The sequence below is a fragment of the Mustela putorius genome, unplaced genomic scaffold (assembly GCF_011764305.1).
Source record: "Mustela putorius furo isolate JIRA1106 unplaced genomic scaffold, ASM1176430v1.1 tig00000450_pilon_pilon_pilon, whole genome shotgun sequence".
NCBI lineage: Eukaryota > Metazoa > Chordata > Mammalia > Carnivora > Mustelidae > Mustela > Mustela putorius.
In genome coordinates this window covers 15113391-15256530 of record NW_025421385.1, presented here as the reverse complement: position 1 = coordinate 15256530, position 143140 = coordinate 15113391, and the positions used below count along the sequence as shown (strand labels likewise).

The 143140-nt window shown below is 44.9% G+C and overlaps 2 protein-coding genes across 7 annotated transcripts in view; one reads left to right on the top strand and one right to left on the bottom strand.

Moving 5' to 3' along the window:
* The first annotated feature begins 27055 nt into the window (after window positions 1–27055).
* On the top strand, window positions 27056–127490 carry AKAP12 (A-kinase anchoring protein 12). Of its 3 annotated transcripts, XM_004753565.3 has the most exons (4): window positions 27056–27390; window positions 82438–82552; window positions 119122–124102; window positions 124765–127490. In XM_004753565.3, exons 1-3 carry the CDS (start codon window positions 27229–27231, stop codon window positions 124092–124094), a joined length of 5250 nt encoding a protein of 1749 aa, XP_004753622.2. In that variant the 5' UTR covers window positions 27056–27228; the 3' UTR covers window positions 124095–124102; window positions 124765–127490. The 3 variants fall into 3 exon arrangements, with proteins under 3 accessions (XP_004753622.2, XP_004753624.2, XP_004753623.2); XM_004753567.3 differs by lacking the exons at window positions 27056–27390; window positions 82438–82552 and adding an exon at window positions 103278–103507; XM_004753566.3 differs by lacking the exons at window positions 27056–27390; window positions 82438–82552 and adding an exon at window positions 114655–114759.
* Window positions 127491–135125: 7635 nt separating this feature from the next.
* ZBTB2 (zinc finger and BTB domain containing 2) overlaps window positions 135126–143140 on the bottom strand; it is a 23913-nt gene continuing 15898 nt past the window's right edge. For all 4 annotated transcript variants that reach the window (XM_045080179.1, XM_045080181.1, XM_045080182.1 and 1 more), the window contains one exon: window positions 135126–137927. In XM_045080179.1, coding sequence (XP_044936114.1) covers window positions 136556–137927 — 1372 coding nt within the window. In that variant the 3' untranslated portion in view covers window positions 135126–136555. The remainder of the gene's footprint in view (window positions 137928–143140) is intronic.

Here is a 143140-nt window from a genome sequence, read left to right as displayed (position 1 = left end):
CTACAATAACCAAATTACAGGAATAGCCCAAGTGTCCACTGACTGATGAATGGTTAAAGAAGATACTGTATATGGTATATGGAAACAAGATATGGTATATTCATACACACACACAAAATGGAGTACCCCTCAGCCACAAAAAAGAATGAAATCTTGCCATTTGCAAACACATGGATGGGCTAGAGAGGATTAATGCTAAGCCAAATAAACCAGAGAAAGACAAATAGCGCATGATTTTACTCATATGTGGAATTTAAGAAACAAAACAAATGAGCAAAGGGAAAAGCAAGAAGGGGGTGGCACACCAAGAAGCGGACACTTACCAACGGAACAAACTGATGATTACCCGAGGGAGTGAGCAGGGACATGGGTAAAGTAGATGATGGGTGTTAAGCTGGGCACTTGGGATGAGCACCAAATGGCATCTGGAAGTGTTGAATCACTACATTATACACCTACACCTAGTATTATAGTGTGTTCACCAAATGGGATTTAAATAAAAATTTTTTTTAAAGTACAGTGGAAGGGCATCTGGGTGGCTCAGTGGGTTAAGCCTCTGCCTTCGGCTCAGGTCATGGTCTTAGGGTTCTGGGATCGAGTCCCCTGTCCGGCTCTCTGCCCAGCAGGGAGCCTGCTTCCCCGCACCCTCTCTGCCTACTTGTGATCTCTGTGTCAAATAAATAAATAAAAATCTTAAAAAAAAAAAAAAAGAAGTACAGTGGTGACAATACAGGGAATGAACTGTATACCCATGAGAATGAATGGAGGCTGCAGCCCAAGGCGGACACAGCTAAATGGTTGGCTCTGTTTTTCTAGTGTGTACACACATGTCCTTAAGTGATGTTTCTCTCATTTCTGGATTACACTGCAAGATCAAATTCAATCACAAGTTATGCTATTTCCAATATCTATTTTTTATTTTGTCAGGTTAAGAGAGATACTCTGGTATTTTATTCTTGGTATATTTTACTCTTTCACATTCTTTGTTGGAAATCATTTTCTAACTGCATTGTGTAGTGTTATTTAATAAATGAACCTTCTTGGAAACCAAATGGATCTTTGAATCCTAAGAAAAAATAAGGCTGTTATCTTGATCTTTAATTCACAGATCTGAGTCTCATTTTATTACTCATAAATTGGGAATAATAATAAAAGCATTTATTTTATTTTTTTAAGATTTTATTTATTTACTTGACAGGATCACAAGCAGGCAGAGAGGCAGGCAGAGAGAGAGGGGGAAGCAGGCTCCCTCCTTAGCAGAGCGCCCATCTTGGGACTCGATCCCAGGACCCTAAGACCATTACCTGAGCCGAAGGCAGAGGCTTAACCTGCTGAGCCAGGCACCCCTAATAAAAGCATTTAAATTAATGCATATAACATAATGGCTTAGAGTAGGCATTCAAGGATGATTAAGTGCCTTATTCATATTGTCGTTTTGTTTTCTTTCCATATTAAGGGAAGTAAAACGTGTATGTGCTCAAAAAATTACACTTTTCTATGTTATGTGCCCATAAACACAGGTTTACAATTATTGCTGGTTAGTTCTCCTTTTAAGTCCGATAGGAGGGGAAAAAAAGTGTTACAAAGAAAAAAATAAAGTTACGCTGCTTTTTCTACTTACCAGTGCCCTTTAGTTCCCCAGGTGGATTCAAGGATTTCTTAAAGGACTCCCTTTACAATTACTCGAGGGCCTTGAAACGGCACACGAGAACACAGGCCAGTTTTCTCACTATCTTAATGGAGGAAAGAATTTTCATTTGCCATTTTGGTTGATACAGCTTTTTTTTCACGATTGGAACCTGGGTTGGGGCTTTGTTCTCTCTTATCAGTGTTGTCCTCGTGGCCTGGAACAAGGCCCCTTGGCCTCTGTCTCTGAGCGTCACCCTCTTCTCTCCTGGAGTCAGGATGCAAATGCAGAAAGCAGTGCTCGCAACTGTGTTTGTAAAGCATCAGCACCCGGCTACTGTGATTTATTCAAATCTAAAAGGATGTAGCCTGGGGCGCCTGGGTGGCTCTGTCAGTTAAGCATCTGACTTTTGCTTTGGGTTCACGTCTGCTCTCAGGGTCGTGGGATTGAGCCCCAGGAGGACCCAGTCGGTGCTGGGCACTGGGCGTCGCCCATGCTTAAGATTCTCTCCCTCTGCCCCGCCCTGCTCCTGTGTGCTCACATTCTCTCTCCAACAAAAACAAATAAATAAAAATAAAAATACAAGGATTTACCCTGAGGGAGAAAGGTGAAGGTTTCCCTTCGCTTGGTGCTGGGGGCAGGACCCGGAGACTTGCTCCCCACCAGGTCCGTCTCTGTCTCTCTTCACTCCTTTCTCTTTTCTTCCCGCTGGTCCCTAAGATAAGGCCGGGTGGGGTCCTTGTGAGCTGATTTGGTCCTCCCCTAGTCTAAACCAATTCAAGATCAAGGGTAGTGCTGATATGGTGGCAGGAGTGTCTTAGGGTCAAAGATAACTTGGTCTGAGCCCTACATTCACTCTAGGTGTCCCCGGAAAGTCCCTAAACGGCATCACCGGGCCTCCATTTACTTTTCTGTAAAATGGGGGTAATAACATTCACCTCGGACGTTCCTAAAAACGACTGAGTGGAGCAGGGAATGTAGTTAAAATGCCCAGTATCCTGCCATCCATTTAGTTCGTGCTTGACAATAATGACGATAATTACATTGTGCATGTCGATGGTGCCTGAGAATAATGATCGGGCCTCAGCAGGAAGGGCGACTTGTACAGCCTTGTTTATAATCGTTTCCCTTAGTAAGCACCACTTACTACCTGTACTTTTTTATTTTTTTAATTATTTTAAAATTTTTTATTTTTTTTCTTTTCAGTGTTCCAAGCTTCATTGTTGACGCACCACACCCAGTGCTCCACGCAGTCCGTGTCCTCCTCAGCACCCACCACCAGGCTCACCCAGCCCCCCAACCCCCAGTGTTGTGTTCTGTTTTTTTTTTTAAATTCAATTTCCCTGAAAGTTTTTATATCTAAATTCCAGATGATATTCAACTTCTCTGTTTTGGCCCTAGTTGGGGGAAGAAAGAAGAAAGTGGCTGTGGACTAGGTTGCCACGACCTCGCCCAGCCTGCTGTGAAGTCACCGTGAATCCAGATTTCTCTGGACGCCAGCTCAGCTCCATCCCTCGAGTCCTCCCTCGGCAATCCTTTGCCTTCTTTCGTGTCCCTCTTTCTTCAGTCTCTTCCCATGTGTACGAATTGGTGTATTTCTAGGTCAGTGTGCTATTAAGGTCAAGGTCTGTGTCTCTGGGGTTTGCACTGTGCTATCCGCCCTCAGCCTCTGAAACAATTCGAGATAGAGTCGACGCTGCTCAGGAAGGCAGCGAGCCTGCAGGAGGAACCCAGGCTGGGTGTCCCAGACAGCTCGAGGTGACCGAAACCATCTCTTTGGACCTGTTTTCCTGAGCTAAAAAAAACCCTCGGAAAGTAGGGTAGGGTAAGGAGTGTTCAAGAAAAACTGTGAACAATAGCTTTGAACACACATAAAACATGGTCAGGAAATTCTGAGCCTATTTCATTGTTTTTCACAAAAGATTCCCTCAGTCTGCTTTGCTAATAGATACTTGCCCTAAATTCTGTTCATCTGGTCTCCCTTCCTTTATTTATTTTTCATTATCTCCCCAACCCGATTTATCACACACGTTTAATTGTCATGCTCCTTTTTCTTGCGGGCTCCCTTGGCCTTTTGCTGAATAGTCCCTCTTGCCCTCACTGCAGATCTTTCAAGGTTGTTTATTTGATATAATGAAAGGAATGAAATTTGGAATCTGACTGGTAAGCCACTGGGAGATGTACAACCTTGAACAAGGAACAATAGGTTTATTTCACAGTTACCTCCCTTGCTTGTTAGAAGATGAAATTTTTTTTAAGGATTTTTCTGTTTTTGTTTTTGACAGAGAGAGACACAGTGAGGGAACATAAGAAGGGGCCGTGGGAGAGGGAGAAGCCGGCTACCTGCCGAGCTGGGAGCCTGATGCAGGGCTCTATCTTGGGCCCCTGGGATCACAACCTGAGCTGAAGGCAGACACTTAATGATTTAGCCACCAGGCGCCCCGAAGCTGAAACATTTTTATGTATATGCAAAATCAGGACCTAGCAATAACTCTAAAAAAAAGTATAGCTATTATTGCTATTTTATAAAACTCATGCATTTATGGTTTTTATCAGATGTGGTTGGGTTACCTGGCAGCAAAGGACAGCTAACACCTAGTGAGCGGGGTCTGTGTTTGGAGTTGTTTTTTCAAGAATAAGGATAAGGGAGGGGCGCCTGGGTGGCTCAGTGGGTTAAACCCTCCGCCTTTGGCTCAGGTCATGATCCCAGGGTCCTAGGATGGAGCCCCGCATCGGGCTCTCTGCTCAGCGGGGAGCCTGCTTCCCCCTCCCTCTCTGTCTGCCTCTCTGCCTACTTACGATCTTTGTCCGTCAAATAAATAAAATCTTTAAAAAAAAAAAAAAGGATAAGGGAGAGAGTCACTCACTCACACACTTGATTTCCCTCTGACCAGTGGCAGGCATTTCTGAGGCTGAACATTTACCCTATGTCTGTGTGAGGTAGGTAACTTTCAGTATCTCTGGGCTCTGCTGCCGAACCATCCTGATAACCTAGGGTCTTACCTGACTTCACGTTACAGTCATCCGGGGAGTGCTGCTCTATTTTGTTTTGTTTTTTTCATAGGTCACACCCAGAGAGTTTGTGGTTTTAGGTCTGTGGTAAGGTTCTGTTACCTGAATTTTTTTAAAAAGCTCCCAGATGATTCTAGTTGCTTAGTCAGCTTTCTTGGGTTAGATAACTCAGCAACCCTTACTCCCACACAGGGATTTTCATGCCATCTGTCCTCTGCTCAAACTTTTCCAGGCCCTATCTTAGCTTCAGATGAACTGGTTTTCTAGGGCAGAATAGCATCTACTGATGCCAAAGGGTTAAACGGCTTATCCTCCTGGTGAATATTCACATTGTGTAAGTGGTTTCATCTGGAGGACCGCATTTTCCTCAAGGAAAGATTTTACATTGAAGTACCTCCTCCTCCAGGAAGCCCTCTCTGATAGGCATACTAAGCTAAGGGTCCTTCCTTCTTACTTTGGAAATGGCACTCCTACACTTCTAGTGCTGCACTTCTCGGTGGTTACATTAGGATGACCTGCTTACAGATCTGACTCTTCAGGGCCAGTGACTCTGTCCTTCCGTCTTTGTGCCTGTGGCTAGGTTCCCAGGCAGATGTCCTTTATTGAATACCTGCTGTCTACCAGGCCCTTCACAGATTTGCCTCCTTCCGTGAAGGCCTTCTACAGGGAGGTCAGATTTGGGTCTCTGACTTGGCTGGCATCATACTCATCTTCCCGAATTCTGTATTTTGTAGTCCCGCTTGTCGTCCGAACCAGAAACCTGAGCTTCACCCTGCACCCGTCTTTCTCCCTCCGGCTCATAACTGATGAAGCGTTCATGTCTTGCCCACTCTCCCTCCTGAAAATTTTCCTACCTGTCCCCTTTTATTCTGGCCTCAGGATCAGTGTCTCAGTTTCCTGAAATAGATGTCTGATGGGCCCCTTCTCTGTCAGCTCGCTTCCCATCTCTTCTTCTGACAGCTTAAAAAAAAAAAAAAAAAAGTCCTTCAATAAAATGTCCTTCATTGGGGTGGGTAAAGAAATTGGCATGTCCATATGATGGAACGCTGCCCAGAAATAAACAGGAAAACCCACTGATACCGACAACAACTTGGAGAAACCCCAAAGGCATTGAGGTCTATGAAAGAAGCCAGTCTCAAAAGCTTACATAATATATGATTCTAACTAGGGATGCCTGGGTGGCTGTCGGTTAAGCATCTGACTCTTGATTTTGGCTCAGGTCATGATCTCAGGGTGGTGAGATCAGTTCCGTAGACAAGGTGGAGTCTGCCTGAGATTCTCTCTCCCCGCTGCCCCTCCCTCTGCTCGGATGCTCTCTTTCTCTTTCTCATAAACAAATAAATCAATCTTCCATTCCATTTATATGACTTCTCAAAAAAAAAAAAAAAAACAGAACTACAGTCATGGCAAACAGATCAGTAGATGCCACTGGTCTGGGTGGGGAGGTGGGGAATGGTATAACCACAGAGGGATTTTTGGGGGGATACAGAACGGTCTGTATCCTGACAGCTACGTCAAACTGTACATGGCTTGAAATTCATAGCGCTGTTTGTCCCCAAAAAGCTCAGTCTGGGATATGATAATTTAGAAATTAAAAGTCAACAAATACAGTGGAAATCCTGTTTCTAAATCTAATTAATAGAATTTATTCTATTAATAAATCTTATTGATGCAAAATAAAAAACCAGACCCGGGGTGGGGGGGAGCCTGGCTGGCCGGGTGGGTAGAGCATGCAACTCTTGATCTCGGGGTTGTGAGACTGAGCCCATGCTAGGGGTAGAGATTATTTCAAAAAGTAAAAATCTTGAGGCGCCTGGGTGGCTCAGTCCATTAAGCGGCTGCCTTCGTCTCAGGTCATGATCCCAGGGTCCTGCGATCGAGCGCCATGTCAGGTTCCTGGCTCAGCAGGGAGCCCGTTTCCCCCTCTCTCTCTGCCTGCCTCTCTGCCTACTTGTGTTCTGTCTGTCAAATAAATAAATAAAAAATAAAAATAAAAATCTTAAAAACCCCAAACCAAACCCAAAAAATACCCCTTCAGTGACGTCTGAGAGGCCATCCCCAAATGTCCTAGTACCTTAGAAGATGTTACCATCTACTGCTCATTTGCCTGGGGGGGCACCCTGGTAACATAGTGCTGAGCCTTCAAGCCAGACACCCCCAGAACCCACACTGCTCCAGTACTGCTGAGCTGGACGGAGCTCGTCGGATGCCCCAGGCCTGCTCTTCTTCCCTGGTGCCTTGACACACGCCCTTCTTTCTGCGGACGGCTCATGGGCTCAAGTCCCCTGATGTCTGTGTGCCCTGTTGGTCCCTCAGCCTTCACTCTGTCACCATTCCAGATTCAGCCCGTCACCCGCACACGCCCGCATTCCCTGAGCCACCCTCCCCCCGTCTTTGCGGGAGGCCCCTGCTTTCTGCCCCCCCCCCGTCTGTGTGGCCCTCCGGGGCTCACCTGCGTGTGCCCGCAGATTGCACGCTCAGAAGCTGGGGCTCATCTCTCTGCCTTTGGGGTGTCCCACAGGGGCAGGGAGGGGGCAGACTTGCAGTCTGAGGAGTGACTCGTAAAGGATGTTCTCACCCCAAAAAGAGGCCCAAAACACAATAAAAGGGAATGTAAAATGGTGTTTTTAATGACCCCTTGGCCAGTCCTTGGGGCTCCAAAGACAGCGGCTGCGTGTGTAAGGTGAATGTAAAACCCTTGGCAGACTTCATCTCCTCCTGAATTCACCCAGGGGCGGGAAGGAGGCACTGAGATGGGCCGCGTGCTGTGTTTCCGGCACTGCTGGTGACTGTCCTTCTGTCCCTTCGTTCTCAGCCCCATCCTTTGGGGTGGACATGAACAGCCCCGTAGTACAGATGAGCGAGGCTTCGGCAGCCGTCCCCGTCCTCCCGGAGGCAGCAAGCGCCAGGGCCTGCGTGGCCACAGTGACAGCTCAGGGGTCCTGTAAACAATGCCGTGAGCATTTGGTGTTCTGTCCCGCCGGAGATAACCAAAAACAAAGGCCAAGAAGGTGCGGGAATTGTCTGCCTTCAGTGCCCCCGGTTCTCATCACACCCCTTGCAAGCATGAGGGGGAGGACCAGACAAAGAAGGTAGGCAGCACGGCAATGTTCAATGAGCCAGAGCACCAGGCTCCGGGGAGGGAGGAAGGCCGGGGAGGGTTGCCCCTGGAGTTTCTAAGTTTGGGGATTTTTTTTTTTTTTTAAGATTTTATTTATTTATTTATTTGACAGATCACAAGTAGGCAGAGAGGCAAGCAGAGAGAGAGAGGAGGAAGCAGGCTCCCTGCTGAGCAGAGAGCCCCATGCGGGACTCGATCCCAGGACCCTGAGATCATGACCTGAGCTGAAGGCAGCGGCTTAACCCACTGAGCCACCCAGGCGCCCATAAGTTTGGAGATTTTTATGAGCTCTTTTGGGGAACTAGCTTAAGCACTCAGGGTGTGCTGAGTCGAGCCCATCAGGGCTCTGGGCACACGTCTGTCTACCTGTTGGGTTAATGTCTACATGCTGATGGTCTTTTTGGGCTGACATCTGGGGACTTATGTCTTAACTGCCCCTTGCCCAGGATAGGGTCAAAGGCCCTGTGGTTAATTGTCTTATTTTAGGATGTTTTTGCAGAAGTCACTTCTGGAAAGGCTGCAGAGCAGCATCCTAGCACGCTCCTGTCTCAGCTGCAAAACCAGATGTCAGTGCTGTTTGATCTTAGCTGTCCTGACTCCGTATCTTCTTGTGGGGGACCCCGGCCCTGACTAGCGAACTGTCCAACTCACTCCTAACAAAGAGACATTAAGCAATTCCTCCAAAGTCACATGGTGGGAGAGCTGGGTCCGTCCCACAGCAAAGTTCAAGCTCTGGCTGCAGCCGGATCCTCCTTATCACTCCGCCCATGAAATTCACACCATTGTAGGCACTTGGGACCTGCCTGCCGGACCCCTGTCGCTCACGCTTGCTGTTCCTCTCTTTGCTGCCGGACCCCTGTCGCTCACGCTTGCTGTTCCTCTCTTTGCCGCCCAACCAGTCTTAGGGAGACTTCCCCAGATCGGACAGGGAGGATCCCCGAAGATCCCACCAGTCCATAATACCGGGTTCAGGACGACAAAACCCTGCCAGTGTTACTGATGAAGAAAAGTTCCTTCCCCAAATCAAAGGACAAACAAGGCTGTTGGAACCGTAGTCAATTTACCGAAGGATAAACATTCCCGTTGGTTTCAGAACATTTTGATTTAGAAATTATACCAATTTAAAGGAAGTATTTATAGTCACTGCAACCACACAGTGAGGCTTGTACATGGTAGCAGATGTGAGCCCCCGTGATTGTATACATTTGAAAGAATTAAAGGTTCATCCAGTTCGAGTTGCAGAGGCTTAAAAACAAAAACAGAACAAAAACTCTGACGATTAACTAGGAGAATCAGTTTAAAAAGAAAAAAGGAAAGGAGTTAGGACTTTAGAAACAAAAAAAAGGCAGTTTGACCTCTATTTAACCTCTGCTCGTCTTCCTATTAATTGCAATGCTAGCCAACTCACCACAAGCTTTTGGTTGCATGCATTAGACATATTTTGTTATGTCCAGGATATACCCAAACAGAAAATCTGAAACATGGTTGGGGGTGGGGGTGGGGGGCAGTGGCCCTTCATTATAGGCAGAAGACTCGGTCTAACTTCCGCTTCAGATTGGGCTGGGAGAAAACCCAGGCTAAGAATAGCCCTACAGCGCGGCTGGGTCCTAAGAGCCTGCGGGCTTCTTGCCTTCTGTTTCAAGTTGCTTCCCGGTGGCTGACACTTAATTGAGACTGAGTCCAGGTTTATTTTTTGCTCATTCCCTGCCTCCTGCCCCTGTTCTCAATAAGCCTTCCCCTCAGCCTGGGACCCACCCCATCTTCCTATCCTGAGGAGCCCTATCACAGGATCGCCAGGGACGGGAGCCTGCGTTTCTGCTCTGCGTCCTCGTCCTCCTCCTCCTCGGTGGAGTAGGCGCGTGGGCTTGCAGGCGGGGCCACCGGGAGTGTTTCCAGAGGATCCGGTGAGGACCCGCCTACTCAGCGGGGCTGGGAGATGTTCATCAGTTAAGACGCCTCTCCTCCTGGGTGGCTTTACAGCAAAAGTTCCTCGGTTTCTCATTGGAAATCAGCCACAAACACAGGCCCTGTGAGAATCTTGGCACTGACTTCTTCAAGCTTCTATTCTGACCTTTCTGCTGTTATTAAATTAAAACCCCAAAGGGTCACTTAGTCACGTTTCCGGTTTTAGCCAAAGTCCTAAGAAGAGCCTCAGGTTAGAGCAGAAGCAGAAGAAGAATCTAGAAGAGAAGGCTTTTCTAGAAGTTGCCAGGGAGGTGCCATCCAAACGTCACTGTTTGTGTGCTGTTCCAGGTTAACGCTCCCTGGCAAAAAAAGTCCCTAACTCTCAGTTCTTATTTTAAGTGCCTTTTCTTCTCTTCTTTTTAAGAGGAGCACAGGTTATCTGTGCTCCTCTTAAAGAAGCGATTAGCAATCTATTTCAGCTTTTAAAATCCTGTCTTGGTGATCAATTGAACCAAACTGAAAGATTACTTTAAAATGTCAGACTGCTAAGCCAGTTCTTCCCAAAGCGGAGAGATGGGGCTGCCCCCGGCGGCCAACCCTGGGCGGACACACAGCACCCGCCATCAGAATGAACCCCCACCAGTTCGTTCAGCAGACCTGGTAGCCCAGTCAAGACCCAACCAGCTACAAGGGAACCTGCACACTCCCTCCCACATCCCCGCGACAGGCCCCTGCGTTGCTTCTCTGGAGGAAAGGGAGCTAGAAACCAGATCCCACCCAGACCCCCCCGGGGTCTCTCTCTCCCCAAGGGTGAGCAGTCTCTGTTTCTGAGGCCGGAGGGCAGCATGTACAGGGGTGCTGGTGGGCAAGGGGGAGACCAATAGGCTGTAGAGATTATCCGCCCAAGAAACTTGACTGTGAAAGAAAGGGGGGTCTAAAGGCACTGAGCTCTAAGGGCACTTACTGGTTGTTAATATTTTTGCACCTAGAATAGATTTAGGGCGCCAGCCCAGCTCAGGTGGTAGAGCTTGCGGCTCCCGATCTCACGGTCTTGAGTTCAAGCCTCAGGCTGTTCATGACATTCAGTGGCTCCTGGGTGGCCCAGTTGGTTAAGCATCAGACTCTTGATCTCAGCTCAGGTTATGAGCTCAGGGTCATGAGATTGAGCCCCGGGCTTGGCTCCGTGCTCAGCGTGGAGTCTGCATGTCCCTCTCCCTCCCCTTGCTGGACTCTCTCTCTCTTATAAATAAATAAGATCTTTAAAAATGTAGATTTAAACATTTGCATGAGGAAAAAAAAGATTTTTTATTTTATTTACTTATTTGTCAGAGAGGGAGAGAGAGAGCGTGCATGTACAAGCAGGGGGAGTGGCAGGCAGAGGGAGAAGCAGGCACCCTGGCAAGCAAGAAGCCCACTATGGGACTCGATCCCACGACCCTGGGATCAGGACCTTAACAGACTGAGGCAAAAGCAGACACTTAACAGACTGAGCCACCCAGGTGTCCAAGAAGAGAATTAAGGAGCGAGGGGGTGGGGTACTATCTGTAGAGCCCAAGGAGGGACACTAACCCAATATTTAGATAGATGCCTCCGTCATCTCTCATGCTAGGACAGTGGAGTAAAGACAAAGATGTTGCTGGATTCTTTTGGAATATATTAACAGTCCCCTCGTAGGAGGGGAGATGCTTCCTGGACACGCACAGAGCCATAAGCCACCTCCAGGGGATGGGGACCAGTGCTGTCTACCTGCAGTGCACAGAGGATGGCAAGGAGAAAGACCTCTTCACAGACGCCTACTGCAGAGGATGCAATAATGAAACATGAGACAAAAATGCAGGGCCAGTTTAAAAATATATAAAAAATAAAAATAACAGTTTAACCTAAGAGATCTCCAATTTCATTTTGCCCTGACAATAAAAGGGGGCGGGGAATGCCTAGGAGACTTGTTTGGTTAAGCACTGGACTCCATCTCAGCTCAGGTCTTGATCTTAGGTCGTGAGTTCGAGCCCCACCCCACACTGGGCTCCATCCTAGGAGTGGAGCCTACTTACAAATAAAAATAAAGGGCGCCTGGGTGGCTCAGTGGGTTAAGCCTCTGCCTTCGGCTCAGGTCATGATCCCAGGGTCCTTGGATCAAGTCCCGAGTTGGGCTTCCTGCTCAGCAGAGAGCCTGCTTCTCCCTCTCTCTCTGCCTGCCTCTCTGCCTCTCTGCCTACTTGTGATCTCTCTCTCCGTCAAATAAATAAATAAAATCTTTAAAAAAGACAAAAACGATCTGCTACTTAAAAAAAATAATGAAATAAAAATAAAAACCATAACTATAAATAAACAAATAAAGGGCCGCCTTTTATTAAAGAACATAGTGCCAGAAAAGGTCTTCGCCTGTCTATCTCATATTCGAAAACCGACATGTTGGAAGGCACTTCTTTCAGTAAAATAATGAGATCCCAAAGCCAACCTATTGTGTCTGTTACAAATATTGATTTTAGTTACTGCGTTTATGGTGCTTTGCGCTTCCCTTTCTTTGGGATAAACTGTTGACTTCTGCTGGGCCCGCTGGTGACGTCACCCCTTCCGTGGTTTACCTACCCCAGTTGCTGTTCCAAATGCTGCTGGCATCTCCAGGGAACTGTCTCCCGATCCTAAGACAATTCCACATTAAAATTCAGTATTTAAATTTACATATATTTGCAACTCCACTCTTAGCTCTGAAAATAGGTATTGTTTTGGCAACATCTTTTAAACTTCTGGAGCCTCTCATACAGCCCCTGAATACAAGAAAAAGGCAGGGCACCTCCAGTCCTATTTAAACTGGTTCGTACAGAGCCCCTCCTGAATTTCTGTTTGCATGTGGAGATATCACCACTGATCCTGCCTCTGCGGTCAGGTCCTCTTCACAGCAACGTTTTGGTTGTGAAACTGTTTTGCGGTTCTGCCTGCTATTCAATGAGCTCATTTCCTCCTCATACATCTGCTTCTGAGAGCTCCGTCCAGGTCACGTTGGAAACAAAACAGTGGGGCAGCCCGTCGAGGCACAGCTGTCACCAAACTGACATGACAAACACCAAGATCTCGGCTCCGGTCTAGTGACCACTGGGAATATGCATTTGCTAAGCGTCGTAAGAATCTGCCACCTTTTTTTTTTATAAACATCTGACAATTCTTGCCCTTGCCGATTCCAATGTGGTTTCTTCGTCCTTGAAACCCAAACACAGAGCATTTTTAAGCACCTTAGAACAGCAAACACTTATTATTTCACAGTTTCTGGAGATCGGGAACCTGGAAAGGGCTCAGCTGAGGGGTTCTGGCTCCGGGTCTCTGGTGAGGTGGCCTTCAAGCTGTCAGCAAGGGTGGGCGTCTGCCAGGAACCCCCCAATTCTCCAACATTTTCAAGGACTGGCCTAGGTCATGGGGAAACAAAAATGTATAAAATGTGGTCTCACCCTTGAGGAGCCATGGGATGTATAAATGAATTAAAAGGGAGCCACTTATGACAGTTCTGAATTTCTGGTTATAAACCACAAGTCATGGCTATGGGTCTGAGTGAAGAAGACAGATTTCCTCCGCCTTTAGCAGCACGGTCTCTAGGCTTACTGACTGTATATACCACCAATTTTTTTTTTAATTGAGCATTCAGATCCAGTATACATATTTATATTTATATATATTTATAGTGCTATGGCACTAATATATTAGGTATATCCCACCATATATTCAAATTAGTAATTTAGATAGTATGAGGTTATAAATGTATAATTCTTCCTGTACCTCTGAGAACCTGCCCATTAGGGGAAGCCCTCTGAGATGCACTCTTGTACCCACTGAGAATAGTTGCTCATGAAAAATTCCTAGAGAATCTCAGAATTTTGTATTAGTGGGAATTGACAATAAGCCCAGAGAGCAACTGGATGAGGTTATCTGAAATAAAGGGGCTTCAGCGGTCATAGCCAGATGCTTATTTTCAAAATAAGTAGTTATTCTCATTTTCTTGGTCTTAAGGACAGATTAAAAGGGGGCACCAGAGTGAAAGAACTATATTATTATTATTATTTTTTAAAGATATATAGGGACACCTGTGGCTCAGTCGTTAAGCATCTGCCTTCGGCTCAGGTGATGATCCCAGAGTCCTGAGATCCAGCCCCCGTTGGGCTCCCTGCTCAGCAGGGAGTCTGCTTCTCCCTCTCCCAAAAAAGGACAGATTAAATTGGCTGTAATTCGTTTTCTTTTCACCAATACTTCCTCCAGAAAGTTCCGGAAGGGGCTAAGCCACTAATAACCCATCTCTGGTCCTTGTGCATCAGCTGTTGCTCCCGGGACAGAGTCCTCAACCAGAATCGGTCAAGATGTCATTTTATTTTTTGACCCCACATTGGTTGGTGAAGTAAATCACGTTTTCCATTTTCCTATTTCATGAAAAGAAAAAAAGACAGATGGGCCAGTTTGAAATGTTTCAGGTTATCTAGAGAGAAATTTCTCTGTCTATGGGACGTCCCAGGCTGCCCTACCCCCATCCCCTCTCCTCGCTAACACCTTACGGGAGACCCAAACCTGATCTCACATCTCCAAGAGCCTAGGGGCTCCGGGACCCTTGAATCGGGCTGCTCTGTTGGAGGTGCTGCAGGTGCCTGGAAGGGCAAGTCAGTTCCCCAGATGCTGGGATCCCGGGGCTGGGGGTGCGGAACACTGGTAACACAGGAGCGGGGGAGCCAGTAGGAGGTGGCTGGGGTCGGATGGGTAGGGATAAGGGTCTTCAAATCAGAACAGCAATTTCCAGGGTGAATATATGAACAGAGCAAACTAAATAAAGAGGCAGGCACAGGAAACACTGGGGGTTTGCAGCTTTAGGAAAAAAGAAGGCAAATGAAAATGAAAGCCAAGCCCCCCCCCCTTTTTTTTTAACTGGTTCCACTTTCCGGAATATCCCAAATGCGGCTTGGGTGGGAGAGAAGAGACTCCCTTTTAATTATCTGTGTGGTTTTGAGTTTGGGGATGATAACGCACTGAGAGGAGTTGCTTTTGCAACTTGTGCTGGGAAAAATTTTGTCGATAAGAGGGAAGTTATTCAATAATAAAGGCAATCATTCTTCAACTTAATGCCTAGTTTCTTCACACCAAACCATCTCATGAACATCCAAGAAACACTGTAACTAGAGACAAACGGTGAATTAGTACCTTCAGCCCTTTCTTTTCAGGAATAGAGATAGTTCAGTGTTTTCCTCCCTGGACTGGCAAAAAAAAAAAAAAGCTATTTTAAACTGTTCAGATCTCTAAAAATCTTCTTACCTCTCTCTTCAGCCACATAGATTAGGAATACTATTATTCTGAAGAGAGGCTGAGATGGATTTTCTTTTCTCTGCATATCCCCGGAGTGTCTAGAAACCATTTTATTTGAATACAACGAAATGTGGAAAGTAAAAACTCATCTCTTGTGGACATTTGGGGAATAAGTCTAGCTCTGCTGCTAGTGTCTATGTTTTACTCTGCTCAAAAATCAGCTTCTTGGGATGCCTGGGGGGCTCAGCAGGTTAAAGCCTCTGCCTTTGGCTCAGGTCATGATTGCAAGGTCTTGGGATCGAACCCCATATAGGGCTCTCTGCTCAGCGGGGAGCCTGCTTCCTCCTCTCTCTCTGCCTGCTTCTCTGCCTACTTGTGGTCTCTGTCTGTCAAATAAATAAATAAAATCTTTGAAAAAAATATAATTATAAAGCATTATCGATTTGTCAATCTTGGAGAATACCTTGCTGCATTGACTTGAAAGTTGTAAATATTTTTAGACAAGCAAATATATAACAGTTGTTATTATTAAATATAGGCCAAAAAAGGATATGGACTTTTTTTTTTTAGCTAGAAAATATAAACCAGGGACTCCTGGGTGGCTCGGTTGGTTAAGCAGGTGCCTTTGGCTCAGGTCATGATCCCAGTGTCCTGGGATCAAGTCCCACATCAGGCTCCTTGCTCCGCAGGGAGCCTGCTTCTCCCTCTTCCTCTGCCTGCCATTCTGTCTGCCTGTGCTCATTCTCGCTCTCTCTCTGACAAATAAATAAATAAAATCTTAAAAAAAAAAAAAGAAAAGAAAAGAAAATATAAACCATGGTCAATTTTGTTGAAGTGAAATTTACCCTGGGAAATTAACGTCTTAAAGTCTTATTAAGAGAGAGGAGGGGAGGAAGGCACAGACTGGAAGGGGAGGGAGAATCTTACACCGGATCCAGGACCGAGATGGTGACCTGAGCCAAAACCCGGAGTCCACACTCAACCAACTGCACAAGCCAGGTGACCCTGGAAAATTAACATTTTTAAACATGGATGGGCCCCCTCCCGTTCTTTATCTGCTTTCTCTTCTCTTTCTTTATCTGATATCTGATACGATAATGCTAGATTCCAGTTTGGATTTTGCTAAACATCGGTGATGAGGGAAGCAGAAAAGGCAGGGACCTTTCCAGAAACTGTTCTTAATGTGAGATGTTGCTCTCCGCTGACCTCCCTGGGACTGCTTCTCGAGCTCCATTTCTTGTTTGATCTGGTTCCTCTAAGACCCCTGGAAAGCAGAAGAACTTGGAAGTGATATTGGCCAAGATGATTACAGGTAGGTCCGTTCCTTCTTCATTGGCAAGATGAAGCCAAGGAGTTAAAAGGGTGTATTTACACAGCAGGGCAAGAGCCAGGAAATCTATTGTTTCTGTATTTTATCAAGTCTGATTGCTGTAGAGTTAAAAAGCCTAGAAGCAAAACAAAATACCAGCCTCTTAACACTGTGTTGACATCTAATTTGGTTTAGGTTTCATTTTAAAAGGTATTTTAAACACATTGGAAAGTTGAGGAGACTGGACATTAAATAAAAATGGGTATCTAGGATCTTAATTTTAGCCCATCTGAGAACACAGAATATATTGTTCTTTTTTTTTTTTTAATTAAGCTGTTTTTCCCCCCAGTTAATTATAGATTTACGTGCAGTTGTAAGAAATAAGGCAGAGATCCCATATACCCTTCACCCAGTTCCCCTGGGGGTAACATCTTGCAAAACTGAAGCAGGCATCACAGTCAGGATATTAACATTGATACAGCCAAGGTAAGGAGCTTTCTCCTCCAAGGATCCCTGTTGTTGCTGCCCCCAGACCCACTCCCTCCTCCCCCACCTTTCTTTAACCCTTGGCTACCCCTAAGCTCGCCTACATTTCTGTAATTGTCATTTTAGATATGTTTTATATATTTGAATTAAAAAGTATGTAACTTTGGGGGAATCTGCAGTTTTCTTTCAGCATTATTCTCTGGAGAGTCATGCAGATTACATTTTACATCTGTGGTTTGTTTCTATCGTTGAATGAAACGTCTTCGAATCTTTTGTCCATTTTTAAAAATTGGATTGTTTGGGTTTTTTTACTGTTGGTTTTGAGGATTCCATCTCTATCTAGATACTAGTCCTTGTTGGATTTGTGGTTTGCAAATATTTTCTCCCAGTCTGGAGCTTGTCTTCTCATTCTCATAACTGGGTCTTATGCAGAGCAGAAACCTTAAATTTTGATGAACTCTCAATTATCCATTCTTCCTCTTAATGCTTTTTGTGTCAAGTCTGAGAACTCTCTACCAAGCTCTGTATCCTAAGATTTTCTCTTACTTTTAAGAAAGTGTTACAGTTTTATGTTTTACATTTAAGTCCATGATCCATTTTGAGTTAATTTTTTTTTTTTAAGGTGTGAGATATAGGTCAGGGTTAACTTTTTTTTTTTTTTTTTGGCCTATTGATGACCAAATGTTCCAGCACCATTTTTTGAAAAGGCTATCTTCCCACCATTGGATTACTTATGCAAATTGTGAAAAATCAGTTGTGCATATTTGAATGGGTTTATTGAAATTGTTATAAAATTAGTTTACATTTATTTTAAAAGCATTTAGCATGTCAGCTTAAAGGAATTCAAAAGAAATGTTAGATCAACTGATCTGCCTCTCTTCAATTTATTCCTAGTTAAGATATTTATCAGTTCACACTCTGATTATTTTCATGACTCCAGGCATGTGGGTTTTGGCTAGACCAAATATTTTCTGTAGTGATTAAATTCTATACTGTGGAGCAAATATTCAGTATTTCATAACCTAATGGTTTTCTGCCTAGAAATATGATAAGCAGTATATAATTGCATGTAGATAATTTTATACTTATCTGTAACTCTGTACTGTAATAACCATCTTCTTTGGCGTGATTTTAAAAAGTACAGTCTTTCTATAAGGTGTTTCCAATATAACATAAAATTCATTCTGCCATGAGGTCCTACATGGGAACCTTCCAAGTGGATTGACTTCCTTATGAGCAACAGATTGAATATATATATAATTACGATGATTCCAGAACACAGACTTCCCTTCTCCTAGTATCATTAAAAAAAAAAAAAACTATCCTGAAAGGAAATTGCTTTTCTCCCATATCCTTGCTTAGCTGACTATTAATGCCATCAAGAAGCCAGGCCAGGGCGCCTGGGTGGCTCAGTGGGTTAAGCCGCTGCCTTCGGCTCAGGTCATGATCTCAGAGTCCTGAGATCGAGTTCCGCGTCGGGCTCCCTGCTCAGCAGGGAGCCTGCTTCCCTCTCTCTCTCTCTCTGCCTGCCTCCCAATCTACTTGTGATTTCTCTCTGTCAAATAAATAAATAAAATCTTAAAAAAAAAAAAAAAAAAAAAAAGAAGCCAGGCCATACCCAGAACTTCAGTTCAATCTCAAAGCTAGAGCAGTTGCTCTAGATCTCAGCTGCCTAATAGCATCACTGGGAAAGCTTTTTACAACCTCAGTACCCAAGCTGCAGCGGTAAATTGGGATGCAGGCATCCGTATTCATTAAATATCCCAAGTTATTCCAGTCTGCAGCGAAGTTTGAGAACTATTCCTGCCTACTTCTTTATGAAACTTTATTATTAGCATAATTTATCACTCCATATGGTAAATACGGTATACTGGGTTGTTGTAATGTACTATATGAGCTTCCATCCTTCAGGTTCTAGTGTTCCTTGGGTAATGAAAAAATCTCTTACATGCTTTTTATTCTGTTGGCAAGAGTAACACATACTCAATGTAGAAAATTAGGGGAGGGACACCTGGGTGGCTCAGGGTGTTAAGCCTCTGCCTTCCTTTCAGTCATAGTCTCAGGGTCCTAGGATCCAGCCCAGCATGGGGCAGGGGTGGGGGGGGGGGCGCGTGTTGTTGGAATCTCTGCTCAGCAGGGAGTCTGCTTCCCCCTCCCTTTCTGCCTGCCTCTCTGCCTACTTGTGATCTCTCTTTCTCTCTGTCAAATAAGTAAAATCTTTAAAAAAAAAAAAAAAAAAAGGAAAGAAAATTAGGGGAAAAACAAGCAAGCATAATGAAGGAAAAAAGTCATTTTAAATTTTATCAGCTAGAAAGAATTATAGTAACATTTTCGCCTTTTTTCTAGGCATATATGCATACATTAAAAAAATATATATATATGTTTTCAGCTTTTACCCTATCAAGTTGAGATGATATTGTAAATGTAGTTTTCTAAGTTATTTTAGATATCTGATAAATAAATGCAAAAATTAGTATCAATAACAGAAACTGTGAAAATAATACTGATATGCAATGATCATAATTATCATAATTTTTGTCAAATTTTGTAATGGTCAAAATTGTTTAAAATGTCATAAGTTTTACAACTTTACATGCCCTGATCTGGGTTATGGGTATTACTAGTTAAGATACACTTTTTAAAAAGTCATTTTAGGGATGCCTGGGTGGCTCAGTGGGTTAAGCATCTACTTTCAGCTCAAGTCATGATCCCAGGGTTCTGGGGATAGGGCTCCCAGCCCCGTGGGCGGCTGGCTTCCTGCTCAGCAGGGAGCCTGCTTCGAACCTCAGCCTGCTGGTCTCTCTCTTTCTCTCTTCTCTCAGACAAATAAATAAGTAAAATCTTTACAAAATTAAATAAATGAAATTAAAAATCATTTTACGTTGCTATACAACAACATTTAAGGTATGTGACTATACTTTCCAGAATATTTTCCCCCTAAATTGACAACTTACACTGGTACCTCCGCTATCACCATATGAATTTAGAATTATCGCCAAAAATGCATCATTCCCAGCCAAGCTAATAACTATTATGGGAAGATAATTAAGTTATCATTTTTCCCCCCAAATCTTTTCAATACTCAGAGTAATGATATGAAGCAGGAAAAGCATGTAAAGTGAATACAAACTTATTAAAATACAGAATGGATTTGCCTTCAGCTATAATTCAGGCTCAAATGCCAGTTGATTTATTATTGTCTGGATTTCAATGGGATATGCATTCGTATATCACTTATATGTGCCTCGGTATTTTCATTATAGGGAAAAATCTCATACATATTCATTACTGAATATTTAGGGAAGTCATATAAGCAAAAAACATTTTTATAAAATAAAAATCATCTATAACGGGGCACCTGGGTGGCTCAGTGGGTTAAGCCTCTGCCTTCGACTCAGGTTATGATCCCAGCATCCTGGATTGAGCCCCGAGTCGGGCTCTCTGCTCGGTGGGGAGCCTGCTTCTCCTTCTCTCTCTGCCTGCCTCTCTGCTTACTTGTTATCTCTGTCAAATTAAAAAAAAAATGTTTAAATAAATAAAATTATCCATAACTATTGTTAAATGTTAAATAATTCAGTGTAATTGTGGATGCATCTCAATATAATTATGCTAAGTAAGAAAAGTCAAGTGAAGTAAAGTACATATGAAGCAGATGATTCCATTTTTTAAAATTTTATTTTATTTTTATTTATTTATGTGAGAGAGTGTGAGAGCACACGCGTCCATGCAAGGGGTGGGGGCAGAGGGAAAAGCAGACTCCCCATCTCCCCAGAGCAAGACCCTGGGATCATGACCTGAGCTGAAGGCAGACGCTTAACTGAGCCACCCAGATGTCCCTACATAATATCCATGTCTATACATTTCTATAAGATTCTAGAGAATGCAAACCCATTTGTAGTGACAGAAAGCAGACCAGCGACTGCCTGAGAAGGCAGTAGGGGACCGGAGGGGTTGGAGAGAGGAATTCAAAGGGTACATGGAGGGATTCTTGGGTAAATGATTGTGCCCATTATCTTGACTATGATGGAGATTCCAAGAATGTATGCTTTTACCAAAACTCATCAACTTGTATACTTTAAATGTGTGCAGTTCTTTCTACACTAATTATACTGCAATAAAACTGTGAAAAAAATATTCTAAGGGACTGTTGGCAACTTTCAATCAGGGGATTTGTTCCATACAGTTTTACTTCAAATACTGAATACGGCAATCACTCACTGGGTATTATTTTCACTAACCTGTCATTTTTACTTAGCAAAACACCCCGTAATTTTGCACTCTGAAATAATCAGTGTTTCCAGTTCTCTCATAGAAACTGAATTTCAAATATTTTACTCATAATTTCTTCAAAGAATTCTCAAGAGCTCAATAACATTCAAAATAACATATCCAAGTGATTATTTCATTTTTCAAAGTTTTCAGTGATTTAGTAGCATAAGCAGCTGCAGATTTTGGAATCCTTTTTGTGTAATTGATCATGCTCCCAGTGAAGTTGTAATGAAGTCACACATTGGCGGGAGGGAAGGGCGGGAAAGTGTATCTAGTTTCACTATTGATTTTCTATCTTTTATTCTAATTTACCACAGCTACCCCTCCTATAGATACTGCATTTGTAGGAATGACAAGAAGTCATTAAAAAAAGAAAAGAAAAAAAGCAGCCAACAGAATTGGGACCAATGCCCAGGAATACAGAATCTCACTACCCATCAAGTAGAATTTAGAGGGGAGTTGTATATAAAATAGTCAACATCTCCTGTGCATTTCCTTTTCGTAATTCTTAAGGTCAACCATTGGTCATTTCGTTGCTCATCACAAATAATAACTGAAGTATTTTTTGATGTTAAAGACAACAAAAATAGGGCACCAGGGTGGCTCAGTGGGTTAGGCAACTTCCTTTGGCTCAGGTGGTGGTCTCGGAGTCCTGGGATCCAGACCAAGGTCGGTCTCCCAGCTCTGCAGGGAGTCTGCTTCTCCTTCTGACCTTCTTCTCCCCTTTTGTCCTCTCTCTCACTGTCTCTTTCTCAAATAAATAAATAAAATCTTAAAAAAAAAAAAAGACAACAAAAATATTGTAGATCTGAGATTAAAAGTTCACAAACGAGGGCCGCCTGGCTGGTTCTATTGGTCTTGATCTCAGGGTTGTAAGTTCGAGCTCCACGCTGGGTGTAGTGTTTATTTAAAAATAAATAAATGCAGTCTTTTTAAAAAAATTCACAAAGGTATTCAGGTTCATAGAGGAACATAAAAATCTCTCAACAATTTACAATGTGTGTTTCTAACATCTTTTATAAGTCAGCAAATGTCGACTTATGAAACCCAAGTTTTCAGCTCTGAAAAGTCCCAAGCATTTTACCTGGTACTCGACTCAATAAAAGTCTATTGAATTAATATGTTAAAATATATTTTTTAAAATATTGGATACATACAAAACCTGTGCAGAATTTGTGAAGTGATTTGAAGGTAAGAGGATTAAGGTAACTTGGTCTGCTCTGGGGAATAGGAACCTTCCAGATACTTTTGGATGTCTTCCAAAAATATGCCCAGAGAAATCTCTCTCCATCTTAGGCAAATAATTCACTATATCTTGGACTCCACTCATAAGTGGCTGGAGAGAAGCCTAACTCTAGAAAAAGGAGGAATTAAAGCTGTCCTGGCTTCTAGGTGACTGCATTTCAGTTGTATTCATTTGTTTGTTTATATTAGACACATCCTGAACAAACTTCAGCTACATCAGGTATGTCGAACTTGTTCTTTGTGGAATTTGCTTTTTTTTTTTTTTTAAGTTTTATTTAAGTCATCTCTACACTGAACATGGGGCTTGAACTCACAACCCTGAGATTGAGAGTCACATGCTCCTCTGACTGAGCCAGTCAGGTGCCCCAATACATAAATTAAAAAAACGTTTAAAATATATTATATACATATTATATATAATATTTATTTTATATATTATATTTTTTACATGTATTTTATATGCCATATATATAAAATATGGCACCATCTTTTTTGCTACTTTAGTATAATCTTAGATTTGGGCCAGAAGGCAATCTTAAATCTTAGTGAATGAAACTAATAGAGCTGGCTTTATAGTTAACCCAAAGAAATAGATTTCTTGAAATTTAGAAATTTAGCATTTGCCTGTATTTATGATGCAGGTCTACAGGTGGTTGACCTTTGACCTTCATCAGTACATTGAACTTTTTCTGTAGCTCCTATATGAATGAATGTTGATTAGTAAGTCATGAATAAAGTAAAATTGTTAATTCTTAGGTTTTCTGGTTTATAGTTAGTAAATGCAAGAGGGAAGTGCAGGAATTGGGTTTTTAGGTGATTTAGATATCTTGATGTAAGTAATTAGCTCAGAAAAAAAGTAGGCTTCTTATTTAGAGAATACAATGAAGGTATATGTGGTAGTTTCAAGGTTGGAGAGTTTCCCTGTTCTAAGTGAAATTGCCTGAAGGCTTTGTAGCTAGAGAATGAATCTGTGGGGGTAGAGTTAAGGGTTGGTTTTAAATTGTTTTAATAATTATAATTATGATTGCCTTTTCAAGGGACTGTATTAGGTCTGATATAACATGTTTCACAGTTGTGAATTCATTTAAAACATAGTCAAAGAGGTTTTGGTGTGTGCGCAGGATGCCTAGTTAGGACTTTAACTTTTATTGGTACATCTCGTGTGACCCGTCTTTCTGGAGAAGTTAGACATGAAGCATACAAGTTCAGCCTGCTGTACCGGCTGTGTGTATTTGTTTTTGAGAAATTTCAGGCTGTTTTTATGAGAGTATCAACTCTCACAGAGAAACGACTCTACCATCAGCTGCCCCATGGGAGAGAATGTGTGGGACACCTGTGTCCTGCTGTTTGGGAGAGAAGGGGTTGCTGGCGAGAAATTGGGGTAACCGACAGCCCGGGACTGAGAAGTGGAAAATTGCGAACAGCTGTCTTCCTCTCTATCGATGACACTAATCTAGGCAATTCTAAAGGTGTCTCCAAAACCCTAGAAAAGCAAACCTTGGTGACTTGATTCAGAGTCTTGGCACCGAATGGGCACTGGATAGACAGCTGTTGAAAAAGAAAGGAATCAGGCACCTGGTTGGTTCAGTGGTAGAGCACGTGACTCTTGATCTCGGGGTTGTGTTTGATCCCACGTTGGGTGTAGAGATTGCTTAAAACAATGAGATCTTAGGGAAAAAATGGATGATTGTAAGAAATGAATGTAGTGTTCTGAATAGCGTATGTCCTATTATATTGAATGTTGTAAGTGGTATATTCAAAAGGTGGGGACATGGCATTGCTGGGGATAATAAATAGTACAACTACTCTTCTTAATAAAAATAACTTAACAGAGAGTAGCTCCCCAGTTTACAAGTAAGATGGAAAAGGATTCTTTGGGAAGTCCAGAAACCAAAGGTGCTTTTGTGAATCTCCAAAAGAGCCTGTCATTCTTTTTTTTTTTTTTTTTTTAAGATTTTATTTATTTATTTATTTATTTGACACAGAAAGAGAGAGACAGACAGACAGACAGTGGGCACACAGGCCGGGGAGCTGCAGGCAGAGAGAGAGGGAGAAGCAGACTCCCCACTGAAAAAGGAGCCTGATTCAGGCAGGGCTCGATCCCGGGACCCCGGGATTATGACCTGAAAGGAAGGCAGACGCTTAACCCACTGAGCCCCCCACGTGCCCCAGGAGACTATTCTTCTTCTTCTTCTTCTTCTTTCTTTTTTTTTTTTTTTTTTAAAGATTCTTGTTTTTTAATTTATTTATTCGACAGAGAGAGATCACAAGTAGGCAGAGAGGCAGGCAGAGATGGGGGGGAAGCAGTCTCCCTGCTGAGCAGAAAACCTGAGGTGGGCATCCATCCCAGGACCCCAAGATCATGACCCAAGTCAAAGGCAGAGGCTTAACCCACTGAGCCACCCAGGCGCCCCTGGCCTATGATTCTTAATATGCTTATCCGGGAGCTTTTTCAGGCAGATGAGGGAGGACTAGAAAGTGTATTATTTCTTAAAACAAGATTTTGCTGGAGTACCTGTCTGGCTTAGTTGGAGGAGCATGTGACGTTTTGATGTCAGGGCTGTGAGTTGGAGCTCCACATTGGGTGTGGCGATTACATAAAAATAAAATCTTAGGGCACCTGGGTAGCCTAGTCAGTTAAGCAGCTGCATTGGGCTAAGGTCTGGGATAGAATCCTGCATTGGGCTTGAATGGAGAGCTTACTTCTTCCTCTCCCTCTGCCTGCCTCTCTGCCTACTTGTGCTGTCTATCTCTTTCTCTCAAATAAAGAAATAAAATCTTTAAATAAATAAATTAAATAAAAATAAAATCTCCAAAAAAAAAGGATTTTGCTTTAAAAAAATCATATGAACATTTTCATGGCCTGAAAAATAAACACAAAGCAAGCAGTTGCTAATCTAGGCCGACACTGATGATGTGGCTTGTATAGTGTTGGCTTGAAATCCTTGACCTTGTAATATTTCTCTGAAAATTTGAAAGCTGGATGTGAAAAGCTTTGTTAAGAATTTCCCAAGAACTGAGTAATTATCATCTCACAGAATGGGACATTTTGATAGTGTTTGTACTACATATTGATACATTTTCATATGTGCTGACCTTAGTCATTCTCAGATAGGCTTTAATAACATTTTTAACCCTCATGTGAGGCCTAAATGCCACTTTTTCACAGATATTCCGCAGAAGAGAGAACACACTGGAAGCTTCCTATAGAAGGGGAGTGAGATGTTGAACAGAGACTCAGTGTAGGAAGAATCCTTGCTCTTTTCTGCCTACCAGCTGTGAAATCTTGAGCACCTGATTTAATGTCTCTGGGCCTACTTTCCTCCACTCCACTGGTAAAATGAGAATGCTAGGCTCTACCTCATAGAGTTGGTTTGAGGACTAAATACGATGAGCTATGCAAAGTGCTTTAAACAGCGCCTGGCACATACATAGTAAGTACTGGGATGTTTCCTAAGTAGTAAACAATTTAAGTTGAAATGGATGAAATGCTTAAAAATGATGAAAACCAGCCATTTTGCGTAATACTGCTTAAGAAGCAATATATTCTAGAGAAGGTGGCCTTCATGTGCTTCTTCAAATAATGCTAAATGTAGAAATATTTTATGCTGGATAACCACATGACATTATACTACAAGCCACAGTTAATCAGGCACAAAATATTCTACTACTGAACTATCCGCTTGCATCAATTCTGCACTAACTTGTAGGAAATCTGAGCAGGGGATATTTCTCTGGTATCCGGGGGTCGATATTCCAAGTTTCTTCATTCTTCCAACTATTTGTGAAATTTAAGGCAAGTCTTTGCCACTGAAAACTGGGGATGATTTCTCTTTTGGCCCCACCACCTTCGTGCCTGCATGCCAAGTAATCCAGCTGAAAATTTGATTTCCTTCAAATAATGGTTGGCTGCCTTGTGTTTTCATGGAACAAGTACTCAGGAGCATGAAGGGTAGGAAGGCGAGCCACTTAGGCTGATCCCCTTGAAGCCTGCATCTACGGAGAATTAACCATGGCCCGTGGACAGGTCTATGTCGTCATGTCTCAGCATGGCGCGAGGGAGAAGCGGCCTGGACCTCCAGCGTCACGCCCTCGAAAGAGGACAGGCCCATTTCCAGTCACAGCCTCACTCCCCCGAATTCCCCGGGGAAGGAGGGCAGCCCGTGTCGCTGATGGCATCGCCTGACATCACTGGTTCCGGATGATAGGCGAGCGTGGGGCCGCCTGGCCCACCTCATCCGTGGCCTGACTGCATTAACCTCTCGGTTCCCAGCTCCTGCCACGCGAGGTGCCCTAATATGGTCAGGCTCCGCAGAAGCCAAGGAGCGCTCGCCTTTCTCCTGCTCTTGGGGAGGAGGCAGGAACCAGCCTTCGGAGGCTCACCCAGGCTGAAGGAAAGCAACTGGGGATTTGGGTTCGCTTGCTGGGTGGATGGAAAGTGAGCTGCCGCAGACGCTCTGCCTTGGGTTATCAATCATTGAATAAACCTCAGCAAATCCAATCTCCCCGAGGGGCCTTCTGCCCTCCTCTCCCCATCTGCAACCCTGGGTCGTCTGACGCCCCCAGCTCGTGTCCCCATTTAGGAATGGGAAGCGCCCGGGGGTCGGGGTGGGAGGGCCGCCTGGACCCTGGCTGGAGGCTGGGGCTGCGCCTCTGGTCCTACAGCCTGGGGGGAGATGCTGCTGCAAGGCGTGTCTGGGGCTGGGCTCATGTGATGAAGCGAGGGAAAAACAAGGGGGAGGAGGAGGAGGAGGCAAAGAGGTGGCTTTTTTTTTTTTTTTTTTTTTTTTTTTTTTTAAGGAGTTTGCCGCGAGCGCGTCTCGTTCATTCGCAGTCCGGGCGCGTTCGGAGCTGGACCGCGGGAGCGGGAGGCGTTCTCGGGACCCCGCGGGCGCACGGCTTCTCGCTCTTCTCCACGTTCCTGCCGTTTGGGGGAAGGTGTAGCCGGGCAGCGGGGCGCGGGAGAACCGCAGAAGAGCCATGGGTGCCGGGAGCTCCACGGAGCAGCGGAGCCCGGAGCAGCCGGAGGCGGGCAGCGCGACGCCGGCCGAGCCCGAGCCCAGCGGCGGCGGCCTTGCGGCGGAGGCGGCGCCCAGCGCGCCGGGGGACCCGGCCATCGCCGCCGCCGACCCCGCCACCAAGGTACGGGCGCGCCGGGCCACCTGCCCCGGGGACGGGGGTGGGGGAGGGTGGTCTCCCTGGTCTCCGCCTGCGAGAACTTCCCGGCCCGTCCAGCCCATCTGCAAACTCGGGAGCACGCACCCCTCTTTCTGGCTTTCCAGGGTCTCACGCGTCGGGGCGGGACCAGAGCAGCAGCGAGCGCGGCGGGCTTGCATCTTTGTCGTGGGTCTCCGGGGGAGGCGACTGCGCCATCCGCAGTAATAAAATCCGCCCCCCGCCCCCTGCTAACCGAGCCTTTCTCCTCACTCTTCCGGTGGGAGCGACCCAGCCCTGAGATGCCCGAGATGTCGGAGCTGCTCGGGGGAGTCGTGGGGTGGGGTGGGGTGGGGTGGGGTGGGGTGGGCAGTGACCCATCCGCCGAGGGTCCTGAGCCCCCCGCCCCTCTTTCTTCCTCCCGGATTCGGAAAGTCCGCTTTGGGGCCAGGACCCGTGTCGCAGCGTGGCGAGGCCGCCACCCGTGAGTTCCCCGCCGCGTCTGGGCTTTGGCACCCGCTGTGCCTGGAGAGAGCGGGTTTGGTACCCAGCCCTGCTGCGGCAGCGGCTCCAGCCGACACCGCCTTCCGATGCAGAGGAAGCCTGGGGTGTAGCTCGCTCCGAGCCAAAGAAAACCTGGGTAGACGCTGCTCTTCGAAAAGGAATGACAGGTTCCGTCAACAAGGCAGGGTCCTCCTTTTCGCTGCGTGCATTGCCTGTGGACTCAAGGGGTAAACCTACCCGGGGAGTAGTTAGAAGTTCTCCAAGGATGCGGTCAGAGGTTTCAGCGAGGATTGCTTGCGCTCCTGTGTCTATGGAGACAAGTGCTGAGCCTCCTAGAAATTTTGTATTTTATAGTCTTGAGTCTTTCAAGGCTGAAATAATTTACTCTTGGCCACTTAAAAGCTGCCAAGACTGGGACTTGTTTGGATCGTTGCATTCTAGATCTGTTTTTCCAGCACGTGTTTTCATTAGCAAGGCATCACCTAATCTGTTTTGCCGTATCCTTGTAGGAAGATGGAGGATAACTTATCATACTTACTATTTTTTTTCCAAAAACCCTGTGTTTTACTTGGGTTGGGAAGGTGGTGGGTAACTTAATACATATTTTTTAAAGCCCCGTGTTTTATGTGGGTTTACAACCTGTGTTTTATCTGAGGATAAAGAATGTGAGGAACTTCAGATGTTTACAGTGTGAAAAACATCCCCTCCCCCACCAGAATCTGGGTAAATTTCACAGAACTGTGACCTCATTGCCCTGACCTCTTTAGCTGCCCTATTCTAGTTTGGGCTGAGAGACTGCTTTTAATTAGATTCCTTCTAGTCTTTAACTAATAACTACTTGTAAAACCCATGGTCCCTAGAGTTGTAGATGCTACCGAGTACAGACTGCTAGAAAGCTAATTTTCTAAGACAGGGGCTAAGCTTTGGGCATAAGTCAGGTGCAGTCTTACTGAGGTCTAAGTGACATTTTAATACTTAACCGCACATTACCTTCTGATGCCAACTACTGCCCAAGGGGCCACATACCCCGTATTTAGAATCCAGTAGTGAAAGTAGTTTTAAGGTGTAATTGACAAAAGCTTGCGATTGGGGACAGTTCTTCTCTTGGTTTTTACTACTTCAGATCTTAACAATTCATGCTGGAATAGAATGCTCAATTCCTTCCTGGTAAACTTGAATTTGTCCCTTTAAAAATACTCCTTCCATTCTCTTTTTGTCCTTCTTCCATAACCTTCTCCTCCTCCTTTTCTAGGCGCCACCATCTTGAAGCAGCCAAGCATCCTCCTTTATAAAAAAATTGACTTAAATAACATCTAGAATATCATTGAGCTTTTTGGCATACTGCCCAGTTATCAATTTGGAGACAAATCAATACACTTATATGTATCCTTGGAAAATGGTGTCGTTTTTCATTTCAGCTAGCAAAATTACACAGGTTTTCAAAAGTCCTTTTAAAAAGAAATCCCTAATTAAGAATGACTCAGCACGTAGCTCTTACCTCTCCTGTTCACCCTGTGGAACTCCCAATTGCTGACCTCTGAGTAATCCCATCTGCCTCTTGCAGGCTCCTGTAGCACCGCAGGTCCTTCCCAGCAGTTAGCGACACGTTCGTGAGGTTAGTGACTTGACTGTTGTCGTCCTCGTTCTGGAAGCTCCACGAGGGCAGGGGACGTGCCTGTGTTTGTGCACGTCTTCCACCACAGGTGGCATGCTGCCTGGTTTTGATTGCACGCTGTCAAGTTGGGGATTATTTTGGGCCATCGACTTTGTCTACAGCTTAACCGTGTCATTGTCATGGTCTGCCTCCGGTATCAGAAAGTGACTACACCAGATAGGTCCGGTTATTAATAGACCAAGTGACTATTTCGGCAGTAAACTGTAGGGGCTCTCCAGAAATACAGTGGCTTGTTCGCCTTGCAATTTTAAATTGTCTTCATGTCGAATAGACAGAACAGTATAAATTGCGGGTGTCTCAAATGAGACCACTTTATACATTAAATTAGTTAAGATTTGCATCTTGAGCTTTCTTGAGTGGGCATGTGGACATTTGGGGGGTTATACTGATACACGCCCCCCCCAATGCTGATCACTAATTAATTCAAAGCTATCGACATTTTTTCTATCTAAATGATGTTTGTATCAGATGCCTGCTGCTTATTTAATAATCCAGTTTACTTTCTCTCTCTCTACCTGTCCTTTACTGAGTTAAGTACTCAGACTTAAGATGACCTTACACTAATTGAGTATCACTTCTATCAGATCATGTGGAATGTAAGAAAAAAAGAAATTGATTATTGAAGCCTAACATTTTAGGGGCACTGAGGCACAAGTCCTGGCTTTATCCGGTATAGTTCAATAAAATGGAAGGAACCTTTCCTTTCTTTCTTTTTTTTTTTTTTAAGGTCTTATTCATTTATTTGACAGACAGAGATCACAGGTAGGTAGAGAGGCAGGCAGAAAGAGAGAGAGCCCAATGCGGGGCTCAATCCTAGGACCCTGAGATCCTGACCTGAGCCAGAGGCAGAGGCTTTAACCCACTGAGCCACCCAGGCGCCCCGGAAGGAACCTTTTCTTCCAGTCAGTCGTTTACAATCTTACACATGTAAATTTTGGGGGACAACGGTATCGATTATTTGCTACGTTGAATTTCGAGACTTGGAGACTTTGGCCTCTGCAGGGACAGGAATTACTAGACCACGAAAATGAAAGCAGTAAAGAAGGCCTCTCACTTATCCCCATCATGCGGTTTTAAAAGTCTGTCTTTGAAAGAGTATTTGGTGTCAGTAGAGGGTGGAGTGACCAATGACAATCTCACGAGAGTCTGGCAAACTGGATTTCTTTCTTCTTTTTTTTAAGATTTTATTTATTTGACAGAGACGTAGCGAGAGGGGGAACATAGACAGAGGGAGTGGGAGAGGGAGAAGCAGGTTTCCTGCTGAACAGGGAGCCGGTTGTGGGGCTTGATCCCAGGACCCTGAGATTATGATCTGGGCTGAAGGCAGACGCTTAATAATGACAAGAGGCACCCAGGTGCCCCCAAACCTTGATTTCTTAAGCCAGGTTCCACATTCAGTCTGGACAGTCATAATTTTCTGAATTACCTACCCTTTTTGTATTTTTTGCTCCATCAATGACTGAAAACGGAGCAGTGATGGGTTGTAACCTTCAGGCCAATGTCCTTGGCAGGTGGGGAGATGGGGACTTTTTCTGTCCTTCTGTTAACGGTTCTAACGGTTCCATTTCGTCACAAGAGCTGGGAATCACCAAGGAACATAAACATGTACTCGAATGGAAGAATCCATCATCCGATGGGTGGACTTAGGTGGACTTAAGGATATCTTTGCCCTTCGTGCACTAAAACAGACAGTTGAGTTGATCAGCTGCATAAGTCTTCCCAGCCTGAGGGGGGATGCTTTCTCCCGCTTTTGTTTACAAACTGGGAATGGAGGACGTAGGTGGCCTTACTGTGATCATGGATCAGTTTTACAATAAAAGGGCCAGGATTTAGGGTTTGGAGAGAATTACACGTTTGTTAACAGTGGTGTGTTGGATGTGTGGCTGCCTGTTTTCCTATGGATTCCCTCCCGATTACAAGAGGGGCTACTTCCTGAGTAGAACAGATTCCAGACATTGGAGACGTCGGGGTGAGGATGGTCATTTATTTAGCCTGTGGGGATTGCATAGGTTAGTGAATGTGTGTGAGATCACTGGAGATTTCCCCCTGGAAATACTGTTAGGATGAACCCGCCTCTCACATGCATCCTTTTGGATACACTTCAGGTTGGCTAATCTCTGCCTTGATCACTTGAAAGCAATTAGAATAAGGATCGTTCTAATTTGGTATTTTATAGGATAATCGATAAAACAGAGATAACATGTTTTGCTTTAAAAAGGCATTAAGGACGCCCGGGTGGCTCAGGGGTTTAAAACCTGTGCCTTCAGCTCAGGTCTTGAGGTCCTGGGGCTCGAGGTCCTGGGATCGAGCCCCGCATCAGGCTCTCTGCTCAGCGGGGAGCCTGCTTCCACCTCTCTCTCTCTGCCTGCCTCTCTGCCTACTTGTGATCTCTCTCCGTCAAATAAAAAAAAAAAAAAAAAAAACTAAAAAAAGGGCATTATGAAATTATTTCTTTGTCTCCATCAGCTTTAACGCATTAAGGATTATAGAATACCACCGAAAGGGAAATCAAGCTAAATGGTGCTCTCCTGCTTGGCCTCTGTACTTCTCTCTGCTGTAGTCTACTCATGAACTGAGAAATTAGAATTCATAGCACTGAGAAAAAGATAATCAGTACTTTTATCTCATGAAAAAAAAAAAAGCCAAACTAAAGATCATTGAACCCAATTCTTTGCCCTCTTATAACCTGAAAAAATTAAAACTTACGATGTTTCATTTTAAAATAATGGAAAAATACAAAAAAGCTGTGTTTGGGAGAAGCACTGTCTATTATAAATGTGAACTTTTAAATCTTCAAGGGACGCCTGGGTGTGTCAGTCAGTTGAGCATCTGCCTTCGGCTCAGGTCATGATCCCAGAGTGCTGGGAGCCTGCTTGTCTCCCTCAGCTTGTGCTCTCTCTCTCTCTCAAATAAAATCTTTAAAAAATACATAAACTTTCAAAATCTGTCATTAAAATTGACTTGTCTGCTTAGATTTTGGAGGGTTTTCTTGCAAATTAGCACCTTAGAGATTCTAAGTGTTGGGTTTTGTATGATCAACCTCTTGTTTCCTACTTGTTAGTACATCTAATAAAAGGATTTAGGGGAAGAGGTTAAGAATCTAATAATTTCAGTGATACATCCCTCTGTTATTTCTTAACCTTAATAATTAAGTTATTGAAAACTGACTATAATCTGACTTTCTTGAATCATCATCTTCATAAGATCAGAAGTTCTTGTTTATTGTTGAAATTTTTGCTTAAAAGCATTGCATAACAGGATTTATTTAATGTTTATTTTTATTTCTTTTTAAGATTTTTTTAAATTAAGTAATCTCTATATCCAGTGTGGGGCTCAAACTCAAAAGCCTACAAAAGAGTCACATGCATTCTGGACTGAGTCAGCTGGGTGCCCTTAATATTTTATTTTTCTAAAAATGTTAATGTTGAGGACTTTGATGTGTAGAGTATAAAAAATAAGTCTTCTATTACCTCTCCATCCCCAGACATTCACTGTGGATAGTTTGAAGCCAATGTTGATGGTCTCTTGCATGTTCTTCCCAAACTTGATGCATGTACCCGTGTATAAACAAAAGCCCCAATTTTTAAAAAAGTAATCTGCACCATGTGGTGTGAATGAGTGGCGTGCTCCACGGAGCCAGCCCAGTGCCACGCCCCATGTTTTTTCCTTTAACAAAATCATTATCATGCATGTTCTGCTATTTAGGTTTGGAATATCTTTTCATATCAGGACATAAAGACTTACCACTGTTTTTATTAATGACTACATATGTTTTTCCTTTATGGGTTGAAGTACAATAAACGTTTAACCAATCCCCCTGTGTTTACATGACATTTTCCTGGTCTTGCGCGGTATTGAAGTAGCACAGGGACTGTCCGAGCTCAGGTATCTTTGTATGTGTGCAGATCTCAGGGGGAAGATTTCTGCAAGTGGAATTGCTTGCTCAAAGCATTTATATGCGTTTAAAGATAAAAAAAAAAAATTGGGGGGCACAAGGGTGGCTCAGTGGGTTAAAGCCTCTGCCTTCCACTCAGGTCATGATCTCAGGGTCCTGGGATGGAGCCCTGCATCAGGCTCTCTGCTCAGCGGGGAGCCTGCTTCCTCCTCTCTCTAACTGCCTCTCTGCCTACTTGTGATCTCTGTCAAGTAAATTTAAAATAATTAATTAATTAAAATTTTCTTGAAGATTTGATTGATTTGAGAGAGCATTAGCAGCGGGGTTGGGGGGAGGGAGGCTGAGAGGTAGAGGAAGAGAGAACCGGCCCCGCCCCTTGCCCACTCCCCACTGAGAGGGAGCCTGATGAAGCGGGGCTCCATCCTAGGACCCCGAGACCATGACCTGAGCCGAAGGCAGACACATAACTGTCTGCGCCCCTTACATACCCCTGCATTTACAATTTTGATAGCCCTTGATAAATTTACTCGGTCATGGTTGCAGGGTCCCGGGATCGAGCCCCACATCGGGCTCTCTGCTCGGCGAGGAGCCTGCTTCCTCTCCTCTGTCTGCCTGCCTCTCTGTCTACTCGCGATCTCTGTCAAATAAATAAATAAAATCTTTTTTTAAAAAATGATTCATAATAGGGAAAACAAGTTGAAGAGTAAAAGGGTGGCTCAGGTACCGCTTGTATTTACTCATTGCTTCCCAGATTCATAAACAGACTTAATTTTATTTGTTTGGACAATGACCTACTTCTTTAGCAATGAGTTTTCAAGTTTCTCCTCTGGGAACAATCTAAAATCATCCAGTTGCCAGAAATTTCTTCATACTTCTGGTCCATGAAATGTTGGAACCTGGGACCGGGACCGGGACAGGGACCAGGACTGGGACGGGGACTGGGACCAGCAGAATTCCACTCCTGGGAAAACAATAGGTTAATGCCCACCCCTCCCCCGCCACAGGTTCCAGTCCCCTTAACGACAAACTACAGACTGGATCTGTTAGCTGGAATAAATGTGCTTTCCCAGAAAAAAGGAGGCACTCAAAGCACAGAGACGACAAGATAATCCTCAGACCATGATAGGCTTCTCTCTCTCCCTGTTTTGATTTTTTATTTACTTATTTTTGTGTGTATGTGCGAGAGAGAGAGAGAGAGAGAGAGAGCGAGCGCACAAGCAGTGGGGAGTGGTAGAGAGAGACACAGACTCACCGCTGAGCAGGGAGCCGGATGGGGGACTGGATCCCAGGACCCTGGGATCATGACCTGACCTGAGCCAAAGGCTGACGCTTAACCGACTGAACCACCCAGACACCCAGTCTTCTCTTAACACAAGTATCCTACAAGTTCAAAGGTTTTTGTCCTCCACGCCCCTTGTCTGTAATGTTTAAAAAAAAAAAAAAAGTAAGGTGGGGGTTTCATTCTGCCCAGCCTTAATCCTAGTTTTAGTAAAAATGTCAGTTTTGTCTTTGATTTGTAAATGAAGGACGCTAAAACTTGGGAAGGCAAGATTACCGCCACTCGTGGACGGGGCGGATCAGGTGCAGACATTGCAAACCTGGCTGTCCAGTTGAATCGTCCAGAAGCTTGGTGAAGACACCTTCCCTGATGGCGCGGAGTCAGAATCCCAGGCAGTGGAAGGAGCCCATATCCCGTAGCCACGGAGCTCATCGGTGTGTCCGTTTGCCTGGTGTGTGGTGTGGCTGCCGTTGCCTTGAGGGAGGGGTACAGGATGTAGGAGGTGACAGAGGGCCAGGGGGAGGGGCTCCAGGCGGCGATGACAGCAAAGGTTGACCGTGGTTGGAGCCCGTGTGCGTGGGAGAGTTTCAGAAGATGCAGGAAAAACAGGTGCCCCCCCCCACCCCGCACGTTTTCCAGAAAAAAGTCAAGGGACATACTTCCTCCTACGTAATTTCATCCTTTTATTCTACTGCATCGAAAACCAAGTGTGCCGCCAGTAGAGGCTTCTCTACATGGAATGTGCGATTCAGGATAAAGAGATACTGAATTCCATGCAATTATGCTTTCTGAGACGGAAGGAGCTACTCATCAGTGTTCATTTCCACCTGATGCCTCTTAAACCTCTTCCCTCATTTCTCTCAATTTACAACTTCTGCAGAGCTAGGGAAGGAGTGAGTTCAGCCCTGAGGAGGGCTCAGCGGATGGTAGTCTGCTGGTCCAAAAATCTTGAAGAAATACTAAAGCCCAGCTAAGTCGTTGAAGATCAGGATAGGGTTCTGGCTTTGTCCATTGTGTATTTACTAGTTGGCCTGGATTGCATAAAGATTTCTTTCTTTTCTTTCTTTCTTTCTTTTCTTTTTTTTTTTTTTTAAAGATTTTCTTTATTTGAGAAAGAGCACAAGTAGGGTAAAGCAGCAGAGGGAGAAGCGGACGGTGAGGCTCGATCCAGGGACTCTGGGATCATGACCTGAGCTGAAGGCAGAGGTTTAAACTTAACACTGAGCCACCCAGGCGCCCTGACGTTTCTTGACCAGCTGCTCTCCTGCAGGCGCCGTGCCAGGACGTGGGGCTACAGAGGGAGCACCAAGAGCTCAGGACTAAGAAAGTCACAAGCTTTCCTTTCCAGAGTTAGCTCCTGACTCTGCTAGAAATGAATTGTTCTGTGTCTGTCTGGAGGGAGAGATCCAAATTCATTTTCCATGCCCGTTACCTACTGTGTCCAGTAGTATTGAGTCAGTAAGTCCCCCTGCTTAAAACTGGTTTTGGTATCTATGTATAAATCTCTTTGTTTATTTTTCTTTTTACTTTAAAAAAAAAATTCCCTGCCGTGTTTATATAGTAAATTAAAAGCATTAAGGGAGTGGCTTAAATGTCATCAGTTGTAATAGCTAGCCTGTGGTTTAAAATACTTTTTTCTGTTCTGCATCTCAGGTGTTAACCTGCAGAGAGTCCTCTTTTAGGCAACAGGCTTGACCAATGGAAACTTGATCAAGGCCAAAGGGCCTGGGGCAACCACCTGGCTGAATTTAGACAGGCTGTCGACCCACCTCAGACTAGCCATAGGCCCTCACTGACCAGTGGGCTACTTAGATGCAGGCACAGTTACCATAAAAGGGAAAATTCCATACGTGCCGCTACGTCCCCACGTTCTTGATTTAAATACAGCCCCCATCCCCTGCCTCCTGGCAGACACCCTCTCCTCCACTCTCCTGCCCGCTGCTCCCTCGCAGCGTGTTCGGTAAACATCTGTCTCCTTTGTTCTGCCTTGGGGGAAGCCCAACCCGCTGGCTTCCACCTGATCGTCCCCCACGCTTAGGGGCCCCCCTCCGATCGAAACACCAGAGAGAACACCTTACACTGGTCTGCCACGGCTCTGGATGGTTTATACATCCATAAATATAAAAAAAAGTAAGTGGAAAACAGATGTTTTCTTCTAAACTTAATTTCTCTTGGTATGTATGAACATGCATTAAAATTGGTCAGGTGTTCCAGGGGCGCCTGGGTGGCTCAGGCGGTTAGGTGTGCCATCTGCTCAGGTCATGATCCCTGGGGTCCTGGGATTGAGTCCTGCATTGGGCTCCCTGCTCAGCAAGGAGTCTGCTTCTCCCTCCTTTTGCCCATCTCTGGCTCACAGACACTCTCTCTCAAATAAAATAAAGATTTGAATTATTGGAGAGAGAGAACAGGTAGGTGAGCCCAAGTGGGAGGGAGGGAGGGAGAAGCAAGCTGCTCACTGAGCAAGGAGCCTGACTCGGGGCTCGACCCAGGACCCTGGGATCATGACCTGTGCTGAAGGCAGCCACTTAACCCATTGAGCCACCCAGGTGCCCCTCAGATAGATAAAATCTTTTTAAAAAAGAGTCAAGTACTCCATAAACACCTGTGGAAGACATTGGTCTAGATGGAGAGAGATTGGAGAGCTGAAGAGAGAGCATGATCCCGAGGGCCTCGTCGTCTGGGAGAGGTGATGGAGTCCCTCTGCAGCTCAGGATCGTGGGGTAGGGGTGGGGGGTGAGGAGGCATCAGGACAGGTCACCTATCACAGGATAGTTGGCAGGCGATACTGTGGAAGGAACTTTGGGTACTGGCCACGGAGAAGGTGGAAACAAAAGTGATACTAACAGAAAACGAGGTAGAGCAGACGCCACTGGGTTGAACGGCTGTTGGACCCTCTGCGTTGTCACACGCGGTCACTTGACCCCAGTGTGGCGGGTCCTCCTGAAATGACAGCGCCCCAGGGTTGACCAGGATTCCTTCCATTCCTAGTCAAGGAATCTTGGTAACATGGGGAGTGTTTACGTTGACTTTCAAAGAAGACATTTGTCATTTTTTTCCATCTCCACTGCCTGCCCTCGGGTTTGTTGTTCAGAGGACGAATTACGGTTTGCTGTTTTTCACGTCCGAGCATAAGATTTCTTACTGAATTGAGCCATTGCAGGCGCTGAGCTTGTCTGCCGCAAGAATCGGGTTAGGGTTAGGGTTAGGGTTTTTTCTATCGCCACTCCCCTGATACTGACCATTTTTGTTTAAGACCTGCTTTTGTTTTTTGGGTTTTTTAAAAGACCCATTTCATTGCACCCTTGATAGGTTTCCTTACTCCATACAATACATATTGTTGTGGTGCATAGAACCAGAGTGTTGATATATTTTATGGTTTCTAATCTTTGTTTACATTTTCAGTGCTGGGTGATAATTTTTCACTAAATTAGCGAACTGTAGAATGCATCTTAAGAAACTTTGCTTTGAAGTTACCCTTCATTTGGGTATTTATGTAAAACAGTCTTACTGCATACCCGTAACAAATCACAGGCTGTGCAAAGTTCAGCCTTAGATGTGGTGTGTCTCCTTTGAATTTACAGTGTAAAGGGAGGGAGAGTGGAGATAGGCTGTCTACAGGACGTTGCTAAGAGTTAGCCAGTCTCTCTATGACAAATTTTTCTTAAATTTGAGGAAGGACACATTTAACCAATATTTAGACATGAGGGTTTTTTTTCTTTTTTTTTAAATTTTAGCTTTTATTTAAATTCCAGTTAAGTGAAAATACAGTGTAATACTAGTTTCAGGTGTACAGTCAGTGGTTCAGCACTTAGACATGAGTTTCTGACTCCTGTAGTGTTAATCTAAAAGGGAAATTTTTGTTCTTTGGCTCTTTTTATATGAAGAAAGTTATTGAAAAGTAGTGGAAAATGTTTCTGCTAATGTTTACTAAATCAGTCTTGATTATTACCATCTTTTCTCCAATCCTGACAAAAGTTAGTGTATAAAACTTAAACAAAAAGGAGTTGACAGTCATGGGGGCAAAACCCCAGTTGGTTTGGTTTTCTATCTGATGTTTTTCTTAGTAAAACCTTCAAGAGTTTAACTTAACTTTAAACTCAGTTTGATGGTAGTTTTAGATCTGGCTCTTGTTTACAGTATAGAAAGTTGTTTTGCTTTGATTAAAACGAAGGTTGGTTATTCTTTTGATACTAATTAAAGACATATTAAGGTCTTTCCAAGGCTCAAAAGGTTTTTGTCCTCTATGCAGAGTCTGGTGACCAAGGAGGCCCTACAATGTTATCTATAAGAAAGATTTCAAGTCCCTTCTGGAACTGTGCCTGATAAACAGTCCTCCAGGACACGGAAGAATGCAAAGAATGCTTAAGTATTCAGGGAACTAGGTCATGGTTTAAAGTATTACATTTGTCAGAGAAAGTTTCTCAAGCGTCCCTCGGACCCTTGGATGCCTTCTATTCCTCATTCAGGGTACTTTGGTCTTAGGCAAATTAGGTGTCTGAATGCACTTCTCAGGCTCAAGGAGGGCTGGGCTGCAGGGAGCAGATGCCACACTCCCTGCACTTGGCACACCAAAAAGACAGTTAAGGCTCTAGGTTAGTGACTGGAAAAAATCAGAGATGTGATGTGTGGGTATGTGTGTTAATTGCATGATCGGAGACTAAAAATTACTGAGTATATATAGGCAAGTGATAATAGACTGTAAGTACATTTAAGAAGAAGAGGAAAACCAGAGGCTTCCTTTTAAGTGTACCGGGGGTCTTTTTCGTTTCTTTTAAAGATTTTATTTATTTGTTGGGGGAGGGGGAGAGGCAGGTAGAGGGAGAAGCTGACACCCCACTGAGCGAGGAGCCCGATGTGGGATTCCCTCCCAATATCCCTCCCAATATCCATGACCTGAGCCGAAGGCAGATGCTTAACCAGCTGAGCCCCCCAGGCCTCCTGAGTTGGGGGGGTCTTTTTGGGCTGCCAGTGTTAAGCACGGCAGGGGACCAGCTGAGTTTCCCGTAACTACATGTGACCACAGTGCCCATGGTTTGCTGTGGACTTAAGCTTGTAGAAACCAGAGTTAGCCCTGAATTGTAGCTGAGGGTTGGACAGGAGTCACAGACATGATGGGTTGTGAAGGTTAAGAGAGAGTGTGTGTACTCAGGCACCAGGGAAGGTGAACTAGAAGGGTGGACTGAGTGTCCCCTGAAAGTTCATACCCTGACACACTAACACCAAATATGATGGTATTAGAAGACGGGGTCTTTGGGAGGTGATAGGTCATGAAGATAGAGCCCTCGTGATAATAGGGTTAGTCATCTTGTAAGAAGAGACAGCAGGCAGCTTGCTTTGTCCCTACCTTGTATGGATACAATGAGAGCATGGGAGAGAGCTCTCACCGGGACTCAGATCGACCCACACCTTCATTGGGGACTTCCCCGGCTCCAGAACTGCGAGAAATAGTTCATAGCGGCCTGAACTAAGGTAGAGGAAATAGAATGGATGGTGAATTGTTGAAAAATGGAGATGCTTGAGAGGTTGCAAGAAAATGGAGAAATAGTAAAATAATAATAAATATTTAAAAATGCTGAAAGGAGGCAATTTCTCTCCTAATAGGAGAGAGAAAGTGGTCTCAGGAAAAGCTTGGGGACCCAAGTCTGTCTTAACTACAGGACGAGGCAGAATCTTTAATGTGGCGTCTTTAACCAAATGGAATTGGAAAATGCTGGGCTAGAGAAGAGCAGAGCTGAAGGAGGGGTTGAAGAGTCTGGAGAGGTAGCTTGTGGCTCTGCTGTGGAGAACATTGAATTCTAGGTATGACTTCTCTGCATTTATTGTGATCGGCTGCGTGAAGCCAATAATTGGGATCCAAATCGGCATCTGTTAGCATGTAGGCGAGGACTGAAAATAACTTCAGTTTCTAAGCTGAGACTGAGAAAATAATTTTAAAATACTAGGGAAATTTGTTCTTTTTTGGTGGGGGCACCAGAAGGATGGGTTTTCACTTTCATTCATATAAAACTGATTGTATTTTTCATATGGAATTTCTTAATGAACCACATGTAGAGAGACTTCTCTGCAGTTAAAATGGGAAAATGCGGAATATGTATGTGGAAAATGCTTTTAAATGTACGTTCTTTGGGAAATGTCTCAGATTATCCTGAGATGAAATATTTCATGTTTTCATGTCCTTACTTAATGGCCTCTAGATTTGTTCATGTATTTTGGTGGGGGAGGGCAGAGAAGTGGAAAGTTGGTACAACAATAAGGATCATTCAGACTGGGGGGTTGAGGAAAGTTTGGATTAATTTCATTGCTAGATAAATCAGATAATTGCATCAGATTGAGATTATATTCAGTCTCGTGAGTCTAATTGTTTATAGACTTAATATTTATAGCACTTAATTGCACAGAGAACTAAACATCCTAGCACAAGCCATGTTATGCCTTCATACTTTCCTTTAACGGTATTTTCTGGAGCCAAAGACAATTGGACTACTGTGGAGTTAAATGCTGTCAATACTGTGTTCCTCTAACCCTTTCCAGCTCCTGCAATGAATACTGGAGGTATTGTAACTGTATGTGAACTTGAACGAAGATCGGGGTGGGGTGGGGGGGAGGTCAGAATAGAGCCTACTTGAATGGGATTGCAAATTCTTCCTCTGGCAAATAAGAGTAAAGAGAAATGTCACCCGTTTGTTGCTTTTTATGGTCATGAAGAAGGAAAAACCCTCAAAGCTTATGATTCCTTTGCTATGAGCTGAGAGCTGGCTTATTTGGGCTTTGGATGAGAAGTTGAGAAAGACACTGATTTTATTTTTTTTTCTTGAGGCTGATCAAAGCTAGTAACTGTATTTGGGATTGTAACTAAGCTAAAATTTTAACGAAAGTTACCCCCACCCCCCGCCGCCTGCTGCTCTGCCTACTTGCAATCTTTCTCTGTCAAATAAATAAAAACTTCAAAAAAGGGGGGGGGTGTCCCTGGATGGCTCTGTGGTTAAGCCTCTGCCTTCGGCTCAGGTCATGGTCTCAGGGTCCTAGGATGGAGCCCTGCATTGGGCTCTCTGCTCAGCGGGGAGCCTGCTTCCCCTTCTTTCCTCTGCCTGCCTCTCTGCCTACTTGTGATTTCTGTCTCTGTCAAATAAATAAGTAAAATCTTTTAAAAAATTGTTCTAAAAAAGAAAGTTGGGTGCCTGGGTTAAGCGTATGCCTTCAGCTCAGGTCATGATCCTGGGGTCCTGGGATCGAGCCCCACATCGGCTCCCTAATCAGTGGGGAGCCTGCTGCTTCCTTTCCCACTCCCCCTGCTTGTATTCCCTCTCGCTGTCTCTCTCTGTGTCAAATAAATAAATAAAATCTTAAAAAAAAAAAAATAAAGAAAAAAGAAAAAAGAAAGTTGCCTCTTTTAAAACCTAAAAGTCGACATAGGGTTCTGCATCTAAGATTGTTTTAGGCTGTAATAAGCAGGAGGTTGAATCAAGGCATAAAGTACTGATTCTTGCTTCTTAATAAATATTTGATACTACTGTTTATTTATTTTTATTAGAGAGTGTGTACGAGGTGAGGCAAAGGAAGAGGGAAGAGAGAACCCCAAGCAGGCTCCACACGCAGCGTGGAGCCCAGTGTGGGGCTTGATCTCAAGCTTGACCCGAGATGATGACCTGAGCAGAGGTCAGTAGTCAGAGCTTAACCGACTGAGCCACCAGGCGCCCCCTGCTGTGTGTCTGTTTAGGTCCGTGTATACATAGTGTGTTGAGTGAAGATACCCCTTTCCTGACCCTTTTCTTCAGTGTAACTTCGTGCTTATTCTCTCACGAGGCACTGATGTCACTGGAAAAATTGGGCCTGGACGTGAGTTGAGTGTTTTCTCCCATGACCGAGGTCTCCTGACCCATTGGTGCTTGGTGTGTTTCAGTGTTGACTTCAAGGTTGCAACGTGTTTAGAGAATGAAGTGAAGAGATACATAAACCATAAGGGCCAAGTACGTACGGAAATACAAAGGAGTTGCTCTTCTTGGTGGCTGTCAACTCACTAATAATGTTGGTTGGTTTTGAGTACCCATTGGGCACCAGGCAGTTTTTTGGGGGCACTTCTATATACTTGTATTTTACTACTAGCTCACAGCTTAGGTGCAGTAAGGGTATCATCCCTATTTTAAAGTGAAGCCCGCAGAGTGAAAATTGAACTAGGAAGTAGAGCTTTTGGTTCACTAGCTCTTGGGTTCCGCGCTGGTCCCCGTGGTGTGCTCAGCTCCCAGTCTTCGGGCTGGTGGGTACAGGAAGGACCGCTGCAGCGTGAAGTGGGTCTTGGCTATGATGCCAAAGAGATGTCCTTATTATTTTCTGATATCTCATCTCACTTTTAACTTCTGGGATGCCAGACAGCACCAGGGATGCCAATGCCCTCTGTTTTTCTAAGTGTTTTAGAATATATTCCTATATCTGTAGATGGCAGACGATTCATTTTTATTAGCTCACCTCTTATTTCCATGGACCCTACTCTTCTACCCCATCATGGACTGGAAATCGCTAATGCAGGCTGTATGAGCAGTTTGGGTTTGGAGTTATATACAACCTAAATAAGAATTGATAGCACTTATTATTTTTCTTAGATGGAGTGACTTGAATGCCAGGCCCATGGAATCCCCCTCCTCCCTGCTTGTTTTGCTCTGCCCTCCTGACTTGCCAGTTCATCATCCGTCCTACTGTACCCCACTGAACTCCATCCCAGGTCAAAGACATTTCCTCCCTTTGGACCATCCCCCAGCTGATTTGCCCTCTGTGGTCAAGGCATTGTCCTTGGGCGATTTTGTCTTTTAATACTAAATTATGTCCCACTAAATTGTCTCACGTACACATCTGTGTAGTATCAGAGAAGTGGACCTCAAAAGAGGAGCATTCCTTCTGTCCCTTTGGTCCGCCTCTCTTCCCATAAAGGGGCGCTCTCTTGGTATCCCCCCCATCTTGGAAAAGGGATCCCTGTTTGTCTTGTGTTCTGCCTGTCATTTATCCATGTCCAGGCTGCTGTGAGGTTCTGCTCGTTCTATTTCTGCTTCCTCGGATCTTTTCTTTATTCCTCAGTTTTAATGACCCTTTGCAGTACAGGCCGAATTCATCTAAACTAGTCTTCCTACCTGTGTGCAGCTGGCCTGAAGGGGTGGGAACCACTGCTGCGAGTTCCTAAGCTACACTTGTGCAAAGGCAAAAGTGGCAATAAGGTTGATGGAAAATAGTTTCTAAAAGTTGAAAAAAAAAACCCTGCTAATCTTCCTACTTCTAGCCATTTTTTATATATACAACTGCTGTAGAGACAGACGGCTATAAAGGGAAAGTACCCTGGACCCCTGTAATTGGAGAGGCCCCCTGCTTGTAGTTGTATAAAGCCCTGCAGACTTCCTTTGCTTCCAGCCACCCCACTATGAGTGAGTGAGTCCCTTACTCTTCATTCCCAAGTTGTGTCTTGAGCATTGAGAGAGAAAACAAAAACCAGTGGCTGAGTAAATGTTTTCTTTTGATTCTCTATACATTTTTCTTCCTTTCAGTTTGTGAAAGTGGTAGTAAGAGGATGTTCTCTGCATTGCGTGTTTAATTTTATGTGCTTTCCCATGTACTGTGGTAGCATGGCCTAGGAATTGTCTACATGACTGGGAAGTCAGTGTTCCACCACCTTGGGCATCCTAAATGCGGACGGTGGAAATCTTGATCATGCTTGTATGAAAACACAGTTGTAATTGGGGCTGTAAATTTATTTCGTTACTGGGTTGGCATTTATTTGGGGAATTCTGTTTGAATTAGAAATAGGGTCAGTTGACTTAAAGGTTTAGACATTTGATTTATTGGTATTTTAATTTTTAACTAATAGTGTCTGGTATGAATTAATGAACGATTAGAAGGTCTTTGTTTTCCTTCTCCCCACCTCCAGTAAGAAAATCCCTAAAGCCTCTATGGTTTTTATCACAAAACAGTAGGCTTAGGATGGGAGGGGTTTCAGTGAAGCCATTGTGTATCCGGACTACTTCACAGGTGATCACTGTCTCAAAGGCGATGCTCAGTCCCCCCTTCTTTCTAAAGCCAAAGAGACATTCCACAATGAATGCCTGCCAAATCCAAGGTTTTGACAAGTTTTCTGGGTCTGTGTCTACACTTCAGAGTTCAAGCCCATTTTCTTTGCCTGCAAACCAAAGACCGTTTACTACCCAAAGTACTCAGCCTTTAGATTTATTTCTTATATGAGTAAAAAAAAGGGTTGATTTGACTTCCAGAGTCCTTGCTTCTCAAACTTAAATTTTTCTTTCTTTTAAAAGATTTTATTTATTTATTTGACAGATCACAAGTAGGCAGAGAGGCAGGCAAAGAGAGGGGGGGAGGCAGGCTTTCTGCTGAGCAGGGAGCCCGATGTGGGGCTCAATCCTAGGACCCTGATCATAACCTGAGCTGAAGGCAGAGGCTTAACCCACTGAGCCACCCAGGTGCCCCTTAAACTTAAATTTTCTCTCACTCATGCTGATTGTCAGAGTCTGGTAATCAAAAGGCTGAAGTACCACTTCCTTGAACAAGTAGCTTTGGACTTTTTCTAACTCAGAACTCACATAGCTAGAGCCTTGTGAGCTGGTCTTTGAGGCCTCCATTCAAAAAAATACTAAATTCCTTCCGTTGGTGTTTTTTTAGTCATTGCTCCTCCCCAGGCTCTCCTGGGATCTGGTGTTCAGGGGTTTAGCTTCTGTGACATCAGGGTGCTCTGGAATTCTGAAACTGTCCATCTCCAGCTGGGACACCTCTGTCCATTGTCTCTGTCTCTTCATCCTGAGCCCACCCATGTCAGATCTCAACCTGCTAGTCTCCTCCCCGTGGATGGCCGTTTCCAGGTTGGGGTAGGTGGAGAGGCGACTTCTGTGAGGAAAGCTACTGTGAGGAAAGCTAGTGGGATGTAGAAGGGGATGCAGAGAGAGGAAAGGGAGGGAGAACATCCTTGACACCAAGACAGAAAGCAGGAGCAGGGCGTGGTCCTGAAGGGAGTTTTGAATCACCTGCTGACAGGCCTTGAGGACCAGAGAGGCAAAGCCTGTTAGATCAGAAATTTTGTATGTTTCCAGCAGGTTATTAACTTTGCTTGCCAATATCTTAAGAAGATCTGTGTTGAATGTTAAATCATAGATGATAGTTCATTTGTCAGTAGATTCTATATGAAAATAGTATATACAAGTGCCTGTTAAAGATATATTTTTAGATACTATAAATGTGTATGTAGTATTTCTGGTTAAAAAATGAATTTAGGGTCGCCTGGGTGGCTCAGTGGGTTAAGCCTCTGCCTTCGGCTCAGGTCATGATCCCAGGGTCCTGGGATCGAGCCCTGCATCGGGCTCTCTGCTCAGCGGGAAGCCTGCTTCCTCCTCTCTCTCTGCCTGCCTCTCTGCCTACTGCCTACTTGTGATCTCTCGCTCTGTCAAATAAATAAATAAAATCTTTAAAAAAAAAAATGAATTTAGCGGGGATGCCTTGCTGGCTCAGTTGGATAAGCAGCAGCAGTCTCTTGATTTCCGCTCAGGTCATGATCTGGGGGTCATTAGATCAGGCTTCTCACTCAGCGGGGAGTCTGTTTACCCTCTCCCCCCCCCCCCTGCAAACACACGTTCTCTCTCCTTCTCTCTCTCAAATACATCTTTCAAAAAAATGAATTTAGCTTAAAAAAATCTTACTTGCAGAAAATTACATACCGAAACTTAAATCTGGGAAATAGAATTTTTCTAAAACTTAGGTTTTAGGTATAAAATTTAAGGATATAAATTAAAGCATTCTTGAAAAAGCTTTAATTAAGATAAAAATTCACACAACATGGAGTTCACCCATTTAAAGTGTGCAGTTCAATGGTTTTCATAATTTAAAAAATCTTAATTGAAAAATTATCATTGAACCACTGGCAGCAGATACTTGTTCACTGATACGATACAGGTGCTTGTATCTGCTTAAATCATTTCCTTCATTGGAATCCAGCTGGCCCCTTCTAAATTTTTTGAAAATCAAAGTTCTAAGAAGGAACTCCTATTGCTATTGGAAATCTAGTCACTGTAAGGGTTTCCATTAAGTCGCTTAGCTAGATTAACTTCCATCCAATAGGTTTAAAATACACTAGAAGAAAATGAACTTGAAAAATAGATCTGAAGAAAATAAACTTGAATATATTAAGGAGAAAGGATACTATGGCTATATGGCTTATTAAAAATGAAATAGTACATACCTAAGTATATAAAAAACCAAACCTTTTTCCTTAAGCTTCCATCCCCCAATCATTCTCCCTCATCAGAAAGAACTACAGTTAACAGTGGTTATAATCGCCTTCTTGGGCTAGAATGGATTACTCAGCAGGTAATGAAAAAAAAAAAATTAGTGATCACCAGGAGTCAGGTTGGGTTCACTGAAAACAAACCCAGTAACCAAATTTACTTAATTTTTTTGTTTTGTTCTTCCTTCCTTTCTTGGTATTTCGTTGTTGTTCAGGTTTCTGTACTGTAGGATTTTCGAGAATGAACCGATTGTGTTTCTGGATTTCACCAGAGATCGGACAAAATTGACTGATGAAGCAGCTCTCCTTAAATGTAGGCAAAAACATACAGTTGCATAAACATAATTGACGGGTCATCCTCGTAAGAATTGCTGCCTTCAGAACTCTCTTTGTGGCCTTGCCAGAATTATTTTTATCAACTTGCATAAGCCGTGAACGAAGAGGTCTCATTGACAAGTGGTTAACAAGTTAACTACAAAACAAATGCTGTATTTTATCTGTAAGTGTTGGCATGGTGAGGGTATTCGGATAAAGAGGAAGGACCGCACAGCTCTCTCTGCACCAGAACAGGCAGACAGGAAGCACACAGGGTAGAAGAAGGTTCTGGGTCTGTGTAGGGACAGGGAGAGAGAAGCATCTAACAGAGCAGAAGAAAAACACCCTGAAATGCAGTGGATCTTGTGCTTTTAAAAATGAGATTATAAAGCAATTTGGTGATGTGGTGGACGGTAATGAGTGTTCACATGCTTTGTTCCAGCACTTCAGGTTCTGGAAATGGTACAAATAAATAACACAAGAAAGGAAAACTGTGCCGTGTGATGTTTGTTTCAGTATGTATCACTGCCTCACTTCAGAGGCTGAAAGATCAGCGGAGTGAACTCAGTCTGTGTGGTGTTTGTACCCATCTCTTGTCATTAAAGGACATGGGAGAGGGGCGCCTGGGTGGCTCAGGGCTTTAAGCCTCTGCCTTCAACTCTGGTCCTGATCTCGGGGTCCTGGGATCGAGTCCCGCATCGGACTCTCTGCTTAGTGGGGAGCCTGCTTCCCCCTCCCTCTCTGCCTACTTGTGATCTCTCTGTCAAATTAAAAAAAATAAAATCTTAAAAAAAAAAAAAAGGACATGGGAGAGGAATTGGTGGTGTCTCGGGCAAACGTGTGGTTTCAGAATGGGGGTAGTTCGCCTAATTGTCCTCTGGACCAGCGATTCTCTCTCTAGTCTATGCGTGTGGCTGAAAGTTCTTGAAAATGAAGAGGTGTTAGAATGACAGTGTTTTAGACAATTCAGAGTTTTTCCTTTTTAAGATTGTTGCAAACCCAGCCGATCCACATGGGAGGGAATTGAGGATGAACAGATGTAATTGACAAGCAGGAGGGCAGTGGAAAGCTGGGGTTTTCATTGAGCGTCTGTTCATGATAGTATGCAGGGAGGGAAGGTGGTAATACACCATTCAGATACACTCTTACTCTGTAGTAATAAATGCTACACTGGTTTACATTGGTCCAGGTGGAGTATTGTGGAGTATTGTCCTTAGGACAGAGCCACATATGAAAACCAGATACGGCTGTGTTAAAGTCAAAAGCGTGGTTTTCGGGTCCTTGAGAAACCGCTGCCCCACGAGAGTCCATAAAATGCCAAACTCTGGTGACAGAAGGTGGGGTTTGAGGAGGGGTATTGGGAGAGGGTGGTCTTCAAAGGGTCAGCCCCATTTCCTATGCAAGTTTTACAAGGTCAGTTACAGATTCAAAGGACAAAGGATGCGTTGGTGGTATAGTGGTGAGCATAGCTGCCTTCCAAAGGACAAAGGATGAGATTTTGTGTCTGTAGCCCTTTTTTTTTTTTTTAAGATTTTATTTATTTATTTGACAGAGAGAGATCACAAGTAGGCAGAGAGGCAGGCAGAGAGAGAGAGAGGAGGAAGCAGGCTCCCTGCTGAGCAGAGAGCCCGATGCGGGACTCGATCCCAGGACCCTGAGATCATGATCTGAGCTGAAGGCAGCGGCTTAACCCACTGAGCCACCCAGACGCCCCTGTAGCCCTTTTTTTTAATAGATGATTTTTGATCCCTGTTAACCTGGCCTGTTAAATTTCTAGAAGGCAGCTGCAGAAGGACAGCATAGTTGTTCTCAGACTGGCGAAGTATCATTGTTGAGGCTTTTTGTAGACAGAAGTAATCACAGACACTTAGAGTGTGAAAGTTTCCGTGGAAGGTTAGCATGTGCTTTCTTTTTAGTGGACACTGAGATGATTCAGAGGCAGGGTCTCCAGGCTACCATTCGTTTCCTTGGCCAGCAGGGAGCATCCTTTATTCAGGCCCTTGGAACCTTTCTTTTTAGGGTTGCTGATGGGAAGAGCCCGGTGATCCTTAAGCCCTCCCTCGTTCTGAATCCTGCACACCACTCACCGGGTGTCCCTTTTTTGCCCGACATGCCATTTCCCCAAGACCCCGTTTTGACTTTCCAGTTCCCACTAAGTTAAATTCATGGAACTACTAAGCTAAATTTGCAGATTCAGGCCCTCCTGGGACTGAGCAAGTCTCATTAATTAAAATCATGGCACATGGGGTGCCTAGGTGGTTCAGTGGGTTAAGCCGCTGCCTTTGGCTTGGGTCATGATCCCAGGGTCTGGGATCGAGTCCCACATCGGGCTCCGTGCTTGGCGGGGAGCCTGCTTCTCTCTCCCTCTCTGCCTGCTGCTCTGCCTGCTTGTACGCACTCTCTTTCTCTCTGACAAATAAATAAATAAAATCTTAAAATGATGGCACATGTTCTCAAACACATGTATTTAAAACAGAAGTAAGACTTTGAAAGCTGTGTGTATCAATCTTGTTGAGTGTCAATCTAAGTAGTGGTCCATTTGCTTGGAGGGAATGTCTGATACCTAACTAAATTACCTATATTATATGGAAACTTCCAGTTCTGTACATTGTTTTAGTTTTGGAAATATAGATTTATCATTTATAAGATGTTCGATCGACTGTCAAACTCTTGTTTTAATATTCCAGAAAGAAAGTGAGGACTTCGGGCATACTCAAACTCAGGGTTGAGAATGTGATATTATGTCACGAGTGTTGGAACGAAGTCGTTCCCAGTACCAGGTGTGGGAAACATTTAATGTCAGATGACTAAATTTCATGGTCAAGATGAAAGATGTTCACTCTCAGGTGAAAACTTTGATGTAGAAGGTTTCTGCAGGCATTTGAATATACACACTACAATGGCTTTTCTAGGCTTAGCTGTCTTGGAGATCGCTGTACTGTAGTCCATCAGTAGGGTGAATGGTGATCCCCAAGTGTTGCCTGAGTTTTGACTTTTTTGGGGGGGGGGAAGTGTATATCCTTCCTAAATTTCTATTTAGTGCAGACTTTCTTTCAGTTAGCACTTTTGACTTTCTATCTTACTCTTTCTTCCCTCCAAATTTGGTGGAAAAGAAGTTTGTCTAAATGATCAGCCAAGACATCTGGAGGAGGCTTGCATAATTAAAGAATGTATTTGCTTTCCTTCAGGAATCAGCACCACTCAGATCTGATTGTCATGACATTTTACTGTTGCTTAAGAAGCATTGTAGATCCTGTTTGTGATTAATCGGAAATGAACACCCTGGAGCAGATAAATTTATCCTGGAAAATATCTATGGGTAACATTACTTAGAAGTATTTACTAGTCTCAGTTGCTGAAAGATTATTAATTGTTCCTGGGGTTTTTTGTTTGTTTGTTAAGATTCTTTTTTTTTTTTTAATTCCAGAGAGAGCGAGCCAGCAAGAGCACAGGGAGAAGAGCAGAGGGAAAGGCACCAGCAGAAAGCAGACTCCCCTGACCGTGGAGCCTGACAGGGGCTTGATCTCAGGAGCACAGATCATGACCTTGAGCTGAGACCAAGAGTCAGATGCTTAACTGAGCCACGCAAGCACCCCTTGCTCCTGTTTTTTTAAATAACAGCTTTATTAACATATAATTCACATATCATAAAAAAATAATTCACATATCATACAATTCACCATTTGAAGTATACAGTTCAGGGGCGCTTAGGTGGCTCAGTGGGTTAAGCCTCTGCTTTCGGCTCAGGTCATGATCCCAGGGTCCTGGGATTGAGCTCCGCATTGGGCTCTCCGCTCAGCAGGGAGCCTGCTTTCTTTCTCCTCTCTCTGCCTGACCCTCTGCCTACTTGTGATCTCTGTCTGTCAAATAAATTAAAAAAAAAAAAAAAGTGTACAGTTCAGTGGTTTTCAACTTGAAGAATTGTATAACCATCATGACAATTTTAGGACATTTGACACCCCCCCCAAGGAACCCTAGAATCACTCTCCACTTCCCCCTCCCTTAGTCCCTTATAACCACTAATCAACCTTCCATCTCTAAAGAGAAATGTCTGTTGTTTTTGTTTTTTAACTTAATGTAATGTTTGTAAGGTTCATCTATACAACACATGACAGTACTTCGTTTCTTCTTCTTGCGGGATAATAAGGTATTGTATGGCTACACCTCTCATTGTACTCAGCCTTGCATCAGTTGATCCACATTTGGGTTGTTTCCACTTGTTGGCTATTGCAGATAATACTGCTGTGAACATGAAGGTCCAAGTTCTTGGGTGAATAGGTCTTTCCAGTAGGAGTAGAATTTCAGGGTTATAGGTTAACGCTTATGTTTAACTTTCTGAAGAATTAACACACAGTTTTCCAAAGCCACTGCATCCTTTTACTTTCCCAGCCATGTAAGAGGGTTCCATTTTGGTTTTATTTTTTTTATTTTTATTTTTTAAAGATTTTATTTATTTATTTGATAGAGAGAGATCACAAGTAGGCAGAGAGGCAGGCAGAGAGAGAGGGGCAGGAAGCAGGCTCCCTGCTGAGCAGAGAGCCCGATATGGGACTCGATCCCAGGACCCTGAGATCATGACCTGAGCCGAAGGCAGCGGCTTAACCCACTGAGCCACCCAGGCGCCCATGGTTTTATTTTTTTAATAAAGATTTTTATTTATTTATTTGAGAGACAGAGATCACGAGCAGAGAGAGAGGGGGGAAGCAGGCTCCCTGCTGAGCAGAGAGCCCGATGCAGGGCTTGATCCAGGACACTGAGATCATGACCTGCGCTGAAGGCAGAGGCTTTAACCCACTGAGCCACCCAGGTGCCCCTCCATTTTGTTTTTAGAGAACTAAATTTCCAGTATTCTAATTCACTCGTGCAAAGCTTAGAATTAAAGATGCCTTCTGAATGACTGCGTACAAACACCCTGAATCCGTGTGAACCTTGCGCATTGTGCACCCTGGCTTCTGGAAAATGGCCCTTATGACCCTGACTGGTAAGCTCTTACCTATGAAGAAGTTCTCCTTTTAGAACGGGGAGTTACTCAAATAGTAAAACATTTCCATGGTGGGAAGCAGGTAACGGTGAGAATTTCTGTTGGTTTAATGTGTTTCTCACCCAGTGTAAAGAAGCAGTTTAAGATTGTATTTTGCCAGGTTTGTTTTCCTTCTCTTACTGGTTTTCCTTTGTTGTTGAACTCTTAGACATCAGAATGCTTCGCTTTGAAAGAGGTTAGCAGTGACTTGTAAGAATGAATTCCTCCTCCTCCTCCTCAACCACAGTAACTGTTAACTGCTCTTGAGAGGTTTAACGCTGATGTAATGCTGTCATCTAACACAGAGTCCATATTCAGACTTACCCTGTTACTCCTTACATGGGTTTTATGCCTGCAATTGAAAAACTGGATCCAGGATCTCCTCAATTCAGTTATTTGTTTACTTTTTTAAAAAGATTTTATTTATTTGCCAGAGAGAGAGAATGTGCAAGCAGGGGGAGCGGGGGAGGGAGAAGCAGGCTTCCTGCTGAGCAGGGAGCCCAGTGGCAGGACTCGATCCCAGGACCCTGAGATTGTGACCTGAGCTGAAGGCAGAGGCTTAACCTACTGAGCCACCCAGGCGCCCGAGAAATTTTTTCTGTCAGAAATGTTCATATTTTTCTTGAAGGAAGTTGTGAGTTACATGATAAGACAAAATGAAGTTCTGTACCTAAGGGTCTTCAAGCGTTAGAAAATACGGAAACTAGAAATTGTAAAAAGATGAAAAAAGTAGCAGAAAAAAGAAAAATAGAGGTTCACACTTAACACAGCTATTATCTCTTTTAACACAGTCATCTCTTTTGTATGTTCGTAGAGAAAGAAAGATCATTTCACAGTTTATAATGTTTAACTTAAAATACATTAAAGAAGAAACTCCGAGGGCTCTGGGTGGCTCACTCGTTTTAAGTGTCTGTCTTCGGCTCAGGTCATGATCTCAGGGTCCTGGGATCGAGCCCCGCATTGGGCTCTCTGCTCAGCAGGGAGCCTGCTTCTCCCTCTTTCTCTGCCTACTTGTGATCTCTATCTGTCAAATAAATAAAATCTTAAAAAAAAAAAAACCACCCAAATAAACCCTCCGGTTCTTAGCAACAGTGGGATGAAATTGGACACAGTTTCCTCATCCTCACAGGCTCGTTTCATCCTCTTCGTCCTCACACACCAGATCATCCGTCAGACCTGTTCCACCCATATGCTGACAGAGTTACCCTGACGGCCGTTTTGTGTTCCCAGCAAGGATTCCCAAGCTGTCTTTTTTTCTAGTCCTTCACCTGCTGCATCTGGAAGACCTCTGGTTGGCCAGAGGATTTACAAATGACAGACTCCAGAGCAGACAGCGCCCCTCATGTTGGTGATTTCCAGTGTTTGAGCCCTCAGAGCACCCCTTTAAGAATGCATGTCCAGGGGTACCTGGGTGGCTCAGGGGGTTAAAGCCTCATGATCCCAGGGTCCTAGGATTGAGCCCCTCATGGGGCTCTCTGCTCAGCAGGAGCCAGCTTCCCACCCCCCCCCCCCGCCTGCCTCTCTGCCTGTTGTGATCTGTCTCTGTCACTCAAATAAATAAATCATTAAAAAAAAAAAAAAAGAATGCGTGTCCAGGAGTGCCTATGTGGCTCAGTCGATAGCTTGCTCTGGTCCTGGTCCCAGCGTCCTGGGATTGAGCCCTGCTCTGGCTCCCTGCTCAGTGGGGAAGCTGCTTCTCTCTTTCCCCCTGCTGCCCGCGCCCCCCCCGCCCCCATTTGTGCTCTTACTCTCCCTCAAATAAATCAGTAAAATCTTAAAGAAGAAGAAAAAAAAGAATGCATGTCCGTTTTACATCCAGAAGAGGGAAAAAAAAACTGTTGAATAGATTTTTGAAAAGTGAACCCACCGTCCAAGAATGTGATAGTAAAAAAACAGCTTGACTGGACTGGGATCTTTCCTTAGAAATTCCATCATAGGAAACATCACATTGCTAAAGCTCACATTTTGCTGTAGACGGCCTTTGAATGAATCATTGACAGGTTTTTTTAATAAGGATACTTGACACATTTTATATTGATTCAGTAATTTAAATGTTAAAAATTTTTTTATACCATCACTGGAAGAAGTAAGATTTTATAGAATTATTTTCCCTCCCATCTGTCTCAACGGGACCTCCTACATATTTTTTACCCATCAAGTTGTGCATTTATATTTTTTTTACTCTAGTGCAGGATTGCAGAAAGGCTGTTTTTTATTATTTTAGTTGAATGACTTTATGCAGATTAAACCATTAGAGTACCTCATTGACTTGGAAAAGTGTTTTAATTATCTAGGCATCTAGATTGGTTTTGTTTAATTGGGTAGGATTCATGTTTGCAGGAAGAGAATAGCTCATAAATAATAAAAATTACATTGAACATAATTGTTAATAGATGATACCACTGCCCATTTGTCTGACAGTTGTTCACTAATAAACTGATCAGATGAAATTTTGCATATAAACAGAATCATGGTTGTGTTGAGTGAGCCTCCACAGACCGTGAAATAGTTTGCAGAGTTAAACAATAAATTTTGATTTTATTCAGGTTCCCCGAGACCTTTAAAAATCTTGTACAAAATGTAAATGTAGCAAAGCTAAAACAGTAAAAGCTGATTTTCAGAGCATGGTGTTCTGGTGGCTGGAGTCATTGTTGCAGAGGCTCCCAAGGAGAGCCGGGGAGGAGGTGAAAATGTACATTTCTTCCTGCAGGGGTTTGCTTCATGTTTGCAAGTGATTCAGACATTTTTATAGGTGCGAGTACATTTGATCTGCTTGGGGCTTTTGTGGGACGGAGAAGGGATGGCTAATGACACGGAGTTGGCTTGGTCAGCAGTCCTGGCAGGGAGAGGGATACGGGTCCCCGGTCTGCAGTCCCCGCAGCGCGTCTCCCTGTGGACGGAGCCTCCTGGAGCCTCACACAAAGGGAAGCTGGCAGGACTGGGAGTGGCTGGAGGAGCGTGCACACCTGCCGAGAGATTTGAAGGAACTTGCTATTTATCATTTTTTACCTTTTTCTCCACCTAGGAGGTCACTGATTGTGTTTTATTTATCACAGTCACATGGCTTTAGGAAAGAGTTCGATAGTGCATTGGTCTCTCTGTCCCTTTTTATTGATCTGTCTCTTTAAGAGTACGAAGGGACCTTTTTAAAAGACTGTTCTTTTTGGATGGATGTGGAAGGATTGACTTTTTTTTCTTGGTACTTCTGCGGTGGCATTTGTGTGTCCGTGTGCACAGGCGTAGACTCAGTGTAAGCAGATGGTGTTCATTTAGGTAACAAGAAAGCCTAAAAGCAAGTACCACAACTTAGAAAATCTTGAAGATACAGAAGAAAATGAATCCGTCCTCTCCTAGGGGTAATTACTTCTGCAGCTGTTTAAAGGTGGGTTCTGTACTCTGGGGGCTCCAGATTTCCGTCAGAGCAGGTGGAGATGATGAGCCTGTGTCTAAGCCTGGTTATTAACCGATGCGGCTGCAGTGAGTGTTGGACACTTAAAAATGTTATGTGGATGGACCACAGTGCCTTACTAAGTAATATGTACTTAATTAAAAAAAAAAAACTTGCATTTTACCTTTTTTGGGTAGAATATTCCTATGGTAAGCACACCCAGAGAGATAAAACTCATTTTCTGGATCTTCTCTTTAAGAGTTTCTAAAAATGTAGAATGGTGGGGCGCCTGGGTGGCTCAGTGGGTTTAGCCTCTGCGTTCGGCTCAGGTCATGATCTCAGGGTCCTGGGATCGAGCCCCGCATCGGGCGCTCTGCTCCGCAGGGAGCCTGCTTCCCCTTCTCTCTCTGCTTGCCTCTCTGCCCACTTGTGATCTGTGTCTGTCAAATAAGTAAATAAAATCTTAAAAAAAATGCAGAATGGATGGAACAAGTTTCTGGCATATTGTTTCTTAAGGTTTAGATTTTACCAAGGGAGAACTTTATAGAACTGAAACAATAGGAAACAGTTCTGTTTAATTAATTAATTAATTAATTAATTTGTTTGTTTGTTTGTTAAGAGTGTGAGAGAGAGCACAGTCAGGCAGAGTGACAGGCAGAGGCAGAGGAAGAAGCAGGCTCCCCATAGAGCAAGGAGCCAGATGTGGGACTCGATTCTAGGATACTGGGATCATGACCTGAGCTGAAGGCAGATGCTTAACTGACTGAGCCACCCAGGTGTCCCTGTTTAATTTCTTTTAACTTAAAATTTGATACTCAAGTAATGGCTCAGTAGGTATTTATTGAATGAGTTTTACACTTAGTTCTTTTTTTTTTTTTTTTAAGATTTTATTTATTTGACAGCAAGAGAGGAAACACGGGCGGGGGTGGGGGATGAGAGCGGGAGAAGCAGACTTCCCGCTGAGCAGGGACCGTGACTTGGGGCTCCATCCCATGACCCGAGCCAAAGGCAGACGCCTAACAACTGAGCCACCCAGGCGCCCCTCACACTTAGTTCTTAAAATGAGAACGCTTAAAACTGTAAATAGATTATTGCCTCCCATTGAACCATCTTCTTACTATATTTTAACAGGGCTATAAATCCTACTTCTTTTTTAGCTTTTCCCTTCTGTTCTTTTTGAACAAATATAAAACATTTTAAATGCTAATAAGAATATACACAGGAACAGATTTTAGGAGTGATTTGTGGATTTTGTAAAAATCTATTCTCCGACTGTATTGGTTTGCCAGATAGTGGTGCATCTCCTAATATTTAAAAAAGCGTTCGTCACTGAGATACAGGAGACATGGGAAGCCTTTTTCCCCCCAGGTCTTTAGGGCGTAGCTAACGGGTACGTGTGAGTGTGTGCATGCGTGTGCATTTAGGAGGGAAGAAGCATTTCCTGTACTCCTGTGGAAGGGGGATAATAGAAGTTCAGCTTCTCATTTAAATTTTATTTAAAATCTACAGTAATATAAGTGTGCTATAATTTAAATTTTCATAAATTAATTTCATATTAATTTGTGTGTTGAGGATAGTCTTTGGATCCCTAATGTATGGCTGTGGATAGACTTACAGTGAGGGAGACTCCAAGTGCTGTTTATCTTTATTAAAGTTGCACTATTAATCCGGTTGGATTCTGCATTTGGAAGGGGCCATTCTCTCTCTGCAGTGATATTATAGGTATTGGAGTCATGAAAGGATAACTAGTTCATGACTTAGCTTAAGACAATGAGTTTTGAAGTGTTCTTCTATCAAAGCCACCTGCTGCTTTTCTAAAATCCTCCAGTAAGTTCTTAAATACAATGAATTTGAAATGGAGAACAACAGACTTTGAGTGTCATTACAATCTGTACTACGTCAGTGGTCTAGCGGGCCCACACCCAGAACCTTATTCCAGTTCTTGGGAAGATTCTTGTTATTCTAGTGAGATTGTATTCCCTGGGGCACCTGAGTGGCTCAGTCAGTTAAGCATCTGACTCTTGGTTCGGGTTCAAGTTCTGATATCACCAGTGGTGGGATTGAACCCCGTGGGGGATTCTGCTTGACAGGGAGTTTGAAGATTCTCTCCCACTGCTGCTCCCCCACACCCCACTTAAAGCTCTTGTCTTTCTCTTTCCCTCTCTAAAGGGAAAAACAAATCTTAAAAAAACAACAACAAAAAATGGTATCCCCTAGTATGATCTTATTAACATATTATCTTTTTTTCTAAATTTTATTTATTTGACAGACAGAGATCACAAATAGGCAGAGAGGCAGGCAGAGAGAGGGGGAAGCAGGTTCCCTGCTGAGGAGAGCACCCGATGCGGGCCTCGATCCCAGAACCCTGGGATTGTGACCAGAGGCAGAGGCTTTAACCCACTGAGCCATCCAGGCACTTCTTTCTTTCTTTTTTTAAAGTAGAGATAGAGAAGGAGACCGGAACAGTGGCCTGGAAGCTGGTGGGTGTGTGTTTTTTTGTTTTGTTTTGTTTTTTTTAAAGTGTGGTTTCTATTCTGAACAAGGTCTGTGACCTTAGACAAGTCACATTCTTTCAGATCTTGGTTCTCAGCAGTGTAGTGGATGAACTATTCTAGATCTTGAAGAGGAACCCTTCGTGCTCTAATGTCAAAATTTTGCTGTCTCCTTCTTTAAAAAAATGTTACAATATTAGATACTGTGTAAAATACTTAGAACATCCTCCCTCCCAGTTTTGCCATATAAATTTTAAATTTATATTTGCTTATGTCAGTGTATATTACTTATAACTTACTGAATGTATAAGCACCAGAGTTTTTATTAGGTTGCCGGTAGCTCAACACACTCCTATTTTGCCCTCATTTATAGAATTCCTTATGTTTTGGGGTCACTTAAATACATGACAGTTGACTAAGCCATTCTTTTTATTGGCGGGTGAACACAGGGACAGCCTGTTTTCTGTTCTGCAGGGAGTGGCATTGTTCTGGGCCCTCTTCCTGTTCTTGCTATAAGGTGAGCTTCCAGGCTTCAGGAGAGAGAGGAGGAAGAGCTTGCATTTTGTAGTCAAGACAGAAATTTGAGTCTCCAGTCTGCCACACAAGATCAGTGGCTTAATTTGCAAGTCTTCCTCTGCAAATTGGCTAGAAGGCTGGTAAGGCATGCTTTTGTACGTTCTGCTCATTTCAGTGCCACCGGGAGCCTGTGAGGGTTGAGATGTCCCTTCCATGTCCCTGATACTGTAGTTGACTTGGACACGGGAAGGATGCGATCTGAAATGTGCTTTTTGCGTTCCTTGAGTTTATTAGAGCAGATAATATATTTCCGTTTGTTGATGTACTGGTTTAGTTTCAAGTTATGAATGGTATCTATTGCCCACTTTATCTATTGGTCTTACTACTTTAAAACGGATGGTTTATATTTTCACATTTCCAGGCAATCCCTCAGCTGTCCGAATGTCACAGTTTTTTTCTCTTGCTGACAGTGTCTTCTCTCGGATTTCCAGGCGAAGGTCCCAGTCCTGACTTAACCTATCATGTCCTGATGGTAACACAGAATCTTGGCTTTGGGTGGGTAAAGCATTGTCCATGAGGTTGGGACCCAGTTTCTCGTGGCTGCGTTCTTTTGTCCACACACGCTGTTTATTTAACAAACGCGTAGGGCTTAGTCTGTTTCAGATGCTTCACAAATACCAACTTGTGTAATCCTCTCAACCACCTTATGAGACGACCTTCCGAGACTGGTAAACTGAGGCATGCTCTGAATGGTGAAGCGGCTGGCCTCAGGTCACACAGCTTTCAGCAAGCAGAGTCTGGGTAGAAATCTTAGAGATCGGGCTTCAGAGAGGACCGGCTTTACCTCCCCGGCTTTACCTCCCTTTATTCTGATGGACTAGGCTCTAGGTTTTTCCCTTCAGGACCTGGCCTGGTCAAAGCCGGATTTGGCTCTCCTCCAGGCTCACCCCTAACATGTGCAAGGCCCAGGGCAAGAATATAAATGAGGATCCACATAGCACATGTCAAAATACCTTAAATCTGTTAAGCTGCTGAGCTGTTAGATTAAATGTTGTATCCCCTTTCCTGACAAGTAAACCTTCCTAATGACCAACCAGGAAGCTCTAAGTTCTAAGAGCTTAGAACTCTTAAACCTTCGACCTTCCAGGCCAGAAGGTGGTAAAGCAGGGGGCACTCGCTTCCAGCCTGTTGTCTCCCCACTCCTGGCTGACCCCATACCTCGAGGGGCCTCCAGCCCAAGCAGGTGATCGTCCAGCTCTGTCCCCCGCCCCCCAGCATTCATACTTACAGATGCCCCACTGGCTGGGTTCTCTAGGGCCTGGGAACACCACAAGCTTGGGTCCCAAGGCAGGGGAGATGCTGATTTCAGGGAGATTTCTCCTCTTGGTTCCTGTAGGGAGGAGGAGGCCTGAGGAGGGCCAGATTGGGACTCTCTAAAGTGGGGGCATTCTTTGGCCTGAGTCTAATGGTGTTACCACTCATAAGGAGTCATTGAAGCAGTTGCCTTTCCCCTGATGGCTCTTGTGTGTAGGCCTGAACCAGTACGTCCTGTCTTCCTGCACTTTGTTGGTTGTTTCTCTCCAGGTTCAGGCCATTCGTGAGTTCAGTAGGGCTGGACCTCCAACCTCACGAGTTCATCGAGTTTTCCCACTGGCTTAGCCATCGCTCGCCTCCCGCAGCATGGCTTGCGTTCGTGTTGCATGAAAGTGCAGAGGTGGCTGGCGAAGGAAGTTGAGGATTTCTTCCTGATTAGCCCAAGACTGAGCCTTTAGGAAGGAGGGTGATGGGGGCAAATGGGAAGTGGAGGCTCTTCTATAGGGAGGCTTTGTCTCCTGCTACAGATGATGTGGAGTTAGGGTTTAGGAAGTAAGGGAGACACATGGCAGATGGAAAACTAGAGAAGGTAACGGGAGTCAGTGCTCAGGGCGCAGGCAATCAGACGTGCAGTGTTGACGCCTGAGCTAGAGCAGAAGTCAGAGTGGGTGCAGACAGCACTGAAAACATGACAAATGATAGGACTTGATGGTGCATCAGTATTGGGATGAACAAGGAGCAGAGGAGCCCAAGGTGACCCCCAAGTGTCTCAGTTCTTGGCACGGAGATGATGTTCTTTGCCTGGGAGACCGTCTCATCAAGGAAAGATGGCCCCATTGTTGGGGCCAGATGGCGGGAAAGGGCAAGAAAAACCACTGTTTTTTCTGCTTTGTGATGTTAATAGTTGAATTAATTTGGATGCTTACCATGTGTGCTTTCTTAAGCATTTAACACATACAGACTTGTGAATCCTCTTGCTACCAATGGCCAGAACAGGCATCAAGAGATTAAGGAACTCCATCCAACTGGAGACAGGAGAGAAGGAGAGAATGAAAATGAAGACAAAGCCCGGAGTTAAAAACCATGAACAGGATGAGTTTTTTTCTGAGCAGCCAAGCCTCCAGTTTGGGAGTCCCATTTTCCAGTGTCAGGTCTTGTGGGCCTCACTCCAAACACATGACTGATTGGGTATGGCTGTCCTGAGGGTCCCCTCCCTGTTTCTGGTCTCCCTGACGCCATTCTTGGCTTCTTTCGTTTCATTGTCACTTCTCAGCCAGAATGATGGTTTTGGTGGTTTTTAAGTCGGCTTATGTCAACTCGACACCCAGTAAAGCACAAGACCTCTCAAGGGCGTGTAACTTTGATGGATTCTTAGAAAATGAACGTGTGTGTAAAGGCTCCCAGGTCAGTTTGTAGAACATTCCCAGTGCCCCAGAAGCCAGCCTTGTGGCCTCTTCCAGTGATTACTGTTCGCTCTAGAATAATCCTGTCCTCTGCAAAATTTGTATGTTGAAGCCTTAACTCTCGTTGTGACTGTATTCAAAGATAGTCCCATAAGGAGGTAATCAAGGTCAAATTGCAGCCATAGAGTGGGAACTGATTGAGGAGATTCGCATCCTTAAAAGAACAGACACCACAGAGTGCTCTTAATCATGGTGTGTGTGTGTGTGTGTCTTTCTCTTTCTGTCCTTCATTTGCTACGTGAATGCACAGTGAGAAGGTAGCCTTCTGCAAGCAAAGAAGCAGCCTCTCACTAGAAATCACATTGGCTTGCGCCTTGATACTGGACTTCCCAGCCTCCAGACCTGTGAGAAATTTCTGTTGCCAGGCGGTGGTACTCTGTTACAGCAGCTCAAGCTCAGGAACACAGAAACTTTGGAAACTGAACTTAGAAAGTCAGTAAGGGGAACAGAACACAGGAAAGCTGGATGAGCATGCAGTGGTCCAGGTTTCCAGATTCCATGAACTTATTTTAAAGAACAGTGGGAAGAGGGGTTCCTGGGTGGCTCAGTCAGTTGTGGCCGATTCTTGACAGGCCGATTGTTGTCAGGGTTGTGGGATCGAGCCCCACGTGGAGCTCCACACTTGGCTCAGAGTCTGAATGAGATTCTCTTTCTCTCCCCCCTGCCGCAATCCCCCCATGCACCCTCTTTCTCACATTTTTTAGTCTTTTAAAAAATAGTGTGAAGAATGTCATTTATGAAACTGCAGCACAGTGGGATGTGTATTGGGGTCAAGTAAGACTAATCTTTTTTTTTAAGGCTTGGTTTTTGTTTTGTTTTGTTTTGTTTTAAAGATTTTATTTCTTTATTTGACATATAGAGATCACAAGTAGGCAGAGAGACAGGCAGTGTTGGGGGGAAGCAGGCTCCCTGCTGAGCAGAGAGCTCGATTCAGGGCTCGATTCTAGGACCCTGAGATCATGACCTGATCAGAAGACAGAGGTTTAACCCACTGAACCACCCAGGTGCCCAGTAAGACTAATTCTAATTCCATCGTACAAACTTAACTGTTAAAGCAGAGTGCTGTCCCCTACTCCCCACTGGCAGTAACTGTAGCCAGTTTATAAGACATTTGCTAATTTCGTTTTTCAGTCATTATTATATGATTGGATATCTCACTGGTAATTCACTTCATTGAGTTTTCCATTAAACTCTTTTTTTTCCTTGCCGGAAGGTGTTCATACATACTAGAACTGCATTTTATTTTCTGCATATCTTTTTCAAACTACTGATTACCGGAGAGCTTCTAATCCTCAGTGGAGAGTTTATGGAAAAGAGGGAAAGAATGCTTTTTAGAAGAAGAAAGCACACACTTGAGACAAATGAATATTAAAACCATTGAAGTTCTCTTTTTTTGCAGTTATTTGGTAATCTACTCTTGTTTAGAAAAATCTGTTTTATAACAAAACGGGGTAGATTAAAGTTAGAAAAAACTGGAAAATAACACCATTCAAAGGACTCTTAACTCTTGTGTGCTTAGATAAGATTTTATTCATTTATTTGACAGAGAGAGAGAGATCTCAAGTAGGCAGAGGCAGGCAGAGAGAGGGGGGTAACAGGCTTGCCACTGAGCGGAGAGCCCGATGTAGGGCTCGATCCCAGGACCTGGAGATCATGACCTGAGCCGAAAGCAGACTCTTGACTAAGCCACCCAGGTGTCCTGGGTTATATACTAGTTATTTATAGAATATACTAGTTACTTATCAAAGCATTTGTGGACAAAACAAGCTCATCTACTCTGTCTCCAGGGGTCAAAGCAGATCATTTATTTGCTCGTCCTGACTGAGATTCCTGAATGTGACCTATTTTAGGTTAGAGCTCAGAGTTCTGGGTTTATACTTTATAGAGTAAAGCAAACAAGAACCAGAGAGCTGCCAGTCTGGGCCTGGTGCAGCTGGCTGAGATGAGTGCGGGTGTATAAAAGAACCAGGAACGCGCTGTTGAAACAGACTTCAAACTATAGGTGCTACCGTTAGTACTGTTGTAAAGTTGGTACTTAGATGTCACCATGGCAGAGGTCTGAAATACTTGATTTCTACATTTGTCGGATTTGGGATACATGTGTCCTGTCTCACTGCTTCCCACCCTAACCACCCCCATTCAGAAGTAACCACTTCTGCATTCAACAGACGGAGTTCCTCTGAAATTAAGGCTCCTGCCTCCCGAGTCAGGACAAGACTACTTGCATGTGTTTACGTGGCGAATGAGCACTGCTCTGTGTTCCCCGATAGAGCTAAAAATCAAGGTATTAATAGCATCACTAGATGTTCTCTATGATAGCTGGCAGCTCTGAAAGCTAATTTGACAGGTATAACTTACGATTTGTAGATTAGGTTAATGGATTCCTTTTTTACTGGAAAATGTGCTTGTATAAGATCACTTATATTCAAGTAGTAATTAACTACCAGCGATAAGTGCAGATGAAGAGATTCCAGCTTCAAGCTAATACTCTCCCCACCCCCCCCCAACCATGCTGAGAGATGGTGACAACAGCTTTGTTTCTCTGCAAATTTCATTGTTTCCCGGACTGAGTGTGCTTTTAATTAGGTCATGTTTTCTAGAGCGCTTGCTTATATATTAGTGAATATTCTGACCACTCTGTGTATCAGAAGCAGAAGTATGAGGGAATAAATTTGGTAACAAAACCAAAGAAACTAACAACAAAAACCTTGTAGTTGCTGTGCTTTTTGTAGCGCTTTGCCAATGATAAAGCTTTTCGCTATGTCTACTTTCTAGAAACACCTTCCAGGGGAGTTGGGTACATAGGTTCTGAGAGGAAGGTTGGTGTGTGTGCAGTGTAACTCATTTAAGAACTTCGAGAAATCTTTAAAAACCAGGAAAACAAGCAGGAGGCGGGCCTGGGTGGCTCATGATCTCAGGGTCTTGATTGAGCTCTACATGGGGCTCTATGCCCAGCAGGGAATCTGCTTGAGAGTCTCTGTTTCCGCCCCCCATCTCTCTCCCTCTGCTCCTCCCCCGACTTCACACACACTTTCTCTCTCTCTCTCTCTCTCAAATAAATCTTAAAAAAAAAAAAAAAAAAAAAAAAAAAAAACGAGGGGCGCCTGGGTGGCTCAGTGGGTTAAAGCCTCTGCCTTCAGCTCAAGTCATGATCTCAGGGTCCTGGAATCGAGCCCTACATCGGGCTCTCTGCTCAGCAGGGAGCTTGCTTCCTCTTCTCTCTCTCTGCCTACTTGTGATCTCTGTCTGTCAAATAAATAAATAAAATCAAAAAGATTATCTTTATAAATGCAGTCTAAACCAGTTGAGGTTTACCTAGAGGAAAGAAGTAGGATGGTTCTTGAGTACAGAGACTGGGGGGGCTTGAGCTCGTAATGGGAGGGCAGAGAGGTGTCGCAGAGGTCTCTTCCTTGCCCAGGTTTTATTCATAGGCTTGTCTCCGCTCATTTAGGTCGAAGACGAGAGATGCTTGACTTGCAGAGGCGTGTGTTGTGGCACCTGGACTATGACTCTGTTCCTTGGGTAACATGATGATGCATATGTCTAGGGTTTGTGTTAGTGTTTTTTGTTCCAATATCTTGGGCTTAGTGCAGAAGGCAGGCTTGGGAAGAGGCATCTGAACAAGCTTCCTTGGATGCTTACTGTTGATAGAAGAAACACATCAACCATTACAAACCTGTTCTTAGAATAGTCACTATTCCTTTGTGGAAAAAAAAACATTTCGGTGTGTCTGCATGCTTATGGGACCGAGCATCACGGTTGCTCCTCCATGAGTCCCGGAAGCTTGATCAGGGCCATCTGGGTGACAGGAACTCTGGGCAGTGTCGGGGGGGCCAAGATGCCGTCTCTGCTGAGCGCCCTGGAAGGGGGCCGGTGATGGATCCTTCCAGCACACCACTGCTGCGCCGGCTGGACACGGTGGTGAGCCAAGTTTCAGGCCGGCCGGCTGGACGCGAGAAGCAGGGCCTGCTGTCATCTCTTCTCCTGCACCCCGCCCCCCCCCCAAACCTCACCCCCCTCCCCCGCCTCCACTCTGAAATGGATGCAGAGGAAATCTTCAAGCCAGGCTGGCTGATCCCTCGTGCTAAGGTCTCAAGAGTGAGGCAGCCTCACTCTTTTTTATGAAATGCCACTTCCCTTTCAGCCTCCCATGGGGGAGTGCGGGGCAGAGGAGGACCCGACTGCTCCAAATCAGTTTCTCCTCGGTTTTTCCCTCTCCCCCTCCTCCTGTAAACTTACCTGCAGGGAAACCACGTCTCTGTGCCTGTAAACTTAACCTCCCGCAAACTCCCCTGCCTTCTGACTTGTTTCCCCTTCGAGGGCTGTTTCCTAGTTGCGACAAATGTGTCCTGTGTCCCCCAGCGGGCCGTCCGCTGCGGTCAGTATCCGGTCTCTGGGACAGTAGCTGCCCCTGGGAATCGCCTGAGCATTTTGGAAACTATGGGTACCTGGGTATCATTCCCCCAGGTGCTGATTTCATCGGGCTGGGGGGTGGCCACAATGATGGTGCCAAGTGTCAGCCCCACATTTATAGGCTCAGGATGAGAAATGGGCTCACAGCTCAAGGCTCAGATGGAGGGGATTCCCACGCCCTTCCGTTTATCACACTGTGTGTCCTGCTGGGTCTGGAAGAACCCGGTAGCCCTCTGACCATTTAAGGGAATGGTCCTGACATCGCCTGCCTCTTGGAACCTGTGGGAGGAGGCAGTCTTTGCTGGACCTAGAGCAGACTTTCCTGATCAACACCGGCTGTGCTCAAGGACCGGCAGGACTGCCTTCATGTCACTGGTATTTTGGTCCTCAGGCGGCCGACTGAATTCTGGGGAGTCCGGGGCAAAGCACACGCGTCACAGAAAACCATTTCAGTGGATCATTTTAATTCTGCTATTAACCGTCCCCCCACCCTAAATGGATTCTCCAAAATGGGGTCTTCAAGTCCATTATCAGAGCTAAATGTTTAATAACTTCATTAAATAATCCATGCCATGGTGTATAGGAAACTTTGTATTTTTTTTTAATTAATTTTACATGGAGGGAGGCATTTCCGGACATCCCTTGGGATGGCTTCACACGGCTGGCACCGGCTCCCTCGTCTTCTTCCTTGCCGAGTGCCGCCTTCCATCCTAAAAGCTTGGGGCGGGCGAGGCTCCGGCACTGGGACTCGCAGCCTGGCCGGCTTCGGAAAGAAGCAGATGTGAGGCAGACATTGAATCAATGGAAAAGCCGTTGAGAATTCAGTCTGGGAAGCTGTGGGTTGGCTCTGTAGCAAACACGGCCGCCACTTTGTAGATCGATGTGTGGCTTTCCTAGTCTCTCGGGATTCCTGTCGATGATCATGCTCGAAATATTTGGAGTCGAACATTGTAGAATAGCAAGCAGTTGTTGGATCTTCGGTAAATCACATTCTCTTAGATGGGCCATCTTTAAAAATTAAGCTCATTCTACTGAAAATAAGACAGGCCATTTGGTGTGTTCATTTTCTTTCAATCAAAGGGAGCACAGACTTAGAACTGAAGTAGCAACAGGGCGATCGATAAGTTCTTTCTAGCTGGATATTAATCAGCAGTTATTGTATTTATTTATTTATTTATTTATTTAAAAATTTTATTTATTTGACAGTGAGAGAGATCACAAGCAGGCAGAGAGGCAGGCAGAGAGAGGGGGAAGCAAGCTCTCCACCGACCAGAGAGCCTAATGTGGAGCTCGATTCCAGGACCCTGAGACCATGACCTGAGCCGAAGGCAGAGACCTAATCCAGGCGCCCCTCAGCAGTTATTTTAAACAATATAGTTCAAAGGCAGGACAGCCATGAAATTTGCATACTGATAATGTGTGTCATTTAACTTTGACCTCAGTTACACTCCTAATTATATATTGCTTAGGTTGGACAAAGCTTGCAGTAAACTTGAACTCTCATTTCTGTAGGCTGTGGTGGAACCTGCAAGATGTGGTAATTTGTGCTGCCTTGGGCTGCTTTGAACGAGTGATTGGACAGTTTCAACAGGATGGGAGACGAGCTTTGTGTAAAACACTCTTGTGTGTCCCGCTTTTCCATCTCTGTCTTCCTCCTACATACTGGGGATGAGCCACTACCCCCGGACGCTCACTCGATGTGTATTTGATGTGTCCCAGATGTGTATTTGATGTTAGATATTGGCGTTTATTGTGCAGAGTTTGGTGCTGCAGATTTTTCATAACTAAGCCCCTTTCTGAAGTTTCTGATGCTCATTTTACAGGGACACATCTTTGGGGATTTTTTCGTTTGATTTTTAACTTTTTATTTAAAAAATTTTTTTTAAATATTTTATTTACTTCTCAGAGAGCACAAGCAGGAGAGCAGCAGGCAGAGGGAGAAGCACATTACATTACCTGCTGAGCAAGGAGCCCAATGAGGGGCTCCATCTCAGGACCCCAGGATCCTGACCCTAGTCCAAGGCAAATGCTTAACCGACTGTGCCATCCAGGCATCCCGAGGGACACATCTTTGATTAGAAGAAGTATTATTAGCACCTAAAGGTGTTTGAAGCTGGAGATGATCCTGGTTTTCTCCTTTGTCAGAACTGTTTATCTGTCAGGCTAAGAAGCTAGTTAGCCTTTCTAAGGCACACAGTGGATTTCAGAACTTCTTTGGATTACTGAATTCCCAAGCAGGGATGCAATGGAATATTTTGCTACCTAACACAGATTCCCCGGAGAGGATCTTAAGAGAGGAATGACTTGACTGTGACGTGGTGTGTAGGGTGCAGGGGGAGTGGGGATCTTGTTGACTTGCGGGATAGACGCACGAGTATGAACTCAGTGTTCCAGGGGCTCAAGAGGAACAAGGCACGAGTATAGTCAGAAATGTCTCAGAACACCAGTCTTGTGCTTTTAAGCTACTCATGTTCATTGTTCTCTACACAGTAACACTTGGATTATCTTGCCTTTGGAAGCTGTAGGGGCCTATGAAGTCAAAATGGCAAGCAGTTTCCTTGTATATCTTGCAGGTGCAACAGTTCGGGCGGGGGGCGGGGAGGGCGATGGCCTGACTTGGACATTCATTATATATGTCATTACACTAGAAAATCATGCTTTAGGGACTCGTATCCTGAGGTGTCTAACTTGGCCAGACCTGGAGAGTCCACGGCCAACTAAACAACAGATGTCAGGTGCCTACTGTGTGCAGACATGCAAGTTCAGCTTTGCTTGGAAGCTTCACAAAGGGATTCACCTGAAAGTCGTTAATTCAAAACTGAATTGTTGGGTTGCCCAGTCTGTTTGTTTACCCAAGTGGACACTGGTTCAGCTGTGGTTCACTTCTGTATTAGGAAGGTTGTATCAATGATCCAACATAAGTAGCATCATTTTTTCGTGGTTTCAGGGAAGCGGGGGTTGGTGGGAGTTAAAGAACACAGTTAAAGTTCAACCCGAAAGAGTTCTTCCTGATTCTATGAGGCTGAGTCACGGTTCTTAGCCAAGAGTGTTAGGACCTAGATGAGGCACAGTTTGGGGCGGAGAGCACCAGCAATGCCTCACGCCCTCCAATTCCAGTACGTAGTTTGCACATACGACGCTGGTGGTGTCTAGGATTCACATGTTCTTTTGTGGTTTCATGCAGCATCTCTCTCTCCATTCAGTATGATACGACCTAAGCGTGGCGGGAGCTCCAAACCTCGCCAGGTAGGCCTTTTGTGTCCTAGGCTTCTGGTAGACCATCTTCACACAGCCAATGGCTGTAGCTGGTAGGTGGTCCTTTTTATTTCCCTGATCTCAAGCAGAGATCGTACAAATTCTCTTCATCTGAGGTCAGCGTGGTGGATCTCCCACCTCACCAGATTCAGAGCTCTGTTTTCTTTCACATACTTTCCCAGAGCACTGAAGATCTTTCCTATTTTTTCAAACAACTGTACCTTTTTAATGGATGGGAATACATATCCGACTGAAAAAACATAACTGCATTTACCCTGGTGTCTTTAGTTACAGGGGCTGTTGATAGATGTGAACTCAAAGGTTCTGTGGGCACGTTGTTTCAGAAAACAGTTCCAGTGGGGCGCTGGGCTGGCGGAGTCGGTAGAGCATGTGACTCTTGATGTCAGGGTTGTGAGTTCGAGCCCCACACTGGGTGTAGAGATGATTTAAAAATAAAAGTGTTGAAAGGATTTCCTCCTTGGAGATTGAGAGTGGGAACTACACTTGATCAGAGGTTCCCAGACGATCTGCTGTTGCAGACCTAGTGTATCGATACTCCTGGATACCAGTTTGCAAAGTGCTGATCATGTAGATTAGAGGCCTGGTTTGTACTTAACATTCCTAATAAAGAGTTTACCTATAGTGGCCAAGGCTTTGGGATTTACATAAATAATATGAGCTGTATTATTTTCCTTTTTTTAAAAAGATTTTATTTATTTATTTGACAGAGATCACAAGTAGGCAGAGAGAGAGGAGGAAGCAGGCTCCCCACAGAGCAGAGAGCCCGATGTGGGCCTCAATCCCAGGACCCTGGGATCATGACCTGAGCCGAAGGCAGAGGCTTTAACCCACTGAGCCACCCAGGCGCCCCTTACTTTCTACTTTTAAATACGTGATTATTTGAATACTAGCATTCAGTTGAATGAAATTAGTTTTGTGTGCTGAAAGCATCACTTGTGATGCTAATGGCTCTCTTTCCACTTTCATCCTTTCTCATGTCTAGGGGTGACTCTGGGCTTTTCCTCCTGAAACTACATTAAGGATTATAATGAATTTTGCTGAAAATTACAAGAAATAGGGAAATCATAAAGGTGAATACTGCTTTAAAAAAAAAAAAAAGAAAGAAATAGGGAAATCGGAGATTTCTGGACAGTGGCCAAGAGACTCTGTGTCTGGTATTAAATACCCTTCACAAAGTGGCATTTAAGGACCCACGAGCTCATGGGCTGTGCAGATCGTATTCCAGAAACACTACTTAGATAGTGGGTTGCAATTTCAAAAGCACGGTTACTCAGAGCATGTGTTTTCTTTACGTGGGGCTGGAGGGAAGGAGCCCCGTTGACTCGATGATGGTGATGAGACGCCCACCCCCTTTGCAAGGTCCTTCAGATGAACTCAGTCATGTTTAATGTCCGGAACCAGTAAGGAGAGGACTTGGTGGTGGTGTTTTGATGAGTAGATGAGTGGAAAGAGAGAGCATGAAATTAAAAGCAAGCAGAGGTTTTATTTAAAGATCAGATGCTTTGGGACATTAGTATTTTAAAGAGATGGAATTGCCTCCTTATAGGAGGGCCTCTTTTTGGAGGAAGGTGAGGACCAGAAAGAGATCTCCAAAATGTCATTTCTCAGAGACAAGGACATCCTGTTATTATTATGACTGGAGAAAAAGAGAGCTTGGGCTAAGTGGGATAGGAGGGGTGAGGAGTGGAGAGAGACGGAGAGACATTCCCAGGCCGACCCCAGGTTGAGCCAGGAGCCTTGATCTCACAACTCGGCGATCATGGCCTGAGCGAAATCAGAAGTCAGCACTTGAAGACTGAGTCACCCAGATGCCCCGAAAACATCTCATTTTTAGAGGTCACTAGACTTACTCCTGGCCCAGGGTATATAGTCTTCTCAATTTCATGTGGTTTGAAGAGCTTTTGGTGCAAGGTTTTGACAGTACCTCTGAAACTCGAGAAGCAGGTCATTTTCTCTCTTGAAAAAGCCTTGCAAGTTTAAAGGTCTCCTTTTTTTCTCTTTTTTCTTTTTGGCTTATTGTTTTGTGAATTACTTGCATCCTTTCTAAGTTCATGGAATATAGAATAATAAACACCATGTGCCCATCCTCCAGTTTCAGCTGTGATCAACATTTTTCTAATCTTACGTTGTCAAATATGTACATTTATTTATATATTTTAAAGAAGATTTTATTTGAGAGAGAATGAGAGTCTGAGTGGGGGAGGGGGGTGCAGAGGGAGAGGGAGAAGTAGACTCCCTACTGAGAAGGGAGCCCAGTGTAGGACCCAATCCCACCTGAGATCATGACCTGAGTCAAAGACAGATGCTTAACCAACTGAGCCACCCAGCTGCCCCGATCTTACTTTATCAATAATTTTTACATTTTATTTGCTTATCTTAAATAACAAGATATGTTGTCTGGAGACAAGTCATTATACACCAAATAGTTGAACACTACAGAAAAACATGACCACATTAGTAGTGTCAGACATTACAGAATTGACAGTTCTTTTGGAATCTTAAAAAAATCTTTAAAAATTAGTTCACCAGGGGCGCCTGGGTGGCTCAGTGGGTTAAAGCACTCTGCCTTCCGCTCAGGTCATGATCTCAGGGTCTTGGGATCGAGCCCCGCATCAGGCTCTTCTCTGCTCTGCAGGGAGCCTGCTTCCTCCTCTCTCTCTGTCTGCCTCTCTGCCTGCTTGTGTTCTGTCGGTCAAATAAATAAATAAAATCTTTAAAAAAATTATTTCATCACTCTGGTTTTCTTAAGTTTTATTTCTGCGTCTCAGATATGGACTGCCCTTGGGATAAGAAGAGAGCATCATAAGGCTAACTTGTTAGAAAGCATGGCTGTATAGAGGAAGGCCTGGAGAGATTAAAGAATTCAGTGCAGTTAGCTCACAAAAATTAGGGCTGTGGCTAATCTAAAATTTTTATAAATATGCGTTAGTGATGGAGCCATGTGTTTCTACATTTAGCCTTCCGCTTATTTCTAGAAATTTAAAAATAGTTTGGGAACTTCTCTGTGCTTATGTTTAAATACAAGGGAGGGCTGAAATAGTTTAACCATATTCAGCTGTGCCTGTTCAGACATTTTGGTTCTAGATTGAATGTGCTGTTTGGAGCTATGGCTGTTGACTTGCATAAAATAACTCTTCAGCTATAAAAATGGTTAATTTTTTTTTTTTTTTTTGCTCTTATGTTAGATCTCTACCCAAAATGAGGCTTGAACTCACAACCCTGAGATGAAGAGTTACATGTTCCACCAACTGAGCCAGCCGGGCGCCCTGAGATGGTCAACTTTTTAAAGCATTGTTGACAGATGGGCTCATCAATCCCATGTAGTCTGTGTACGTGTGGTAGTGGGGTTCTCTACAGTCTCTCTTGCAGCAGCATAACTTGCCTTTGCTAACCAAGGGTCAGCCCAGCCGGGAACCGCAGGCAAGAGAGCCTACATCTCCTGAGTCATCGTTGCCTTGTGGCTAAGTCTGTCCCCAGGCTCTGGCCATCTTTCCACAGCGGTACCCTGTGTCTTGAGCTGTAGCCCCATTTGTGTGCAGGGGTAGCAAGAGGTATTCTCTGAACACAACTGTGTCTGATACTGTTGGACCCCCTTGTCCTTTGAGATCTAATGGTGCCTCCTTCAACACCCTCCTCACTGCAAATACGAGAATTTCTCAAAGTTGGCCTGAGGATGATAAAAATAATCAGAGTAGAATGCGTACCTTGGTTTGTGCAAGTGGATTGTGACTCACACAATGGCTTCTGAGAGCTTTTCAGTTGGGAACGAGAACCTTCCCAAGTACTATTCCATTTGAATCTCAGTCTAAAAACGGAGATGGTCTTAGTCCCCATTTATACCTGGAGAATGAGCTCAGAGCGAAGGTTCCACAGCTAATGGGAACCATGCTATATGGTCTCTGCTGTTTCCCCCATACCTGGTGTGGTTAAACATTTTTTAAAAAAGAAAGAAAAACAAGAAAACCAACTCTGGTGTCTGTCCTCCTTTTGACCTTTGTGTATAATGCCTGGCCCCTCCTAACGGAGAGTTTTAGAAAGCTAGAGGACTAGAAGTCTTCGTGCTGGGTATGTTAAGTATGTTGAGTGCAGAGGTTGGACCAATCAGGCAGGACCTCTTGTTGCTTTTCGTTTTAGAAGGGGAAAGTAGTTCCCCTTTAGAGTCACAGTTGCTGACAGCAGATAGTATAACAAAAGCAGGTAAAACCTGGGTTAACACGTGACTCACTACAAACTTAACATGTGTTGTGGGTTGTGTTGTGGGATGTATTGTGGGATACACAATATTCTGTGAGGTAGAGAAAATGAAATCTTAACGTAGTTTACAGAGAAGGGCAGGTAGGAGAGACTAAGTAATGTGCCCAAGGTCACAGATCAGAACCAGCTTTCCTGGCTGCTTCCCTTTGCCGGCCGGGAGCCCCACGTTTCAAGCTAAGACAATGATGGGACAGTTAAAAAATAAATGCTGAATCAAAGTACTTAATTTTGCTGCAGAGTACCCCGCCCTCCACTCTGCTTCTCTGTCTCTGAACCCATGGTGTCATCTACCCTTGAGGAAGGAATATGGATTTGTTTGCATGATCAAACTCCTGAAATACGATTTCACTGCGGAGTTTCTTTCTTAAAGCAGTTCACTTGTCCCGTGAACATTCATGTGACTGGTAGAAATCAGAATTCCAGCGCTTCCCTGTAAAGCAAATTTTCTTAGCTGCCCCCTTTCGCCCATACTAAAAATAAACTGAAACAAAAGAACATGCAGAGGAAAAGCTCTCCCACCACCCAATTGTAAAAGCAATCATGGTATGTAGGTAAGAAACAGAACGCAAAAGTGGAAAAATAAAGAATATCAAATATTCATAGTTCCTTCCCCAATGATTTTGATACGTTATTGTTAAGTTTGGTAATGTGGCTATTTTATAGTATGTTCTCTTATGTATTTGTTATTTTTTTAAATATTTTATTTATTTGACAGAGAGAAACTAGGCAGAGAGGCAGGCAGAGAAAGAGGAGGAAGCAGGCTCCCTGTGGAGCAGAGAGCCCGATGTGGGGCTCGATCCCAGGACCCTGGGATCATGACCTGAGCCGAAGGCAGAGGCTTTAACCCACTGAGCCACCCAGGCGCCCCTGTATTTGTTATTATTTTATACTAACTATTTAGTTTGCCTTTTAAACTGACTATTACAACATAAAATACATCTCCATACTATCATATACTTTGTAGGTTGTATTTTTAATGCTGCAAGATAGGCTGTAACCATTCCCCAAATTTTGTATATTTAGAATTGTTTTGATTTTAAGTTAAATCTTTTGCTTTCCCTCCTCTTACTCTTTTTTGCAATGACCTTAACTCAGTCCATTTGATCTTGTCAAGCATTGGTTTCTGTTCCTCACCCCCTGTCCTAAAGGTATAAGTGTTTAGACTTGGAGTTTATGAAGTTTCTGCTTGAATTAGTTTGAATAAAAATGCTTACTTTTAAAAGAAAAGCAAATCTTTTGAAACCCATAATTCTGTTGGTGTTCTGTAAATGACCTCTAAATTAGAGGAGAAACTTTTCACTTAAACACAACCCAGGCTGGTTGATCTTGTCATGATGACTTGTGTTCTTAGAGCCCATGCCATTTTTGGGAGATGAGGTTCCTAAGTTAGGGATTCTGCGCTCCAGAAACTCCTCGCCGGACAGAATGCTCGCGCCTTGAGTCCGCTAGTGCAGCTCAGGTCACCCTCCCCACATTGTGGCTCAGTCCCTTTGGTCACAGTACCTCTTAGCTTCAGCCTCCATGGCTGGCTGTAGGCTAGGGATGATGACAGTAGTTGGCTTAAGGCAGAGGGTTAAATTAGCAAGATCGCCTATAAATCACGTTTGTGAAATGGGTCCGTAATACACACACGAGTGTATCAGGAGCTTCTGGTAGCCTGCAGCAGAGCCCTGGTATTCCTGGTTGGGTCTCGGTCAACATATATTTTTATTTTTTATTTTTAAATTTTTTTATTTTTATTTTTATTTTTATTTTTTAAAGATTTTATTTATTTATTTGACAGAGAGAAATCACAAGTAGACGGAGATGTAGGCAGAGAGAGAGAGAGGGAAGCAGGCTCCCCGCCGAGCAGAGAGCCCGATGAGGGACTCGATCCCAGGACCCTGAGACCATGACCTGAGCCGAAGGCAGCAGCTTAACCCACTGAGCCACCCAGGCGCCCAAATTTTTTTATTTTTATAAAAGATTTTATTTGACAGAGATCACAAGTAGGCAGAGAGGCAGGCAGAGAGAGAGGAGAAAGCAGGCTCCCTGCTGAGCAGAGAGCCTGATGGCAGGGCTCGATCCCAGCACCCTGAGATCATGCCCTGAGCTGAAGGCAGAGGCTTTAACCCACTGAGCCACCCAGGCGCCCAACATACACTTTTTTAAAGATTTATTTGTCTCCAGGAGTGAGAGAGCCTGAATGAGTGAGCGGGGGTGGGGGAGCTGGGGGGGCGCACAGGGAGAGGGGGGAAGAGAATCCTCGAGCTGACCTCCAGCTGAGTGTGGAGCCCGACCTGGAGCTCGGTCTCCTCATACTCAGATCATGATCTGAGCTAAAATCAAGAGTGGGCTGCTTGACCAGGCGACCCATTTCTTTCTTTCTTTTTTTTTTTTTTTAAGATTTTATTTATTTATTTGAGAGAGAGAGACAGTGAGAGAGAGCATGAGCGAGGAGAAGGTCAGAGGGAGAAGACTCCCCATGGAGCTGGGAGCCTGATGTGGGACTTGATCCTGCGATTCCGGGATCATGACCTGAGCCGAAGGCAGTCGTCCAACCAACTGAGCCACCCAGGCATCCCGACCCAGTTCTTGATCAGTATTTGTGATTAATGGTGTGGCCAAGGATGTTATTAATATGGTATCACATATTAATAATAATAATCATGATTAATATGGTAATCACATTTGGAGAGCATAGGAACTGAGAGCCGGAAGCTCCGTGAGAGCAGTTTGGTCCATCATTGCTCAGATGGACTGAAAAGATTTGTGAATCCTGGAAAGCCGGGTGACTAACCTGCTTACTGCCCAAGAATCGACACATTTTGGGGTTCCAAGTATTTTCACCTTTGCAATAATAAAATGAATGAAAAGGAAAGTGCTTTCCTATGATCTGTAGCAGTTAGATCTCCCAATAAAAGAAAATGGTCTCTTCCCCAACACCTGTGCAAAGTGCAAAACAAAGAAGTCTGGAAAGGCAGTGTCTGTTAACGATTTTGTGTCGTGTTACTCGAGTTCTGTTCTTTTTCTTACGTGCTTGTGCGGAGTTGGGAGGGAGCCCTCTCTTCCCTTCTTCCCTCCTTATTAGTGGGTTACTTTTGTCTTATTTTTAAATACATAAAGGAATCAGTCTCCGTTACCTTGCTTTTCCCACTTAAACTGGAGACGTCTACCCACATCAGTGTCCCTAGATGTACTGCGTTCCCTTCGATGCTGTTCTGTGAATTGGATCCCTTCGATGCTGTTCTGTGTTGTACATCACTGCCACCTACACCTTCTGGGTGTGTAAAGGCATCCATGTGCCCACTGGAATCGCGTGGTGGATGGGGCACTCAGACAGCCAAGCATCTGAGTCTTGATTTCAGCTCAGGTCTTCATTTTGGTGATGAGCTAGAACCCGGCCCTGGCTCGTGGTCAGTGGGGAGTCTCTGCTTGTACATGGTCTCTCCTTCTCCCTTGCCCAACCCCTTCTTGATTCCTTTGACATGCGCACTTGCTCTCTCCTGCTTTAAAAAAAAATAGTGTGGAGTGTGTATGTACATTCGGATGGTTTATAGCTATTTCCAAATTGCTTTCCAAAGACATAGTTTACTGATTGATACTCTGGTTTCTGGTTTCTGTTTGACATTTTTAAAGGCTTACCTTCAGAACGTTCCCTACTTTTAGAAAAAGACATGGAAGTGTTCTCTTTGCAAGTTTTATTGGGGGTTTAAAATACCCCCAGATGGGGGTGCCTGGCTGGCTCAGAAGAGTGTGTGACTCTTGATCTTGGGCTCATGAGTTTCAGTCCCACATTGGGTGTATTCATTACTTAAATAAACTTAAAAAACTGAATTAAATTCCCCCAGATTATCTTTTTCATGTCATACAGATTCCTGGTTGTTCCTGCTTATATCCATTTAACAGTTCCGCTTCTTGGGCTTTAACAGTTCTTCTTGGGTTTTGCTAGAATTGTGCTGGGCAGAGACTTATTTACTACATTTACGGCAGGACTGTGGGGCCAGCCCCACTTCTGCTGGCCATCCAGTGGGGATGTAGACAGAGAGTGTCTGCTACTAAAGAAGTTACCTCAGCAGGCTCATCTCCCCTACCCCCAATATCCCGAGAGCGTCAATAACGCGACTCGTGGAACATTGTTTAACTCATTCAGTGAAGAGCTTGATAATCCTGGCGAGCTTGGCTAGCTCAGTCAGGAGAGAGTATGACGCTGAGTCTTGGGGTTGTGAGTTTGAGCCCCCTGTTGGGTGAAGATATGACTTAAAGATAAAATCCATAGAAAAGAAGGGTACTGGGGTGGCCTTGTTGGGTAAGTGTCCAGCTCTTGATCTCAGTTCCAAGTCTAGATCTCTGGTTTGTAAGTTTAGGCCCAGTGTTCGGCCCTGCCCTGGACACAAGAGCCTGCTTTTAAAAAAACAAACAAAAAAGCTTGATACTCCTCCTGCTTACTCTGTAAAGGGGGCTCAGAGAAAATTGTGGACAGTCTTGTGGAGGAGGAAGAGGAACAGAGGAGTCTGGTAGTTTTTCTTTAGTGCTTTGGCTGCCATTTTGGATAGTCTCTGGTCTTAGAAGAATGAGGGGAAAATAGTTGCTGGAAGCGCTGAGATTTTTTTTTTTTCCTAAAGGTTGAGTGGTAATGTGGTAATACTTTACGGGAATGAACTCTGGCTGACCCACTCAGAGGATATAAGCTTGAAAACATTAAGGGTTTTGATTTGCTCAAAAGAAGCGTTGACGCTTTTTGAAGCACAAATCCAGTGGGAAAAGAGCTTTCCTGGTGCTCACTGTATTGAAGTGCAGGGAGCATGTCTTTCAAGTCTAATGTCTATCTCAAAAGTCAAGGTTCTAGAACTGTATTTGTACAAGTGTAAAAGTAAGTTCAAAAGGAATGGAAAAAGCTGTGTGTAAGAATGGAGTAGACATTTCCTCTTTCTTTCTTGTTTGGAAACTTGAATCCCAATACTGCTCTCTTCCTTGAAGTAGTTGGCCCTCATGCCTGGTCTCTGGCTCCAGCGTTCCCATTCCCTGGCTCTAAGTTGTGTCCTTGCCTCTGCGTTTACCTGGGCATAACTGATAAATCAATCCTTGTCTCCGGTGGGCATGTGAATTACAGACAGAATAAAGAATGACTGGAGACAAAACCCTAAGAGACTCTTCATCTCAGGAAGCAAACTGAGGGTTGCTGGAGGGGAGGGGGTGGCTGGGGGGATGGACATTGGGAAGGGTGTTTGCTATGGTGAGAAAAGTAAATAATAAATAAAGGGATAATCAGGAGGAAAAAAAAAAGAATGAAGACAAGCCAGATATGTATTAAAAAGCATGTAATTCTTGGGACACTGTGGCTCAGTTGGTTAAGTGTCTGACTTTTGTTTTTCCGCTCAGGTCATTGATGGGAAGGTCATGAGACAGAGCTGTGGGTTGGGCTTCGCGCTTAGCGGAGAGTCTGCTTAGATACTCTCTCTCCGCCCCTTGCCCTGGCACGCACTGGCTCTCATAAACTTCAAAAAGCGTGTATTTCTCCCCTTTTTACAAATGCTTGTGAAAATATATATACACATAGAGACAGGACTTTCATATTAAGGATCAAAGGGTCCAGTTTCTTACAACTTGAAGTGACCTTTTTAAAAAGATTTTATTTATTTATTTATTTGACAGAGAGATCACAAGTAGGCAGAGAGCCAGGCAGGCAGGTGGTGAGGTGGCAGAGAACCTGATGCGGGGCTCAATCCCAGGACCCTGAGATCATGACCTGAGCTGAAGGCAGAGGCTTAACCCTCTGAGCCACCCAGGCGCCTTCAAAACTCAGTTTTAATAATGGTCCCTGTCATCAGTTGTCTGCTACCAAAGTTAATTCATCAAATGCCTTCTGGAAGTAGAGACAGTTGCCCTGTGGCCATTGGGATTAGTAATCCATAATTATCACACCTGTGTATAAGGAGGGCTAGCAGGTGACTCCGATTGTAAGACTCATTTGATGTTATTTAATTTGCTTCATTATATGTGTGTAACATTTTTTTTAAAGATTTTATTTATTTATTTGACAGACAGAGATCACAAGTAGGCAGAGAGGCAGGCAGAGAGAGAGGGGCAGGAAGCAGGCTCCCCGCTGAGCAGAGAGCCCGATGCGGAGCTTGATCCCAGGACCCTGGGATCATGACCTGAGCTGAAGGCAGAGGCTTTAACCCACTGAGCCACCCAGGCGCCCCAACATTTTTTTTTAAGCAGGGATTTTTCAAAGATGTTATTTATTTGACAGAGTGAGTGAGGGAACACAAGCAGGGAGAGTGGAAGAGGGAGAAGCAGGCTTCCCGCTGAGCAGCGAGCCTGATGCGGGGCTCGATCCCAGGAACCCGGGATCATGACCTGAGCCGAAGGCAGACGTGTAATGACGGAGCCACCCAGGTGCCGCTGTGTGTCTAACATTGAAAGGCAGAGGAAAGTTTGTGTCTGCATCCTGTAGTTCTTCCATGTTTCCAGACATTTGGGCTCTGGGTAAAGATCCCTTGATTTTGACAATTCACAAAGAATGAGGAGACTTGTTTAAAGAATTGCAGAAATTCTCTAGGACTCTAAACTCCATAAAACTTCAGATTTCTGGTTACCAAACAAGGGGCCCCATTTATTGCATTAAAAAATGGAGGTGGTCAAGCTGCTTTCCCGTGATCCCCATTAGTTTGCGGCATCATGGTGCAAGTCAGCACTTCTTAGGTTAGATTCATGGTGTTTCCGTGGACCCCACAGTCCTAAGTGTCCCTGCTTTCCTCCTCCCACTCTTCTTCATGTTATTAATCAAATCTGAGCCTGATGTGTTCACATAACTAGTGATTTTTTTGTCCAGATACCTAACATTTTTCCTTACGGGCACTGCAGAGAGCGCCCCCCCCCTTGCTTTTTGTCTTCAGGTTTCATTTAAGATTCCATCTTGTATTTCGGGAAGAGAAGACTTAAAGGGGAAATGTAATCAGAGTGTTCTGTCTGATAAATGGACTCAGCATGGGTGTTCTGAAGCCGACTGTCCGTCTGTAGAGTCAGTATTAAAGTACCGTGGTATTATTTCAAGGAGCAGCTCATGCCGTCGAAGGCAGCTGGGAGCCTGGAACAGCCAGGTGAAATCAATTTAGCTCAGTTCAAGTCTTCTGGATTGACAGACAGTCTTGAACCTGCTGTCCCTTCAAGGCTCCGATCAAAGCCAGTGGTTTGGCCAGGGCGCTCCGTTAGCTTGGAAGCATCATTGGATCATGCTAAGTAGAGTGCCGTGGTTTTGAGATTTCTTTGAAGTAGGCAGGTCCGGGTACTCTGGAAGACTCTTAATGGCATTTTATTACTATGCACAGCAGCAGGTCCTTCTGTGATCTCTACTGCTGTGCGAAAACCCTGGAGGTCCTTGATGGCGAGTGGTGCTGGCCTTTGGGCCATGGTGCCTCACTTCTAGGCTGTGGGACCTGTGGCCAGCCAACCCCAGCTTCTGTGGTCACACACACTGAGGTCCAGTGTCCTCTTCTACCCAATGGAGATACTGCTGTCTGCCAAAGTTGGCTTTTTTTTTTTTGAGATTTTATTTATTTATTTGACAGATCACAAGTAGGCAGCGAGGCAGGCAGAGAGAGAGGAAGGGAAGCAGGCTCCCCGCTGAGCAGAGAGCCCAATGTGGGGGCTTGATCCCAGGATCCTGGGATCATGACCTGAGCCGAAGGCAGAGGCTTTAACCCACTGAGCCACCCAAGCACCCCACCTAAGTTGGTTCTGATAAAATGAGATACGTATACAAGATAGAAAGCTTTGTTGGGGGGACGCCTGGGTGGCTCAGTTGGTTCGACGACTGCCTTCGGCTCAGGTCATGATCCCGGAGTCCCAGGATGGAGTCCCACATCAGGCTCCCAGCTCCATGGGGAGTCTGCTTCGCTCTCTGACCTTCTCCTTGCTCATGCTCTCTCTCACTGTCTCTCTCTCAAATAAATAAATAAAATCTTTAAAAAAAAAAAGAAAGCTTTGTTGGAATCCTGGGGTTCCTAATGATTATTATACTATGTTTGCCACAGCCTCAAAACTTTTTACCTATGGACAGAAGGGCAAATCTGTGTATCTGCTACTAACGACAACTGGAAACCTCAATCACACAGGTTATCCTCTGGGATAGAGGACAACTGACCACTTTAGTAATATTTTAAGGAAAAATCAATGACGCACAAAAGCATAAGTCGCCCATCTCTTTGATGTGTTGTCTCCAGGTACACTGGTCTTCGAACCGTGGGGTTCCTAATTCCCTTCCCCTTCCTGAGTTCCTTGGACCCTTTCTCATACACCCACCTTGTGGGATCGGAGATCTAGCTTTATCCATACTTCCTCTCCTGTTTGTGACTGGCTCTGTGTATTCCCCCATCAGGACCATTTCCCTGATTGTTTATTTACGTGTCCTTTTTCCTGAGAAGGACATATTGTCACTTAGGTATACTTTGATCAAATATGCATACCCTGCATCTAATCACAAGGAGACGTTGTTTTAAAGAAAAAAAAAAAAAAAAACTTTTTCTGAAGTAGGTTCCACACCCAGCGTGGAGCCCATCCCTGGGCTTGAACTTAGGACCCTGAGATCAAGACCTGAGCGGAGATGAACAAGTGTTAGTCGCTTAACCAAATGAGCCACCCAGTGCCCTGAAAAAAAAACAAAAACAAAACAACGTTTAAAAGTCTGAAAGTCTAGTTTTCTTAGTAGTCTCTAAGCTCAGAGGGGCTGGGGCTGCATCTGACTTCTCAGTGTTGTAGCTCGAATAGGCCTGGAATGGTGGGTCTGGAGATGGTGCCCACTGTTTGGATGACTGTGTGGATAAAGGAATGGTGCTCATTTACCCAGATACAAAGCCCTGTCTCCTTGATAAAGCTCCTGGGATACCTTTTGTAAGGTAGCTGGATTATTCAAGCTCATGGGACACTTCAAATCTTCATTACCATTGACAGTAAGTTTACATGGTTTTGTTTTGTCCCCTTAGCTCCTGCAGAAGAATGGTCAGCTGTCTAGTGCCAATGGCTTAGCTGAGGAAGAAGAGTTCAGCCCCCAGGAGGGAGCCCTGAATGGCCAGGAGGAAGAAGCCATTGTCACAGATGGTAAGCAGCTTTTCAGTGTCTGGGTAGAAGAAGTAGGGATTCTGGGGCTGACAACACCTGCTCTGAATCCAGTGAAACAATGAAAGCCAGCCTGCTTGGACCACTCGGTGTCCAACTGGGGTCGGGGCAGGGGGGCGATGTTGACAACCGACGCAATCCATTGGTTACAAAAGGAAGTATTTATCAGATCTTTCGCGTGGCCTCTGCACCCAGGTATACGAAGTTCTGCCAACTATTTGGGTATAGGAAACGAAGTCATGTTTCATCTTCTTAGACATTTTTGTCTGGAGCTTAGGTTGGTAGTTTTTTGTTCTGTTTCATTTTAATTGTTGGCTGGTCCCAACTAGTCTGATATTGATGTGAAATCTTGTTGGAAACCCCCAGAGTCGTGGTTGCTTTAAGATTCAGTATCTCTCCCTCTGGTGAGTAGCCTGCTCCCTTTGCGCAGATTTTTCTAGAAATGTGTATTTCAGGGTGCCTGCCGCTCTTCGCCCAAACTATGATTTGCTGCATGTGTTTTAGCTCTTGAGCCTAGAGGCCCCGTGGGGGTGGTTATTGGAAAGTGAATCACTACAATGTGATTCTAGTTGGACTAGTTAGACTAGTTGGAGTGAGCCCACTTGAGGTCGCAGGGACCATACCTTCGGGTCAGGAGCAAGGACCTTGACCCAAAGGCCCAAGCTTCCCAGGCTGGAGAAGAAGCGTCCTCCAGCCTGAAGTTCTTGTCTCCTCATTTCCTTCAGTCATAAACAAAGGAGAATTTAACGACCACTATCGAAGGTGCATAAAATGATGATTTGGCAGGAAGTGAAGTGCGTCTTCGCAATGTGAACAAGAGAGATGAGGGGAAAGTCCCAGGAGAGGAGACTGGCCGTTGCCTTGGGTAAACGAGACTCTCCTAACATGTGGAACCTGTTTCTCTTCTTGTTCACTGCCCCCATGGAGCTGCTTCCAGCCGCGAGCTGCTTTTGAAGTTGGTGGGAAGACTGATCTTTATAGAACACCACAGGCACAATATAAAGTCGGAAATATATACAGTCTCACAGAAGGGAGGATTTGCATGACCTAGTGTGAAAGTTTCAAATCATCTCCACCAAAAGAATTGGAATGGTCCCAGCTCACATTCCAAAGTCCTGTGCTCTGTCCTTCCCATGGCAACTTTTGAATCCAGTCGAGCCACAGCGGGTCTGGAGCCTTCTCTGGCCAAGCGCCTGTGCTCTGTGCTGCAGGGCAGGAGAACAAATGGACAGACAGCCTACCGCTTACCCATTGCAGGGGGAGAGGAAGCGGGTCTGTAGGATACACATGATGAAGGGAAGATTAACATGGTGGGTATCAAATGCATTTGCAAGAAATGAGAGCTGGTCAGGATTCTGGGGGTGCCATGATTTGAGGTCAGCGCATAAGACCTGGGGACAGGGGCAGATAATGGTCAGACGGGTTCACGGGTCTCGGGCCAAAGTGAGGTGACTAATCATAGCAGCCACCACCTTGCAGGTTTTTACCACGGGTCCTAGAACTGTGCGTTTGTGCACGATGGTCTTTAATAAGGTGGGTGAACCTTGTGTCAGGACTCAAACCCAAGCTCAGCAAATGACCAAACACAAGCTCTCAGTCGCTGTGCCTTCAACGTGCTGGGCAGGTCCGTAGGCTTGTCTTCTGGCACAGCGTTCTCTGAGCAGCGTTCAGTGGAAACCCAGAGAGGCAAGTGTGCTGGGTAGCAGGCAGGGCTGTGAAAGCAAGTATTTGTCGGCAGTGTGGGATCACTGACATGAGTGAGGCGGGGTTCCTCTGTGACGCTGACATATGCGATCCAGAAGCGGGGGGAGAGGAGAAGGGGCAAGGTCAGGCCTTCGCAGAGGAACATTCCCTGGTCTCCCTGAGCTGACCCAGGCTTCTGCTCGTGGCCTCGGGGTTCTGAACAAATAGCAAAGACCTCTTGTAAGAAAAGTGGTCAGTGATATACCTTGTTCCTTTGAAAAATCCTGAAAAGGCCTAAAAGACGGGTGGGTGTCCTAGGCCTGCAGGGGCCACCAACCCAGGGCCCTGCCTTTCGGATGAGCTTTTCCTGTTTCACGAAGAACTGTTAATCCATTGGCTTATTAGTGTCTGTAATAAGCTTGGTGCACTTGTTTTCTCTTTTTCCATGCTGTCTTCATTTTGGCTGCCTGGCATTGTAAACATTAGTACTTTTTCATGCTTTTTTTTTTTCTTTTTTTTAAGATTTATGTATGTATTTGAGAGAGCGGGCGAGCTGGGGAAGGGGGGGTGGAGGGAGAGACGATCCAAGCTGACTCCTGCTGAGTGTGGAGCCTGATGCAGGGCTCGATTTCAGGACCCTGAGGTCACGACCCAAGCCGAAACCAAGAGTCGGATAACCAACCGTCGGAGCCACCCCAGGGCCCCTTTTCATGCTTTCCTTTTGACTACAGTGATCGCCTATGGTTAGATTTTTTTTTTTTTGTGATATTTATTTTTTTCAAGTTTTTATTTAAATTCTAGTCGGTTAACATACAGTGTATGGTTAGATTTTATCGTTATTTCCAGAAAACCTTTCTACACAGAAGCTTACTGGGATGTCAGTGAAGGCATAATTCAGTAGGTAACACGTAGGATTGCGGGGACCTCGGTTTCTCCTGCTGTCCACATCAGTACGGGTAGCCTGACCCACCTCCTTCCCTTGGAAGATTGACCAGCAGAGGGATTGGGTTCTGCCCTAGGTGGATCAGTCCACGGGAGAAATCGATGAACGAGGGGCGTTCCTGCCAGCGGGTTTTTCATTTAAAGCAGCTGACTATATTTAGACACAGCCAGACATGAAAATACTGTCTGACCTTGACTTGTTAGCTTTCTTGCTGAAGCCAGACATACTGGCAATACAGAACCCATCCTCTTCCTATAAGGAAAATGGAATCCTGTCCTTGTAAATGTTCCTCAGATGACAAAAGAAAGGGCCTGCTTGCTACATAAATATCTTTGTGCATCAGGCTTAGGTGCGTATAGAGGGATTTTGGAGAGGACTTGAAGATTGTAGAATTCCACAGGCCATCTTACAGAAAGGACACAGTCAGGGTTGAGAACCAATAATTATTGGGTGAACAAATGGGATGCCTGGGTGGCTCAGTCAGTTAAGTGTCTGCCTCTAGCTCAGGTCATTATCCCAAAGCACTGGGATTGAGTCCCGCATCAGGTTCCTTGCTCAGGGGGGAGCCTGCTTCTCCCTCTCCTACCTCTCCCCCTACTCGTACTGTCTCTCTTGCTCTCTCTGACAAATAAAATCTTAAAAAATTACATGAAAAGAATTCACAGTAAATTATTTTAGCCTTGGAGATTTTGTCCTCCTGAAATTTTTTTTTCTTTTTTTAAAGATTTTATTTATTTGACAGAGAGAAATCACAAGTAGATGGAGAGGCAGGCAGAGAGAGAGAGAGAGAGGGAAGCAGGCTCCCTGCTGAGCATAGAGCCCGACGTGGGACTCAATCCCAGGACCCGGAGATCATGACCCGAGCTGAAGGCAGCAGCCTAACCCACTGAGCCACCCAGGTGCCCCTGTCCTTCTGAAATTTTTAAGGTGGTTTCTGTTTATTAAAACTTATTCTGGGGGTGCCTGGGTGGCTCAGCGGGTTAAGCCTCTGCCTTTGGCTCAGTCATGATCCCAGGGTCCTGAGATCGAGTCCCACATCGGGCTCTCTGCTCAACAGGGAACCTGCTTCCTCCTCTCTCTCTGCCTGTCCCTCTACCTACTTGTGATCTCTGTCTGTCAAATAAATAAATAAACCTTAAAAAAAAAAGAAAAACTGCTTCTGGGGGGGAAACAACAACAGCAACAAAAAACTCTTCCGTTGAACAGCAGCAGCCTTTGCTCAACTAGAAAGTTATTTCATGGGGCGCCTGTGTGGCTCAGTGGGTTGGGCCGCTGCCTTCGGCTCAGGTCATGATCTCAGGGTCCTGGGATTGAGTCCCAAATCGGGCTCTCTGCTCAGCAGGGACCCTGCCTGCCTCTCCCTCTACTTGTGATCTCTCTCTCTCAAACAAATAAATAAAATCTTAAAAAAAAAAAAGTTATTTCATGTCATGTTATTTGCAGCATTCACAGTGGTCACACAAGTGCCATTAGTTTTGTGAAAAATGTGCTTTTGTGGAAAAATTTTTTAAAAAGCCCTCTCCATCCCAAACTGTCATTTTATTATAGTCTGTGGCCTATATGGGTTTTGTAGGAGTTAAATGCCTCAACAGGAATGATTTTTTAAAACATTACATGTGAATCCAGGTCAAATTTTATATTTGAAACTTTGGCAAATTAAAACTTCCAGATTTTAAACAAAAATTAACTTTAGTATCTGTTGCACACATTATTTTTTTCCTGACCAGATGGGGAAATTCAATATTATAAAACCAAAAAATTGAAGACCTCCTTTATTTGGATAATACATGTATTTAAAGATTTTATTTATTCACACAGAGAGAGAGTATGGGAGCTTGGGCACAAGCAGGGGGAATGGATGGGGGGAAGCAGGCTCCCCGCTGAGCAGAGAGCCCACATGGGGCTCCATCCCAGACCCTGAGATTTTGACCTGAGCTGAAGGCAGATGCTTAACCCACTGAGCCAACCAGCCACTCCTGGATAATACATATTTTTATTAAAGTACCCATTCAACTCATTGCCATGTGCAACTACACAAGTGATTGTCTCCAATCTTAGTAATTAGAATTTATCATTTACAAGTGTGTTACTTGTTTCCTTTTTGAGATTTGCCTTTCTGCAGAGTAGACACAGCAAACGTCATAAAGTAGGTGATTTCTCTGTTTCCGTAGGTCACGTTTGTTTGTGTGAATAAAGGATAGCCATTGCCTTGGTTTTTAAATTTTTGTTCACACACACAGAAAAAATAATAACAAATTTTTGTTGACACGTGCTTTCTACTGTTTGCCTGCCCAGAGTGAGGACATGGACCCCAGCAGCAGTGGAGCGTTTGGGGTGCTCTGCCCTTGGTATTGGTCTCTCTGGAGCCGGCTGCGTTGAAAGCAGCAGCTAACCAGAAGGACAGGCTCTGTTAACGCTGATCAGAGTGGCGAGGAGCTGGGCACCAGGGTGGCTCTGTCCCTTAAGCATTCGACTTGCGATTTTGGCTCAGGTCGTGTTCTCAGTGTCCTGAGATTGAGCCTTGCAAGGGACTCCCTGCTTAGCAGTAAGTCGGCTTGACATTCTCTCCCTCCCCCTTAGTCCCCTTTCCCACTTGAGCTTTCTCTCTCTTTAAGAAAAAAAGAAGAAGAAAATCTTTTTTTAAAAGATTTTATTTATTTAATTTGACAGATCACAAGTAGGCAGAGATAGAGGAGGAAGCAGGCTCCCACTGAGTGGAGAGCTTGATGCAGGGCTCTATCCCGGGACTCTGGGAACATGACCTGAGCCGAAGGCAAAGGCTTTAACCCACTGAGCCACCCAGGCGCCTGTAAAATCTTCTTTAAAAAGGTGAGGAGGGTCACTACTGCAAAAAAGATAGGCAATCCTAGGGGGGAAAAAAAAAAAAAACAAACAAAAACCCTCTCAGATCCCGAGAAAAATTTACAAAGAGGGAAACCCATAAATGTTGTCACTTTGAACAGAAGTCTTTGACAGAGCGTGTTTCTTACATTCTGTAGGATTCCAGTTTTTCTGCATCTGGCTCCTGTCCCCCAGATACAAAAACAAAAAAATGGAGTCTGGCGTGCTCAGTTATCTAGAAGCTCAGTTTGCAGTATGACGGAGAATTTCATCTTCCTCATGGTGCTTAATGTCACTGTCTCCGCTTTTATTAAATTTGCTGTTTGAAACCTACCCGATTCTGGTGTTTAGTGCCTTTGGGACATGGAAAGGCCAGAAGGTAAGGCCAGAAGGTTATTTACTGCCAAATGATCATACCCCTCCCCACAGATCTTACTACCTTACAGAAAATCCATTCTGGAATTGCTAGTAGTTTGGATCATCTAGTATCTTTATCTGGACAGTGAATACCTAAGGTCTTTCCAGGTCTCTGGTAAGGTGGACTCCCTACCCCATACATGTTCTTCTGTGAGAGGCTGCTCTCTGGACAGTGAAGACATACACAATCGCTTTTTCTCTTTCAGTTGGTGATGTAATTGGTACTTTGTTCATATTCTCATGAAGACAGGTGCCTGTTGCCCAGATCACGACCCTCCATTCCTCCTCTCTTTTTCCCACACCATTTGTCAGCCTGTGGCATGGCTCAGGTCTCTTACCTCCAGCTCTGCTAAAATGTAGGAAGCAAGTACTTGAATGAATGAGTGGTTAGAGTTAGCAGTTTGGCTTTAACGCTCATGGGAGAGGAGCATCTGTTAGCTTTGCACCGTTGTCTCATTTTTACATAGTTAAATACCGCAACGTTCTAGCACCCGTGAAGCTGGGTCCTTCTCCACACACCATGCTGGCCTCTCGCAGGTGCTGAACGTCGCTCATCCAGATTTTGCCTGAAAAGGTGACGTCAGACCCTGACCTGCTCGGGAATGCTTTCCAGTGGGCACGCTCAAACAAATGACAGAGCGCTCCCCACTACCCCCCGCTTTGGTATTTTCCAAATTTGTATTTCCAACAATACAGTGTTATTGCGTGACATTTTCTCAAGCTGTATCCTGTTTTCGTAATGTTCTGAAAACTAGGGGGAACGTTCATAAACCAAGCCTTGAACATCAGCAGGAGTGTGTACTTCGCAGTTTCTGGGAACCGGTTTTTATTCATTCCTCTGCTCTGCGGGAATGTCTGTAGCGTTCCTCTCTGAAATGACTATGTCATTGACAAATTTCTGGGAATAAATAACTACTCTTTCCTCTTTAAAGAAACAGATTTCTTTTAAAGTAATTAACAGCTAACCTGTACTGAGAAGAATTTCTCCCTTGAACTGTATTCAAGTCTGGCAGTCCAGTGAACCTTACTTTTCCTCCTAACATGGTAAATGGTGGGGGTATGAGGAGAGAAGGACTTCTAGTCATCCTTTTTCTGCTCAGTTGATTCTATGGGTGGGGCTGCTCTAGTCATCATTTCTTTGTGTGCCCTAGAATTGAATCTATCCCTTAATCTCACTGACCATCAGTTTCCATATGTAAAAAGAGCATCCTCAATCATCTCTGAAATTACAGGACTGAGTAACATTAGTATTGCTGGTAATAGGAAAACCAAATGATGGGGTTAGCCGTTGAAGACACTCCAGTGACCTTGAGCAGGTGAGAACCTACCTGGTAATTTCATTATGCCTTATTGTAAAGACACTTTTTCTTTTTAGTCTGATGTTAGAAGTCCTCTTCCAGATTTGGGACCTCTGGTTGGCTTGGTGGGTGGAGCAAGCAACTCTTGATCTCAACATTGTAAGCTCGAGTCCCACACTGGGTATAGAGATTACTTAAAAATGAAAATTAAAAAATACTTTTAAAAAGGTCTTATTGTATATATGAAGTTTTTAATCTAATGAAAACTCAAGAGGGAAAAATTTGTTCAGGAATGTCTTACTAAATCACTCAAGTATGAAAGAAAGCTATGTAGTTTCATAAATGTGGCTACACGGTAACCTATCTCTCACCCTGTAAGGGAAATGGAAATTATATCATAGGATTGGTTATGGCCCTATTTTTTGACAGATACTGGTAAATGCCCTGTCTGCCCTGAATACTGTCATTCAACCTTAAGTTCCTTTGAAGGCTCTGCCAGAAATAGCTATAGTTTGAGGCTACTCCAGTTCACTGAGCAGGGTGAGTTCTGGCCCATGTGAGGAGGCACGTAGGTGAGATTGTCTATAGGCTGGTCTCCATTACATACCAAGCTTCAGACCCTTTCCCTTGGAGGGACTGTAATGGTCTGAGGTTACCGGTTCTTTTAATTGGGACTAAGCCCTAATGGAAACATTAAATTCTTTAGCTATTAATTTAGCTGACAGTCCTTTAGATCTTTTCTCCGACTAACTCATTCTTAAAACAGTCCCAGTTCAGGTTCACCTGGCTGGCTCAGTTGCAGGAGCATGTGACTCTGGATTTCAGGGTCGTGAGTTCAAGCCCCAGGCTGGGTGATATTATAAATAAACTTAAAAAAGATTTTTAAAAAAATCTAATTTCTCCTAATGTAGTGAACCCTGAATGGTTTTAGCAATGGTATGTTAAATGTCCCCATGTTACATAAATAATGATGCTTAGGTAACTTACGGAAGATGCAGTCTCTGGGTATATTTTTCCCCAAATCATTAGTTTCAGAGTATCTTAGCTGATTATTGGTTTTGTTCTTTATTATTTTTTTAAATGTAGCTTTTCTACACTTTGAATTTTTACAAACTGCTTTTGTAGTTAACATGTCAGGACAGTGTGACTGGTTACAGAGAAGATGTAATTAAATGAAGGGACTGGTTACTTGCCCATGTCTGAACATGCAGTGCTTAGACTGACAAGCCCAGGGCAGTTATCCTGCTCTGTAGTTCACTAGAGCTGCCACAATAACCTATTACAGAGCAGGTGGCTTATACAACTGAAATTTACTTTCTCCCAGTTCTGGAGGCTGCAGAGTCCAAGTTGAAGGTGTTAGCAGGTGTATGTTCTCTGAGGCCTCACCTTGGCTTGCGGATGGCCACCTGCTGGCGGTGTCCAGTCATTCCCCTATATGTGCGTATCCCTGGCCTCTGTGTCTTAGTCTCCTTTTATAAGGTTACCTGTCACTTAAATAAACAAAAAGTGGCACCTGGTTGGCTTAGGGGGTTGGGCATCTGCTTACACTTCCCAGGGTCCTGAGATCCAGCCCCGGGTCAGGCTCCCTGCTCAGTGGGGAGCCTGCTCCTCCCTCTGCCGCTCCCCCTGCTTGTGCCCTCTCTTCCGGTCTCTCTGTTAAATATGTAAAATCTTAAAAAAGAAGAAAAAAAAAAAGGATACCTGTCAGATTGGATTTGACGTACCATAACGGTCTCTTTGACTTAATCCCCTCTCTGAACACAAGCACATTCTGATGTGCTGGCAGTCAGGGCCTTCAGCATCTGAATCTCGAGAGGGCCCAGGTGAGCCCCCAACACCTGTCCTGTCCGCATGATCAACAGAACCGCAAAGTCCGGTTTAGTGGCCTTCGAGGAGGGGGACTTAGAGGTGGTCCAGACCAGGCTCTGGCCCCCTGGTAGGAGGCTGTTCTCTCAAACTCGGATGTAGGGAGTTTCTCCATGACCGGAAGCCAGTTACTACTTCACTTCAGGGAAGACATGCCCTCCCCCCTCCTCCCCAAGCTGTGCTGACTTCTGGAACTATCTAGAATAAACTCACCTCCCTTTTCCACAACGTGGCCCTCTAAGTATTTGAAAACATTCATCCTGTCTTTTGCTTTCATCTTTTCTTCCCCAGACAAAACACTACCAGAGAAAATAAGCCATCTCCATTTGAAGAGAAATGCCAGGGGCTTATTATATCTTTGGAGTATGAATGTGCTTGATGGAAGCTTGCCAAGCATAACGGGGTTTCTGTTTCAATATTCCCGCCTTTTCAGACTTGCTTAATTTCCCCACCTCTTCAGCACGTGAGAAAGCAGTTGGCCTTCCGCCAAGTATTCTGTGCGGAAAGAATGGCTTAGAGAGGAGATACGTGCGTTGATGGAGAAGCATAGGAAGCGGTCGTCGTATCAGGGATGTTGCTTAATGAGCCAAAGCCAAGTAGTGTGACGGACATGTCAATATCCTTCGATAACGTATTTGTAATGATGAAATTACAGTCGCTCTGTTGGTGTTCACTCAAGGGGAGCCTCGGCACGCAGCCTACATGGTGGGATCCAGGAACTAAAGATCAAAGTAAGATAATCTCCACTTTGCAAATCATTGCTTGTCCCACATAAATGGAGGCTGCTTTGGTTTCCATATTAGTAGCTTCCTGCCGAGCTGAGAGCTCAGGTGGCCTCGTTGTCTAAGCTCCACGAATGAACTTTTTGCAAAAGAGCAACATTTTCCTCCTGTGTGTCAGATTTTGGCCTTCAGCACCACCAGTTGGGTTAATTTTTCCTTCCATTCATTCCTCAGGCGCGTTAGGATTCTCTGTGTTGTCTTCATACGTATATCCCCGTCGGAGTCTGATGCTGACCTGCTTCTTTAATCCCACGGGTGGCTTATAGTGTCCTTTCTGTCCTAAAAGTCTTCTGAAAATCACAGCAATGGGTCTCCTTGTGAATCCATTTATCACATGCCGGGGAAGTTATTTCATCCATTCCCATCTTTTTCTTTGTTCTTTTTGGAGTTACTGTTATTCAGATTTAAGACCTACAGTGGCCCTCATTAAATCTTTTTTTCCTCCCTTCTGTCATTTATCTCTTCGCTCTTTGTATTTGACTCTATTTTCTGGGAAAATATCCTAAAGACTAGTTTCCATTTTGTATTTTATTTCTAAGAACTGAATTTTTTTTTCCTAAAATTCATTTTTGAAGTATCCTGGGTTTTTTTTTTTTTCTGGCTGCATTATCTATCTTTGGATTGCTTTGAAGGTTGATTTCTCTGCATTGCTTCTGTCTCTTCCAGATTGCTTTTTTGTCTTTCATAATAGGTGTTTTCCTTAGGTATCTGATTTGGGGGCTGGTTTGTCGATATTTAAAAATCAGTGGGTGGGGAGCACACCTAGGTGGTTTAGTCAGTTTACTGTCTGACTCTGGATTTTGGCTCAGGTCACGATCTCAGGGTCATGAGATCAAGCCCCACATCAGATTCCATGCTGGACATTGAGGCAGATTAAGAGTCTCTGTTTCCGGGTGCCTGGGTGGCTCAGTTGGTTGGGTGACTGCCTTCAGCTCAGGTCATGATCCTGGAGGCCTGGGATCGTGTCTGCATCGGGCTCCCTGCTCAGCGGGGAGTCTGCTCCTCTCTCTGACCCTCACCACTCCCATGCTCTCTCTCTCAAATAAATAAAATCTTTTTTTTTTTTTTAAGATTTTATTTATTTGACAGACAGAGATCACAAGTAGGCAGAGAGGCAAGCAGAAAGAGAGGAGGAAGCAGGCTTCCGGCTGAGCAGAGAGCCCGATGCGGGGCTGGATCCCAGGACCCTGAGATCATGACCTGAGCCGAAGGCAGGGGCTTAACCCACTGAGCCACCCAGGCACCCCAGTAAGGTCTTATTTTTTTTTTTAAGTCTGTTTCCCTCTCCCTCTGCTCCACGCCCCTGCTCGTGTGTGCTCGCCCTCCTTTCGCACTCTCTAAAGGTAAATAAATAATAATAGAAAAATAAGAGTTGGTTAGGATTGTGTTACAGGGCAACATGGCCATCCCTGGAGGGTGATCTGGTTGATCTTCATGTGTCTTGTCTTGGGCTGGTCACATTCCCCCAAGTGTACAGACTCCTTTCTGGAGCCTAGTGAGGGAGTATGGGAGTGGGGTGGCTGAACGCCTCTTGTCTTTTACAATGGGGTGCTGTGGTGCGCCTTCGAGTCTCTGCACCCCCCACCTCCCACTCCTGGCCTGGAGACTGAGCTTCAGTCCTGTCCCCTCTGGGCTATACAGACTGTAGGAAGAGGAAACCTAGGGTCTTCTTTTTTCTTTTTTAATAAAAATTTTTAAATTGTGGTATGTCACATAGGAGGGACCTGCCCTTGTGTGAATGGCTTGCCTCACTGTTTGCATCATGTATTGAGGATTTGTCTGAGCTGTAATAATGGGACAGGATTTCTGTCCATTTTAAGGCTGGGTGACCATCCATTGTTTATATATTCCACATTCGGTTCATCCACTTATCCGTGTCTTGGGTCTTTTCACCTGAATCTATTTGCGTTAGGTTGAGGCCTTTGGAGATTTCTGTAGGGTAAGTGGAGTTAATTACTTTTTCTCCAGCTAGTCCAGGATGCCGGTGTATTGAGGTGCTCAAACTGGTTGCCACTGCCAATTTCTTAACCTTTTTCTGTTTTTCTCTGATCTTGGAGTTCATGCATTTCATCTCGATGATCCATGAGTATGTTTTCTGGAGGAAGTAAAAGATAAAATACACTGTCATCCAGAATTTACTCTCTAGATAGACAGTAAATTTTACACTGACTTTAAAAAAATTACATGCTTTTAACTAGGACACTCCAGATTTGTTAAAAAAAAAAAAAAAAGTCATCTTCGCAAGTAAATAGGAATTCTTGTGACCGTAGCTTAAATCTATTTCTTCTGCAAGTGTCAACTTTTGCTTTATAATTATTTTTTAAGCCGATCTAATTACACCCATAGGATGACCTTTTAAGTAAAAAAATCATTTAAAGCATTGTATTGTTGGATGTGATTACTGTAAAAGTTAGTGGAAAAATAATAGGTTTAAAGGTATTAAATATATTAACAAATTAAGAGACAGTGGAAAAGCCAAGTGTACCAGTTAAATCTATCAGTGGGAATTTTATTCCTTACCATGTAGAGGCCACCAAGGAACTCATCCATTAGTCCAACCAAATTTGGTTTATTTAAGTGCTAAGCCAACAGAGAATTCCTGTGTGGGAGCACAGTAATGGGGAGGTAGAATGGTCTTAACTGTAGGGTTTGGGCTTAACTGCTGGAGAATTCTAGGTGAGTGGAAGGGCCAGCTCTAAACTGGACGCTGAGGTAGTGAGGGCATTTCTGTGACTGGGTATCTTGGGGATTTATCTAGAAGGCTAGGAAATAAAACAGGGATAGGATTGTTGCTGACAAAATGGCAGAAAGAGGGGGACGTTCCAGGTGCCTGGCTGGGGCTGGCTCAGAGGTAGAGCTTGTGAGCCATGATCTCAGGGTCATGGGTTCAAACCCTGTGTTAGCATGGAGCCTGCTTTCTAAAAGAAAAAGGAAAGAGCGGGAACATTCAGTTAGGTTTGAGGTTTCAGAGCTGTTCTCTGGCCGCAAGGTCGCTATTTAGCCCTTGAAGTTCTAATAATCCTACTTGAGATATGCTTTGTGAACAAAGTACATCCTGGGTTTCAAAGACTTAGTGCAACAGAAAGATGGTAAAATGTTTTCATTAATCATTTTTTATACTGAGTACATGTTGTCATAATATTGTTAATACCGGGCTAAATAAAGCATAATAAAATGGACCTCAATTTTTTTTTTTAACTCATTTTGGTGTGGCTGCTCTAACATTGGAAGTTGTGTATGTGGCTTGCGTGGGGTCACACCATGAATCAGGAGGACGGATGCGGAGTGCCAGTGGGTGCTGGGCCCATCGCCGCTATTTGACTCAACCTTCGGCTGCTTCTCCCACCCCACCCCACCTCCCTGACTCCTTTTCATTAAGAATTCGGGCAAATTAAGATCCACTCTTTCTTTTCTGGCAAAGTGAGAGGAGAAGAGGCATTTTTAATAATAAAGGGGCATTTTTGTCTTCCCAGAAATAGTTTCCAGAGGATTCTTCAAAATGAGACTTAATCGCTACTACAAGCAGCGTTTCTTGACCTTTTTTCCGTTATCGCCCCCGGAAGGAATCTTTTTAGATATTTTCATAGCATCTCTCCCCCTCCCATAATATTCAGATAGACACATGTACTATATCAGTGTATGTACTGTGTATCTTCTGTCTGCATCAGGCACACAGAGCGTCCCCATCAGGAAGGAAACCAGCTTTCCTCCCGTTGAGGATGTGCCTGGGTGGCTCAGTGGGTTGAAGCCTCTGCCTTCAGCTCAGGTCATGATTCCAGGGTCCTGGGATCGAGCCCTGCATCGTGCTCTCTGCTCAGTGGGGAGCCTGCTTCCCCGCCCTCCGCCTGCCTCTCTGCCTGCTTTTGATCTCTGTCAAATAAATAAATAAAATCTTAAAAAAGGAAAAGAAAAGGGCATGGTGGTTGTTGTTGTTGTTTTTAAAGATTTTATTTGTTTATTTGACAGACAGAGAGCCAGGCAGAGAAAGAGGGGGAAGCAGGCTCCCTGCTGAGCAGAGAGCCTGATGCGGGACTCGATCCCAGGACCCTGAGATCATGACCTGAACCAAAGCCACTGAGCCAGCCAGGTGCCCTAAAAGGGCATGGTTTTAAGTGACCTAATAGCTAATATTTACTCTCCTTCTAGAATATACTCCGTAGTGATAGTGTTAACTTTCATTTACATCTCAGCATAACATTACTGTGGGTCATATATTTATTCTCCATTAGTTGAACTACAGAGACAGCATTCTAATATTTCACCGTGTGCCATAAAGCCAACAGTCAGGACTAGAAGCTAGCTTTTCAGACTTCAGGATCCCCCCCCCTTTTTTTTAAATTTTTCATTTATTTGACAGATCACAGTATGCAGAGAGGCAGGCGGGGTGGGGGGAAGCCAGTTCTCCGCTGAGCAGAGAGCCTGATGCGGGGCTTGATTCCAGGACCCTGGGATCATGACCTGAGCTGAAAGCAGAGGCTTTAACCCACTGAGCCACCCAGGCGCCCCTAGAATCCTTTTGACAACATCAAAGACAGGAGTGTTCAGACCTGAGATGAGTGGAGGATTTGAACACAAGGCTCTCAGGAAAGAATTGATTCCTCTTTTTTATTCATGTAGCTCACCAGATTCAGAAGTTTTTTTTTCTTTTTTTTTAAGATTTTATTTATCTATCTGACAGCGAGAGATCATAAGTAAGCAGAGAGGCAGGCAGAGAGAGAGAGGAGGAAGCAGGCTCCCTGCTGAGCAGGCAGCCCGACGTGGGACTCGATCCCAGGACCCTGAGATCATGACCTGAGCCGAAGGCAGCGGCCCAACCCACTGAGCCACCCAGGCGCCCGCCAGATTTGGAAGTTTTTAAAAATTTCCTAATTCTTAAAAGATTGTATTTAAACTTTAGTCTCCTTGCACTTTTCCAATCTCTGTGTTCCAGTGATTGGAGAGTTGAAGATCGTGGTATCTTGGACCACTGTGCACATCAGAGGCGTCGCTCTGGGGTTCGAGGTCTGGTAGTGCTGGACGCCATCCGTCCACCCCAAAGCCAGCTGGCCAATGTGCTCATGTTCTGACCACAGAAGTAACAATGTTGTGGAAGATGCGTAAAATGTAGGAAAATATTGGGACACGTGGGTGACTCAGTTAGTAAAGCATCTAACTCTTGATCTCAGCCCAGGTCTTGGCCTCAGGTTTGGGAGTTCAAATCCTGTGAGGCGTGGCACCCACTTTAAAATAAAGAATAGGAAGATACTGAGATTCCCTGTAATTCCACTATGTTTGGCTTTTGTTATTTTTCTTTCTGGGCCTTCTTCCTCAGCCTTATTATGTACCATATATGCATTTTTAAAAAGCAGAATTGTGGTTAGATTCAATATATAGTTTGTATCATGCTTTTCACCCTGAACAAAGGTGTGGACTTCTGTATAAGTGTAGCCATTTTCCTTGTTATTTGTTATGATGATTTTGCCAAATATCCCCCCTTCCTACTAGTGGAACACTTAGGCTCTTCAAACATGGTACACCCCAAGCAGTAAATGTTCTCACACATAAACCTCTGCCTCTCATTGGGTATATTTCGCAGAAACAGAATCGCCAAATCAAGGAATGTTCCAATATGGACTCAATGAGGGGCGAAATAATTCTTAAATTAAGTCACTTTTATCATCTGTATTGAGTATTTACATTTTTCCTTGCTTTGTTTTAAACTGGATTGTGAAGTCATTTTAAAATCCCCTTCAAGCCTTTCTATGGTATCACCACAGTCCCTTTGAGGAACCACTCACATTATTTGTCTTGAGGATTTTGAGTCAGAGTAACCGTGTCTGTATAAATATGTCCAGTTCAACCGGACCGTAAAATTCGATTAGCTGGTATTTGTCAGGGTTTGCGGTGTAAGGGCGGAGACCAGAACACCCATCCTGCACCTGATGCTTGCCTCTCAAGACCATGTCTATGGGGGCACCTGGGTGGCTCAGTGGGTTAAAGCCTGTGCCTTCGGTTCAGGTCGTGGTCCCAGGGTCCTGGGATCGAGCCCCGCATTCGGGCTCTCTGCTCAGCGGGGAGACTGCTTCCTCCTCTCTCTCTGCCTGCCTCTCCGCCTATTTATAATCTGTCTGTCAAACAAATAAATAAAATTTAAAAAAAAAGACCATGTCTATGTCATCTCTTCCAGCAGCTTTGAGCTCACCCTGAGTTTATCTTGGAAGCTTTTTTTAAATATATATAAATATATTTAAAGATTTGATTTGAGAGAGAGAAAGTGTGCAGGAGCAGGGCAGAGGGAAAGGAAGAAGCCGACTCCCTGCTGAGCGGGGGGTGCAGTGTGGGACTCCATCCAGGGCTCGATCCCAGGACCCTGAGATCATGTCTTGAGCTGAAGGCAGACAGACACCCACTGAGCTGCCCAGGCATCCCTTGAAGCTTTGTAAAGGAGTCACGGTGGTGAAGATGCTCGCTTAGATTTCACCGGCCCTCTTCCTGTCAGAGGAAGAGACCTTGTTGGTATTTTGGTTGCTTTTCCTGCAAGGGAATGCTGCTTTGGAAAGGCAGTGACATGGAGTGTGGGGGCCTGGGTTTGGTGGCCATCTCCGATTGCTCCGGTTCTCATGTGTGGCTTTAATGCTCAGTCCCACTTGGAGGCAGGCAGTTAGGGACATTTTGATCTCTCCTAAAGAACCCCGAAACCTGTTCTCACTCAGTCCTGCTCTCCCCACCTCTCTGGTTCTAGGCAACCACTTTTTGTGGACATTTCATTTAAATGGGATTAAATATTTCAAGGGATGCCTGGTGATGCAGTCAGTTAAGCGTGTCTCAGCTCAAGTGGAGATCTTAGGGTCGTGAGATCAAGCCCCAAGTCTGCTTGAGATTCTCTCTTCTTCTCCCTGGGCTTCCCACTCCTCTCTCTCAAGACGGGATCGGGAGGGAGACAAACCATAAGAGACCTCCCGATCTCCCCAGCCCACATAAGAGACTCTTAATCTCAAAACAAACTGAGGAGGGCCCTGGGGGTGGGTAGGGAGAGGGGGGTTGGGTTATGGACACTGGGGAGGGTATGTGCTATGGTGAGTGCTGTGAAGTATGTAAACCTGGCGATTCACAGACCTGTACCCCTGGGGCTAATAATTCATTATAATGTTTATAAAAAATAAAATTATTAAAATTAAAAACTAAAAACAAAAACATTTTGGTATGTTCAGTATGCTCTTGGGTGATGAGTTTCTTTTGCTTAGCAATGTTTTCATTGTTCATCCACGTTAGAACATGCATATTTAGGGGCACCTGGGTGGCTCAGTGAGTTAAAGCCTCTGCCTTTGGCTCGGGTCATGATCCCAGGGTCCTGGGATCAAGCCCCGCTTCGGGCTCTCTGCTCAGGTGGGAGCCTGCTTTCCCCCACCCCCTGCCTGCCTCTCTGCCTACTTGTGATATCTGTCTGTCAAATAAATAAATAAAATCTTTAAAAAAAAGAGATAACCTGCATATTTAATCCTTTTTATTACTGAGTAGCCTTCTCCTTTGCAGGTATCCCTAATTTTGTTTTCTGTGTATCAGTTGATGGATATCAGGGTTGCTTCTAGTTTTGGGCTACTGTGATTAATGAATACTGCTATCAGCATTCCTGTACAAATTTTTGCATGGATGCATGTTTTCATTTCTCCTGGCTATATATCTAGGGGTAGAATTGCCGGGTCATACAGTAGCTCTGTGTTTAACATTTTGAGGAGTTGCCCGACTGTTTTCCAAAGCAGCTGCACCATTTTACATCTCTGCTAACCATGGATGAAGCTTCTCATTTCTCAAGTCCGTGTTACTCTCCCATCTTTTTGATGGTAGCCATCCTAGTGGGCGTGGATTGGTACCTCATTGTGGTCTGGAGAGGCATTTTCCTAATGACGGATGATGCAGAGGATCTTTTCATGTGCTCATTGGCCATTTGTGTATGTACTTTAGAGCAGTGTCTACTTAGATCCTTTGCCCGCCTTTTAATAGGGTTTTATGTGTTAGAAAGCCATTAAGCTGTCACTCAAATTCATAAGCCTCAAATACAGTATTTCTCGTTCTCACTTCAGTTACCATCTCTGTTACCTTCCCCTCCCTTCCCCTGGTCTCTCGCCAGGTACTCTGAGCTTGTAGGTCGACAGAACTCCCTCATAATTCGCTAAATGTCGTGTTCTTCTTCTTTGCCCATGCTGCTCCTGCGTGGACTGCCTTCCGCTGTCCCCTTCACGCATCTCACCCTTTCTGCAGCCAGCTCACTTGGTATGTGCAGTGAGCTACACTGGAGTGTGCCCATGTTGGCCTCCAGATGGGTCTACCGCTGGATGAGCTCCCCAAGGCCAAAGGATAATAACCGAGTGTATCCCCGGACGTACAGTGTAATTAACACAGAGCAAGAACGTGGCAAATACCTGTTCAATGAACCATGAAGATTCAGGAAAAACACCTTCGCTGTCCGCTACCTATTTGGGATATGGTTAAATATTTTTCCCATAATTTTGGCTTTGGGTGATGATTTCTTTCTCTACAGTTTTAATGTAATCAGAACATAACGGCAAAAGAAAGTTTCCTGCATTGTATATTGACCCTTGGGTCTGAGCGCCACCTCTGCTTTCACACGGTTGAGTGACTTTGCTTTGTAAAATGCAGACCCACAGAGGCCGCCACCGTGTCACGCCCTGTCCTTGCTTGTCTGCTGAGAGAGTCAGCAACTTGCCACCAGATGCTCTCTTGCTCTGCCTTGTGCTTTTAACCACTTTAGGAATCCCAGTGTCAGTGTTGTTACCAGTGTCCTAAAAAGAAAAGGTGTAACAGAATTACACAGCAATACGTTTATCTTTGTGGATGTTATTTGGGGCCTTAAATTGGTAACTAGGGATGTGTCTTCCAGTTCAGCCCAGTGGAGTAGCTGTTGCCTGTGATTTGTTAGATCTTGGGCTTATGGGAAGGAAAGGAGCAGGTAGGCACTGTTAAGCAAGGTCAGAATTGACAGATGTGCCTATAGGTGGAACAGGTGTATTTCAAAGGGCACACCAGATGATGGCCATGTGCTGTCCCCAGCAGCTGGTGCTGAGAAATGAGGCGAAACTGAGATCCCAGATCCCTGAGGTGTTTGGGGGGGTGCTGTTCCTGGGACAGTTCAGGGGAGGGGTGTGGCTGTATCTGGGGACACACTGTTGGGGCTGTTGCTTGGGAAGGCTATAGACCAGTCATTTAATGTAGACCACCTGTGCAGCCTCCAGAGGCTAGTTCATCCAGGATCTGTTCAGCCAGGACTCCCCAGCTCCGGGAGCTAAGTGCCTATGTTGGGGGAGGGGAGAACTTCAGAGTGGTCTGGACTGCTTAGTGTGCATGCGTGGATTACAGAGGGGGACCATTCCACCAGCAGTATTTGACACACACCAGACTCTGTAATTGAGGTAATTTGTGAACCCCAATTAAGGGCCCTCGAGGGAAGATGAAAGATTAGGATGCGGCTTGCTCTGGGTATCATATCACAGGCGGCAGGAGAGGGAGCTCATCATTCCGTTCCCTGGGGACACATACGGCCTGGCTGGATGTCCTCTGGAATAAAAAAGAGGGAAGCCGGGTCAACAAAGAGGCTGAGGTGGATTTTTGTAACGCGGTCTGATCACTAGCGACATTGCTTTCTTAACCTCGCCCCGTTGGGCCCAACCCTGGTGCGTTGCGCCTCCTGGTGGCCAGAAGAGGCAACTAGGTGTCCGCCGGCATCCCCGGGCTGGCTTTTTTTTTTTTTTTTTTTTTTTTTTTTTTTGATGCTTCTGCCCCACCCTTCTCTTCACTGCGCCCACTCTGGTCCAGCCCAAGGCTCTCTGCTCCCCTAAGCAGTAATGAGTAAGATCTGAGCTTCTCCGTCTGAAGGGAAGAGCAGTCCTAAAACCTTTCTTTTGTTTGCTTAGGGGAAGAGGCCGTGGCAATGGGGTGAAGCAGGCAAGGCATGAAGTGATAAACAGGACGAGGATGAACAGGAAAGGAAGCGGGGGGCGGGGGGGCTCGGTGCACTTTCCCTTGCAGAACAATGACACAAGCACGTCGAAATTGCAAGACCGGTGTATCAGTTCCTCTGTGTCTTCCTACGGACCATTCTAAGGTTTCGGGAAGAAAGCATTTGAGATCCGAGGCTGCCTGAGATGTTATGAGTGCTTGATGTGGGTTCTGACCTCCATGCCGTGCGCTTGAATATGGCAGTGTCTGTATTGCGGAATAGGGCCTCGTTTGATCTAAATATTTAGTTAACGGGTACCATAAAGACAACAACAAACAAACCCGCTGCCCCAGTCTTCGGGCTTTTTACAAGTTGCCTTGGGTTGATTGAGCGTGGGAGACACAACGGTGGCCTTCGAACACCCTTCTCAAGGGACAAGGGAGGAGACCAGTTGCCATCCCCCAGCTCAGGGCCCGTGTGTCCTACGGGCGGTGGAAATGTAAAACTACTGTCGCTGCTAAATGCGAGCCGTGTTTGGCACCTGGTCAGCCTTTGCACAAACAAGGCTACAAAACGCCGTAAAAAAAAAAAAAAAAATGGTCGTAGACTTGTAATATCTGGGCCGTTATTTGCTTCAAGTCCTGCTAAAGGGTGAGGACGCCCGAGTAAATCGGCGCCAGGAATGAAGTAACGGCTCAGATAAAATGTTGCTGACTCGGGTTCTTCACCCCAGCCACGCTGAACCCCTCCCTGGGACCCTGCGGAGCCCCACTGACCATTCCCGGACACCAGCTCCAGGGCGGGCCCCTCTCCTGTAAAATGAAACACATGACCCGGGCGCGGTGCCAGGTCCCGGCGCGCGGGGGCGGGGCTCCGGGGGCGGGGCTCCGGGGCGGGGGGCGGGGCTCCGGGGCGGGGGCGGGCCCTCCTATAATTAGCCGTGGAAATGCATCCTCTGTCCCTTTTTGCCGCGGCTCCGAAGTCCCTTTAAATTCTCCCTCATCCTCCGGGGGTGGCTCGGCGCGCACTCCTCTCTGATCTCTCAGCCCGCCTGCGCGGGGCTGGCGAGACCCGGTGCTGCTTCAGCCCAGCGCCCGCAGGAGGGCGAGCAGCGGCTGTTCCTGCCGTCTGCAGGTGTGCGGTTAAATATGCTGGGAATCCTCACCATCACAGGTAAGGCGGCGGCCGGCTGGTTGTGTTCCGCCTCCGTGGCAGGTGGAGTAAAGGCTTCCCTCCCTCCACCCCGCATTTGGGGGCAGAGACCTTTCGAGGTCCTTGGCCGGGGACACACTGATGGGGCATTCATTCCTGTGTTGGCTGACTTTCCAGCCAGAAGAGCATTCTCTCTTGGGCTCCGTGAGAACTCAACACGCCCAGCGTTTTCTTTTTGCCTACGCAGGAGTCTCCCTGACTGTACTTAGGGGAGACCTTGAATGTATTGGGGGGCGCTTGGTGGGGGGAGGGCAGAAGAATAGCCAACTGAAGAGATAGGTGTTAGATTGGGGTGAATTTGAAGCTAGGTTGTGAAAGCCTAATCCCTGGTTGTAGTCCTAAAGAAGTAAATTCCTGTCTTTGCGAAATTAGGATATGGCCTGCTTATTAATAGGAAACTTTCAGTGAAAGTGCACTTGGCGATTTAGGGGCCTAAAATGTTAGCTCTGGTTTAAATGGTGGTTTTAGCAAATACATAGTGTAAAGTTGATGGCCAGCGGGTAACAGGATTGAAGCACTAATAGTAAAAATGTATGTTTTTTAAAAAACGCATTCTAAAAATTTGGCTGTAAGTATGAATTATAATATTTAATTCATATGTCTAGCAAATGAGTTATATATATCAGATTTGTCAAAAGCCCTCACAGCTCTTCTAACTTGATATTTGATCGTTGATGCATGTGTGCTGTGTGTGGACTGACTCCTTAGGAACTTGCCTGTTTTCTCTTCTCTCCTTTTTACTACTCCAGCACAAGCGCCCATTGGCTAATTTAGATTTCTAAGACCTGCTCTTTTCTAATTGTTTGAGATCACTGCTCATCAAATCTACACCTTTTCTTAAAAATGCTGTGTAGGATTTCTAAACTTCACATTTTTCTCAATATAATGGTTTCTGTGAAGCCTGGTTCTTCTGTGCAATTTTAAATGAATGTGAAAGTTCAGCAAAACTAAAAATACCCCTCACTTCCTATAGATTAGCTTGTTTACTTTGAGATTTCCTTAGAATTCCTTCCTCGAGTTAATGCCATAAGCCACATACCATTTGTATAGCAACAATGTTTACGAGACACCTAGAATCTATTATTTAATAGACTGTACAAAATAAAATAGATTAAAACCAAAACGTTTCATTTTTTCCAGATCATTTCTTTTTCTCTGAATGAAACAGCCATGCCAAACGTGAGAGAGGCTGCCTGGTAGTGTGGTTTGTGGGGGGTGCCACGGCTAGGGGTGGGCCTTCTAGGATTATAACTTTTCTTCTGGGTGCTTTTTGTGTATAGCATGACCTTTATTATATTCACTGCCTGATTTGTCAGGTGTTGAGTTTCTTACGAGATAGGTGTCACTTTTTCAAAGTAGTTAAAGAGGTACGGAACTTGGGGTATTTGGAGGGCTTTCAAAAATTGGTTCAAATCATCCCAATGGATGAATGGAAACGGTTGGAAGGATGGTGTCATTTTTTAAAAAAATGTATATATTTATTTGACAGAGATCACAGGCAGGCAGAGAGAGAGAGAGGGAAGCAGGCTCCCTGCTGAGCAGAGAGCCCAATGTGGGGGCTGATCCCTGGGACCCTGAAATAATGACCTGAGCCGAAGGCAGAGGCTTAACCCACGGAGCCACCCAGGTGCCCCTGGATGATGTCATTTTTAAGGCAACTTCAAGTTAAGTAGATCTGTTGCTTTCTGAGTTCCTGTTACAGTGCTGTTGTGGAGAATGGACAAAATTTGGTACTTTCCCTAGTAATAAAGTGCACATAAATTCCTACCTCCAAAACTGTAACAGCCAATAACCATTTTGTTGTGGACCAAGGGAGTTTGAGCTGTCATCTTTTCCCCCCTCTGTAAGTTATCCTGATAAGAAAGATTTACAGTGACTGGTCTTTAGTTGGTCAGAATCTTGAAAAGCAAGAAAAGCTTTTAAAAATGGCATTAAGTAGGGGTGCCTGGGTGGGTCAGTGGGTTAAGCCTCTTCCTTCAGCTCAGGTTGTGATCCCAGAGTCCTGGGATGGAGCCCTGCACCTGGCTCTCTGCTCAGCGGGGAGCCTGCTTGCTCTCTACCCCCTGACCCCACCTACTTAGGATCTCTGTCAAACAAAATCTTTAAAAAAATTTTTTAAAAATTAAAATGGCATTAATTACTAATTAAATAGCAGATTACTCATCTAAATAATATGAAATCTAGTCCTCTTCAGTGTTACGTTATGCGTGGAGCATTTAAATTTCACAGTGAACAGGAAGTGATCAGACTGATAATATTCTTGTACTTAGGAGCGAGTTTCCTTTCCTGAAAGTAAGGAAATGCTGTCACTTACAGGACTATTACTCCTCCTTCCTGCACAACCCCCCACCCCCAGACCAGTGAAATGAGGGTAGCAAAACTTACTGTGAAATGATGGCATATTCTCATACACTCTGGGTCTTCCTTGACATCTTAACCTCACATCACAGGAGCAATACTTTAGCTTACAAGCTGGACAGTAGGAGGCATCTGGGTGACTCAGTCAGTTGAGCGTCTGCCTTTGACTTAGGTCATGATCTTGGGGTCCTGGCTTTGAGCCTCGTGTTGGGCTCCCTGGTGGGCAGGGAGCCTGCTTCTCCCTCTCCCTCTGCTACAGTCCTGCTATGCTTGCTCTCTCTGTCTGCTCTCTCTCTCTCTCAAAACAAAACAAAACAAAAAACAAAACAACTTGAGGACCAGCTGGCTCAGTCAGTACAGGGCGTGACTCTTGATCTCCAGGTCTTGGAGTTCAAGCCCCACGCTGGGTGTGGAGATGACTTAAATAAATACATTAAAAAACAAAACAAGAAAATACGTGATCACATAGGATGGTGGAGGTGTCATCTCCCCCACCAGCCTACTAAAGGTGTGCCAGGAGAAAAATGCTTCTTGAATTTTGGAAGGTAATTTGAAAATATCTAACCTGTTTTATCTAACACGTTATTGAGATAACCGTGGAGTGTCATGGGGAATTAGGGCAGCATTACTCTTTGTCTCTACTAGAAACCAGGGAAGGAAGAGTCCTCCAACATTCATGCAAGTTCTAGATGATCTATATTGCCTTTCTCTATGCAGATCTTTGGACAGGATTTTAAAAAATCATCTACACGGCTGCTTCTGTTTGCCAAGGAGGCAGATGAGTTGTTTAGAGACTCGGGGGATGTTGAAATGAGTATGGTCACACCTACTAAAGTAATAACTACCTCCTAGTGAGGGCCCATTCGCATTATTCTGTACAAAAATCCTGCATACAATGGGTATTTAACACCCTTTTAAAGATGATAACTCAGTTTTTCTTGGTGTTTCACAACTACAAAGAAGCACAGCCGTAGTGTACCTTGTAAAGGATATTAATACGGCTTTCTTGGTGCCCCTGCTTTTGTATGCCTGCCCCGATGTACAGGGGCCATTCAGCATCACTGTTGAGGCCGGGACAAATGGGGACCGTCCCCTGAACCCTGCCTACGTGGGGTTTTGCTTTTCTGAGTTTTAATCCTAGTTTAAACATCTCCCTTCGAGGTTTTGTGGTTAATGAGCCTGACAGCATGGGACGTTGGGTGTGTGGGATATACGGGATGGATTTAGAATGTAGAGAATTTCTGGAAAAACTCCAGGACAGTGCTGCAGATTGTAGGAGAAAGTTAACCAGATCCAGATGTCAGCAGCAAGCAGGCCTGGTGGGGCTACAGAACAGAGCGCTCTGGTTACCCTAAACCGAAAAAGTTAATGTTGTAGCTTTTGCAATATTGCACTTTTTCTCTGACAAAAATGACTATTGTTGTACCACGGGACTTGGAAAGCTACGTTTGGATAAAAGCATTAAAATTTTGCAATATATCATATGACAACCTCTTTCTTGTCTTCTCTTAAACATCTACAATAGAAGACACGAGTTACACTTTTTATGTCTTAATCTCTTAAGTATTTGGAAGAGTGAGAACAGACCCTGTAGGCTGTAGGTTTTGGACTTGTTGATTGATCTGCAACCGTTGATTGCATTTGTGGAGTTTGGAGGTGGGGTGTCTGTGTGGAGCACAGCTTCTAGGAGAGTACTTGGACTTTTGGGGGGATCATGTGCCTTTTGAAACTCGGGAAGTAGACGGATGACGATAGTTCCACAAGGACAGTGTAAATGTGGCCGCGCACCCCGGACGGCTCTTGTGTTTGATTTCCTAAATGGGGATTACCTAACTGGACATTTATCTGGAGATGAAGCAGAGTTTACTAGAAAATAACACCTAAAAGCTTTCATTTGCTCTACCAAAGTGGGATTTCTATACCATAAATGATTTCAAGTTTTGCTCTTGAGACATCATTAAAAATACTTACCGTATTCTCACATTAACTTGACTCGTTACTATTTCACAGCCTTGTAGGGGTCTTGTTCTTGTTTTTTGACCTTGAAAGGGCTTGTGATGACAAACTCATAATACTAAGAAATACGTAGATTAGGGGTGCCTGGGAGGCTCAGCCATTAAGCAACTGCCTTCTGCTCAGGTCATGATCCCAGCGTCCTGGGATCGAGACCCACATCGGGCTCTCTGCTCAGCAGGAAGCCTGCTTTTCCCTCTTCCACTCCCCCTGCTTGTGTTCTCTCTCTAGCTGTATCTCTCTGTGTCAAATAAATAAAATATTAAAAAAAAAAAAAAAAGGAAAAGGAAATACATAGATTACTATCAAAGCCCTTAACAGTTTTCCTATAGTTTAATGAAGGGAGTGGCTTATATTTTTAAAAATGAAAATACAGTTACAGGTGTTCATTCCAGAAAATATATACTACTGGATGCCACTGTTCTCTTCTACTTTCTACACTTTTTAGGGATACTTTTTCATTTGTCTTAGAAAAACACAAGACAGGCTGACAATTACCCAAAGCCTCTGGTGATAGGACAGCTTTAGGAAGCTGGTACCTTCCTTTGTGTCTGTTATGTACTGTGTCTTCAATATCTAAGGTCCACCATAAGGATTTTTTTTTGAGGGCATATTCTGAAAATGTAAATGCATGGAAGTACCTTGTACATCATTTTAAAAATCGTGTTTTTTTGGGTGCCTGGCTCTCTCTGCCAGAGGAGCGCACAACTCTTGATCTCAGGTTCGTAAGTTCAAGTCACACACTGGGTGTAGAGATGACTAAAAAAAATACACTTCCCCCAAAATAAAATCATCCTTTGTGTTTCCAAGAAACGGTTTTCAACATACGGACACTCTCACACAGACATGATTAGAGTCTTCTCCCCGAAAAAGGGAATAGAAATGCATGGTTTCTGTAATAATGTTTATTTGAGAAGCAGGACTTCTGTGATGTTTTTTCACTGACGGCGATGTGGGAAAATAGGTCCACACAGACCATGTCCCAAGCAAATGGTGGGAAGCGTGGGTCTGGTGAGTGTGTGGCCTGAGGTTAGGACGGTAGTGTTTTTTTCCTTTGTAGTCATAGCCCTTTTAAATGGCTTTGGGGTGTGGAGAGGACCAGTATCTGCCAGCTCTATCTACTAGAACTTTTTCCTGTTGATAAGCAGACCGGGCTCCCTTTCTAAGCTTTCTTGCTGTCTTTGATACCAGGCAATTTTCTAGCTCAGTCACCAAAGCAGTAGGTAAATGAGCATGGTGTTTAGACTTTATGGGCATTTGGGAATCTTGCTGGATTGAGAGCAGTGTTCTTCAAAGTGGAAAATTTCGATCACTCTGAGTCTCGCATGAGTGATAACTGTGTGTCAGAAAGGCCTACTGTAAAGTCAGTTGTTTCTGGGGAGGGACTTTTTGGGTACCAAGAAAGTGCATCCTCAAATCAGTGATGCTTAGATGATCAAGCCTTTTGATTGTCCTCTTTCAATCCAGTGGGACAGATCTAAGGCAGATAATACTGAAGGGAGCTGATGTGTTGAAAACTCAAGCAGAGGAGGTAAACTTATGAATGAAATGTTTCTGGGTCTGGTTGTGAATGGATTCCACTGTGTGAATCTAGGTAGGTGAACAGTGGCCTGTCTTTTCTAGAAGATACTAGTATCACTTGCCTTCTGTGTCGCATATCTGCTGCCTTCACTCCCCTGCCCAGACCCCACCAAACTGGGCCAGCAGGTTTGCTCCCCCAGCGATGATCTTTAACTCATTCAGAACCAGTATGCAGACAGCACATAAAAATGAAACCAGATGGGATCCAGAGGGAGACAAACCATAAGAGACTCTTAATCCCTCCCACAAAACAAACTGAAGGTTGCCTGGGTGGGGGAGGAGGGAAGGCAGGTGGTTGGGAGGTGGTTGGGAGGTGGTTGGGAGGTGGTTGGGAGGTGGTTGGGTTATGGACATTGGGGAAGGTCTGTGCTATGGTGAGTGCTGTGACGTGTGTAAGCCTGATGATTCACAGACCTGTACCCTTGGGGCTAATAATACATTATATGTTAATAAAAATTTTTTAAAATGCCTGGAAAAAGGTTTCTGCTCACCACAAACTGGAACAGGGACAGGAATGAGTGTGGTCTTGTCTGGAGATTCCCTTTTCTGGCAGCATGTGGGAAACGTACTGGGTATGGATGGGCCTGGAAAAGCGCGGGGGGGGGTGGCCGGGGGTTGGGGGGATGGAGTTCAACACAAAAAGAAGGGATGCGTCACTGTTCTGACCCTCAGTTGGTCCAAAATGGGGTAAAGGGTCTAGATCCTCACATGGTTTGAATAACAAACAGGAGAGGGAGGGAGCCAACTCAGTCTGTCTGTGCCCCGTTTTTCCCGTAGCATCTGTGTTGAGAGTCAAAGAGGTACACGTTCAACTATAGAGAATTTGAAAAGGCACCTAAGCTTTATGGATTGGTAGGTTTTTGAGGTTTTTTTTTTTTTTTTTTTTTCCCCTTTTTTTCTTTTTGTGGTCCTGATCTAGGAAAATTGAAAGGTTTCCAGCCTGGTGGAGTTGAAAACTGTTCAATACTGCCCTCTTCTGTTCAAACACTTGCTCAGGGGTTTGGACAGTGATTTATATACTGTATGCATGTCATTCCCAGTTTTCCGAATTTGAAGAATCTCCTGCAGTTTATAAAGATCATTTTGGGGGCGCCTGGGTGGCTCAGTGGGTTAAGCCGCTGCCTTCGGCTCAGGTCGTGAACTCGGGGTCCTGGGATCAAGCCCTGCATCACATCGGGCTCTCTGCTCGGCAGGGAGCCTGCTTCCTCCTCTCTCTCTGCCGGGCCTCTCATGTCTGCTTGTGATCTCTGTCTGTCAAGTAAATAGGTAGAATCTTAAAAAAAAAAAGAAGATCATTTTGGAGTTGGGCAGCAAAATAATTAAAATGAAATAGTTCTATTCTAAAGAAGACAATGAAGAAAAAAATTAGAGTTTTTGTTTTATCTTAACAACAAACGGATACTTACTCCTAACAAGCCTTCCCAAAGGTGACCTATGTTTTAGGTGAAGACGCTAAGAACAGAAACTTCAGGAAATTGGCCCAAGGGCCCAGTGCTAGATGTGGTGCAGCTGAAACCAAATCTGTCTCCAGAACTTTGGCTCTTTTAATCTCCCCCCTCCCTGAATTTGGGAGAGAGTAATTTTTCTGTTAATACCTTGATAAAACATTATGGTCTGTGCTGTGCGGTTAGGATCCAATGTCTTCTGTGACCGCCACCCTCTCTTTTTTTGTTGTTTTCTGTATTATTAGTTGTCTGCACCTGTTGATTCTGCTGAGTGTTTTTTTTTTTTTAAGATTTTATTTATTTATTTGACAGACAGAGACCACAAGTAAGCAGAGAGGCAGGCAGAGAGAGAGGAGGAAGCAGGCTCCCTCCTGAGCAGAGAGCCCGATGTGGGGCTCGATCCCAGGACGCTGGGATCATGACCCGAGCCAAAGGCAGAGGCTTTAACCCACTGAGCCACCCAGGCGCCCCTCTGCTGAGTGTTTCTTAATTGAAGTATAACTACGTTATATTAGTTTCAGGTGTATAACATAGTGAGTTAACAGCTCTGTACGTGACTTACTGCTCACCACGTGGTGTCGTCCCCGTCTGTCACCATACAATTTCATGTGATGTACTTTGAATTTCCGTGATTATTTTATAACTGGAATTTTGTATCTCTTAGTCATTTTTATCTATTTCACATATCTCTGGGTGTTTGTTTTTTTAAACAGTGTCTTTTTTTTTTTTTTAAACAGTGTCTTTGAACTTAGAGAAAGTTGCAAAAATAAAAAACAAGTACAGGAGACATCTATATACCGTTTATCGAGATTCCTGTATTGTATTGCATTTGCTTCCTTATTTACTTTTCCTTTGTGGTAGAAAATAAAATAAAACCAAAACCCAGCATACAGGTTCCTGTCAGCCCTTGTATGGGCAGGAGATAGGACTTGGTCTGAAGCTGTTGAGGATTCAGTTATCCATGTCATTTATTCTTGAGTATTAAGTGTCCGTTTCCTAAGAAGAGATACATGCTCTTTATAACTGGAGTTCCACAGCCGTGTCCTGTATTGACATCATTACAGTCATTATGTAGAATCTATCATCCTTGTTCGAATTTCATCAACTAATCTAAAAGTGTCCATTTTAGTATTTCTTACCTTGCATTGTGAGATCCATCCATGGATCAGTATTACGTGTTAAATCCATTAGCTTCTTTAATTTCTGCACTCCTTGTCTTTTAAGACACTGACATGTTGGAAGCATATACTCTCCTCTCCCCATTTCCACTGCATTCCTTTGTGTTTATTTCCTTTTTCATGTCAGGTTACGCATTCTTAGCCACAGATGCTGCTGTGTCCCTTGTGAAGGTTTTAAACGCAATGTGCATCTGGCCCTAATGGAAGTTGGTGTTAAGTTTTTGTCCCATCTCCCCCTCTTATGTACAGCTAGTGAGCTCGTAAATACCCTGCCCGCTCTCTCTCCCATCCCCCACTTAGCGCCCATAGATCATAGCCTCACCCAGTTTTTACCATAATGGTTGGAAATGGTGATCGAGTGATTTGACTCTCTCTGAGTGGGTGAGTAGGATATATATGTTCTTTCTTTCTTTTTTTTTTTTTAATGGCATGACTATAGTCATCAAAAACAGCGTTTTTACACTGAAATAAAAATTTTTAAAAAGATTTTATTTATTTATTTGACATAGAGAGAGACCACAAGTAGGCAGAGAGAGAGGGGGAAGCAGACTCCCCACCAAGCAGAGAGCCTGACGCGGGGCTTGATCCCAGGACCCTGGGATCACGACCTGAGCCAAAGGCAGAGGCTTAACCCACTGAGCCACCCAGGCACCCCAAAATAGAATTTTAAGTGCTGTCTCCATCTAAGAATGGGAGTAGACCTGTCTCAATACTTTTTCTTGTCATAAGTAGCAGTTACAAATTACAAAATATTAAAATTTTTGGAAGATAAGTATAGCACTTGATAAGTATATGGAATTTCTCTTTTACAAAGACTGACTTTGTTTTGTTCCTATTTAATGGTCCCCCTCCAGCCTTTGGCCCACCAGAAATGCCACACCCCTACTATGACACTGGCCAAGTCATGAGACCATTTAAAGAAAATAGACTGTATTTTTTTAGAACAGTTTTAGGTTCATAGCCAAAATGACTTGGAAGTACAGAGTTCTCTATGCCTCCTTGCCACCCTGCCATGAATAGTGTCTCCTATTACCAAATTTCACACCAGAGTGGTGAATTTATTATTTTTGATGAAGCTACATTGGCATCATTACCACCTAAAGTCCATAGTTGATACTAGGGTTCACTCTTGGTGGTGTACATTCTGTGGGTTTTGAACAAATGATAAAATAATCATAAGTATCTTCCCTGAGAGTATCACAGTGTATAGTTGACCCTTGAACATCATGGGGTTAGGGACCTACTAGTTAAAAATCCAAATGCAAGGTTTGACTCCTGCAAAACTTAATCCTACTATTATCCTGCGGTTGACTAGAAGGCTTACTGATAATATAAATAGTTGATTAACATATTTGCGTGTTATATATATGATCGACTCTATTCTTAAAGTAAGCTAGGAAAAGAATATTATTAAGGAAATCATAAAAGCAAATACACTTACACAGTATTGTGCTGTATTTATTGAAAAAATCCATGGATAAGGGGCCCCACATGGTTCAAACCCATGTTGTTGGAGGGCTCACTAGTTTTGCTGCCACAAAATCTTAACATGCTCTGCGTGTTCATCCTTCCCTCCCCCGATCCTTTGACAGTACTGATTTTTTTTTTTGTCTCTGCCCATTTTCCAGAATATCATATGGTTGGAATCATACAGTATGTAACCTTTTCAGATAGGCTTCCTTCACCTAGTGATAATGCATTTAAGGTTCTTCTGTATCGTTGGATGGCTTTTCGCTAGTTTCTCTTTAGCGCTGAATGATGTTACAACATTTTCTGGATGTACCATAGTTTATTCATCCATTTATATAATGAACATCTTGCGGTTGTTTCCAAGTGTGTGCAGTTATGAATAAAGCCATAAACACAGCTACAAACATCCATACGCGGGTTTTTGTGTAGACGTGTTTTCAGCTCCCTCGGGTGAGGTGCCAAGGAGCAGGTTGCAGCTATCATGGTAAGAAAATGTTTAGTTCTGTGGAGAACTGGCAAGCTCTCTTCAAAAGTGGTTGTACCATTGTGCAAGAACCACATAACCTTATTTGAAGTCCATTTATTCCTCAGTTGGAAGGACAAGGTGAATTCTTCCTTCAAGCCCAAGGCATTGTGACTCTGAATGAGCTCTGTAATGGGAACGTGCACGAGGCACACAGTTCTTGTCCTTAAACTCAAGAAATTTAAGTTCTTACAACCAAACGAACCATGCTGTGGGCAGGATCCCACTATCCCCTTGGCCATCACTATGCATTGCGATTTTGGAATTGACTGCCCAACAGTTCAGATCAGAGAGGCAGCTCAGATAGCCGACAGTATGGAGGTCTAGCAGTCGGCCAGTCCTTTAGCCATGAGGATTTTCAGAGTTTGAGTGCGCTTACGTTTGAAGCGACCCATTGGGATGATGCACAGGACCCTCGGGACGTTTTCCTTGCGGGCTTGTGAGGCCAGAGCCCTGGGGCGGCTGGACCGCGAGGAGGCTGTGCCCTCTGTGACGCACGTGGTGGCCTCCAGGGGGCGCCCTCGTCAGCGCTATCAGTGTCCCCTGCGCGATGGGGCAGCTGGGAGAAGCTTGGGCCTCCCCGGCCCCTGTAGCGCTTCCCTGCCGGCTGGCGGCGCGTGATGCCCTGGTGGAGTAACCTTTGCCGTGAGTAGCGCGCCCCCTAGCGGCGGTTTGCCCAGGGACGCGGTGGGCGGGGCGGCTTTGAGGGCCACCCACAGCTCCTCGTTGTTGGATTCTGGCTCCTGGGACTGCTTCGGTCATTAGAAGCTGTAGACCAGTTGGTTGGCCAGTTAGGATTTAAATTTTCTCATCTTTAAAGAGATGAGTTCAAAAAAATAAATAATTAAAAAAAAAAAAGCGAGAGAGAGATGGGTTCTGCCCGTAAACTGCTGTGGGTCAAGAGCCGGTCTCAGCATCGGGGGGCTGGCGGGGGCGTCGCCAGCTGCTCGGTGCCGCCAGTTGGCAGCTGTTGGTTTTTGTCTCTGTCCTTGTGACTGTCAACGTTCCAGTCACCCCAGAGTGGAAGAAAAAGTGTTTCAGATGGAAACCGATCTGCGAGCAGGCAGGGAAATGGGGAGGGAAGTGGTGTGTCCCTTCACACCCGTGGTCTCCCCTGTGTGAGCGAAAGGTCTCTGCGTTGTCCAGGGAAGCCGAGAAAGGTTAGTGAACGAGTGTTTTTCTCCCGTGCCTTCTGGCAGGAAATTTCATTTCTATCTGTGTACGTTTTCAGTAAAATTGTACTAGTGTGCACTGTATCATTGGGGGTTGACTTTTTCCCTAGTGCGGTTTCAATGGTATCGTGTGCCTTTTTAAATTAAAGAGTCACATCTCAGAGCGCCTGGGTGGCTCAGTTGGTTAAGCGTCTGCCTTTGGTTCAGGTCATCATCCCGGGGTTCCTGGGATGCCTCCCCTCCCCCAGGCGGGCTCTCCGCTCAGTGGGGAGCCTGTTGACCCCTTTCCCTCCGCCCGCCACTCCCCCTGCTTTTGAGCTTTCTCTCTCACTCTTATCGGTCAATAAATAGTCTAAAAAAAAAGTTACATCTCTTGTGTTACATTAAAAGAATTCAGGGAAAGGTTTTTTTTTTTAATGAATGTACTTTTATAATGAGGGAAATTAACAAATTTTAAAAATTATTTATTGGAGAGAGAGTATGAGCCAGAGGGAGGGCAGAGGGAGAGGGATTGAGGCTCTCAAGCAAACTGAGCCCATGAGGACCATGCTGCATATGTATTTACAAATATATCTATTTCATATATGTATGTATATGTATGGATATATTCTAAGTATTGGTATGGGTATTGTTTATAATTATTAAGCTTCATTTTACGCTGTGGGTATTAAGACCTTTTCTGGTGGTACCTGGGTGGCTCAGTGGGTTAAAGCCTCTGCCTTTAGCTCAGGTCATGATCTCAGGGTCCTGGGATTGAGCCCCCACATCAGGCTCGCTGCTCAGCACGGAGCCTGCTTCCCCCGCTCTCTCTCTGCCTACCTGTGATCTCTTGTCTGTCAAATAAATACATAAATAACATCTTAAAAAAGACCTTTTCTGTGTCCATTTTAATTGACTTTGATTTATAGAAGTAAAACTAAAATATATCAGAGGATGCCTGGGTGGCTCAGTTGGTTGGGCATCCAGCTCTTGATTTTGGCTCAGGTTGTGGTCTTGGGTTGGTAGTATTAAGCCTCACCTTGGGTCCTGTGCCCTGGGAAGTCTGTTTGAGATCATTCCCTCCTCTTTCCTCCCCACCTGCTCTGTTAACTTGCTCACTCTCTCTTTCACAAGAAATAAATCTTTCAAAAATATTTAAAAAAATTTTTTCTTAAAAATCACATTTATATTCCCCAGAGATCATGTGAGGGGTGTGTGTTTGCTGGGGTGTAGGGGGTTTGGTAACAGCGGAGGGGACCAAATCGGAATCACACTATCACACTATATATACTGTTTGGTAATTCGCCTTTTTTTTTTTTTTTTTTTTTTTAAGTCAAACTTCAGCTCTTGCTTTCAGGAAAAGTTCATCTCATCTCATCCTAAATCATACTCAGTTATATTTTCCTAAAAAAGCCAAAAATCTCCTTTGGCTAGTTTGCCCTAACCAATAACCAGTCTAGGATTGTGCCCGGTAGATCTTACTGTTATGCTTCTTAAGATTATTAATTTAGCACAGTATCTCCTTCCTTTATCAAATTACATTGATTTTGCTTGTTTAAACCCTCAATGATATTTTATATTTCAAAACTGTAGACAAATAGAATAAAGTCATATACACGTGACCTAATTAGCAGTTACGTAGAGTCTAGCACAGTCTCTCCTGCCCGCCCTCCTCTCTCTCCTTAAACTGTTTGCAAGTTGCTTGCAGACAGTCTACTTGGGTTTTTGTTGGACTTTCGTACATTCTGACATTGACACAGCTGCCAAGCTAGATGTTGTACTGAATATCCTTCATTGATTCATCTGATAGTTTCCTCACAGTTAAGATTCCATTAAGCATTTTTGGCAGGAGTACTTAGAAGTGATTTATTGGCCTTCTCAGTGCTTCACATCAGAAAGCACAATGATAGTTTTGTTCCGTTAGTGGGGATGTTTAAGGTGGTACTTGGAGATTTCTCCACTCTAAAGGCAGGCTTTCCTTTTGATCTGTGTGTCCATACTCTAAAACTACAGGTTCCTGACAACCTTTCACCCAATGGTTTTAGCATTTCTGGATTTTTGACTGAAGGAGTTACTACAAAGATACTGGCAAAGAGCAGTTTTCTTAATCTGATGGCAGACAACTAAGCTTTTTCAAATAACATGACCGTTTAAGTTACTGCAAATCAGATAATTTCCTTGCTCTGCGTTCAAGTCCTTTCTATAAAAACTTCTCCTCTAACTCCTGTCTTTTTCTTTTGCTTCTGAATGGCTGGGTGTTTTTTTGTTGTTGTTGTTTTGTTTTGTTTTTTAAGAAAAATATTTTATTTATTTGACAGAGCACAAGCAGGCAGAGAGGCAGGTGGAGAGAAAGAGGGAAGCAGGCTCCCTGCTGAGCATAGATGTGGGGCTCGATCCCAGGACCCTGGGATCATGACCTGAGCCGAAGGCAGAGGCTTAACACTGAGCCACCCAGGTGCCTCCGAATGGCTGGTTTTAATGGTGATATGACTAGTTCCATATTTATTCAGTCCCAGCTGCATTCAAAACAGTAAAACTTCTTGTAACCACACTTGGCCATGAAAATGGTGTTGTGTATTATTTTATATTGAACATAATGAGAAATGATTTTTTACTTTATTCTGAGCATTGGAAAAGTTCAGGTCGGTGGACCCAGTTGATGAACTGAACTAAAACGTGGCTTTTCCTCCCCAAAGAAATAAAAGAAAATCCACTTACGTTAATTTCATGTAAGTGGATCATACTGGATGAGGGGACCCAGTCACTTCTTCAAAGACTGTAATGCTCAATGTTTTCACGGCCAAACAGCTGTTGACCATGGTCTAGAAAGAGCCTATGTAACCGGCTATAAAAGAAACATTTTTGTTAACTCATCCTTAACAGTGTGAATCTTGATGGGGTTGATGCGGTAGAATTTTGAAATTCTAATGAGTGACTGTAGATCAAAGTAGAAATTATATCTAAATTTATTATTGATTGGCACTTTTCATGAAGAAGTATTCCCTGTTCCCTATTTTACTTTTTTAGTATCACTTGTGATTCATGGATTCTTTTCTTGTTCAGTGTTTTGTACCCCATCCTTCTCATCATATTTCTTACGCTTCAGTGTTGGTCCAGCAAGAGACCCCTTCAAGCTAACTCCTGTGTCCCTCTGTCACACCTCTCAGCTTGTGAGCACCACCTTTCCTTCTTTTTATTTTGTTTCGTTTTGTTTTTTATTTGAGTTTGGTCGACCCACATTACTTTAGCTTCGGGTGTACAACACCATTTTTCACATTCTGTGTTACATTATTGAGCACTTCCCATCTGTCGAGATAAATTGTTCCTTGTACTTGCCCTTCCCTAGTCTGGAATTTCCCCATGCAGCTTCCAGTCCATTTTGGGGGACTTATTCAAAGAAAGCGCCAGCTAGTTGTCACATAGAATACCTCAACTTGAGATTTGTCTAGATTCTTTTGTTGCCATTTAGCTTATTTTTCTAAAATGGGTTGGATTCTGTCGTGGGTGTGATGATTGATCCATTCTCTGTTGCAACAGAATCTGCTTGTCCCACTTTAATGATGTTGCAGCTACTTATATATAACTAGTATTCTGGTACTTGGGTGTGTAAACTTCGCTTTCACAGGGAACAGAAGGAGCAGAGTAGTATCTTTAAACCTGAATTTTTAAAAGTCATTTGAAAGAAGCAGATGCTGTCTCATGGACTGAGATTTACAAATACTGAGAAGACTGTTAGCCTATCATGAAATTGCCTGAGATTAAATAAAGTATTACTTGGTTATGTTTTTTAACACATGTATGATTTTTCTGAACTGTAATAATTCTATTCTTCTCCACCACTCTCCTTTTTCTGTAGTTGGACAGAGGGAGTCTGAAGATGTGAATGAAAGAGCCTCAGATAAGGTGATGGCTGCTGGCTCCGTGGTCGCTCAAGACCTAGCAAAGGATGGGCAGGAGGAAATGCCTGAAATCATCGACCAGATTCCTTCTTCAGAAAGCAATTTAGAAGAGCTGATACAACCTGCTGATTCCCAGGCTAATGATGTTGGATTTAAGAAGGTGTTTAAGTTTGTTGGCTTTAAATTCACTGTCAAAAAGGATAAGACCGAGAAGTCCGACACTGTGCAGCTACTCACTGTCAAAAAAGATGAAGGGGAAGGATCAGGAGCAGCAGACGGGGCTGGTGACCACCAGGAACCCAGCCAGGAGACCGGAGAGGCAACAGCCAAAGACAGTGAATTAAAACAATCCACAGAGAAACCCGAAGAAACCCTTAAGCATGAGCCAAGCAACACAGAGATTTCTCTCCAGGCTGAGTCTGGTCAAGCAGCAGAGGAAGGCAAAGAGGACGGGGAAGATAAACAAAAAGAACCCACCAAATCTCCAGAGTCTCCAGCTAGTCCGGTGGCCAGCGAAACAGCATCACCCTTCAAAAAGTTCTTCACGCAAGGTTGGGCTGGCTGGAGAAAAAAGACCAGTTTCAGGAAGCCGAAGGAGGAGGAGCTGGAAGCTTCAGAGAAGAAAAAGGACCAAGAGCCTGAAAAAGGAGACACGCAGGAACAGGAAAAGACAGAAGATACCTCAGAGAAAGTGGCAGCTTCTGAGCAAGAGGGCCCCCAGGAGATCGCCGAGAGCATTGACGCTGCCAGACTGTCCGCGGAATTTGAAAAAGTAGAGCTGCCCTCTGAAGATCAAGTGCAGGGACCCCCCGAAGAGAGACCCGCCCCTTTAGCCACAGAAGTATTTGATGATAAGGTAGAGATTGTTGCCGAAGTCCACGTTAGGATGCCAGAGAAGAAGACAGAAGAGGAGAAGGCTGAGGGAGAAGAAGCAGTGGAGCCCTTGCCGTCTGAGAAAGGGGTAGACTCCCAGGCTGAGCTCGAGAAAGCCGAGCCTCCTGAGGAGCCGGGGAAGATGAAAGAAATGTGTACCCCCGGAGGGGACCACCCCCAGCCGGCCGACCTGAGCCCCGAGGAGAAAGCGCCCTCTGCACACCCAGAGGGCGTCGTAAGTGAGGCAGACATGCTGTCCTCCCAAGAGAGAATGAAGGTGCAAGGAAGCCCTTTAAAGAAACTTTTTACCAGCACTGGCTTAAAAAAGCTTTCTGGAAAGAAACAGAAAGGGAAGAGAGGAGGAGGAGGGGATGAAGAGTCGGGGGAGCACCACCAGGTCGCAGCGGAGTCTCCGGACAGTGCAGATGAACAGAAGGGCGAGAGCTCTGCCTCGTCCCCGGAGGAACCGGAGGAGATGGCGTGTCTAGAGAAAGGCCTCGCGGACACACAGCAGGACGGGGAGGCTGAGGAAGGGACTACCTCCGACGGGGAGAAGAAGAGAGAAGGTGTTACTCCCTGGGCATCTTTCAAAAAGATGGTGACGCCCAAGAAACGTGTTAGAAGGCTTTCTGAAAGTGACAAAGAAGACGAGTTGGAGAAAGTCAAGAGCGCCACCTTGTCTTCCACGGAGAGCGCGGCCTCCGAGATGCAGGAAGAAGCCAAGGGAAGTGGAGAAGAGCAGAAGCCGGAAGAACCCAAGCGCCGGGTCGATACCTCAGTATCTTGGGAAGCTTTGATTTGTGTGGGATCATCCAAGAAAAGAGCGAGAAAAGCATCATCTTCCGATGATGAAGGGGAACCGAAAACGATGGGAGGAGACGGCCAAAAACCAGATGATGCAGGAAAAGACAAAGAAACCGGACCGGACGCTGCGCTTGCCAGTTCTCAGGAACAGGATCAAGGGCCGGGCAGCCCCTCACCTGAGCAAGCTGGCAGCCCCACCGAAGGAGAGGGGGTTTCCACCTGGGAGTCCTTTAAAAGATTAGTTACGCCAAGGAAAAAATCGAAGTCGAAACTGGAAGAGAAAAGCGAAGATGCCGTACCTGGGTCTGTTGGAGAACATTCCACGTCAGATGCTGAGCCTGGGAAAGAAGAGTCTTGGGTTTCCATTAAGAAATTTATTCCCGGACGAAGGAAGAAAAGGTCAGACGGGAAAGCAGAACACGCCACGGCTGAAGATGCGGGGCCGCCAGAGGTCAACGAAGATGACTCCGATGTCCCGGCCGTGGTACCTCTGTCCGAGTATGACGCGGTGGAAAGGGAGAAAATCGAAGCTCAGCAAGCCCAAAAAAGCGAGGAGAAGCCTGAGCAGCAGGTAGCTGTTTCTGTGTCGGAAGAGCTCAGTACGAATCTGGTTCACGGCGTGAAGGTGACTGTCCTCGACGGGGCCAGGGCTGTTAGCAGTGTCGAAGAGAGGTCGCCGTCTTGGATATCCGCTTCGGTGACAGAAACTCTTGAAGAAACAGAGGAGGAAGCCAAACCCCTAACTGGGGAGGTACTTGAAGGAGAGGTCCTTGCAGAAGAAACCTCCGTTGTTACCAAAACTCTGCCAGAGGGCCAAGATGCCACTGATGACACGGTCGTGAGCGAGGCGGAATTAACTTCGGAGGCCGTGACAGCTGCAGAAGGTGCAGAGGCATTTTGTGCTGAAGAAGCCGCAGAAGCATCTGGGGCTGAAGAGACCGCTGACATGGTCTCAGCTGTTTCTCAGCTCACCGACTCTCCAGAAACCACAGAGGAAGCAACACCCGTTCAGGAGGTGGAAGGCGCTGTGCCAGACCTGGAAGACCAAGAGAGGCGGACTCAAGAGGTCCTGCGGGCAGTTGCGGAGAAAGTTCGAGAAGGATCACCGCTGCCTGATGGTAGAGGGCCAGAAGACATGATTCAGACAACAGGGGACGTAGGAGCCAAAATACTGGAGAAGCTGGATGGAGCCGAAGAGGATGCTCCAGGGCTAGACCTGAAGAAAGAGGCAGATGGAGTGTTGGAAGTGAAGGCACAGGAAGCTAAAGCTGAGACTTTGACACAAGCCGAAGTAGTCGTACAGGCCACCCCAGAAGGCTTTGAGAAAGTTCCTGCAGTCATAGACAGTGTGGACTCCAGTGAGCCTAGAACCACTTGTCAAGCTGAAACCTTGGTTGGGGTAAAATCAGAGTTGATTCTGGAACAGGCTGTTGCTCCTGACTCCGCTGAAACCCTTACAGACAGCGAGACCAACGGAAGCACCCCCGTAGCAGATCTTGAAGCTCTCCCTGGAACACAGCAAGAGCAGATCCTGGAGATGCGCGAAGATTCCCAGGTCCCAGAAGCAGAAGCCGTTTCTGTCCCCGAACAGCTGCCTCCAACACCTGCTAGTTTTCCATCCCAGGAAGAAATTAAAGGACATTCAGAAACAGAAGAGGTTCTAGAACATATGGACAAAGAGGTACCGGTGGAAACCATACCCATTCTTTCAAAGATGGATGCGATTGAAGAGGAAGGTCAGTTTACCGGTGGGGAGAGCAGAGAGAAACCGCTTCTCGAAGGCCCTGTCGCAGGTGCAGACCTTGAGACCACCGGGAGTCAGGAAACAAGTGAAGTTGTCCTTGAAGATGAAGCTCCTAAAGAATCTGAATTTCAAAAGGATGACGACACCGAAGTCCATAGCCCTACACCATCTCCCACCCCAGTGCAGGAAGAGGTGGAAGTTCAAGGAGAAAGGGAGGAGATGGAAGGAGAGCCAGCTCAAGCCACTCAAGAGGAACTCGAGCAAAAACCAGCTGTGACCACATCTGAGGAGCTTCGTAAGCACCTGGAGCAGACAGACGGCGTGGCCATCCTCCACGGGGAAGAGGAGGTTACCGCTTCGGAAAGTTCTCCCCGGCCAGTGCAGGAGGAAGTGGTATGCACAGAAGTTCAGGTCCAGACCCCAGAGGTGTCATTCACTCCAGCAGCTGCAGCAGTGGAGGAGAAGGTCTTAGAAGAAACTAAGATTGTAGAAACCACGGAAACTCGGGAATCTGCAGACACGCAGTTAGTACCCGAAGAAGAATCCTCCGAAAAAGATAAAGACTTGACCGCCCAGCCAGGGGACATCGAGGCGCCCACAGGGACTGAGGCTCAGCCGGAGTCAGCACCCGTGACCACAGTGGCTGCGCCTGAAGGAGGCATTGGTGCTGACCTGGAAGGAGAGAAAAGCCCACCCCGGAGACCGTCCCCGGAGGAAGAGGGCGCGCCCAGTGCTGGTCCAGAAGTCCAAGGGAGTGAAACAAGAAAGGAAGATGGAAAGGCTGAAACCGAGATTTTGAAACTTGAGACTGAGAGCAGTAAACTTGTACAAAATGTAATCCAGACGGTTGTTGACCAGTTAGTGAGCTCGGAAGAAACAGCCGCTGATATCCAGACACAGGCCCCGCCGATGATCACCGACGCCCCGGAGGGGAGGGTGCACCCTGAGACCGAAGAAGGGGAGCCACGGGCCACTGCACGGGATGGAACTCAAGCTGTGATGGCCAACGGAGAAGCCACGCTCACCGCCGGGGAACAGACCCATTCCGACGTGTGCGAAGCTGTGAGTGAAGCTTCAGTTGAGGTGGCAAGTGTTGAGGTAGAACCTTCCAGCATAAATGACCAGCAGCTCGAAGAGGCAGTTCTCCTGTCGGAGGAAAAGAAAGAAACAACCGGGACCGAGTCTGTTGCAGAAGATGGTGATCGTGCCAGCTTAGAAGAAAAGTTAGAGGGGTCCCTCTCTGAACCCCAAGAAGATGAAAAAGGTCATGTTGTTGAGCTGGAAAACCAGCACTCAGCCCTGGAAGGTGTGACGGCCCTAGGAGGCTTGAGCAAAGAGTCCCCAGACACAGATGGACCAACACTGAAGGAGAAGGAAGGTGGCCAGGAAGTAGAATTTCCAGAAGGAAAAGTCCACAGCGAGTTAGAAGAAGAGATCAAAACCGAAACGCAGGACGACACTCAGAAACAGGAGGGAGAACCGACAAAATCCGAACCCACGGGATCCTAAAACGTCATGTAAGCAAGTTTCGTCTTCTAAAACAGTCTTTTCCTCTTTTCTTGCCATGTGATGGCATATTTGTTAGAAGGGAAGCAGGAGTTTGAGTCATTGTGACTGTAGGCAGATCCTTTAGTTGGGCAAGGAACAGTCAAGGAGATCCTGGTTCCCTTCCTTTTTTCCCCTCACTGACCTGCTGCCATTCAGGCTTAACTGATGTCACGAAAACAATGAGCTCATTCTCCACCCACGTGCCTGCTTTCAAAGAAAGTGAGGGGTCATGTGTGTGTGCACAAGCGTGCATGTGTGTGTGTGGCTCAAAGGCTTAAGAAACCGGTTGTGCGCCCATTGAATTTTTCTTTATAAGCAGAAGTTCATGGTGAGTTGCTGTCCTACAGCCTGAAATTGTAGTTGATAGCTCTCAAGGAAAAAAAAAAAAAATGTTCCCCCATCAGTAGGAACAGGCATTTAAAAAATTTCCCAATGTGTGTGATGGGCCCAAATGTTGGTGCTAGGGAGCCACAGCCCCCAAGTTTTGGGGTGGCCCAGTCTGAACTGCCACAGTCCTGACCCACTTGCTTTTTGGGGGGCGGCGCTCTGCTCTAAGGGCTTCTGCTGCTCCTGGAACGAACGAGGGAGGAGAAGACCTTGACTGACTTTGCATTCTTCCTTCCTCCTCCAGGTCCAGCCCACGTGTTTGCAAGACCAGAATGTGAAGACGAGCAGTAGGAGGCGATGGATGCTGCTGTCGAGACTCGAGATCAGTGTTCCAGACTCAAAACCGAAGAACAGGTCCCTGGACTGACCTTTCTGGAGCCCCTGACAATCCTGAGGCTGCATCGGGAGCTAGAGCCATCTAACACTTCCTCCTCGCAGGGCCTCCCCCCTCACTTTGCCCTGATACCCTGTTCCAATGTTTCTGATTGAAGGTCCTGAATTCTTAACTCGGAACTGGAGTTGGCCAAACCTGGTTCTGCTTCTCAAACTGGAGTATCTTCCTTTATGTATTTATATGTATGTTTTAAGTAACCCTCCTTCTGTATCTATTGTATATTTTTTTTTCTTAATGATTAAGGAAATGTGCAGGATGGTACATTCCTTTTGTGTCGCCCAGGATAAGGCGGGCCAAGCAGCCATGCAGCCGTGGTCAAGTCTGGGGAAGTCGTGAGAACAACTCCCTAGAGACAACGTTCCTGATCAGAAGCTATAGTTCATACTTTAAAATCTACTAAGGAGTAGGGTCCATGTTTCATACCGCTCTAAAATGGGTCACTTTCCTATTAGGCACAGTGTGCTAAAAATAAAAAGCCTTTTTGGGGTGGGGGAGGGGAAACATACAGAATGTTCCATTGTTACTGTGAAATTTCTTTCCAGCCCAGTGGGGGTTGGAAGGGAGTTTTTTGTTTGTTTGTTTGTTTGTTTGTTTTTTCCAGTAGCGAATTCACTCTAAGCCTTTTCTCTGAATTGTTGTGGCTGTTTGGAGAGAGGAGTGTGCTGAAATCCTGAGGCAAGGTAGTGAGAAACGTTTTTCATCTTGTCAAGAAAACAGTTGGCTGTTTTAAGGTTTTGATTCTACTCTTCTGTGCTGGACGACATTCACACACAGCGTGAAGGAAAGTCAGGTTCTTGATGACTGGTATTTTGGTAGGTCCTGGATTGTGTCTGTGCCATATCTGTGCCCACTCTTTAAAGGACAATGTTGCATTATGTTCATTTGGATAAACTGTGATTTGACAACCGATTTAAATAAAATATTTGCTTCACGTAGATTTGCTGGTTTTATTAGATACTAGGAAACCTGGGGCATGTTTGTTGAGATCTAAAAGCAGCTAAGGTAGAAGTTTCCAGTGTGGTCACTACATGGTATCACCACTGGATACTGCTTTGAGGTAATGTTCAGAGGAACTCCAGCAGAGAGGCATCAGTTGCAGGTCAACCAGGAGCTTTTGAGATGGACAGGACTGATACAGTGCTACCATCTGGTGGTGCCTTCCTGGAAAAGTCAGTTTTCTTTCATCATTCTGGGTTTTAATGAGAAACATCAAGAAAGAAATTTTTAAGAAGGCTTAATAGTAAAAATGCCTTGCCCAATAGGTGATTTGAGTATTTTTTTAAAATATCAAAATGATTCTTAATTTATGCCAATATGTAAAAGACTTTGTCAGACTTTGGCCACAGTTAGCTGTGTCGTGTGCATGTGCATCTTAAATTGCACTCAAACTCAGAACTCTGGTTTGCAAACTGAAATTATGACTGCTAGTTAATGATTTTATTCTAGATGTTCTAGGAAGACAAGTTTGGCAGAAGGAACATAGGTTGTTAGAATTAGAAAGTAGTTGATCTTAGATCAACAAACCTGATGACCAAAAAAAGGGGGGGCCATATCATATCATGAGACACCTCATGATTAACAGTGTATGACATTGTAGCTGAGAAATACTTAATACCCTTTAAGGAGTTATTCTCCTATATAATAGTCATCTGAACATCATTATGAAACTTAAAACCCCCAAATTTAAAAAAAACAACCCTCTGATCTAAATAATTCTTTGCCAACTTAGAGACTTAAAAAAATCCAAGTGCTGATGCCAATTTTTGAAGATCAACCAAGAGGCACTGGAGATGAGAGCAAGCAATCTGTAAGGGGCTCCTGATGGGTCAAACACTGACTTCATCTCTATGGCACGAGACGCTTCACTTTGAACTGATTAAGGCTTTATGTAGTCAAGTGATTAACTTGGATTTTTTTTTTTTAACCCCCTCCCACTCCATTCTATTTGGGTTTGCTCTTCCCGGAGCACCTGTGGCCAAGTCATTCTGGTTTTCCAGCAGTGGTTGCTTCATGACTGTACTTTTCATACTCCTTTATCTGGATGTGCCTCGGATTATCTCTGTACGAGTTCTAGACCTATATCTGTTAAGCAACACTTCTATTAGCCGGAGGAATGCTATTAACAGTAGCATGACATAGAATCCTGTATTACAATTCTAAAGCTGCTGTTGATTTATGAAGTACGTACCAGCGAAATGTAAACTGCAGAAGTTGGAGCAAGTGCCTATATTTTGCTACTTTTGGCATTACTGTAGAGCCATGTACAGTAGAACGCAATGCAAGACTTGTAAACTCTCACCACTTCTTATAATTGGGGAACGTAAAATGTTTCCCCTCAGGTTATTTTGCTAATGGTACACCTGAGTTGCCTCTCTGTTAACACATACTGTGTTTCCCGTATTTTCCTTTGGTGTTTGGAGCTACAAATAGTCAAGGGCTGGAAATTTTAGCTTTCAGTGTAAGCTTCAAGCATAGCAAGTTTCTTTTAACCTGAGAAAATATTTGATTCCTAGTTCTGTTTGGGGGGCAGATTTTCATTTATCTAAATAAAATGCGACCTAATTAAATGCCCTGGATTTTCTTGTCTGCAATCTCACCTTAATTCAGTTTTGATTGCTTTTCTCCACTGCTGTGGTAATCATCACACGTTTAACTTCTTTTATTTACTTACACCTTTGCAACATTCTCCACAGAGCATTGTGGGAGTTTGGAATATACCTGGGACATGTGTAAATGCACCCAAAATGGTCAGTGATTCTTAACCTTTTGGGAGCCAAGGGCCCTTTAATTAGAATCTCATTAAACCTCTGGCTGGGTATGTGCTATGGTGAGTGCTGTGAAGTGTGTAAACCTGGTGATTCAGAGACCTGTACTTCTAGGGATAAAAATACACGATACGTTTATTTAAAAAAATAAACTAAAAAATTAAAACAAAAACAAAAACAAAAAAAAAACAACCAAAAACCAAAAACCCTCTGGCTGACCTTGAACTCCCCAAAGTAGAGTTTTTGGACAGTCACACAGACACCTCCCTCTGAAATCCCAACCAGTAACTAGAACCAGAGGTAGGAACCAAGCTCTACAACGAAGGCGATGGACCCAGCAGCCCCAGGTTTCCCAGACAGTGAGAGGATGGAGGCTGATCGCGGTGTTCTGTAGCTTCAAGCCTAAGTGACTGTTCATTAGAAATGAACAGTCTAATGGAAATGGATCAGGATATCCTGGCATAATTGTTCTGTAAATGCAAACTTCTCCTCCCCACCCAATTCCTTACTATCTCTACCTGGAGTCACTGGACATGATCTGGGGATCAGGATTCTAATTCTACATATGAGAAAGTGGAGATTGAAACCACTGGTTTTTAATGGGGCGCGTGGGTGGCTCATCCGGTTGGGTGTCTGCCTTCAGCTTGGTGGTGGTCCTGAGGTCCTGGATTGAGCCCCACCTTGGGCTCCATGTTCAGTGGAGAGGCTGCTTTTTCCCTCTCCCTCTGCCCTTCCCCACCCCCTTGCTCTTGGTCACTCTCTCTCAAATGAATAAATAAAATCTTAAAAAAGAGCAGCGTCACTGTAACACTATTTGGAGACCAGTGTTAGAATTTCATAAATGAAGAAAATAGGACTGAATGTGCCGTTTTCCTGCGGCAGGGTACTGAGTACGAAGGCCTACCTCTAACTCAACCCTGTGCTTTACCTCTTACTCTAACTCCAAATAACTTGGTATAATTCACGAGCGGAGAGGCAATGCTATAAATTAGATTAATTTAAAAACCACGTTGTGCTTGATTCTCCTCATCCCTGTTCTGATACCTGAAAAAAGCAGGCAGGGTTTCCTCTAGAACTTGAAACCTAAACAGAATCGGTGTTCTTTTGAAAGACTTGACAGAAATAATATTGCAGAGTTGGCCCATGGGCCGCTTTGGGGCACGAGCCCTATTATAAATCATTAAAGTAACTTAGCAAGGAAGTGAAACGGTCCTTCTGTGTTAGTGATTCCCAAGGAGTGTTAGGGTCTTGTGTGGTGCGCTTTACCCTATTCCCTTGTAGCGTTCTTGGTTTCAGTGGCAAGGAAGGGTGTTACTGGAATTTAATGTGCTGGCCCAGGACAGCCCTTCATAGGAAAGGAACTTCTACCTAAAATGTCACGCGTCTCAGGGGCACCTGGGTGGCTCAGTTAAGCTTCTGCCTTTGATTCTGGCCATGATCTTGAGGTCCTGGGATGGACGCCGGCCCCACATCAGGCTCCCTGCTCAGAGGGGGAGTCTACTACTCCCTCTCCCTGTGCCCCTCCCCTACTCCCCCCACTGCACACAAGCTCTCTCTCAAATCTTCAAAAAAATAAAATGGCATGCGTCTGGAGAATTGCTTCCCAGACTGGAGGTTGGGAAGAGGACTACAAACGAGAATACCATAATCCAGGCAGGAGTTGATAATGGGCACCATGAAAGCAATGGCCTTTTGGCTGGCGAGCCTATGGGTGAGATGGAGAGATGTAGGAGGGTCGAATCAACAGGGCCTGACACCTCATTGTCTGTCATGGGAACTTGGTGGAGTGAAGAAGGACATTCTGGGTGACCAGCCTCCGTGTGGAGCTGAGCCATGACATGCGTGGGGCCAGGAGATGATGATCAGTTTGGGAAATGTTCCATTCGGGGGGGCCCAGGAGCTATGTGAGGGCAAGTACAGATCGGCCTCGGGGTAAGTGGGTCTTGGGAGAGTTGAGAACAAGAGTCATGGCTTTTCCGTTCTGTGTCCTGGAAGACTCAGAGCGGGGAAATAATGGCCTAAAATCTCACATACAAGCTTTGGTCAGGTGATTGAGAAGAGGAAGCTTGCTTGCTTTCCTTCCTTCCTTCCTTCCTTTTTTCTTTCTTTCTTTCCTTTTTTTTTTTTTTTTTTTTAAGATTTTACTTACTTGCCCGAGAGTGACCAGGAGAGCAGGAACACAAGCAGGGGGCATGGCAGAGGGAGAAGCAGGCTTCCTGCTGAGCAGGGAGCCCGATGCCGGACGTGATCCCAGCACCCTGAGATATGACCCTAGCTGGAGGCAGACGTTTGACGACGGAGCTCCCCAGGCGCCCAAGAGGTGGCTTTATCGCTTCTCACTACAGTGTCCTTTCAGAATCTTCACTAGAGTCTCCTCTTGGGAATGTGCTTTAGGAACTAAGAAAGCAAAACTTGGGCACCTGAGTGGCTCAGTGGGTTAAAGCCTCTGCCTTCAGCTCAGGTCATGATCTCAGGGATCCGGGATCGGGCTCCACATCAGGCTCTCTGCTCAGCAGGGTGCCTGCTTCCCTTCCTCTCTCTCCACCTGCCTCTACTTGTGATCTCTGCCTGTCAAATAAATAAAGTCTTTAAAAAAAAAAAAAAGCAAAATGCACCACAATGCATTCATATTAGTAATTAGAAGGGAAAGAGAAATAGGTAAATAAATAGAAGAGGAAAAAATAAAGAGAAATACGTAAATAAAGCCGCCTACCAGAGGCCGGGACCGCTGTTCACTGCTGTGTCCTTGAAGATCTTGGTAACCTTCAGAATGACACGGATCTTCCCAAAGTTACGAAGACCCATCTTACTCACAGGCGCTCTTCCTAGAAATGAAACCTCCACTTGTGTGTCATCACATTTCATTTCTTTCCTCCCCTTTTCCCTTTCGGCTTGGGTGGCCTGCTGCACGGCTCTCCAGGGAGGCTTGACGGGGGAGACCCGTTCCATGGGGCGGAGGGCCTGTGGGAGGGACGGTCCCCGCAGTGTTCTGGGTCCGTCCCCGCTTCCACCCCACGCCGCACCGCGGAGGCTCCGGTCCTCCCGCATTTGCCTACTCACGGGCGTTACTACCTAACTGCAAAGATAAGATTTTTTAGTTTCTTTTCTTTCGCTGACCAAAAAGGACATGGGGGCTGTGTACTTACTTCTCAGGGGTTGTGTGGCCTCGGCCGACCACCTCCATGCCATTTTGTGTCCTCACCCAGATCCTGGCCCCTTTCCTACGGAGGAAGCTAGGTGGCCTCCCCGAAAACTACTTAGAATATTCGATTACTTTAGCTTTATTCTCTTCCGTGCTCACAGGTTACAGGTGCCTCTGGAAGGAGAGGAGGGAGGTTTAGAATAAAGCCCATTTCCTCCAAGGGCTCCTGTACCAATGTGTACAGATCATATATCTTGTTAAGGAGCACTTTGCCTCAAAGAAAGCAGAATGCTAGAAATTCTCGCAGGTCTCTGTGTGGCCCCACAGTAGATCCCCTGGTTATTGCAATTCTAAGGAGCAAGTAGAACCGGGGAAGGATAGGAATATAGCAGAAATGATAGAGTAATGCTGTGGTTCTCAAAATGTGGCTCCTGGGAGCACCTGGGTGGCTCGGTTGGTGAAACGTCTGCCTTTGGCCCAGGTCGTGATCCCAGGGTCGTGGGATGGAATCAGCAGGGAGTCTGCTTCTTTCTCTCCCCCTGCTCGTGCTCTCTCTTTTTCTCTCTCAAATAAATAAAAATCTTTTTAAAAAATGTGGCTCCAAGGGGGGGAGGCCTGGGTGGCTCAGTTGGTTGAGCCTCCAGCTCAGGTCATGATCCTGGAGTCCCAGGATGGAGACCCGCAATGGGCTTCCTGCTCAGCGGTGGGGGGGGGGGGGCGGTGTCGTCTGCTTCTCTCTCTGACCTTCCCCCATTCATGCTCGCTCGCTCTATCATTGTCTCTCTCTCTCAAATAAATAAAGACTTTAAAAAAAATGTGGCTTCCAGAATCATCGTCATCATCTCATCTGGGAACCTATTAGATGTGCACATTCTTGGGCCTGACCTCGGACGGACTGAATCAGAGACTCTGCCAGGCTGAAAGTCTGTTTCATGAAGCCCTCCGGGAGATTCTGATGTGCCTGTTTTAGGACCACTGCCGTAACATAAGGCTATAGAACGGATTTAAGTTAATTGCCTCAGTTGCAGAACAAATAGGTTTGTTTGTTCCCTGCCCCTGGCACCTCTCCCCCAGCAATTGCTTCTAGTCCACAGAAATGTTTGCACATTTGGGAATACATGTCTTTTCCCGCTGCCTAATATAATTTGGACAAACCTAGGTCTGAAACCAGACACAAAAAAGTAGGTCATATGAGCAAGGAAAGCCATGCCTTGTACTTCTTGCTTTTGCTGAATCAAAGGCTTGTCAATTACAATAATACAGGACTTGCCCATTGCCAAGGGCTGGTCAAAGGTGCTTGTTAGGTGTAGGCATCCCTGGGGGAGGAGAAAGAGCATTGCTTTTTGAGGGAGCCACATGGGGTTTTAAAAGATGACTGTCTCTATTTGGCTGGATAACCTCAAAGAGGTTATTTAATTTCTTTGGGGCTCAGTCTCCTCATTTATAAAAATGGGACACATGCTTGCCAGGATGATTGGGAGTAAATGAAAGCCTCTAGCACACAGACACCCTGCTGAGGATCTCACATACCCCACTCAGCCCTTCTGTTGACAATGCCTTCTTCACAAGCAGCGATGTTCATAATGACCAAGAAATTAGGCAGGGCAGGTGATTATGTATTTTTCAGAGAGCAGCGCCAACTTCAGTCAAGAATAACCATGTTTTATATTCAGAATTACTTTGATCTGAAGAGAATGAAACCACAGAATATCATTTCATCCTGGTCCATTTATTTTTCACATTGAAGATTCCGAGTCTACTTTTTATTTAGAGAGTTGTTAACGGGTTAGCTAATACCCTTCTAGTTGTGTTTAAGGGGCTAGTTCTAGAAGAGGCAGGTTAGTTGATCTGTCTCAAGATACTTCGTTTTATATTTACTCAAAGATTTCTAAGCCTGGGGGCGCCTGGGTGGCTCAGTGGGTTAAAGCCGCTGCCTTCGGCTCGGGTCATGATCTCAGGGTCCTGGGATCGAGTCCCACATTGGGCTCTCTGCTCGGCAGGGGGCCTGCTTCCCTTCCTCTCTCTGTGATCTCTTCCCTTCCTCTCTCTTACTGTGATCTCTCTCTGTCAAATAAATAAATAAAATCTTTAAAAAAAAAAAAAAAGATTTCTAAGCCTGAATCTTGCTTTACCTGCCAATGATGTATGACAATGTTCCAGACTAAAATGGAAAACTAAAGCCAAGCAAAATGCAATCTAAGTATTTTGAGGATTCTGAAAATTGTCCTAAAAATGCAGTCAATCTCAAGAACAAGTTTCATTCCATTCCGATAAACTACTCTCCATACAAGTAAGTTTGTCTCAACATTCCTTACTAGTGAATGAGTGAAGAGGGCTCCCCCTCTCCCCACCATAATTCCAACCAAGCCTTAGGAAGTACTCCCCCGCCCCACACACGGTCCTCCCCAACCATCCTCCTAAGTGCCTAGATATTTCTAAACATAGCAATTCAGTGACCAAGGCGTGACATTTTGAACTGAAAGTCTCACTCGGCATGCTTTAGCTCTTTCCCTTTCTTGGAGGGAAATTACAAATAAGAATAGTGGCTGGTTTCTCGGACTTTTTTTTTTTTTTTTTTTTTTTAGATTTTTATTTATTTATTTGACAGAGATCACAAGCAGGCAGAGAGGCAGACATAGAGAGAGGGGGAAGCAGGCTCCCTGCTGAGCAGAGAGCCCTATGCAGGGCTCCATCCCAGGACCCTGGGATCATGACCTGAGCCCAAGGCAGAGGTGGCTCAGGCTTTAAACCACTGAGCCACCCAGACGCCCCACAGGTTTCTATGACTTTTTATTTTAAGGATCTTATTTTTAAGTAATCTCTACACCCAACATGGGGATCGAACTTACAACTCCGAGAGCAAGAGCCATATGCTCCACTCACTGAGCCCGCCAGCCGCCCTAGTAATGACTTTAGAAAGGAGAACATTTGAGGTCCATTCTACTCTCCATTCTTCTATCCTTATCCAAAGCTATTTTATATATGTATATATATATTTTCCAGTTTTATAACTGGAAAAAAATAAATAAAATCTAAAAAAATAAATAAAAATCTAAAATCCCATTACAGCCATATTTCCCAGGGTAAATCCTACACTATTTTACAGATTTTTTTTTAGCTGTATCCGTTTAATGAATGGGTCACTTTTGTTTTCCCTATGAAAGGAATGGTAGTACCAGTGGTGTCAATAATGGCTAAAATGTGGAGAGTGACAGCCTAAATTAATGATGCTGGAGCTTGGGTGTTCAGACTGACATTACTAACTGAAATGTCCAAAGCGTGTTTACATTGGTACCATCAAAAATTAAGAATGAAATGTTAACTTTATAACCTCTTGTGATGAAATAGTCAGCGAGCATTCTAGGGTAGGAAGGGACTGGCAGGTCTGTCACAAGAGGAGGAGGTAGCCACAAGCCAGCATTAAGACCTCCTGCCCATAGCGAGCAGCTGACCACAGTTCCCGCTCCACCAAATTGTGGGAAGTGAGCTGGGGCCAGCTGGCATCTTCACCTCAGCCTCTCTCATTACCCACCAGATCCCTTAGGATTCCCATGACTTTCTGCTCTTTAAGAGCCTCTGCCTTCGAGGATGCCTGGTGTGCTGAGGAGAGCAGCAGGGACCTGCCCGGATCTCCCCTTCCACAGATACTCAGAGAACTTAATTTGGCACAAGACTCTCATTTAAATTGGGAGATGTTGAATATGATTTTTAAAAAAGATGAAATCAACGGAAAGCTCTCAGTATTTGAGAATCTAAGTTTATATAGCGTGACTTTGTGTCATTTTTTAAGGTAAACACCTCTTGGAGTCTTCCCTGTAAAACAAAGTTGGGTAGGATGACCTCCAGACCCCTTCCTGGCCAAGCTTGGACTGACCATGGCACCTTCATACTGTTTACTCATTTGTTTCCCACAATCTGATGATCCAGCAGTTATCACTGTCTTCATTTTTTTTTGTTTTTGGTAAGATTTTATTTATTTATTTGACAGAGATCACAAGTAGGCAGGGAGGCAGGCAGAGAGAGAGAGAGGAAGGGAAGCAGGCTTCCTGCTGAGCAGAGAGCCCGATGCGGGGCTCGATCCCAGGACCCTGGGATCATGACCTGAGCCGAAGGCAGAAGCTTTAACCCACTGAGCCACCCAGGCGTCCCCACTGTCTTCATTTTATAGATGTAGAAAATGCCACTCAAGTGATGGGGCCTGCCCGAAGTTCTGCAGGAGGTGCCACAAGGAGATGCCTCCTTGGGCCACGCCCCCCTCCCTGCATCTCTTTAGGTAGACAAAGTAATACACAGATAGAATAAAATACCCATTTAATTAAATGTTTATTCAATGAAAGTATGTATAAAAACTTACAAATCTGAGAACTCAACTATACATGAAACAGGATGACGGGATATTCAGTTTTAAACATATACGTACGGCACAGCTATGGACTGTTCTTCCCTTTTCCCTTCGGTCCTTATTTCTGGCTCCTGTTCTGTCCTGTCAGACCCATTCTGTTACTGGCCCAAGGAAAGATTAATGGACACATTTTACTGCTTTCAGGCCAGTGGAGGAAATTTCAGGTATTTAAAGGACAGAGAAAAAAAATGTGGAGATGAAACAACAAAATCGAGTTTTTTCCCCCCCAAACAGCAATTAGGTTTTTTTGTCCTGATTTTTCTTTGCCATTTTTTGATGCTTCAATGAATGTTGCCAGTAAAGTATTAGCATTAACGTTTAAAGTCATTAAAGTTACTACATGCTTTGCCCACAGCCTTGCCTCTGAGATGCACTTTCCTGCATACATACACTGATTTAAAGCAGCTGGTCGGTGCCAAAACAAATTTACCACCGGCAGCTGCTGGAATGGCATGTCGTTTTCTGTTCAGAAAGACAATCTACAGAATAACAGTACTCGCAAGTCTGATTTTTAAAACAACCAACAGATTTATCAGAAACTAAAACAGAGAATTTTTTTCTCGTTCAACTTTGAAAGAAGCCAGCAATTGGATAAGGCATGTGCGTTAATACACCTGTTTATCACAAATATCCACACATTTTCTCTTACAAACACACAAACTCACAGCTTTGTCATGTTTTATCCAAAAATTAAGATTGCCATCACATTATTACTTTTTCTCTTTTGTGTTTTGTTCAAGTAGATTTCCTAACGAATGATTTTTCTTGACTGGACATAATCTCAAAGGACGCATTCTGAAATAAGACACCTGGAGGATAAATACTAAGAACATTTACTTGGGTTTAAAGTTTCCCCACACCTTCTAGATTTTTGCATAGTACAGAGCCCAGCGGAATCTCTAAGAAGCATGCTGTATTTTCTGCTGTTTTCCGAGAAGGAAGACTTATTACCCAGGGAAAGTCATAATTTGAGTTTACCAAATTGCATTCTAGTTGTTTTGTTTTGTTGTATACCCTTCATTAGTTGCAAGTCTGCTTTTAAATAATCTAAAACGTCTCAAAATCTATTTTGAGTTTATAAGTACTACTGCCCATTATCTCTCCAATATCCCCTGACTCGAAGTAAATATGTTCCAGGTTTATAATGCACAAAGCCTCTGCGGAGGAAGGGCTGGGGACAGGGTGGCGGTGGGGAGGACGGAAGGACCGGGGACCTGTTGGAATCATGCCACGGAGAACTACAGTTCTGAATGGGGAGGTGGGGTGGGGGGTGGGAGAGGAGACCGTCTCTGTAAAAATGACAGTTAAAAAAAAAAAAAAGGTAAGTCACATTCAGTCTAACAACACTGTTTCCTGCTCCTTTTTGATGGAGGCTAACACTGGGTGGTCGGGTTCCGTGACTTCCGAGTCGGCGCTGCCCAGGAGAATGGACCGCCCCTCGTCCAGGGCGAAAACGTCCGAGTTCTGGTTCTGGCACGAGTGTTTCACCACCTCATTGGGAGTCGAGAAGGTTTTGTCGCACAAGTTGCACTTGTAGGGTTTGTTGGTCTGCACCAGCATGTTGTCCATCTGACTGCCCTCCTCGAACGTGCAGAGCTCCAGAGTCTGCTTGTCCACCATGGTGTAGGTGTCCATGCTCTGGTTGAGGCACACGTGCCGCGCCGCCTGGTTGGCCCTGCAGAAGCTCTTGTCGCAGGTGCTGCACTTGAAGGGCTTGCCGGTGTGTATGTACATGTGCTCCCTCCAGTGGCTCTTCTGGATGAACTTGCGGCCGCAGATGGTGCACTCGTACTTGCGCCGCTTCACCTCGCGCTCCTGGTCCGCCTGCTCCAGGTTGTCGATGTCCGCGATGTCCGAGGGCGGCGGCGTCTCCGAGTGCGGCTGCCCGTCGATGATGGGCGAGTCGGAGATGTGCTGCAGCTCGCTGTCGCTGATCATCCCGGCCTCGGGCACCTCCATGGCGTCCTTCCCCAGGTCCGGGGCGTTGCTGCAGAGAGACAGGGGCCCCCGGCTGTCGCCGGGCTGGCCGGACGTGAACGGCACGCCCGTGTGGATCTGGAGGTGCTCCCGCAGGCTGCTGCGCAGCGTGAAGCGCCGGCCGCACAGGTGGCAGGCGTAGTACTTGGGGAAGCTCCCGTTCCTCTTCATGATGCTCGGCTTCACGTGGGCGATGGTGAGGGCCGCCGGCTGTTCGTCCGAGGACGAGGCCTCCAGGTTGGTCTCCTCCCCGGGGGGCGGGGGAGGCACGGGCGTGGAAACGAGTTCCGGGGACAGCGAGGTCTGCAGCGGGTCCGAGGGAGTCAGGTGCGTCCGAGTCACCGGGGCCAGGTTGGAAGGCAGCTGGGACAGCTGGGCGGCCTCCGGCGCCTGCTCCTGGCTCACCCGGGACGGCTGCGGCCGCGCTTCCCGCCCCAGCTTCTCGGGGGCAGAGGCGATCTTGGTGGCTTGTCGCAACTGGTGGTCTGCGATCTGAATGCCGTACAGGGAAGAAGCGAGCGGGAAAACTTGGTCGGGGTGAGAAAAGGCGCCCTGGCTGGCCAGGCTGGCTTCCTGGATCAGCGGGTAGGCGTGCAGAAACTTGATCCCCTGTTCCAGTCGAACGGGATCGATGAGCTGGGGTGCCATCTTGCCGGTGTACATCAGATGTAAGAGATAGCTGAAGATATCCGGCTGGATGTCCGTCGGTTTCAAACGGACACACTCACTGCAAGAGACAGGGACAAGTCTGTAAGTGTCAGCCCAGGTCTCCAGGGAGAACATGATCTCTGGAGAAAAAAGGGGGCAACTTTTAAAGGCAAATGAAACCAGAGCATTTCCCCTTTCTTAGGGTTAGTGTTTCATGAACAGGAATACTCAGGGGAGATAACTGGAACCCATGTAATTTCATGGTGTTAAGAACAGACAGAGACAATAAATGTATTTGCAAGGATGAGAAGGAAAAAGTTCACGTTAAGCAAATACGGTATCTTAACTCCTAGATTCTTGAAGCAGTTTTTTTTTCTCCTCAGAGTCTACATGAACTTCTATCACACTGTATTTTTAGACAGAACTCTGAGAGTTCTATATAAAAAAACTTTTGTGTTTTGTGCGGAGGATCTATTGCTTCTCCATCTGAAAGTGGCCTGTGACCTGGAAATGGTTAAGAGCCGCTGACCTGGCAGAGCTTTGGCTAAAAGTCTATGATTTTCTATTGATCCAATGCCATCCAGAGCTCAGCAGGAGATCTTTTAAGGCAAATCAAACAATCTACCTGGTGAGAAAGTTTCTTCATTTGTAAAATGACACGGGGGAGCTGGGCTAGTATGAACAAGCGCTAGGAGCCACACGACAAAAGTGAGAGAAAAATAAAACCTAATTCTGTTGGTGCTCTAAACTCTCTGATCTGCACCCCCCGCCCCAGGAAGGTATGTGGGAGCATTCTAGCTCTAATGGGGTCAGATCACCTTCCCAGTATTGCTAGACTGCAGTAAAAAGCGGTTCCAGGACAACTCCCTTACTTACCAAATGTAAATACCACCACCACCAGAAGTAGCCCCGGCCTTTACAGGCATTATCTCATTAAACTCCATTCATTCTCATTTTCCAGCTAAGGGATTGAGGCTCAAAGAGATTCATGCCTTGCTCAATATCAGAGTTCGAAGAGGGATTTAAATCTCGGTCTCAATCCAAACCCATGACACCAAAATTGTTTAGAGCATGAAAACAATCCTGTGTAGTGGTTCAGGCAGAGGGGACTCTTCCTATCTGACAGATCTGGAAACTGAGAACCCAAAAAGTTAAGTGATTTATCTGAGGTCCCTAAAGCAGCTAGTGTTTGCCTCATTCAAGAAACATCATTCTGATCAAGCAGCTTTAATCAAGAAGTCCCAAAAAACTCTTCCTAAACCATCACTAATGACAGCAATTCTAATGCATTAAAAGCAATGACTGTATCTATAAAGTATGAGGTGTGTGCTGTATGTCCCCTGAGTGAATATATTCTAGAGACAATGCATTTTCAATTTCAAGGACAGCTTCTTTGAATGCCTTTAGAATGTATAATCATTTTTAAAAATGGAGGAGTTATTTAATCAGGTTCTTACAATGTATAATCATTTTTGATTATACCACTTCTTACTCTTGTAACTCTTTTTGTCTCCTTTAGCTGTTTATCTTATCAATATATGTTTTTCAACATGCTAAAAAAAGTCACAGTATACCTGCTCTTCCAAATTTAACATTTTATTCTATTTTTAAAAGGAGTGATTTAATAGCAATTTGTGACAGACCAGATTTGAGGAATTCCTGTCTTGCTCTCAATACGTGTATATTTCAAGATGACTGCATACAAGTAATCATGTGAAAAGTGTCTGCCTACAAAGTATGGAAGTCAAAGAATAAAGATTATGCATAGAAACTAGCAGCACTTTGATGGCAGAAAGAAGAGAGTTTCTGTGACTCTTTTTTTAAAAAGATAGATCACTCATTTTCCTTTGGAGTCTTTTTATAGGTGGTCCTCCTTTCGAGCACAGGGTGAGTGCCGACAATACTGTGTGTACACTAGAATACATTTCAGGGGCTCTAGGGAAGTTCAATATTCAAAACAAAGCTTCAGGGATCATGTGTGGGGAAGAATACTTTAATCAGGTAAACAGCCACCTCCAAACCAAAGAACTGGGAAACCACAGGCCTTCGGAGATGCAAAGTACTCCCAGGAGTTCACAGGGCACCTTTGTTCTGCTGGAAGGGTATGTTCCTCCAGGCAAAAGAGAAAGCAAGCTCCCCTCTGCCTCCCAGAAAGAGAAGAGAAGGGTCTAAGTCCCAAGGAGGAATATGTTTTTTAGCATCTGTGATCGGTAAGTACCAAGTGGGGTCCCTTTCTATACAAGTTTTGTTGTCAGTTTTATGGTTTTCCCTTATTGTTACTACATAGGTTGTCCTCTGTCTACTGTCAGTGATGGGTGGTTACTGAGCAGAGCTCAGGTTTTAAGGAACTGTGTGCAATCTCTGAAGGCAAAGAATAAACGGGGCTGGGAGACCCTGCCAGGCTGGAGGGAGAAGGAATCCGAAGGGACCCCCGGGGCTGGAGAGAAACCACCCCGGAGAGGGAGGCCTCTGGGATTCAATGCCAGTGCCTAGGGCCCTGGGAGGTTCCCAGAGACCAATGACCTTGATTTCTCGACTTTATTTTTTTTTCCTTAAAGCAGAAGAACACATGCACACATATACACATAGAAACACTTGAAAAAAAAAAAAGTTATTTAAAAAAGTTCCTTAGGTCACATTCCAGCAATTTCCATCCTTGACTGCTCCCCTCCCAGCTAGACCCCTCTGCTCGCTACGGGCCAGACTTTGGTCATTTCCAAGTCCTTCTGGAAGGACACAGCTCCCCGCAAGATAATTACACCTACATGGTTTGGTCTGTAGGTGTCTGCTTGAGACACTTTTACAGGAAAAATAAGGTTTTAGCACAGCCACAAGCCCTTTGTGCAAACTTCCACAGGAATTTGCATTTTTAATCTTTCCTTCACTGGAATCTCAAAGGAAAAAAGGGTCTTAAAGAACCTTAGAAATAATTCATTTTACATAATGTTCTACCTCGCTCAGGAGGTTGTGCTTAGTCTCTGCAATCTGGGGAACTCGGTGTTTGCAGTCCTGTGAGATTCACAACCCAGTCACTTCCAGGGCTGCACACCAGACAGAGACATCTAGTGGCACTACAGACAACAGAACACTCTTAAACCAAGTGTGAAAAACCTGTATTCTCAGTCCACCTTCTGGGTAATCAGGGGGCAGCTCACAGCACCTGACAAAGAAGGCCCTGGTTTGAAAGGCTGCCTCGGGCCTTTGTTCTCTGTTTGCTTGGTCTCAAAGAGAAAAGAACACTGGGGACTCCGGTCTACACAGATACCACATTTCCTTTTTTACAAAGGCATTTAAACTGCTCTCCGCTTAAGTTTCTTCCATCTATTTAAAATTCATTAAACTGGGGCGCCTGGGTGGCTCAGTGGGTTAAGCCTCTGCCTTTGGCTCAGGTCAAGATCGCAGGATCCTGGGATTGAGCCCCACATCATTGGGCTCTCTGCTCAGCAGGGAGCCTGCTTCCGCCCGTCCTCTCTCTGCCTACTTGTGATCTCTGTCAAATAAATAAATAGATCTTAAAACTCATTAAACTGTTTTTTTTTTTACTCCTCAAAATGAAAATCTTTCCCCCTCAAGACAAGTTAACTCATTGTGTTGAAACTTCTACGCAAGTCTCCGACGATGAGGTAAAAGGGAACGTCCTTAGTGTTGCAGGACAAAGCAACCTCTGCTCCCTATCATATCATAAATCCCTCTTCTTCACCCATTCTACTCCTCCAGACACTTATCTGGTGGCCATTATGGACGAATACCCAAACTATACACGGGGCATCCACAAAGCTTGGTCAAACCTGGTCTCTGCCCTCAGGAAACTTACAAATGAAGGGGCTGGGGGGAGAGAGAAGTCCACCGAGAACAATACAAGGAAAATGTGCTGATCTTGTAAAGGGGCAGAAAGTGCTGTGAAATGTGAGAGAGGAAGAGCCGGCTATGGATCACTGTGGGGAGGGGTCGCAGAAGAGGTGAGGGGCAGCCGGGCTCGGGGACTGGGCATGATGGCCAAGCAGGGTGCCCAAGCAGGCTGCAGCCTTCGGGCCTTGAAAGAGAAGCAGGAGGAATCCGTGTGCTGTTTTGATGTGCAACGGACGACCTCGAGGTTTCTGATCCAAGCAGGACACTCTGGACTAGGTTTCTTTTCTTTTATTTATTTATTTATTTATTTATTTATTTATTTGACAGAGAGAGAGATGACAAGCAGGCAGAGAGGCAGGCAGAGAGAGAGAGGAGGAAGCAGGCTCCCTGCTGAGCAGAGAGCCTGATTTGGGGCTCGATCCCAGGACCCTGGGATCATGACCCGAGCTGAAGACAGTGGCTTAACCCACTGAGCCACCCAGGCGTCCCTGGACTAGGTTTCTGATCAAAGGTGCTCGCTTGCTCTTCAGGAATATTCGTCTGACAGGAGTGATTAGGAAGGGGAAGGAAAGGGCTAATGCAAAAGGGACTGAGAGGGAAATGTGACTGGGGGCGGGACCAAGAAAATGGGGTTCTAGAGCGATTTTAAGTGCGGTTTACTTGGAGATAAATAGGGAAGGACCTGGGAAGGTCTAACTCAGCTTCAGACACGCTGATACTCCATTCGACCCCTTGAGCAGCAGCCTCGCAGCCTTGGGAAGCAGAGTTCTGGACGCAGAGAAAGGTCAAGGCCAGAGTTGTAAACTTGTGGCTTCCACTGGAGGCCAAATCCAGAAGAAACAAGCTCCTCAGGAGAGCGCACAGGGAAAGAAGCATGGAGAGCTCCAGACTAAAACTCAGCAGGACTCTCAGAAGGCTCCTGCCCAGAGGGCAGGAAAACAGGGACCGTTCTGCATTATCAAAGTGCGGCCAAGGACAAGGACACCAGAGGCTGAGAAGAGCCGCGGTTTTGATGAAGAGGTGACCTTAGAGAAATGATTTCGGTGGAGATGGAGCACAGACCACAGTGTCCCCAGAGAGGAGAGGTCAAGGGGGTAGTGGGGAGCACCAGCAAGGCTGTGACTCACCCTCTGAACACCTTCACCGTGAGATAAAGGAGAAGGTGCCCCACAGCACAGCCAAGGTACCCGGGATGTTGATCCTGCAGCGGCTCGGATACGGGGGCAGTGCACAGAGAAAAGGATAGAACAGAGAGTAAGAGGTCGGATCTGTAGCCTGAGAGTTGGAGGAAGCCCACTTTTCCTTAGAGGGTCCTTTTCTCCAAGATGGGAGAGATGGGAAGGAAAGATCAAACAAAGATGCTGAGATTGAGATGTGTTAAGAGAGAAAAGAAGGGAACTGGGGAATTCATGCCCTGAAGCTTCTCATTAGACTGGCAGATAA

Coding starts and splice junctions, on each gene's coding strand:
- AKAP12 (XM_004753565.3), top strand. CDS start 27,229: ATGGGTGCCGGGAGCTCCACGGAGCAGCGGAGCCCGGAGCAGCCGGAG. Junction 27,391..82,437: donor CCGCCGACCCCGCCACCAAG/GTACGGGCGCGC, acceptor TTGTCCCCTTAG/CTCCTGCAGAAGAATGGTCA. Junction 82,553..119,121: donor AGAAGCCATTGTCACAGATG/GTAAGCAGCTTT, acceptor CTTTTTCTGTAG/TTGGACAGAGGGAGTCTGAA.